This window comes from Prionailurus viverrinus, chromosome B1 (assembly GCF_022837055.1).
Source record: "Prionailurus viverrinus isolate Anna chromosome B1, UM_Priviv_1.0, whole genome shotgun sequence".
Lineage (NCBI taxonomy): Eukaryota > Metazoa > Chordata > Mammalia > Carnivora > Felidae > Prionailurus > Prionailurus viverrinus.
Window position 1 is genome coordinate 137569763 of NC_062564.1, and position 144179 is coordinate 137713941.

Below are 144179 nucleotides of genomic sequence, written 5' to 3' on the forward strand. Positions count from 1 at the left end.
TCTGTCCTAGCTCAGGCTTGATGTCAACAATGGCAATTTTTTTCTTCAACTTTAATATCAATGATAATTCTAAGACAATTATAGCAATTCCAGAAATTTCCCAGTTAGTTTGTACCCATCTTTGTCAGCTCCATCCAGAGAGATTGAGTTGGGAAGAATACTAAAGATGCAGGGACACTCCCACTAGCTCAAGATAGGCTTGCCTGGATTTCTCTACCTGGCCATACCTTCCCTTCATCCCCAAGGCCCCAAGACAGACTGAGGACTTTAGCCCACACTCATTCTCAAACAAGGCTGGATGGAAGATAGCTACCAATAACATTATATCCGTATTCGCATTACTGTGAGTTGGTGTTACTGGATTTGACTTTTACATAGCTGCATTAGCAGAGGTCTTGTTACTAGCTTTGTAGGACTTCAGAGGATGAGAATGGGCATCCATTTTGCCATGTGAATCATAGCAGGCACAATATGGTTAGTATAAGAGATTGTAGTAATGACAACCCAATCACTAGGCCTCATCACCAGTTCTACCTGCAGGAGAACCAATTTCCTTGCCTCTTCCTTATTCTCTTTTGTATTCCCATAATTTCTCCAACCTTGTTAGGATTCTTAAGCAAGGCAAACCCCTATTTTAACTATTCTTCCAAAAATATTCACGGGAACATTCATGAAGGGATTTTCCTCACATATTTTCCTCACATAATCATTATAACTCATAGCCATCAGTCACTCTTGGTTTTATACTTTAGTGAGGTACATTGATTCACATGTATATTAGGTTAAAGCATATGAAGTTGCTGTTTTTGTAGGGTAAAAATGGTGAAACATTGGCAATTTCATATGGTTCACCCTACCACTTTATAGATTTTTTTGTAATCTAGGCTGTGGACCATATATAATATTATCTACGTAGTTCCAAAGAACTGGAACTTACAAAAGAATTTCTGACAAATATTTCTATATTAGTAAGATGACTTAGCACAGCTAGAGCATTTTATTTATCCTTGTATCTCTTAAAATACTTATCATAATATCTTACATATCGAGCTTCTCAATACATGTCTATTGAATGAAAGAAGATTGTGGTTATTTATTTTTATCTATACCTTGTTCTTCAAAGGACTTAAGGTCTCAATTTAGAGACTAATACCCAAAAGGACAAATACCCCAAAAATTGCACACAATAATTTCGAAAGAAATTTTTGAAGGGGAGAGACTCAACCATTTAGAAAGATTACAGTCATAATCAATTCAAACTTCTAAGCTACTCTACCCATCCAGAATGGCCCATCAAACACCTCTACTTGTTTAAGTGTCCCAAACTTCAGGGTTATCAAATCAGGCTGAAATTACCGTCTGTTACTTTAGGGTTGGGGCCAATCTGGACCAACTCCCAAGTCTGAGAGGTGGAAGACAAAGTGGAAGCATCCCTCACTTGGACTGAATTGACTCACGGAGAACCTACAAAGCATCGAAAGATGGGTGGATGGATTCAAAGATGCAGAAACAGATAAAAAGAGTAGATAAATGCATAGATAGATGGAGAGAGAGACAAATAGATAGTATGCTCATGTAAGGAAGAAAATGAGGAACAGTAAGATATGATGCACGTCTCTTGTTCTCTACATACGTGTATATACACTCTTGTCTCCAATCTGCACAGAGCTTTCTTCAAGAATAACAATAGTAATTATTATTATTATGTGTAGTATCCGTTTGCCAGCTAAAGTACCAAAGTCCAATTCCACTGAGCACATTCTCCTGCTAAAAAACAGGCTGAACCCTGATGATTACTAAATAAGAACATAATTAATTATTTCTTCAACTGAATAGTCCTGAATTCTACCACAAATCAATCAGTTCTTCTAGCCTAAGAAGCTCTGACTCTATTTTAGCTCAATGAAAACAAAATCAATGAAGGCCAATTATAGCCCATCTCGTTAGAGTATGCAAATGGTGTGCCATACAAATGCTCAGTCATTGCCTCAGGAGACTCAGAGAAGACTGGGGGAGCCAACTGTGGGCTGCTGCTGGCCCCTAGCTGCTCAGACAACAAGACTAGTTGGCCATACCTAGAGTTTGCATGTGGGAGGGCCAAGGCTAAGCTTCCTTCCTTTGTTCTTTTAACAAATACGTATTTAAAAGCTTCTACACAGAAAGCATCATGTTGGATCATCAGGGTACTGGAGATAAGTCTAAGGGCAGATAGCTGATGTTCAGGGTTATCTCTTTCTAGTATAATAACATTGTGCATCTGAAAGCTGGTTTCTTTATCATTCATAAGTCTGCAGCCTGATTATGTAGTACCTAGAGATTTCTGGGCTAGGATAACATTATGTCACGAAGGGCCAGGTGAGCCTCAGGGTTGATAAACTCCCCAGGATCCCTGACATCCACCACAACCCAGCCATAGGGTTGAAATTTCTACTACTGCTATCACTCTTTGGGGCTGTTTTTGCATCTGTAGAGAGCTCCTATTAAAACACAAGGGCATCAGATGGAAAGAATAGGTCTCAAAACCACTGTTTCCCAAACCTCAGGCATTTGCACACCATATCTCCACTTTTTGCATATCAGAGTACTACCTGTAGTATTACAGCTTATTTACCATATTTCATTAAATCCAAATTGCCCTGACCTTGATCTTTCTTGATTTGACCACAGCCAAAGGTTATACTGACAGTTTATACCACTAGGCCATGGGCTTCATAAGATGACACTAATTGTTGATGCACCATGAGTTTAGAGTCATTAAAATACTGGGAGAAAATGTGCATCTTTAGAATCTATGAGATAGAGTAATATGTTTTTTCTTCAAATCAATTCACTTTTTAATTGATAAATTTATTTTCTTCTTATTTTAAATAAATTTCTTTTTTAAAAGAAAATATTTTTTTCACTGCATTTGAAAACCCGTATCATTGGCATAAATAAAAGGGAACTGCATAAATAAATGCAATTAGAATAGTTTTAAAAATTAATTCTAGCTAGTATAGTTAATCAAGGTGTACATTTTTATTAATGCCCCTTTTTAGTGTGTATATTATACTTCTATAAGAAAAGTCTAGGAAATACCTCTAGCTCCCAAGGCTTTGATCCTACACTTACTTTGTTAAAAAGGAAGATCCACAGCTGTTAAAGGATTAAAAATACACTAGTACCAAAATGAAGCTTTCTTCTTGACTGAATCAGATTTGAAAAGAAGTTGAAAAGGGAATAATAATTTTCAGTCTACATGATTCAATGTTATGTAATGATGCCACATTCATATGCCACCTGAAATGTTCTCCCTCATACCCGTAGCATGGTGCTACTCGGTAAGAGACAATGAAGAACCACCATTAACTCCTTTAGAAAGAGTTTATCAGAATTAATAAACTGATGGGGCGCCTGGGTGGCTCAGTCAGTTGAGTACTCAGGTCATGATCTCGCCATTCGTGGATTCGAGCCCCACATCAGGCTCTGTGCTGACAGAGCTGGAGCCTACTTTGGATTCTGTGTCTCCCTCTCTCCCTCTCCCCCTGTCTCTCAAAACTAAAGAAATATTTTTTTAAAAATTAATAAACTGTCAATTTGGAAAGCCAAGTAAAAGATCCTAGGTAATCTGACAAAGTAAAGGTAAGTTTAGACAGATATGTGGGGGTGGGGGGAGTCCCAAGATAAGAAGAGCCGTCACAGAGAAAGCAGTCCAAGGGAAAATGTCCAAGTGGGCTAGGGGGCACTGAACTGCCAGAGAGAAGCAACATAAATGTCTGGGCATCTGAGGAAGAGACATTCTGGGATGTGCACATGGAAAAAGGAGACAAAGAGTAATTAGGAGGAATAAGAAACGAATCTCGCCAATTAGTAATTTTGGCCTCATTATCAGAATTCCCACTGAAATGGGCACTGTTTTTCATTTACTGTTGTCAGAGCATTGCTCCTTCACTGAACCAAGGCACAGAAGGTTCTATGACAACACAGGAAAACAATGTATACCCTGCATTACTATGATGATTTGTTCAGAAAACAAGCCCTCCCTTCTGGTGTTTAATCACTGTTATTTTAGTTCTATTTTGGTCCAATTCTCTTAATACCAATATATACCAACCCCCTCATGCTCTCCTCTGGAAAATTTGAAGAACAAATGGTTCTTCACAATAATCCTTCTTCTACTCTAGCTGCCTCTTTTCTGACCCACTCCCTTTAACCAGAGATGCAGCTACTGAGAGAGACACAGATCACTTAAGATGCAAAGCCTGTGTTTTCCAAGTCAGTGTAATCTGGAAGCCACTCGTCTTTTTTTTTTTAATGTTTATTTATCTTTGAGAGGGAGAGACAGAGAGACAGAAGGCGTGAACGGGTGAGGAGCAGAGACAGAGGGAGACACAAAATATGAACCAGGCTCCAGGCTCCAGGCTCCAGGCTCCAGGCTCCAGGCTCCAGGCTCCAGGCTCCAGGCTCCAGGCTCCAGGCTCCGAGCTGTCAGCACAGAGCCCGATGTGGGGCTTGAACTCATGAACCATGAGATCATGATCTGAGCGGAAGTCAGATGCTTAACCCACTGAGCCACCCAGGCGCCCCTGGAAGCTGGTATTTTTAACCAAGAGACATAGGAGTGGAGAATTTAACCATTTACTCCCACCATTGGTCTCTCTCACACTTTTTATTCCATTTATCATCTTGTGCTTCTTTCCTTGAACCTACTCAACTCTTTTAATGTACAGCAACCAAAATTGGTAATTATATTCTAAATAATGGTTGATCAATGCCAAGTGTATGCTTGCCCTTTCCATGTCATATTCCTATTAATACATCTCTCAGTCATGTTCCCCCTTTAAATAATAGCATTACAAATCGCTGACTCATGTTCATTTACAGTCCACAACACTTCAGCCAATTGTTTTAGGACCCTTGGATGCAAATCACTGGTGCCTGCACATTGAGATACAGATCCTAAATTATCTTCCCCCCAAGTCTTCTTTTTCAAACCTTTTCATTCTCCTAAAGTATGCATTACCTATTTCCAGAGCTGCATTCACTTGATCATGCAGAAAGGCTTTTTTAAAAAGATATCAAATGCCCTGTGGCCTTTTGATGTCATCCCTGAGTCTCTTTCTTCCCTATCTAATTAAAGGACAACACTCTGCTTTACTCTTCTTGCTCCTGCTAGGGTAAAAAGAAAAAAAAATGTTCTATTTCAACTTTAGAAGTTGCATCTCATTTCCTGCTTTAGTAATTCTGACCTTACTTTTATGAACCTTTGTACAGGTATTTGTCCTTAAAGGTTCAGCTTTCTCTAAAATCTTTTTTTCTATTTCACAAGCTTATGTAATTCTTCTATAAGTCAATTAGACTTTTTTCCTATCTTTCCAACTTTCTTAGACATGTATGTGAACCTATCCTTCCTCTTTCCCTTGACAAAGTTCTGATCGTGCACTTTAAGAAACCTAATCTCAGGGCAACTGGGTGGTTCAGTCGGCTAAGTGCCCATCTCTTGGTTTCAGCTCTGGTCATGATCTGTGTTTCATGGGTTTGAGCCCACTTCGGGCTCTGCTCTGTCAGCACAGAGCCTGCTTGGGATTCTCTCTCCCCCTCTCTCTCTCTCTGCCTCTTCTCCTCTCTCTCTCTCTCTCTCTGTCTCTCAAAATAAACTTTTAAAAAATAAAAAAAAATCTAATCTCATGTTTAAGTAATTAGATGAAACAGAGATGAAAGGAAGGAGCCCAGTTGGGGAGAAAGTGCCTTAACAAAACATGTCACATGGTCACTTTAACTTGAAGTATCTTCTTCCTTTATGTCCTCAATACTTCCCTTCTCTAAAATATCTTCAAGAAAGGTATTCCACATTGCTTCCATCCGACCAATCCAAATTTGCCCTTACCACTCTTCTTTCTCCTCGTAAACTAAATTCTCTACTTACACCAGGGCCCATTTCCTCCTATAATGTCCTCAGCACAGTAAGAATGAAACCTAGGTCAGTAGTATCCGTACTAGAACTCCAAAGTGTATTCAATACTATTCTGTGACCACTTCCCAACATCCCATTGTCAATACATTAGTCTAAACCACCCAAATAACTGCAGTAGCCCCGATTACCAGCCTGCCTTACCTCTCTACAGTCCATTCTCCATACAGCAGCAGCATGTTCTTTTTAAAATATAAATCGCATCTTGTCGATCTTTTGCTCTTAATGTTCTGTTGGCTTCCCTTTATACCCAAAATAAAATCAGACTCCTTCCTTATCATGGCCTACAAGACCTTCCATCATCTGACCACTCTCCTTCCTGCTTATTTGGCCCCAGGGCCTTTGCACTTGTTGCCCACTGTTTAGAACATTCTTTCCCTTCACATCTTTATCTGCTTAAGTGTCATCCCTCATTACATTCACCTTAACTTGCTTTATTTTTCTTCATTCCAATGACAACCACCTGACATCATATTTATGATCCATGTGTACGTTTGTTTAATATGTCTCCTGACTAGAATGTAAGTTCTGTGAAGGCAGGGATTTAGTCTGTTCTGTTCTCTGCTGTATTTCCAGCAACTGAAAGAGTGCCTGGCATACAGCAAGTACTCGAAAAGAATTTCAGAATGGTTAAACAGTGGAATAATCTCTGATCTTTTTACTTAGTAATTGATCACATTCTTTCAGGTACACAAATGAACACCGGATGAGAATAGATTGCTTGGAACTCATGTCTTTGCTCCTATCGGAAGTCTCATACAGAAGATAAGTATTTGACTTTATAATGATAATGCAGCTTAGAAATGTCTGTTGCGGAACACTACTCTGAGTCATTCATTGCAAGCTCACTGGGGAAAATAATTTGCAGTTTATCTACAGAAGAAAGTTTTACTTTGCTCACTACTCTTTGCAAAGGTCAAAAAGGACAGCATCAATCAAGGTTCAGTAGATAAATGCTGAGGAAACAGGTATTCTGGATTCAATTATGAAATCTAAGAAAGCATGTTAAGTACTGAAAAAGAAGGCTAGAGTAATGATATTATTGGGAGAATGTGTTCCTTCTCTTGTGCACACAGCCACATCTTCCAGTGATTTGAAAAATTCCAATTTAGAAATCACTTGTGAATTTCATTTTAACATGGGGTGTGTTCTAAATAAAAGCTTGAGGGAAAAGAAATTGTCTGTGATAGATATGGGCTGTTTTCATAAGCATTCTTGTAAAAAAAAAAAAAGATGGGGGCGTCCAACAGTAGATTAAAAATACTTCTTCGGGGCGCCTGGGTGGCTCAGTCGGTTAAACAGCCGACTTCGGCTCAGGTCATGATCTCACGGTCCGTGAGTTCGAGCCCCGCGTCGGGCTCTGTGCTGACAGCTCAGAGCCTGGAGCCTGTTTCGGATTCTGTGTCTCCCTCTCTCTGACCCTCCCCTGTTCATGCTCTGTCTCTCCCTGTCTCAAAAATAAATAAAACATTAAAAAAAAAAAATACTTCTTCTAAATCACAAAATCCCTGTTGTTTCCCAGTGTTTCACTACCATTAAAAATCAAGATGTGGGGGCACCTGGTTGGCTCATTTGGTTAAGCGTCCAACTCTTGATTTCCGCTCAGGTCATGATCTCAGGTTTGTGAGTTGCAGCCCATGTCAGGCTCCCCACTGAAAGCATGGAATCTGCTTGGTATTTTCTCTTTCTGCCCCTCCCCCACTCATGTACATGTGTGGATGCAGATGCGCTACGTCTCTCTCAAAGGAAATAAATAAAATTTCTTAAAAAGATGTGATCTATTTAGCAATTATTCATTCATGCATTCCATTATTCAGTGGTAAAAAAATAATTCTTGTACATTTACTATGTCCGTAGTACTAGGGAAACAGCATTAATGGCAGTGGGAGGGGGAATGAAAAGAAGGTTGGAAGACATGTTCCCTGACTTCACAGAGATCACATGGAGATAACAAATTACATTGTGTTCGTCAATTAGACTTTAATCACTATTGCTCTGAGGTGCTCTTGTTAAAAAGAGAGTTGATTATGGGGCGCCTGGGTGGTTCAGTGGGTTAAGCATCCAACTTCGACTCAGGTCATGATCTCATGGTTCCTGAGTTGGAGCGTCCATCAGGCTCTGTGCTGACAGCTCAGAGCCTGGAGCCTGCTTCAGATTCTGTTCCTCCCTCTCTCTCTCTTCCCCTCCCCCACTTGTGCTCTGTCTCTCTCTTCCTCTCAAAAATGAATAAATGTTAAAAAAAAAAGAGAGAGAGAGAGAGAGAGAGAGAGAGAGTTGATTATGATCCAAGCATCCAGGAATGACTGAAGGGTCTGAAGAGAAACAATCTAGGCACTTATCTGACCATGACCATGGAGAAGCAATGGTTTTCCAAGTATATTACAAAATAAACAGCTCCTTTAAATTCATCGTTACTAAACATGCTTGTCTGCTTGTGAGAATTTGAGCTCTTATTATATTTTAATGAGATTTCAATGGGTGTGGGACTTTTAAATAGAATTCAAGGACAGGGACTGCTTTTACCAATGATATTTAAATTGCCTTTTCTCGGGGCGCCTGGGTGGCGCAGTCCGTTAAGCGTCCGACTTCAGCCAGGTCACGATCTCGCGGTCCGTGAGTTCGAGCCCCGCGTCAGGCTCTGGGCTGATGGCTCAGAGCCTGGAGCCTGTTTCCGATTCTGTGTCTCCCTCTCTCTCTGCCCCTCCCCTGTTCATGCTCTGTCTCTCTCTGTCCCAAAAATAAATAAACGTTGAAAAAAAAATTTTTTTTAATTGCCTTTTCTCTCTATGCATATCTGGTATTAGCAAAGTGCTGGATTCTAAATAATTCAGTTTCTATGTTAGAGTTCACAGAAATTAGTCATGGGATCAAGATAAGGTGAGTGCCTTCCTGCACTGCAGAAGCTGGAAAGATAACTCCATTTCCCTGACTGGTTTGAACATGCATTTGGGGCAAGACCCAGGTTCAAATCTGAGCTAAGGAACGAGGGAGATAATCATTTTGCTGCTGCAGATTGAGCAGAAGACCTTGGCTCTGGAGGCAACAATGATGGAGTCAGCCTCCTGACCCCTAAATTTTGGCCCAGGTGGTACATTTCTGAGCCAACAGTGTAGGCAGTGGTTTCCAGACCCAGACTCACAGCTAAGGTCATGTGACCCTGGAATCAAGAGAGGCTTCCTGATTCCCCAGCTTCCTGATGGTGCTGAAGTCATAGTTCCTTGGCCAGGCCAGTTTGGGTTGCCATTTTGGTAATGGTCCCTGGAGAGCCAGCCAGCATCTGCTCCTCCAGTCCTTCCGACAATATTGTAAGCACACTTATCCCCCATGTTACATCTCCTTCTGCTTCAAATAGCTGAAGTGGTTTCTCCTATATCCACCCAAGTCCTGACTGACAGATCTCCTAACCATAACTGTTCCCAGGTATTATCTTAGGCAAAACTGGATAGCCGGCGTTTTTTCCACCTGTCTATAGAAAACATTCTTTGAGTCTTATCTAAATACTACTTTGGTGGTATTTTAAGGTCTTTTTTCTTTTTATACTACTTTAATGACTCCTGAAAAAGAACATAAAATCCCTTTTATGTCTCCTGGTCCTCTCTCCTCCAATTTGAGTCAGCATCCATTTCCTGGTCATGGTAAGCTCCTTGAAGTGGATCTGTTAATGCAAGGGTAATAAATACAAGACGTGCCCTGAAAACATTGGAAGGGGGCAGGGTAGGACAGGTGGGAATCAAGAGACTCCATTTTTACTTCAGTACAAATTATTTTGTTTAAAAACTCTGCACCTGAGAAACATCAAAATCTATGATTCCATACTTAGGTTGGTTTTGTTTTGTTTTGTTTTGTTTGAAGTATGGTTGACACACAATGTTACATTTGTTTCAGATGTACAACATAGGGATTCAACAAATCTGTATGTTATGTTAGGCTCACTGTAAGTGTAGCCAACATTTGTCACCATAGAATACGACTGCAATACCATTGACTATACTCCCTATGTTGTACCTTTTTTAGGATTCCATACTTAATTTTAAGACAAAACACAGAGATAATGTAGCCAAACCTTCCAAAGCTGAGAACATGAGGCAATCAGTTCTTTGCAATATTTTTGAAGATTTCTTAAGTGTTTTTTTATTTATTTATTTTGAGAGAGAAAGATAGAGCATGAGCAGGGGAGGGGTACAGAGAGGGAGAGACAGAATTCCAAGAAGGCTTTGTGCTGTCAGCATAGAGCCTGACATGGGGCTCGAACTCACAAACCGTGAAATCATGACTTGAGTTGAGATCAAGAGTCGGATGCTTCACTGACTGAGCCACCCAGGCGTCCCAGTTCTTTGCAATTTTTAAATCAAACGCCACCTTCCAACATGGAGCAAAATAATAATAATAATAATAATAATAATAATAATAATAACAATAATAACAATAACATAATCATAACAATTGCTCCTGCTTGTTGAGAGCATATGTTGTGCAAGACTGTACGCTACATCGATGATTATTTCCAAACCTCCCATCACCCCTGAGACATTTCCTTATGATACATGAAAAAACTGAGGCACAGAGAAAGTAAATTGCCCAGGGTTTTACCTCTGTTTAACTCTAAAAACACTAATCCTTCCAGTACATTCATTCAATCCATCATCGAATAAATCTCTTTTGAGCACCTCAAAGAGGCTGTCCTTCTCAGGGGGCCATGCCTTCCATGGGCTAACACAGGAGATCAGGTTTTGAGTAGGTTGGACACAGTTCTATAGCCCAACTGTTTGTTGAAACACAAGATGGCTGGTCATGCTCACTGCGGTTGCTTAGGAAACCTCATGTGAACAGCTCTCAAGGCATCAGGGACCATCTCTTTTAAAGACCACCCTGCTTTGGTTCTGACTTTTTCATTTTGTTTTTCGTGCCTGACTTTGCAATCCAGCACTGCCATCTATTTGCTATGTCAACTTGGGCAAGTTTTTTAAACTCTCCGAGCCTGTTTCCTCATCCCTAAAGTGATTATAATAAAATTGCCTGCATCACAAGGCTCATCATAAAAATCAAATATAAGATGGTAAATGGAGTACGTAGATAGTAATGGCCGGTAGTAACACAACAGGCTGTTGTTACCATTCCTGCTATTCCTCCTGCAGCACCACACAACATTACCAGTACACAGAGTAGTTACCATTTACTAGAGTATGAGAAAATCTTCAGGCATGCTCTTCTCAAAGTGAGAAGGCCGCAGGAACAGATTGTAACTCACTCACTTCAGTCTGACTTGATGTAAAGCTTGGTTTACAGACACAAGAGAGTTCCTGATGTCCAAATTCAAGAGTTACTATAGTTTGTTTTGATAGTCCACACCTATTTCTTTTTTTTTTTTTATGTTTATTTATTATTGTGAGAGAGAAAGGAAGGGAGGGAAGATGAGGGAGAGAGAAAATCCCAAGCAGTCCCCGTGCTGTCAGCACAGAGCCCTACACGAGGCTCAATCTCATGACCCTGAGATCGCCCCCACACCAATTTCTATCTTCCCAAATCAGAAGTGTTTCAGTGCATTCCATTGGTCTCTCAAAAGATAAGTCCTTTCTAATAGACTGTATTATACCACCCGGATCCCAACTGCAGGACTGAAAGATTTATTCCTCCAACTGCTGGCCGTGCTACCCCCTCCAACAACTGTCAGTTCTCAGCCCTTGGGAATTGCCCTCAGCTGGCTGAATGCAACTGCCATAACCAAAGTCTTACCCTCTTCCCAGGGTCAATGTGGAGACATGAAAATCCATGCTGGATATTTTACACTTTAAATCTGTAAGGCAGCTAGAAAATGGTTCTCATAACTACAGTACGATATCAACAGCTCCAAAGGGCTATTGCAGATGCAAAGCTTTCCATGGGGTCAGTCACATCATGGCCCAACCCCTCTCCAGCAGGTGTCAATCCCAAGAGCCTGCTCTAATCAACTCCTTGCATAGTACTAATCGGAGATATCCACTTCCCAGGAATCCAACCTGCAGCATCCATTCTATGAATGTAAATTCCAAGTTTGCTACATGTCAAAACTGCTATCTTTGCAGGTATCAATCCCAGCTCAAGAAGGAGGGCACCTCTGCGGCTTCTGTACTTCCCTGTGAGCTGTATATGCCTCAGGGTTTCTGTCCCTCTTATGGATGCTCCGTTGTTGAAGGGCTTCCAGAGCAGTCTGGAATAAGACTGGTATGAGAACTTTAGTACCGGGGCACCTGGGTGGCTCAGTCAGTTAAGCATCTGACTCTTGATTGTGGCTGATGTCATGATCCCAGAGTTATGGGGTTGAGCCCTGCATTGGACTCTACACTGAGCTTCCTCCTTAATAGCTTTTTCCCCCCACCATTACTCATCCATAGGACTGAGGTAGACATGTTCAAATAATGTTCCTCCCAAAACTTACTCTGGGCTCATTTAGGGATTGGGCTCATGAAGCCTGGTTCCTACCTCGCTCGGGATGAGTCCTCTTTATACAGATAGACCTATACAGATAGCCTTCTGTCAGGCCTGCTGAACTCAAGCTACCAACACAGCTGATGCTCATGTGACTTGTTCAGTCCACAGGATTTATCATTAACTACTTAATGTTGTTTTCTGGTAGGAGGTGAGCATAAATATTCACCTTATTTTTTTTCTTTTTTTTTTTAATGTCTTATTTATTTTTGAGAGAGAGAGAGAGACAGAGTACGAGCAGGGGAGGGGCAGAAAGAAAAGGAGACGCAGAATCCACGAAGCAGGCTCCAGGCTCTGAGCTGTCAGCACAGAGCCCGACATGGGGCTCAAACCCATGAACCATGAGATCATGACCTGAGCCAAAGTCAGACGCTAAACCAACTGAGCCACCCAGGCGCCCCAAATATTCACCTTCTAAGCAGAGAATTGTAATTCAGCCCACTTTGTAGCTGCAATTTTAAAAAGAATGAACAATTTCTAGTTCCTTTGAAACCAAAAGAATTGCCTTAGCAGCAAAATTTACCCCTGGGAGGATGAATTCCGCACATTTATCAGCTGATCTGTGTAGTTTCCAGCTGCCCAGTAAGGAGGACATGCCATAAATTTGCTTCGCTGCCCAGGGCAGGTACTTTGAGCGTGTCTCTCTTCTCCTTGAGCTTAAACCTGGCCTTAGTTGTGTCTGCTTCCTGCTCTCACCTGTACCACAGCACTGGAAGCAGGTTAATCCTCAACTCCAGGATTACTTTCCCTAGTGCAGAACATCAGTAGACGTGTCAGAGAAGAGAAGAGAAGAGAAGAGAAGAGAAGAGAAGAGAAGAGCAAAACAAATTGGGCGGGTTTGTGCGTACGAGACTGGTTTACATTTCCGCTGTTCCCACCGCTGGTCACACTTTTATGCTGTGCTGACAGCTGTCCATGGTGTCTCTTTCAAAGTGGAGTGAGCACCCCTGGTTCTCAGCCAAGGAGAGCAGATAGCACTTGGAGGAAAGAATAAACCATATCCCGGAGGAATCCCAGGAAGAAACTTACTAGTTCTGAAGAAATCCTGGCTCAGCCATTTTTTTTTTTAATTTTTTTTTTCAACGTTTATTTATTTTTGGGACAGAGAGAGACAGAGCATGAACGGGGGAGGGGCAGAGAGAGAGGGAGACACAGAATCGGAAACAGGCTCCAGGCTCTGAGCCATCAGCCCAGAGCCTGACGCGGGGCTCGAACTCACGGACCGCGAGATCGTGACCTGGCTGAAGTCGGACGCTTAACCGACTGCGCCACCCAGGCGCCCCAGCCATTTTTTAACATAAATCAGATTTTAATCCTCAAGAATTTATCAAATGGGTATTTTACACTTTAAATCTGTAAAGCAGCTAGAAAATGGTTCTCATAACTACAGTACGATATCAACAAAAGGATGATTTCAATTCAGGAGGAAAAAATGATCGCATAAACTGAGCAGAGAAAGAATTACCAAGTTTACTACATCATAGCAAAAATGAATGAAATGGCTCTCCTATTATTAATAATGATAATATTCATAGCTACTATTTATTGGGTACCAACTAGGTACCAGGAATTATGCTAAATTGCTTACATTAGCTCATTTAACCCTAAGAATCAAACTGCAGTGAAGAAATTGTGCCCCTGTTCACAGATAAGGAAACGGAAGTTTGCAGGGATTACATGGATTGCCCCAGGTTGTGTAGCTAAAAAGCAATGGAAGGGGCGCCTGGGTGGCGCAGTCGGTTAAGCGTCCGACTTCAGCCAGGTCACGATATCGCGGTCCGTGAGTTCGAGCCCCGCGTCAGGCTCTGGGCTGATGGCTCAGAGCCTGGAGCCTGTTTCCGATTCTGTGTCTCCCTCTCTCTCTGCCCCTCCCCCGTTCATGCTCTGTCTCTCTCTGTCCCAAAAATAAATAAACGTTGAAAAAAAAATTTAAAAAAAATAAAAATAAAAATAAAAATAAAAAGCAATGGAAAAAGGGATTCTGATAAAGGACTATCTGACTCTGCCCTTAACATCTTTTTTTTTCTTCTTTTCTTGGGGAGGTTCTTTTTCATTGTGTTTGTTTTTTTTATTTTGCCCTTAACTTTGATTCATCAGCTATTGACCACTTTTCATACTTTCTTGACAAAAACCAGGAGAGGCATCCTACACTCAGCCCACCCTCTTCTTCTAGAAGAATCTGTGCCAGGGCCCGCCCATCCTGAGAGTCCATCAGAGCACAACACGCTTAATTCCTGAGGCCTCCTGTCTGCAGACCCTCCCGGGACCAGCCTGGCTTCTCCGCAGGAGGATGCCACGCTCACAGATCCCTTGCCTCGAACTCAAAGGCTTCCCTCGAAATCAAGGCCGCTTCAACCCGGATGCACCTCTCAGAGCTTCCAGGCCTGTTTCATCAATCGGCTATTCCCTCTTAATATTGGAGGCAAATACATCGGAGGTTCCCACTTATTTTCCACCTTTGAAATTTTCTTTTTTTTTATTTTTTTAAATATTTATTTATTTTGAGAGAGAGAGAGAGAGAGAGAGAGAGCGAGAGCGGGGGAGGGGCAGGGAGAGAGGGAGACACAGAATTGAAGCAGGCTCCAGGCTCTGAGCTGTCAGCACAGCTCCATGCTGGACTTCAACTCACAGACCACGAGATCATGACCTGAGCTGAAATCAGATGCTTAACCAACTGAGCCACCCAGGTGCCCTCCATCTTTGAAATTTTCAATAAAGCCCAAATCTCATTTTTTAATATTTTTTTAACGTTTATTTATTATTTTTGAGAGACAGGGAGAGACAAAGCATGAGTGGGGGAGGGGCAGAGAGACAGGGAGACACAGAATCCAAAGCAGGTTGCAGGCTCCAAGCTGTCAGCACAGAGCCTGATGCGGGGCTCCAACCCACAGAATGCAAGATCATGACCAGAGCCGAAATCAAGAGTTGGGTGCTTAACTGACTGAGCCACCCAGGCACCCCAAGCCCAAATCTCATTTTGAATTGAGGGCAAACTCCTTCTGACTCAAAGGTTTACTTGTATATTTTTATCTTCTTAGATACTCCCTAAACACGGAGTTATTTGCATGGCATTTCACAGCTATGGGTATTTTATTTTCATTAAAAAAGGAATGTCTGGGAGCGGATCATCTCCACTCTGAAATGACATCCGTCCTTGTATTCTCATGGCCTCTGTACCTGTTCCTTTAGCACTTGGCTTATGCTGTCTTTTCTGCAGCTATCTGGAGGCTTCACTCACCAGCCTACTCCAGGTAGAAAGCTCATTGAGAGCAGATTTGTTTTGTTAATCGTCCGTCCTTGTAGGCTCTTTACATAGGAAGTGCTCAAAAAAAGTTGTTGAGCTGAATTTTATCTTTCTCTTATACATAAACAAAGTCCAGAGAATATCCATCCTCTAGAGTGACCAATTCATCCTGGTTTACCAGAGATTTCATAGGGTTTGGCACTGAATGTCGCATGTCCTGGGAATACCTGGATGGCTGGTCACCTACCACCCTCTCTCGCGTATGTACATCTTCCTAAAGGGCCTCCCACTAGTCTGGGGGAATACTCCAAGGCAAAACCAAAATCATCACATGTACACATTTGGACTTTTCTGAGACACATAAAACAGAATCCAACATAGGTGTAGAGACGTAATTAGCTACCAGATAAACTTCAAAAGAATACAGGATTTTATCCCTAAAGATATTTCTTTTCTACTTCTTTTAAAGAACTTCATAGTTATATCGTAACTGCTGAAGATGCAGTTAGAGGGGTAAAATGATAACGGAAGGAAGCCAGACCCTCAACATGTACCGTCATCTCTTAGAACACCAGTGCAATGTGAACCAAACTGCACCTGTGTGATTTTAGCAGCATACTGTGCACATGTTTAAAAAAAAATCAATTTTTCTTAAGAGCCAAAGGGTTAAGGAGAGGTCGCAGGCACAATTGAAGAGCCTAAAAGCCAGATATTATTTTTGAGAGACTATAATAGCCTGGTGATCAGTTCAAGAAAATCACAGTCATTCAAGATGATGTCTTACATGTACTGGCTTCTCTGTAAAATGAATTTACCTTTTCATTATTATTTACTGAGTGAGCCAGTATTTCATTTGTATGGATTTTATCCAGCAACTAGAGGGGGAAAAAAACACAGAAAATCTAATAAAAAGATGAAGCTGCTGTACAATATTTTGAGTCTGTATCCTGTCTTTTGAGGTCACATTTCTGTCTTTTTTATGATGTTCATTTTAGAAAATGAAAAAAAAAGTATACATATGGACATATGCATTTTATGTATTCCAATGGACAGTAAATTCAACCTGACAAGCACAGAGATATACTTATCAGGAATGATAACAACAGAATAGTGGCAAAAAGAGATCACAGTCTCACAAACAGGTTGGTATCATTGGTTTATCATTTGAGTAATAATGTAGAATCTTGTCTGCCTGGGACAGGCATTTCATTTCTACTATTTCCGGATGGGTGGTGGGGGTATAATACGGTTAGATTTGGCACACGGTACCATTCCCCACGCAGAAAGTTGAACCCCTAGAAAACATGTTCGTTAGCAAGTCTCTGCTCTTGAAAGGGACCTTCACTAAACCCCTGACGTTTCCATTTCTCATCATCTACTATTAATTCCTGGGTGATAGAAAGCTTCACAGTTACACATCTTGTTTACAATATCATTGCATCGCACTGCCATCCAGATCAGGGTTCACTAAAAGGTCTTTTAAAATTAAAATCTCTTCTGCAATCATTTTCCAATCTGTGCACCCCTAAGGGGCTACAGAGTCACTGCAGAGGGTCTATGACTCTATTTTGGATTTTCCCAAGCAATAGATACTAAAACTATAGCTACTGGAAGAAACCCAAGTGTCCGATGACAAATGCATAGATGAGCAAAATGTGGTATATACATACAATGAGATATTATTAAGTCTTTAAAGGAAATTCTGAGATGAGCTATAATATGCATGAACCCTGAAGGCATTGTGCTAAGTGAAATACACTCATCACAAAAGGACAAATACTGTATGATTTCACTGATACGAGGTAGAGTAGTCAAACTCATAAAGATGAGAAGCAGAATGGTGATTCTCATAGGCTAGGGGCCCTGGGAATGGGAATTATTGCTTAATGGGTATAGAGTTTCTGGGGTTTTTTTGTGTGTGTTTTTTTTTTAATTTTTTTTTAACGTTTATTTATTTTTCAGACAGAGAGAAACAGAGCATGAACGGGGGAGGGGCAGAGAGAGAGGGAGACACAGAATCGGAAACAGGCTCCAGGCTCTGAGCCATCAGCCCAGAGCCTGATGCGGGGCTCGAACTCACGGACCGCGAGATCGTGACCTGGCTGAAGTCGGACGCTTAACCGACTGCGCCACCCAGGCGCCCCTAGAGTTTCTGTTTTACAAATGAAAATAGTTCTGGAGATGAATGGTGGTGATAGTCACACAACATTATGAACGTATTTTATACCATTGGACTGTGCAATTAAAATGGTTAAGACGGCTGGGGCGCCTGGGTGGCTCAGGTCATGATCTCATGGTTCACTAGTTCGAGCTGTGCGTGAGGCTCTATGCTGACAGCTCAGAGCCTGGACCCTGCTTCATATTCTGTATCTCCCTCTGTCTCTGCCCCCTTCCTCAAAAATAAACATTTTTTAAAAAATTTTAATGGTTAAGATGGCAAATTTTGTGTATTTTACCACATATAAAAAATTGAAGAAAAATACATGTAACTACCATCATACAAGGGTTTCAAACTTTTTAACTCAAAAATAGTGTCCTCATACTTAAAAAAAAGGTTGGGAACTGTCAGTCTAGTGGGAAAGTATGGGTGGGAACAGAAACTGGGTTTATATCCTACCTCAGACGCTAACTAGCTTTTGGAGCCTAAACGAGTTATTTGTCTACTCTGTACCTTCTCTGCATCGGAAAAATGAGGACCGTGAAGGCAAGCTCATTGGGAAGCATAAAAGTACCCATCAAAGGAAATAGTTACGATTTATCCAGGTTCCTGCCCATTGCTAAAAACCATGACCCCAGATAGCCAATTAGCAATATTCGTCTCTCAAGTAAGTACCATATCCACCTGGAACCATAATTATGAACCCCAATTTCACTGATTAGGGTTATTCATTCCAAGCCTATCCCTAATTGTCAATACTTGACCACATCGTGGTTCTCGATTCTTCAGCTGCTTTGCGAGCCATAGAAAGCTTACTTGTCAAATGACATTGCTTACAGCAGCCAGACACATGAGGTGATCTTCCCTGTTAATCAGTGAGCCATCTGGGTGTCGGTGCTACCGAGATGCCAAAGCCATGCAGGCAGCCCGGAACCTTATAAGTCCATCAAGAGAGAGCCAACAGTCAGTCAGTACCCTCAGCCTGCCGGACTAGAGGGCCCCGGGTCACTGAGGTGGGAAGGTGGGACAGACAGGTGTTTGCTTGTTTGCCACACTAGCTATTACAAAATCTTCAGGCCCTTATACCTATTGTTGATTTCCCCTAATTTGAGAACTCAAGCTGAATCCTAAATCTTACCTCCAACTGAAAATCAAAATTAAGCTAAAATCGACAATAAAATCTGCAGTAATTCTGAACAATGGTGATCACTGAGCAGCATAGTTGTTCACTTTAAAGCTAAGTTTAAGAAACTCAATACTAAATACCTATTTGAAACCACAGCTCTGTGGCCCATCTTGATAGATATAAAATAGCATTACCGTTTTTATGAAATAACATTAAGGAGGAAAAATGGAATATAAAATGGTATTTTTAAGACAAAGTAATAGATTGACTCATTATGACTATGCAGAATGCTTATATGGACATTCGTAAAGATAGATTATTTTGAATAATAAAATGGTTTAATATTTATTATTTTGGGTAAAATCTGTTTACGGTTAGAAGAAAGTTAGAATGGAAGAAGAGATGTGCAGAAAGGTTCACTACAACTTAAGTGCAGCCAGTTTTAAACAAGTGACCCTGTGATACTAGCCCATAAAAAAGCTCCCTTAGAAACCTCTGACAGCCTCTGGGTCAAATGTCTAGAAGTCAGTGGCCATTTCATTATCTAAATCCAGTGGGTGCCATCCTAGACAGACGTTCCACCATTGCCTTTATTTTCGTTGTTCGTTGCTCTGCCCCCGGTTAGAAGCTGCGAGTTGGTAGAGAACCATAAGTGCAGCTCCACCGGAAATAGGTGAAACCCCCCAAATGTTTGGTCAGATGGTATTATCTATCAGAGCAAAGGGGTCACAAAGCCAATCATGAGAGAAGACTCTCTGCTATATGTTAATGTTGACCTTCTCTGGAGCAACGTGCTCTCTTTAGCTTCTACACATGTCTAATCACTAGGGAGTTGTCTAGCTACACGAATTTTTCACATTTGTCAGCTAAATCAGCGCTCCAAATGCACAATGCAGCACTTAGAAACATTATGTGAATTTATTAAATTCTCTGGAGGACTTTGGGTCCATAAAGCAGTAAATTGATTACAGGGAACCGAGGCCATAATATTTTCATCAGCAACAAAAGCAGCCGTGCTCCCATATTGTCCATGGCACGGGAAAAGGAAGTGTTCCTCACTTCACGTAAGCCGGCAGGCTGAGAATCACACAGCAAATGAGAAGGCTCTGGGATGCGCCGACATAATCTGTCATTTAATCAGTTTCTTTCAGGATGCCCGCTTTCCGGTGCACCAGTTATAAGAAAACATGTGAGAAATATAAATGGCCTCTTTCTACTCCGGATTTGCCTATGAAAGCTTTCAGAATTAGCCCTGGAGATGATCTGCTCATTGACTTTACCGTGAAATTGCCTATTGACTTTGCTATCAAAATAAGGAGCATTAGTAGCAAGCCAGGAGGAGATGACGGGTCAATGTAGATGACATAATTTTGATACTAAACATCTTATATGTGGTTTGGTGACCATGTGACTGACTACCAATACTCTCTCCAAAGAGGGAAGGGACAGTTCTAACAGTTCTAACTAGAATGCCTAGTATGCCAGGAATTACTATCGGTGCTTCCCCATGTTATCCTACTTCAAGTACTGCAAAACCTTATCAGCTAGGAACTGTAATTCCTGCTTTCAAGTGAGAAAACCAAGACTTAGAGTAGTTCAATAAACTGCCCCGAATCACAGAGCTAATAATATGTTTAAGTTGGGATCTGAACCAGAACTGCGTGTTTTCAAAGACGTCCTTTTTCTATGATCCCACTTCAAAATATTTGCTACTCATTTCTTCTAAAACTTTGACTCTTACAGAAGGTAACTGAGCATACTAGCAGTTTGCCAAGTTATACATACCAGATTATTAAGAATCACTTTACGAGTTGTTTTTAAACGTAGTAATTTCTGCCCCTGCATGGGGCAAATTTCACCACGGGGCAAATTTTTGCACCTGCATGGGGCAAATCTTTCTGGATGATGAGAAGGTAAATCTGGGGGCAATCATGTTCGTGTCTTGGCATGAGACGTGTCACTTTAGAACCTTCCCCTAGAATATAACATTGACCATTTTACCGCATCTTTGAACTTTCTGCAAGCATCCTGGAAAAGCGTATGATTGTAAAATGCAGGTATGACGAGTGATTGCTTTTAGTTTATCGCTGGATTTTAATAAACATCTAAAATAACCATAGTGTTCCCCTCTGTTTGAAGGGTGTTAGCACAAGAAGTATAATCAGAAGGCCAGAAGTTATTCCTCTGTAGCTTCCAGAATAGTACAAAAGGTCTCTGTATGAGGGAATCAGGGCCTTGGATTTAGGGAATCCTAAAGGGAAGAAAGGACCATGTATTTAGGGAGTATTGACTTCCCTCCCTGCACCACAGCCCTTGGACCAAGACCTTTACTATGATGGAGCAGAAGCAGGGTCTCCATAAGGCCTGAAAACAGCTGGGCTAAAGGCTAACACAGAAGGACAGGCTCTGTTTTATTAATTTGTGGATTCCCAGTGCTTGGCAGACTGCCTGGTACATAGTAGACCCCCAATAAGTGTTTATTAAATTCGACTGAAATATTAAGACAGCTCAGCAGTTTGTCAAGCTATACGTATCAAAGTATTAAGAATTACTTTGTGAGTTGTTTTTAAATGTAGTAATTTGCAAGCACAAATGTATTTCATACGTGGCTATTCACTAAGCCAAGTTCAGTACTTCCCAGTTCATCTTAAAGCCATATATTCAAGCAACCCTTGACCCTGGAACCAAAACCAGCCACTATACTAGAATTTTTTCTAGCGTATATGCCCATCCAGAACAGTCTTTCAAAACTGGAATTATCCAGGCCACACCAGGGCATATAATCAATTTGGAATTAGCTGTCGTTTTTGTGTATTTCTTCTCCCCCATTCAACTGGCTGCAGTTGTAGGACTTGCAAAGATTGTATTTCTCTCTGATTTTTTGGCTTATGAATGGGGGGGCAGGTTTTTTCCCCTTATTGCTTGTGTGTTGCTAAAAAATCCTATCAGTTGTTCAGAAAACAACCTAATTCATTTTGAGATTAATATTGTGAACTCTATCACTGTCCAAATCCAAAGTCTCAATTGCTACATGAAACAGCACCACCTACTGGCACAATTGTCACATTACAACCTCATTTTTTTTAGCTCTGAAATCTATCTAAAATGCTGAATTTTCTCCCTTTGGGAAACTTTGACAAGCAACTTCACAAACAGAACCAATTATAAAGAATTCAGAAAGAATGAGTTTATTACCCTATATTACCTTCATAGGAACTACTCCTTGATCACAGTATTTGGGGTTTTGGGGGTTGGTTGGTTTGTTTGTTTGTTTGTTTTAAGGAAAATACCTCATCTCTAACTTTTTTTTTTTACCATAAAGTTGTAAAAGACAAAAATTTCCTTCATGTCTGACACCAGTATCAGATGGATTCAAACCAAGCATTTCATGTCTTTGTGTTAAATTAGTTCAGCAGTACTATCCCATGCGTAGTAAATTTATTTCTTACAAAACACCAAAACAAGCTTTAATAATAATCATGGTTGGTTTTCTCACTGTGAATATTTTATTGTCTCATAAACAAAAAATCCATCCAACAAGTATTCACTGATTACCCAGACTTGAGGATACCACAGTGAAGAACACAGATCTTATCCCTGCCCACATAGCCTAGAAAGAAAAATAGACGACCTGTACAATGTCAGAATTTTTATAATGGAGGAAACCAGAGGCTGTGGGATCATAGAACAAGGGCATCTAACAGAGTCAATGGGAATTCAAGGACAACTTTATAGCCGGTAATGTTGGTACTCCAACCAAATCCCCTCAACACACACCGAAAGTCACTGGTAACTTCAACAGATAGTTCTAGTCACACTGATGGTTTCCTACATCAAGCACTTTCTTGCCCCTCAGTAGACAATCCTGAAGTATATTCCAGTTGGGCACCTATGAAGTCCTTAGTGCAACATGTGCAATCAGTACTTTGACAGGACTGTTAGGATTTCACTAGATTCAATAAATAATATCCATCTTCCCCACAAATGTTATCAGATAATTAATAAATAAGACCAAAGAGTAACGCAGACAAGACTTGGATATCGCATTGTTACTATTAGAAAATGTGGTCCATATCTTTAGACAAGTGAGTTCCACTATAGTCAACCTAAGAATTAAACTTATCTTCTGGATAAGCACCACTGGAATGGGCAAGCCCCAGAAAGACAGCACCTGTCCCTGGTATATTTATGTCAAAGAGGGTCAGAGTAGAATGCAAGCTTCCTGGGTCCCAGGGTGGCTCAGTCAGTTAAGCATGCGACTTCACCTCAGGCCAGGCCATGATCTCAAGGTTCGTCCCGCCCCGCGTCAGGCTCTGTGCTGACAGCTCAGAGCCTGGAGCCTGCTTGGATTCTGTGTCTCCCTCTCTCTCTGCCCCTTCCCCACTTGCACTCTGTCTCTCTCTTTCTCAAAAATAAATAAACATCAGAAAGAAAGAAAGAAAGAAAAGAATGCAAGCTTCCTGCAGGCAGACTCACTCCCAAGAGAAAAAGAGGAGAGTGTGGGCCACACGGTTTTGGTTACTCCATCCCCCCACCCCACCCCCCAAAAAAGCCAAAAGTCCTACACTAGCAGATCTCCCTTCACACAAAATAAAACATCCTCAATGGAAAGACGTGTCCCCAACACCACCACCAACACTCCATCCTGTCAGCAACACCCTAACATAATTTTGCTAGTCCAATGATTCCCCAACACCACTCAATAAATAGCAACAAAATCTTTTCATTTCCATACTCTCAATACTCTTTCCAAGTGATATTGGCCCCAATTAAGTAATCAATTATATGAACAGACAATCATTAAATCAATGGTCTCTGTGACATTAATAAATGAATTTTAGCCATGTAGTGGCCCCCTATAAAAGGCATTTAAGAAAAGCTTTGCTTTTTTCTGATTTTTCTTTTGACATTTTGTACCCTTAAGGTGTCAATACCATTAGATATTTATTTAACCCTCACTAACCTACTGAGGTTAACACCGGTCTTATCCCCACTATAGTAGTGCTCCCTTACCCGTAAGGAATACATTCCAAGGTCCCCAGGGGATGGCTGAAAACACAGGTAGCACTGAACCTTAAATATACTATGTTTTTTTTCCTAAGTATAAGTACCTATGATAAAGTTTAATTTATAAATTAGGCACCATAAGAGATTAATAACAATAATAATAATATAGAACAATTATAACAGTACACTATAATAAGAGTTATGTGAATGCATTCTCTCTCTCAAAATGTCTTGCACTCACCATTCTTGGGCTGACGTGAGATGATAAAATGCCTGGGAGATGAGATGAAGTGAGGAGAAGTACGTAACTTCCTGACGCAGAGTTAGGCTACTATTGGCTTTCTAATGATTGGTCAAAATTCTCTGCTTCTCCCCCCCACGCCCCACGGATGGTGGTAATGAGCCATTGATGGTAACTGAAACCGTGGAAAGTGAAAACTACAGAAGGGGCAGGGAGTGGCACTGTACCCAGATCAGGAACCTGAGACACAGACAGGTGAGAAAATTTGCTGAGTCACACAACTAACAGAAGTGGAGCCAGGATTCAAACCTTGGTCAGTCCGATGCCAAAACCCATGCCCTCGAGCCCTACCCTATTGTTCCCCTGTAATCGTTAAGCTAAATGGGTGTCTTAAAATAAGTCAATTTGCTTTAAATTAGAAACACCAAGAGGACAAGGAGGTCTGAAACTAATGAATGAAGAATGTAAATTGATTCCAAAATCATTTCATGATTAATTATCACTCAAGGGCACAAACCAAACTCTGCTTGGAACAAAAGATTCCCAAAACTAGAAAGAGGAAGGAGATGTTTCTATCTTTTTAGACAAACCATTGCCACATGCCTTCCAATCTGAAATAATCTTTGTAATACCTCTGACTCTTTGAGGTTCTGTTTATCCCTATCCTCTATCTCAATGAGATTCTTTCATTTCAGTGGTTTTGATGGTCCACAGGCACCACCTGTAAAATATATACAATTCTGGAAAATGCTGCACACAGAACACACATACACATTGCAGACTGCGATTGCAGCCTCTTGCTATTTGGTATAATTATTTTTCATGCCTTTAAGTTCAGAGGAGTCAGAAACATATTCCTAGCACCCAGAATGATACCTGACAAATACTAGGAATCAAATAAGCATTTATTTGAATGAATGAATAAATAAATGGAGGTTTCTGAAGTGCTTGACTTACTAAAAAATAAGTTTCTCACAGGATTTTTCTCCTTTCGAAATTTTTTAAGTTTATTTATTTGTTTTTGAGGCACAGAGAGAGAGTAGGGGAGGGGCAGAGAGAGAGGGAAACAGAGAATCTCAAGCAGGTTCCACACTGTCAGCACAGAGCCCAATGCAGGGCTCGACTCACAAGTTGTGAGCTCATGACCTGAGCCAAAACCAAGAATTCAACACTTAACTGACTGAGCCACCCAGGTGCCCCTCCTATGAAATCTTTAAAGGTATATTAAGTGGACCCAAAATCAATTTGAGAGAACTGACTTTGTGGTCAGGTTTTTTGTTTTGTTTTGTTTTTCTATTTTTTTTTAAGTTTTTTGTTTATTTATTTTGAGAGAGAGAGAGAGCAAGCAGGGGAGGGGCAGAAAGAGACAGAGAGAGATAACCCCAAGCAGCCTCCCAGGTGTCAGTGAGGAGCCCTATGTGGGGCTCGAACTCACAAACTGCGAGATCATGACCTGAGCCAAAATTGAGTAGGATACTCAACCAACTGAGCTACCCAGGCGCCCCTATAATTTTTTTAAATGTTTACTTGAGAGAGAGAGAGAGAGAGAGAGAGAGAGAATGAGTGGGGGAGGGGCAGAGAGAGAGGCAGAAACAAAATCCGAAGCAGGCTCCAGGCTCCCAGCTGTCAGCACAGAGACTGATGTGGGGCTCAAACTCATGAACCCAGTGGAAATCAAGAGTCGGAGACTTAACCAACTGAGCCAGCCAGGCGCCCCTTGTTTTGTTTTTCTTAATGGAAATAAGATAGTTGGACCAAGAGAAGCTGGACCTAAAAGGAATACACATTATCCAGAAATCCTAAATTTGGTGTTGAATTCAACTCAATGTATCTTCCCTCTTGAGGAGGAGGGGGGTTTTTGTGGTTGTATTTATTCTCAGGAAACAAAGTATCGTGGCCCTTGCACAGTTGTATGCGTGGGGAAAGGCTATGGAATGTAGCACTGGGTTGTGTTACTCCTTCAGTTTGCTCAAATTCCCAGGAAGCATCCTCCTATATCTTGTCACTAAGGTAACATGTTCATGTCACTAAGGTCCCTTCTCCTTCCCCCCACCCCGCCCGGAACTACAGGGGATAATCACCAGACTCATTCCCCTTACCGCTGCCTCATTCCCCTTACCGCATGACTGATGCGATGCTTGTTACGTGACCCAAATCAGGCCAGCATCCTCCTTGAGATCCTTCTATTTGTTCCTGAGTCACAATGCAGAAACTATATGAAATCTGGACATCTGGCAACAATCTTCTCTGAAGCAGGAGGAACTAAACACCAAACAGAAATGAGAAACAGAGAGGGAAGATCCTGGCAACACCAGGTCCTGGATCTAGCCTCCAAGACCTTGGCTGCTACAGCAACTCCTTCAGTTCTGTGAGATAAACCCTTTTCTTGCCTAAGCTAGTTTAAAATAAATTTCTATCCCCTGAAGTTGAAAGAAATCTGATTAATATACCAAGGCTTTGCCATAGCCAGGTAATGTAAACGTCCTTTATGACATTGGTTCTATGGGGAGACATTTCTAAGTCCAAATTGCCCAAAAACCCTCATAAACTTTTTAAACACAACCTTTCTGGCAAGTTGAGGAGCTGAATTCAATATCTTTATAATGCTGACCACAAGATGGCACCTAAAGCATTCTTTCAAAAACTTCTCAACCAGACGCTCTCCATGATTGCCGAAATCAAACGCCTTATTTATGCCCCACATAGATCCTATTAGGTTGCAATATTGTTCCCTTCTAGAGGATTCCATACGCATCCTGGTAGTTAAGTGAGCTTCACAGAGCATCTTGCACTTAATTGTCTTTAGCAGATTGTCAAATCACCAAAATAGTGAACAAACTTGAAGAGGTAGGTGTTGGTCATTTCTTTCAGGATAACCGATCTACCTGTGATGTGTTCAGAAAATTTAGTCATATGAGCATGCTGTACGACAGGTGAAATCACTAAACCCCTATTTACACACCCACGAAATGAACCTGATTAGCTGTCCTTTTTATGGCTAGACACAGCCCTATATTATTTTTAAACCGTTTTCCCTGTTGACAACTCGGAATCACCAGCTTATGTCCCTGTCTATAAACCAGATTTAGTGTCTACCAACTGGCCCAAAAAGTCTTCTTAAAACTTGCTTTCAGTTTTCAATCACAACTTACTACACGTAAGGTCAACACAAAAATATACTACATCTTACAGATTGTATCTTTGGATTATGCTTGAATGTGAGTTTATTAAAATGGAAGGGCAAAGCCTCTTAGATAAAATATAAAGGTTCTACCACCAGAATGTTTGTGAACCCTCTTTATGGGGAAGAGTCCTTCTCTGTTGCCCCTCCTTTCATAGTAAAACACCATCACATGTTATATACTGATCACAGCCCGTAATTTTTCTTTTTAGCATTTGGCACAATGTGTAATTATACATCTCCATTTCATTATTTGCTTAATATTTTTTCCCTTTCTCTACAGTTACTATCCCCTTGAGGGAAGAACTGTTTTGTACCACTATGTACTTAGCACCTATGCCAATGACTGGCACTCAATAAATATTTATTGAATAAATAAATGAGTGAGAGCATCACAATTCTAAGCCAATTTCCTGAATACAGAGTGTTACTATAAAGCAAGTGCAATTATTTGTCTGTATGCAATCTGCCTTTCTCCCTCCCACCCCAATACACACACACACACACACACTCACACCCATTTCTAGGCACTGTCTTTTCCTGCTTAATAGTGGAAAGAGCTTAAATCTAGAAATCTGAGTCTCTTCTTTTTCATTTGTAACAGCCTAACTCAGTTAATATTTATATGTAAAGGTGTTTAGTAAGTTGTTATATGCATAGAAGGATAAGATAGTGTGTGTATTGCTAATAAAGTATTACTTCTGAACTGCCCACCCCCTTCAGGGACCTTCTACCCTCTTTCCACCCTTGCTCCCTTAAATCCAGCAGCCTGATGACTAATGGGTTGGGGGGCGGGGAGGCGGGGAAGGTGGATAATAGAACAAAGAGCCTGATAACCCAGAACCCAAGAGGAAGTTACAGACTGAAGAGTTTAGTATGTTAAACTTTGCTCAGGTGTTGGGAGACTAGCCCCTCATGGAGTCTCCTTGCTATTGCTGGAACCTTTAAGGAGGTCCAATAAACAGCACACTTCTTCTCTGCCTGACTCTTGAACCAAGCCAGAAGTGCCATAAATGAGTCAGAGACAGAGAAGCAAATTACCAACTGTATTCATAAAGGCTGGGCTGGAGAACAATGCCTATCGTCAGAGTCAGACAGCCTTCCTAAGCCTCGTCTTGATCTCAGAAACTCATCTAAGGGAAAGCTGACTCGTGCAGTGGGCAGACGCATGCCTGGAGGTCACTGCCTGAGCAGGGAAGGGCAAAGTGACCAAGCCCCATTCTTGGGACTTTTAGTGGGTTACCTCCCACCAATCCAGAAGCATGTCTGTCACACACTTGGCATCTTTATTTTCAACTTCTAACTGAATTTAGTTAGAAATATAAACATCAAACCATGTGGTATTCACAGTATCTGTGACTTAACCAGTCAATATCACAAATATTTGCACATTTTACAGTTGTTGCAGATACCATGAAATACGGCATAAATTCATCACTACTTTCAAATTACAGTAGTTATTAGACCTACTTACAGACCTACTGAAGATGTACATATATTATAAATGTTAAGCCAGTTTAATAACTATATTTTAATATAATTGGTTTCCTTTGTGATCCTACTTATTTTATGCTTTGGAAAGTATTTTTCTGAGCTTTACTAGACTAGCATATGATTACATGGCACAATAAAAGTTAAGCATCTCTGTTCTAAGGAGAGCCAATATAAGATTTTAAGCCAGCGACACGATCAGATTTGTCTTTCATAAAATAAACTCTGAGGATCTTTACAGAGTGATCTAAGGTTAGGGGAAATTAACATATCCTACAAAATCCTTTACAATGTGGCATTCAATGCCCTTGCCTGCCTATTGTCCTGCCTTTCTCCCACATCTAGCTGACCTTCAGGACAACTGGTCTTCTCACTCTGTCCCATACATTTCATGCTCTTTACTTCTCCAGGACTCTGCACATGTGATTCTCTCTCCTCCGCATGCCTGACATCCTCTCTCCCACATCATGTGCACCTAACATTCTTCACAGCCCAGTTCACATCACCCTCTCTTTGGAGCTACATTCTGCCATATTCCCATAACCATAGCACCTTGGACATAAGTTAGCCCTGCACATAACAAATGGCATTCCTCGTCTGTCTCCCAGACTAAGCTGTAGCATCTGTTGTCCTACAATCTGCAGAAATACAGTCTGCCAGCCCTTGTGATCTGTCTGGTCTCATGCTGGTTTTGCTGCTTACACAATTCATTCTACCTTTCTTTGCTTCAAGGGCCTCAGTACCCACTGCACGCAGTAGTGTCTTGTGCCTGTCTCCTTCTCTTTGGCCACCATGTCCCTACAAGTCACCCTGGGCCCTCCTCATCTTCACACCAAAGCCTCTGCAAGTTCCTAGTTGACTCCCGGTCAGTCCCGTGCCCCTGTGGGTTTCTGTTCTATGCAACCTCATGCGTGCATGTGGGTGAATGGGAAGGGATTCTCTCCACACGTTCCATGCCACCTTTTCTGCTCTTATTTAGCTGTGCCCATGTTAGCAGGAGGGTTGGGACAGAAGGATTTCTTTTCAAGACCTGCTGCCTCCAAGCTTCACCTGGGAAATGAGGGCCAGGTTGTCTCTGTTCTGGCATTCTCCAAATTTATTGAAAGTGTCTCACCTTGGGGCACCTGGGTGGCTCAGTCGGTTGAGGGTCTGACTTTGGCTTGGGTCATGATCTCGCAGTTTGTGAGTTCGAGCCCCGCGTCGGGCTCTGTGCTGACAGCTCGGAGCCTGGAGCCTGCTTCAGATTCTGTGTCTTGCTCTCTCTCTGCCCCTCCCCTGTTCATGCTCTGTCTCTCTCTGTCTCAAAAGTAAATAAAACGTTAAAATAAATAAATAAATAAATAAATAAATAAATAAATAAGAAAGAAAGTGTCTTGCCTTTCTGATCATCCACCTCTACCACATGGTTCAGTGTAGGAGACCCCTCTGAGGCATTCACCAGCCTCAGTGTCTCAGTCATATTCCCCCCTGAATCTTGGCTTCCCACCAGTCACTCAGGTTTTAATGCCTATTGGATGGGGACCTGCTCCCATGCCTTTGTGCATCCTTCTCTAGACTACAATTAGAAAATAAAGTCAATGTAAAAGGAAGGAAGGAAGGAAGGAAGAAAGGGAGGGAGGGAGAGAGGAAGGGAGGGAGGGAGGGAGGGAGGGAGGAAAAAAGAAAGAAAATAAAGTCAGTGCTGAAGGACTCCCCTGCTCTCTCAAAAATCTGATTCTTCCAAAAGGAAGGTTTTCAATATCATAGTGAATGTTGCAGTGTGTTTTTAATCAATCCAGTAACTCACTTTTTACATTTTTCAGAGCCGAAGCAACAAATGCTTCCAATAGGCAGAAGCCTTATGGGGCAACAAGAAATTTGCAGGAAGAAAAGCATTTGCAATTTTATCTTGTCACACTAGTCTATGTGTTATGTGCAGACTTGGAAATGAACAATAAACGCATTTGGATGTGGTGTTTTAGAGTCAAATAATGAGCTAAACTAGGCCAACAGAAATCTTGAGAACTAAATCTAGCATTATTGAAAGTCAGAGTCAGGAAAACCTGGAGAATTCATTTTTGTCTAACCCTCTCACTTCAAAGATGAGGTACTGAAGCCTCGGGAAGGGACAAACAGGTGAAATTGCACGACTCACCAAAGACACTTTTTACTTTTAGCTGCTATCTATTGGGCACTTGCTCTGTGCCAAGCACCCTGCTGTCACTGTCACTGTTTCAATTACTCCTCCCAGCACCCCCTGAGCATTGGTGTGACTGGGCTCAATTTTAAAGGAGTAAGTGGGGCTTACGAAGGTTAATTTACTCGCCCAAGTTCATAACGCTACTAAACAAAGGGCATTTAGTTTTCAGTCCCATGATGTTGGATGCCAGAGCCCAGGCTCCTAACCTAGACCTACTGTGTGTCAGACACCATGCCGAGGGCTGAGAACACAAAGCTAAGTAAACAAGATACCACACGTGGCCCTGAGCTGCTGAGTCCGCTGACAATACAAGCTACTGTTAGTCCACTGCTGTAGCCACATTTCCGTCAAGTTAGAAACAAGGATTTCTCCTTTGAAATCTACTCAATAACAGCTACTCACTCACAGGCAATGTCGTTTAGTGCAAAGTTCAAGGACTTAGGGTCTGAAGACTTTGGTTCCAATCTCCACTCTGCTGCCTGCTTATCAGGTATGAGTTCTGTGCTGGCCTCTGTTTTCTATCTGAAAAGATATAAAATGCCCATCCTGGCTAGCTCACAGGATGACTGTGAATTTCAAACATCAAACACTTGAAAACCCTCAGGAAAGCTTAAGAACTGTTGCAAACACCAGCTAAAATCACATTGCATATTCTCCCACAAAGGTGTCTGACTATTTTTATAAGTGATTATAGTCAGTTTGTGAAAACTTGAAGTAAGGCACAACAGTAGTTCAGAGATGAAGGGGAAGGATGGGAAAAGAAAGGAACCACAAATCAATTCCTTAATCATGCCTTAATCAATGCCCTAATCATGTTCTGGCTCTGAAGTCGATCAGTGGTTCTGTGGGTGTTACATTTATTAGTGTGCTTCTTAACATATATACGTGTGGTATGGACATTCTTTTTTATATATTAAATACTAAATAATAAACGTTTGAATTTTTAAACAAAGAAAGTAAGGCATTTACTGGGGGAGAAAAGCTCAAAAGCAACAAGTTAGAGATATGTAGACTCTCTTTAGAGGAACTTTTGTGTTTGGGGTTCTTTTACAGGGAGAAAACCTACAGAGATTCTATGGCTGGATGCAGGGGAGATGATAAAAGCAACACATGTGACCTACTGATTTCCTTAAACTCAGATACCCCACCACGTTTCAGCCTTAGAAGAATTCAGGGCTCACTTTTCCCTTTTGGATGGTAGGAGATCATTTCCTCTTCCAAGAAAGAACTCTCACCTACTCTAGAGAGATAACACATTTGTCATAACTATAAATCTATTTGGAAGAACAACTGGGCTTTACACAGGCCATCTGGAGAAGACAAATGTTTCATGTAAGCATGTGGGAAATTTCACTGACAACATATGTAGCTAAATGAGCTGTCTTCACCATTGCCAAAAGGAGAAAATTCCATTACACACAAGGAAGGTATTTCAACGATCACCTCAAAATACATACACATCAATATTTTAATTTAACTAAAACATATGTAACGTGTGTAGCTATGTTTCTTTTCAATATACTGGCCACCAAATATGCAGCCCCTGCCGAGACATGCGTTGGGTTCACCCCCACAGGGACAGCCTTGAAATCGCTGCGTTCATCTGCTCATGTTTCAAGAAATGTGTCTTCCTGCAATCTCTCCTGCTTTGCATACCCTCCACGCCTCTGAACACTTGACATGATGTTATGAATGAGGATTAGACAGGAAATCGAAAGTTCTAGTCCTACCCCATCCCAGCCCCCTGTCACTAATTCACAGAGTGATCTCAAACAAGTCCTGTGGCCATTTTCATTTTATCCACTCTAAAACGAAGAGCTCATTCCTTCCCTATTTACATTTTGGGGGGTTTGCGAAGATACCATTAACATTTCATGCTAACATAATATTTTACAACTTAGTAAGTGTCTCAAATAGATTGTTTCATTCAGCCACAACTTTACCCCCATCTTACAGATAAGATATTGAAGCTGTATTAGGGGAAAGGTAATGCTACAATTCATAAATTGGGAAAAGTCAGTGGCTTAACACAGTAAGGTCTAATTCGCATTAATGTAACAGTCAGTGTGACGCAAGTGCTCCCGGTCACTGAGTAGCTCTCCTTCTCAAGGTGACTGAAGAGCCCGAGCTCATTCTGACTGTGGTGCCACCAGACCCTAGGACCTCAGAGTCCTCTGCCTCCAGCTGGCAGACAGTCAAAGGAAGAGTGGAGAAAGCATGCCCACTTCCTAGCAACCTCAGCCTGGCAGTGACCTGATGACTTCCATTCGCATTGCATTGGTGAGAACCAGTTATTAGCTCTACCTAGTTGCAAGGGGGACTGAGAAATGTTGTCCCCGGCTGAACAGCCACTTCTCAGTGACAGTGCTATTCTGTGAAAGAGAAAGTATAACTTCATGGTGAGCAGTTAATTATCTCTGCCATGACAGAGTGGTTATATAATTACTTCAAGGCTATATAACTAGTAGATAAGTATATTAGCTATCTATTTCTGCATAACACAATACCATAAACTCAGTGGCTTAAAGCAATACACATTTGTTTTCTCACAGCTACTATGGGTCAGGAGTCTGGACATGGGTTGTCTCGCCTCACAAGTTACTACAGAGTCTCACCAGGCTGCAGCCAAGGTGTCAGCCTGAGCTGAGGTCTTATCTGGAGGCAAGACTAGGGAAGGATCCACTTTCTCTCTCACATGGTTCTTGGCAGCATTTGGTTCCTTGAACCTGTAAGATTCATGGCAACTTCCTACTTCAAGGTCAGCAATGAAGAGAGAAAGACTCTAGAGTGAGTAAGCTAGAAAGACAGAGTGATATATAATGGAAAGGAATCATGGAAGTAATATCTTGTCATTGTTGTTATATCCTACTGGTTAAAAGCAAGTTACAGGTACACATACACCCAAGAGGAGGGGAATACACAAAAACGTGAATACCAGGAGAAGGATCATGGTCTGTTCATCAGAAGGATCATAAAGTCTGTTCGTCACAGTAAGAAACTCAAACCCAGATTTTCTGATTATGAATACAATGTTCTTTCCATTTAATCATTTGTTCAACTTTCAACTCCATAGTCCTAATCTGTAAAATGAAGGGAATATTTTCATATAGTATATCCAGTTGTTCTAATGAACAAATGAAATAATGGATGTGAATGCACTTTATAAGCTGTAAATGCAATGTGAATTAATGTGCATTTATTGTTACTTTATCCCCTTGCTTGTGATTTTTCTCGCCTGTCTAAATCCTACTCTTCTCTCAAGGACCACCTCAGTGTAACCTCCTCCGTGAAGTATATGTGTCATTTGGGATTAGGTTTAGTTTCATGTAATAAGAAAACCAAATGATGACTCAAATAACATAGAAAGTAGAGCTGATAATATAGAACCACAAAGTCACTGGGACCCAGATCTCTGGTCTGTCCTGCCTAGAATGTGGTCCTTGTCCTCAAGGTCCAAAATGGCTACTGGAGCTTCAGCCATCACATCCCAAACCGAGCTAGAAGGAAAAAATATTTTTTATGGATACCACCCAGAAGTACTTGTATTCACGGTCTTCTGACAAGAAATTAGTCCTATAGCTAAACATGGTTGCAACAGAGCCTGAAGGATACAGTTTTCCACTGGATATGCTGAAATCGTAAACAAAAGTGGGGTTCCACAACAAAGAAGGAGGAAGAGAATGAATGTGGAGACAATAAATGGTCTCTGCCACATGGTGTTTTGGAAACATCAAGTACACACACATATTTAGATGAAAGGGGACAAATAAGAATTTCAGCAGCTTTGAACCAGATTATGGAGAGCCTAGAACTCCAGGCTCAGGAGCTGGACTTCATTTGGTATCTAATAAGGAACTATGACATAAGAAAGGGGATTTGGGGAAAATGCATTCTAAGGGTGGCTTCAGACTTGAAGAATTTGGGTTCTAAAATTTTTGTAATCTAGCAAGCAATTGAAAAAGTCTGAATGTTGACTGAATGGTGATGACAAAGAAGAATTAACTAAGAGAGACATTTTAAAGGAAGAATCCAGCTATGTGTAAAAATCCCAACACTGGGGGTTATGCAGAGAACCATAGTCTCCCCCACCCTTATTTGAAATCAGGATTCTTAAAATGCCAACCACCATTACCGGCCAGCTACAGATCTGCCCACACAGCAGAAGCCACATGCAGCCCCTCCAAGAAGGACACGAGTAGCTCTCTCAGAAGCCAGGGCTCAAAAGCCTGACTCCCCGTCATGGCCCCTCCCACCTCAAGAGGAGGAGACACCTAACCCAAGGTCTGCAGACAACCCTAGCTCTTGCCCAAGGGCCATAGCAACAGACATCCTGAGCTACACACCCAGCCTGGTGAGGCGCCCAACATGGAAAAGTAACATTTGTTTCCACCCAGTCAAAGGCTGTCGGGAAGACTCTACTTCAGCGACCAAGGAATAAATGAATGAATAAAAGTCCCTAAAGTTTTTGTTCAGAAAGTTGGGCTATGGAGCAAGTGATTGTTCTCCAAGTAATCTGAACTGTTGCCAGAAGATCTACTTTCTGAATTTTATCCGTAAATATGACATGACAATTCTTCTGAACAAAATCTTCTCAATTGGAATTTATTAGGAAGAGTAGGGGAGGGGCGCCTGGGTGGCGCAGTCGGTTAAGCGTCCGACTTCAGCCAGGTCACGATCTCGTGGTCCGTGAGTTCGAGCCCCAGCGTCAGGCTCTGGGCTGATGGCTCGGAGCCTGGAGCCTGTTTCCGATTCTGTGTCTCCCTCTCTCTCTGCCCCTCCCCCGTTCATGCTCTGTCCCTCTCTGTCCCCGAAATAAATAAACGTTGAAAAAAAAGAAAGAGTAGGGGAAAAGAAGAAATTTAAAACTTATGACCACATAGCAATTTCCATTATTAAAAAAAAAGAAGGCTAATATGACATTATTTACTTTCTTAATAGAAGATGAAGTTGAACTTCTGGCCTCAGACTTTGGCTTATGTCTATGAATTTTCTTCTAATGATGTAAGCAATTATTTGATGAGACCACTTTAGAAGGAAGAGAGATCAGCACTAGGAAATTAAATGTTTCTTTCTCCAAAGCAAATCTCATAAGAATTCACATATCCACTTGGAAATGCTTAGAAGAACTGAACACATTTAAAAATAATTCTGATTTGGTCATCACTTCAGAGATTCCTGTGCCTTTGTTAGCTGAAGGATCTGTGCTGCCAAGATACATGATTTTGATCGAAAACCACCTCAACAACCTATTAATACTAGCAAACCAACAATGAACTGAGCATAGGACGTGAACAAGGCCAGACAAGTGCTAAAGGAGTCACACTGTAAATAGAAGCAAAGAGAAGATTGGGAGAAAACAAGGTCAGAGAAACAACCAAAATGCTTTTCTTTAATACAGGCTAAGATTCCCAGCCACACAGAGAAAACGGGTTACTTCTTACATTGTTTTTCCGAATGGTGCCCTGGTTTACACATGCTTAGATTCTGAGCATTGTTTTTTCTGTATTTTTCTGTAAAGCAGCATTCTCTTCTACAGTAGAAGTGTGTTTGCAGACCTGCCTTCTCAGGCTCCCCTAAAACGTGGGACTACAGAACCCTTAATTCTCAGTATTAATATATCCTTTAAGAGTCTGTTAAATTATCCCTTTTATGTTCAGCTGTCAGAATGGTGTGTTCTATGATGAAATTTACCACTCTCCAACTTTTTTTTTTTTTAATTTTTTTTTTCAACGTTTATTTATTTTTGAGACAGAGAGAGACAGAGCATGAACGGGGGAGGGGCAGAGAGAGAGGGAGACACAGAATCGGAAACAGGCTCCAGGCTCTGAGCCATCAGCCCAGAGCCTGACGCGGGGCTCGAACTCACGGACCGCGAGATCGTGACCTGGCTGAAGTCGGACGCCTAACCGACTGCGCCACCCAGGCGCCCCTCCAACTTTTTACATAAATATGTGTTTAGGGCTGACTATGGGGACTTCGCTCAGACTACATACAGAGAGTAGAATCAGGTATAGATTAACAACGAGAAATATTCAAGACCTTTAATTTTTTTTTCCCCCATTTCACCCCAAAATGGTAGACAGAGACTTCTGGAAAGTATTCCTCCAGTTCCTACGAGTTTGCATTGAGTCGGCCTTACCTCATACTGCCTGGCTATTTGCCCTGGCACTGACCAGAGATTCTGTGTTCTACAGCTGCTGAAAGAATCAATTATAAATCTGCAAGCTGCACTGTCTATGGAAACACCCCACACTGGCTTCTCTGCCTCAGACAGCAGTTCTGCACCAGGCAGGAAGATTCCAGAAGCTCCTGGGCACAATTACCTCTCTCAGCTAGACTCAGTTTTAATTACATTTATGTTTGATTGAGCTTAGTAGTGGAGGCTGTCCAAAAAACTACTCTGAGGAAGACATTTAGGTTCTTTTTTTTTTTTTTTTAAGTTTATCCATTTTTTGAAAGCAGCCAGAGGGAGAGAGAGAAAGAGAAAGAATCCCAAGCAGGCTCACACTGTCAGCGCAGAGCCTAGCATGGGGCTCAAACTCACGAACTGTGAGATCATGACCTGAGCCGAAACCACGAGTCAGACGCCCAACCAACTGAGCCACCCAGGTGCCCCAAGACATTTAAATTCTATAAACGTTCAACAAATTGTGTTGTACATATTTTGTATTTAAATCATTAAAATTAGGTCCAACAATTGAGGGAGGAAAATCCCTTAAAATTGCCTGTTTGCTGCCTTAAAGCTGTGCTTTGATTTTTGTCTTGCAGAGCCCTAAGGTTTCATAGATTGCCCTGGAAAGCATCGATGGAGGCGAAGGGAGACCAAGTGAATGAGGCTCTGGCTTCTAGAACCCCATCCCTGATTCTATATTTCGTTTAATGGACTGTGTTTGGGAGTTCTAAGGAACATTTCATTTGGAGGGGGGAGAAAAAAGAATCCCTTAGCTAAAAAAAGAAATGTGTCTGTGTGTGTATGTGTGTATATACACGTGTATGTATACATATATATATTATACATGTATATTTGTAAAACCATTTGTTTTAGGGCTGTTTCATTTGCAACACACTATAGCTATAAACTTAATTGAATCTAAATGCAAACCTACTCTAGCTTGAACAGGGGGAAAGATTCTATCGACTATTTTATCTGGAAAGTCAAAGGGTTTCTGGCTTCAGGCATTGTGAAATGAAACATATCAAACTATATCATCAGGATAGGTCTTTTTTCTTCCCTGCCTTCCTTTCTGTTGGCTTCATTCTCAGGAGGGACCTTCCATGTGACACCAAAGATGACCCCCAGGAGCTCTAGATCTATGTAGTTCTTTCCATGTGCAATCTCAGAAGAAAAGAAACTATTCCTCTGTGTCCCTATTGCTCATTCAAAAAGACTCTGCTAAGGGGCGCCTGGGTGGTTGATAAAGCACCTGACTCTTGATTTCAGCTCAGGTCATGATCTCAGGGTTGTAGGTCAAGCCCCACATCGGGCTCGGTGCTGGGCATGGAGCCTACTTAAGATTCTCTGTCTCCCTCTCTTTCTGCCCCTCCCTTGCACACTCGCACAGCATGCACACAGCCCCTCTCTCTCTCTCTAAAAAAATTAAAAATGAAATAAATTAAATAATAATTAAAAAACAAAAACCTCTGCTTGACACTCTTAGGTCATATGTCCACACTTAAACCAGAAGAAATCCTCTAACTCGCCAGCCTGGGGGCTACGTGCCAACCTTCGTGGCAGAGAAATTGTTTTCTCAACATTATAACATGGCAATAAAAGGAAAGACTATAGGAAAGAGAAAGGATAACATTTACCCACTGCATCAAAGTAATATCAGACTTGTTTCCTAGTAATATCAGATCTCAGTTTTCAAAATGAAACTTGAAAGTGTAGGCTTAAAACATTTTAATATTCTTTGTTTTGTAAAGCCAAATTAAAATCTATCCAGGAGAGTGACCTAGTTATTTAAAAAGTCTATGTCTTAAATATGTTTCAAGGACTTGTCCAACTGTAATTTAAAGAAACATGTAAGATTGAAAGCACAGGTGGGGGCGCCTGGGTGGCTCAGTCGGTTAAGTGCCCGACTTCTGCTCAGGTCATGATCTTGATAAAGGACCATAAGGCAAGCTGTGGGCCAAGCACAAGCTAGCACAACTCCTCCACCCCCACTACCACCCCACAGGTGGGATATGTGTGATATTCCTCAGGCACTCCTGGCTACCCAAGGACAAAGGAAAGGACAGGAAAACAAATGGTTAAACTGATAGATTCTCCAACAGTTTACAAATATCTTAGCATATTACAAGAAAAAAGCAATCTTATCAATAGCCTAATCTCCAGGAACTCCCTACTATTTTAATGATGATGCTTTGCTAAGGAGAAAAACAACCTTAACTTGACAATAGCTATGCCTCTAGCAGTCTGTAAAACCTCTTTAGCATATAGAAATCCCTTTAATAAACTTCCTCTTGACTTTACCTCCCCCAAACCCACAGTACAAAAGCAGTCACTCTGCACAACCCCAGTGCAGCTCTTTCTACCCACGGGGTCCTGCTCCCATGCTTTCATAAAATCACCTTTTTGCACCAAAGGCATCTTCAAGAATTCTTTCTTGGACATTGGCTCTGACCCTCTATTGCCCCAAAACTTCATCAATCTCAAAATTCGTGAGTTGGAGCCCCACATCAGGCTCTGCACTGGCAGTGCGGGACCTGCTTAGGATCCTCTCTCTCTCCCTCTCTCTTTCTTTTTTAATTTTTTTTTTAACGTGTATTTATTTTTGAGAGAGAGAGAGACAGAGCATGAATGGGAGAGGGTCAGAGAGAGGGAGACACAGAATCCGAAACAGGCTCCAGGCTCTGAGCTGTCAGCACAGAGCCCGACGCGGGGCTCGAACTCACAGACCGCGAGATCATGACCTGAGCCGAAGTTGGCCACTTAACCGACTGAGCCACCCAGGCGCCCCTCTCCCTCTCTCTTTCTGCCCCTCCCCCCCTTGTGCTGTCTCCCTCAAAATAAATAAACTTTTGTAAAAAGGGCACAGTTTGAAAAAAGATCCACTCTGCAACCGTAAGTGAAAGCAAACAAACAAAAAATCAGGAGCAGCTCTGTCACTTCCCCTTTCTCTTTTCCTTCACCCTTTCCTGAGTAATTCAGGCCTAAAGGTGGAGCAGAGTCAGATGGGCATCACCCTGGTAGTAGGAAGGCCAAGGTGGTCCAAGCCCAGCCCGGTGCAGGGTGATAGGGGGTGGGGGCAGCCTGATAGGATGGCACGCCAACACTACAGCATGTCACTGTACAACCTGTGCATGACCCGGATCTAGTCATGAAAAACATCATGAAAAACCCACCCAAATGAGAGGATACACTAACAATAACTAGCCTGTAATTTTCAAAATTGCCAAGGTCGTGAAAGTTGAGGAAAGATTGAGAAAGTCGAGGAAAGATGAGAGTAGCAAATTTACCCATTCATTTAGCAAATATTAAGCTTACAGTGTAGTGGAGAATGCATAAAACAAACACATCATGTCTGGAAATGAGTGCTAATGGGGAAAAAAAAGAAGAAAGAAAAGCAGGGTAAGGGGATAGGGAGTGACAGGGGCTGCTACGTGAGGGAGGGTGGCCAGCAAGGAGGGGACGTTTGAGCAGACAAATCAAACCGGAAAGGAGCTTTGCAAATATCCAGAACATCCTAACCTGAAGCAACAAGTGTCAAGACCCTAAAGAAAGACTATCTTTTGGCTTCAGAAAAAGAACAAAAAGGCCATAGTGTGGGGAGAGGTTGAACAAGGGAGGGAATGCTAGAAACCAGGCTGAGGGAGTGACCAGTGGCCAGAATGGTAGCAAGGCCTTGGAGGTCAGGATAAGGATTTGGGATTTGATTCTCAGTGTGAGGGAAGCCACCGGAGAGGTTTGCCTGTGGGAGTGACATGCTTCAGTCACAACCGGCGGCTGTTTACCAAATAGACAATTTTGAAGCCAAGAGCAGAGGCAGGGAGATCAGTTGGAAGATTCTTACTGTAGCCAAGGTGAGGGATGACGTTGGCTTGGGCTCAGGCAGGAAAGGTAGGAAAAGAGTAAATGGCTCCAAAAATACGAACGGGGAGCATTTCGGAGGCAAAGAGTTCTGTGATTATACACAGCCCTCTCCTATTCGGGTTTTTGTTTTTGTTTTTGTTTTATTGGGAGGAGGGGTAATGTATACAGAACAAGAAATCCATTCACTACCATTTTCCCTAATTTCACCAGAGAGCACTTATTCATCCACTGCAGCTTGCTCAAATGTCCTCCCTCCCACACACACAGCTCCAGCCCCAGCATTAATCACTTCTCCAGACTCCTACAGCATTTTCCTCCAGGAACAAAAAAAGAAGGAAAGAAAGAAAGAAAGAAAGACAGACAAGGCCTTGCTACTTCCTGTGTGGTTAGTGGTGTTGTCTCCGCTTCTAAATTCTAAGCTTCTTTAATGCAGATTCCTATCCTGGGCAGCATAGAACCTTGGGACTAACAGAACCTGTCATCATATGCTTTTCATCAAACATGTGTCAAATATCTAAACAATATTACTAATACAAACATTTTCCAGGGCACCTGTGTTATAGCAAATACTCGTTGCCCAGGAAGAGACAAGCGACGAGCACTAGGGGAATCAGAAAAATATATTTATTTTGCACCAGTGTTGGCCCAGCGGAGTCACCTCCAAAAGCTGAGCATCCGGCTCCGGTTTTACTGGTCTTTTATACACATGTGCTTCCGGGATGGGCAGAGCTAGTACAGTCAAGCTTCAGGCTCCTGGCTACAGGCTGATACAAAAGGCAGGCAAGATTTGAAGAAGCCAAAGCCTGCAAGGAGAGTGTCTGGCCTCGACCATCTGGTTGCACCTTTTTAGCTGCTTTTTTACCAGCTTTCCTTCTCACCTGGGTGGCTCAGTCGGTTAGGCATCCGACTCTTGTTTTCAACTCAGGTCATGATCTCACGGTTTCATGAGTGAGTTCAAGCCCCACATCAGGCTCTGCGCTGACAGTGCAGAGCCTGCTTGGGATTCTCTCTCTTCCCCCCTCTCTCTCGGCCTTTCCCCTGCTCACACTGTCTCTGCCTCCTCAAAATAAATTAACTTAAAAAAAGAAAAAGAAGCATTTTCCAAAAAGAGGTATTAAACCAAGGGACTTCTTGGGTGAAACTGTAGTATCTCATTTGTTAACCAAATTACGGTAGAACCCACTGGACAGAACAGGGTTTCAAAGCCATTCCCCTGCCTCATCCTGAGCAAAATTCTGGCTCTTCAGGAACATTTTCAGAACCTGCCTTACAAACAACCAGCACCGAAAATTCCTTCCAGTTAGGTAATTTGGTACTCTTTCACTTATACCTGATTTAGTAACAAATAGACGTCAGGGCTACCTGCACCAAAAGATGGTTGCTATAATAAAGAGGCCTTACCCAAGGTCAAATCCTCAGTAGACTCAGTGAATAAGCATCCTCAGATGTGCATTCCACAGACCTTCGGTTCACTACCTTCTCCCAATCACAGAGCTCCATTCCATTGACACTGTATAACTGTAAGAGTATACTTTTCCGTAAATTCTCTCTAAGGAATGTTTAGGCATTTACTATCCCTGGGTTATTTGAAAAAAATTAAAGGCCACTATGAATTCATTGCGATGGTTTTGTCCCAATAAGCTTCTTGATTTTTTAACTTTCCACCTTCATCAGTAGATTTCCATAAACTCAGAGATTTGTCTTTCTTTGTCATTGCTGTGTCTCTAGACCTAGAACTGTGATGGACACAGCAGGTGCAAAATATATGCGTTTTACTTTATAAAGCCAGAGAAACAGTAATTTGAAAGCTTTCCAAACTCTAACCTGTGATTCCCAATTGATTTTTATTACTGGCAAGGATGTAGCTTAACTAAGTCAAGGATACAGTTTTCAAAGCTTTTCAAAAAAAAATTAAAGTCACTTATTTTCAAAATACGTATCCCGGGGCGCCTGGGTGGTGCAGTCGGTTAAGCGTCCGACTTCAGCCAGGTCACGATCTCGCGGTCCGTGAGTTCGAGCCCCGCGTCAGGCTCAGGGCTGATGGCTCAGAGCCTGGAGCCTGTTTCGGATTCTGTGTCTCCCTCTCTCTCTGCCCCTCCCCCGTTCATGCTCTGTCTCTCTCTGTCCCAAAAATAAATAAACGTTGAAAAAAACAAAAACAAAAACAAAAACAAAATACGTATCCTATTTCACCTTGAGAGGAGACTGACTCTTTGGTCCCACTCTTCCAGACATCCTGCTCCCTAATCTTTGAGCTTGAGACTCAAAGGGATCTAAAATATTTTAGTTCACCAAGATAGAATACATACTCTGTTTGCAAAGCTATCCTGGGCATCTTTTCCAGATATAGAGCCAAGAACCCAAGAAACAGCCAGAACTGCTACATGCTTCCTACAACAGCAATGCGGCACACCTCGGAGGGATTTTTGACCCCTGCGAAGTGCCATAAAAGGCCTTGATGGGACCTCAGCCTACGGTATAACGTGAGCATCAAGAGAACTTGCCACTTACCACAATGCAGACAGAAAATATCACTGAACCTATAGCTGCTTTTGTGCTGTTAGGATATTTATTCTCTACACACACTAAAAATCTAACAGCTTTTCCTGTATTGGTCTGTATCTTCCTGTGTACTTTCATCAAGTATTTAATTTATAACTTAGCAGTTATGATTCTGAAGGAGACTTTTTTGCTCTTTATATTAAAATAATGGCTCAGAGAAACATTCTTTTTAGAGTTGTTGCTTTCTAGAGCTTTTATTTCTACCAACATATACCCACCATCTTTTTACATGATAAAAGAAAATTATTTTGAATGCTTTCTTAAACTAGCAAGAAAGTTATGACTACTCAGGCCAAAGACTGAGGGAAGATAGGTTAACCCACAGACAGAGAAGCAGAGCAGAGAGGCCAGCTGTTGGCTTTCACTTTGAGAACATTGGCTAAACCAAGCAAACTGGAGCAGTGGTTTCCAGAGCATCGAGGGCCTAAGGAACAAGAGATAAAATTGAAGGCTGACTCAAGGTTGGAATTGGGAATCTCTAGTCTCCAACCAGAGACCCTTCAAAGGTGGGATCTCAAAGGGCTACAACTTTTAAGGAAAAAGAAAGTAGAAATTTCCCATCCCTCACACCAAGATGCCAACCAGGGATACTGTCTTTATCAAACCTTAGGTGCTAAGTGAAAAGGGAAAATAATTTTCCCCAAAGGATTTACAACAACTTGGCAATTAAAGGGAATGAACTGCTTATAAACACAACAACATGGATGAGTCTCAAAAACATTATGCAGAGAATTTAAAACCACAAGATAGTTCTCATTTGGATTTATAGGCTAAATCCTCACTGTTTACATGGTTCAATAAACATCAAGCCAATAATTTAGTTTAAAGTGGTCCCAGATTGATAATGCTCTACAGCAGGAGCAGGCAAACTATTTGGGGTGCAGGACAAGACAGCAAATACTTTAGGCTTTGAGGGCCATTCAGTTACTGGTGCAACTACTTAACTCTGCTGTTATAAAGCAGAAGCAAATGCAGGCAATGTATAAATAAATAGGTGTGACTGATTTACAATAAGATTTTATTTACAATAACAGGCAGAAGGCAGGATTTAGTCTATGGGCTATAGTTTGCTGATTCCTGCTTTAAAGGTTTAAAGGAAGATAAAAAAATCCATAGAAAATGACAGATCATGGTGAAATATCTCTAAACACACAAAGAAATAAGGCTCCATTAATGAGAAGCAACGGGGGGGGGGGGGGGGGGTGACTCATACCCACCAAAGATGTAAGATTTTGGAATTATTGGAAAAAATACAAAATCAATAAGCATAAGATGCTTCAAAACTTATTCAAGAGTAAGTACCTTTGGAAAAAAAAAACAGATTTAACTCATGGAAATGAGAAATTTAAAAATCAAAATTAAAAAGAAATCAATGAAAAAATGTAACAGTAGACTAGATGGAACTGAAGAGAGCATTAGTGAAATTGTATAACTGAAGATTGTCAAGAAAAAAGTCTAGAGAGGCAAAGAAATGGAAAACATAAAATATAGATTAAGAGACATGTAGGATACAATGAGAAAATCTAATATTTGTTTTAATTAATCAGACTTCTAAAAAGACAGGAGTGGGAAACTGAGACAAAGGATATCTAAAGGATCTCTGAGAACTTTTGAGAATTGATAAAAAATACAAATCCATAGATGAGAACCCAAGAAGTCACAATTAACAAGAAATTCACACCTAGATACAGCAGAGTGATCTTCTAAAATAACAAAAACTGAGAAATGATCTTAAGTACACCAGAAGAAATATCCTCCAAAAAAGTCATAATTAGGCTGGTAGCTGACTTCTCAACACCAAAGACAGAATAATCTTTAATGTACTCAGAGAAAAATAAGTGTTACTCTGAATATAAACATCTACATCCAGCAATAACTTCAAGAATGAGTACAGACATGTCTCTGAAGGCAAGGAAAATAAAGGCAAAAATAAACTATTGGGCCCTCATTCAGGTAAAAAGCTTCTGCACAGCAAAGGAAACAACCAACAAAACTAAAAGGCAACCTACAGAATGGGAGAAGATATTTGCAAATGATACCAAAAAGCAAATAAGCCAGTGAAGAAATGGGCAGAAGACATGAATAGACACTTTTCCAAAGAAGACATCCAGATGGCTAACCAACACATGAAAAGATGCTCAACATCGCTCATCAGGGAAATACAAATCAAAACCACACTGAGATATCACCTCACACCAGTCAGAGTGGCTAAAATGAACAACTCAGGAAATGACAGATGTTGGCAAGGATGTGAAGAGAGGGCAACCATGTTGCACTGTTGGTGGGAATGCAAACTGGTGCAGCCGCTCTGGAAAACACTGTGGAGTTTCCTCAAAAAATTAGAAACAGAATTACCCTGTGACCAGCAATAGCACTACTAGGAATTTATCCAAAGGATACAGGAGTGCTGATTCATAGGGGCACAGGTACCCCAAAGTTTATAGCAGCCCTATCAACAATAACCAAATTCTGGAAAGAGCCCAAATGTCTATCAACTGATTAATGGATAAAGAAGATGTGGTATGCACACACGCACGCATGTACATACACACACACACACACACACACACACAGTGGAATACTACTTTGCAATGCAAAAAAGGTGAAATTTTGCCATTTGAAACATGGGTAGAACTGGAGGGTATTATGCTAGTGAAATAAGTCAGTCAGAGAAAGACAGATATCATATGTTTTCACTCATATGTGGAATTTGAGAAACTTAACAGAAGACCATAGGGGAAGAGAAAAAAAAAATCAGTTACAAATAGAGAGGGAGGCAAACCATAAGAGACTCTTAAATACAGAGAACAAACTGAGGGTTGGGTGGGGGGCAGGGGAGAGGGGAAAATGGGTGATGGGCATTGAGGAGGGCACTTGTTGGGATGAGCACTGGGTGTTGTATGTAAGTGATGAACCATGGGAATCTACTCCTGAAGCCAAGACTATATTGTATGTTAGCTAACTTGACAATAAATTATTTTTTAAAAAATGGGTATAAAGTGTATACTTACAGAAAAATGAAAACAAGGAGTTAGCCATTATCAAACTGTGATCCCAGATGTTAAAACTGAGATAAGAGGTGAGAAATAACAAAGAAAGTGGGAAAAAGTGTGGGTAAACATTGCCTGTATAAAGTAATAACCATGTTGCTGCTGATGACAATGATTATGACAATTTGTGAGACTATGTAAGTAATTAAAATACATAATATCATATACCATAAATTGGTGGAGGGGTGGTGGTGAATGATTGGAATTCAAATTCTAGGGTCCTTGAATTATTCAGGAATGTAAGGGTAGTGATCCATTTTAGACGTTGGTAAGTATGCAAATTAAAAATTATAAGGCAACCACAGAACAAATAGAAATGAGACCATTAACCAACAATTAAGTAGAGAAAATGGAAAAAGGAAAGTAGTAAGTCCAAAAGAAGGCAAGAAAAGAGAAAAAATGGAAGAAAAAGTACAAAATAAAATAATAAAAAATAAATCCAACTATGTTATTACAGTAAATACAAAAATTTTTTAATGTTTATTTATTTTTTGAGAGACAGAGCATGAGCAGGGGAGGGGCAGAAAGAGAGGGAGTCATAGAATCTGAAGCAGAGTCCAGGCTCTGAGCTGTCAGCACAGAGCCCGATGTGGGGCTCGAACTCACAAACTGAGAGATCATGACCTGAGCTGAAGTCGGACACTTAACCGACTGAGCCACCCAGGCACCCCTACACTAAATATAAATTTTTCTCTCCTACAGTGCCAATAGTTCATGTAAATTGCTACATTTTTGGAAACAGTTTGGAAGTTTCTACACTGAAGTTAAACATGTTTATATCCTACTATGGAGCAATCCTAATTCCTACTAAACATACCAACTAAAGAAAAGCTCTTGTGCATGTATACTAAAAGACATTTACAACAAAGCTAAAAATAGCACTACTGTCAATCAGTAGTAAAAGGAATAATAAATTGTGACTTCTCATGCCTCCTAGGATATAGTCATTCATGTTTTACTTATTGGCCTGGGTAACAACTAACCAGGGTAATACTGAGAAATAAGTTTGCAATTTATCATTGCCCTGCACACTTTCATATATACTTGTATTCTATAATTTCACAACACATTAAAAGATAAGTAGAAATCAGAGAATTGCCAAAGGCTGCAAAGCCAGCGAGTGCCAGAGCCACAATTAGAAAATGTCTTTATGATTCTTTATCACATCATTTTAACCATTATTCCAAAAAATAACATCAAATACTACTAGCATCAATTCACTAGAAACCAGTGTTAAATAAGCAAAAGCAAACACACAGCTTTTGTCAAAATCCCTACTAGGGTCCCTAGTTTTAAGTACCAACCTTAAATGCCAATTTCACCCCATCTCCCATTCCATCCTACTCTGGCCAAGCAGAAAGCCACACCTCAGAAACAAAGACTGAGAAAACTCTGGCCAAAAGGCAGTCCTCATTATGTATAGACTACATTATCTAGAGTCACAAGAAATGAACAGCCCTTAAATTATCAACAGAATACCCAACGTGTAACATAGGCAGAAGGAATGATGGCAAATCACCAAAGCAAAGCTGAATATGCCTTGGAAAGTCTTGAGGAAAATTTCCTCAAGACAATTCTTTGTTACAGACTATGATCCAGGTCTATTTCCCATGCTTCCAGTATGTTTACTGTTTCCTACCATGGTTGCTCATCTAATCCTAAAATGTACCAGGATATTTCAGAACATCTTGACATTCCTAAAACCCTGTGTCTGTAATATGACCAGGGCAAAGTTGGAATTTAAAAAGGCAAACTTGAGGCTCAATAAATGAATCTGTGCAAGAGGTTAGATGAAAAGTCTTTTCTAATGGGATTTTTCTACCAAATTCTACCTACCCTTGATATGACATTATAATCAGAGAAGACTCAGAAGTTTAGAAGATTACATTCTGGGCATAGTACTTCTAAAGTAGATACAAAACAATATTAGGGATATAGGGGAAGATGGCAGCATAGGAGGATGCTGGGCTCACCTCGTCCTGCTGATCGCTTAAATTCCACCCACATCTGCCTAAATAACCCAGAAAACTGCCAAAGACTAGCAGAATGGACTCTCCAGAGCCAAGCATAGACAAGAGGCCCACAGAAGAGGGTAGGAAGGGTGGAGAGGTGGTGCGTGCTACACGGACTGGCGGGAGGGAGCCGGGGCGGTGGAGGGGCAGCCTGTCCTGCAAGGCAGAGCCCCCAAGTCTGGCTTGCAAAAGTGGAGGGGCCGGACAGAGTGTGTTCTGCCAGCCAGCGGGACTTAACATCTGGAATGTTATAAGTCAACAGCTCTGCTCGGAGAGCAGGAGGGTTAGAGGACAATGGGAGGGAGAGTTGTTGAGCCTCGGAAGGACAGAGCTCAGTGGGGGAACAAAGGCACTGGCAAGCGCCATTTCCCTCTCCCATCCCGCAGCCTAAATTCCAAAGGGAACCAGCTCCCATCACCGAACTTGCTTGGACCTCGAAAATGCCCAACATTGTGCTTCTGTGGATCCATCCCTCCAATGGGTCTGCCTCCCTCCCGGTGCTGCTGGGCCCCTCCTGCAGGGGACCACCAACAGTAAATGGAGCTAAGCCTGCACCTCCCACCCCTGTGCACCTTGCAGATCCACCCCTTCTAATATGCCCTTGGCCAGATCCCATCCAAGCAGTACCACAAGCCTGGCAGTGTCCAACCTGCCCAGGCAGGGGCCATACCACTCCACAGTGAGTCCTGCCCCTGGGAGAGGGGAAGATAAGGTACACACCAGTCTGGCTGTGGCCCCAGCGGTGGCTGGGGGCAGACATCAGGTCTGACTGCAACCCCGCTCACCAACATAAGTTGCTCCTGACAGCACAGGGGAAGTGCCCTGCAGTTTGGAGCTACCACAGGGACTAACCAAAATGATGAACGGAAACATTCTCCTTAAAAGAAACTCCAGGAAGTAGTGACAGCTAACGCATTGATCAAAACTGATTTAAGCAATATAACAGAACAAGAATTTAGAATAATAGTCATAAAATTAATCGCTGGGCTTGAAAAAAGCATAGAGGACAGTAGAGAATCTATTGCTACAGAGATTAAGGGAATAAAAGATAGTCATGAGGAACTAAAAAATGCTATAAATGAGGTGCAAAATAAAATGGAGGCGGCCATAGCACAGATTGAAGAGGCAGAGGAGAGAATAGGTGAATTAGAAGATAAAATTATGGAACAAGAAGAAGCTGAGAAGAGAGATAAAAAAAATCCAGGAGTATGAGGGGAGAATTAGAGAACTAAGTGATGCAATCAAACGGAATAATATCCTTATCAAAGGAATTCCAGAAGAAGAAGAGAGAGAAAGGGGCTGAAGGTGTACTTGAACAAATCATAGCTGAGAACTTCCCTGATCTGGGGAAGTAAAAAGGCATTGAAATCCAAGAGGCACAGAGAACTCCCTTCAGATGTAACCTGAATCGATCTTCTGCATGAATATCATAGTGAAACTGGCAAAATACAAGGATAAGGAGAGAATTCTGAAAGCAGCTAGGGATAAACATGCCCTAACTTACAAAGGTAGACACATAAGGGTATTAGCAGACCTATCACTGAAACTTGGCAGGCCAGAAAGGAGGGGCAGGAAATCTTCAATGTGATGAACAGGAAAAATATGCAGCCGAGAATCATTTATCCAGCAAATCTGTCATTCAGAATAGAAGGAGAGATAAAGGTTTTCCCAAACAAACAAAAACTGAAGGAATTCATCACCACTAAACAAAGTCCTACAAGAGGTCCTAAGGGAGATTTTGTGGGTGAAATGTTGCAAGGACCACAAAGTACCAGAGACATCACTATAAGCATTAAACCTATAGACATCACAATGACTCTAAACCCATATCTTTCAATAATAACACTGAAGGTAAATGGACTAAAGACTCCAACCAAAAGACATAGAGTATCAGAATGGATTAAAAAAAAAAAAAAAAAAAAAAACAAGACCATCTATTTGCTCTCTACAAGAGACTCATTTTAGACCTGAGGACACCTTCAGATTAAAAGTGAGGGGATGGAGAACTATCTATCGTGCTACTGGAAGTCAATTATATCAGACAAACTAGACTTTAAATAAAAGTCTGTAACAAGGGATGAAGAAGGGCATTATATAATAATTACAGGGTCTATCCATCAGGAAGAGATAACAATTATAAATGTCTATGCACCAAATACAGGAGCCCCCAAATATATAAAACAATTACTCACAAACATAAGCAACCTTATTGACAAGAATGTGGTAATTGCAGGGGACTTTAATACTCCACTTACAACAATGGATAGATCATCTAGACACAAAATCAATAAAGAAACAAGGGCCCTGAATGATACATTGGATCACATGGACTTGACAGATATATTTAGAACTCTGCATCCCAAAGCAACAGAATATACTTTCTTCTCGAATGCACATGGAACATTCTCCAAGAGAGATTACATACTGGGTCACAAAACAGCCCTTCATAAGTATAAAATAATTGAGATCATACCATGCACACTTTCAGATCACAATGCTATGAAACTTGAAATCAACCACAGGAAAAGTGTCTGGAAAGCTTCCAAAAGCATGGAGGTTAAAGCGCATCCTCCTAAAGAATGAATGGGTCAACCAGGCAATTAGAGGAGAAATTAAGAAATATATGGAAACAAATGAAAATGAAAACACAACAATCCAAACGTTTTGGGATGCAGTGAAGGCAGTCCTCAGAGGAAAATACATTGCAATCCAGGCCTATCTCAAGAAACAAGAAAAATCCCAACTACAAAATCTAACAGCACACCTAAAGGAAATAGAAGCAGAACAGCAAAGATACCCCAAACCCAGCAGAAGAAGAGAAATAATAAAGATCAGAGCAGAAATAAACAATATAGAATCTAAAAAAACTGTAGAGCACATCAATGAAACCAAGAATTGTTTTTTTTAAAAAATAAACAAAATTGATAAACCTCTAGCCAGGCTTCTCAAAAAGAAAAGGGAGAGGACCCAAACAGACAAAATCATGAATGAAAATGGAATTATTACAACCAATCCCTCAGAAATACAAGCAATTATCAGGGGATACTATGAAAAATTATATACTAACAAACTGGACAACCTGGAAGAAATGGACAAATTCCTAAGCACCCACACACTTCCAAAACTCAAACAAGAAGAAATAGAGAACTTGAACAGACCCATAACCAGCGAAGAAATTGAATCAGTTATCAAAAATCTCCCAACAAATAAGAGTCCAGGACCAGATGGCTTCCCTGGGGAATTCTACCAGACATTTAAAGCAGAGATAATACCTATCCTTCTCAAGCTGTTCCAAAAAAATAGAAGGGGAAGGAAAACTTCCAGACTCATTCTATGAAGCCAGCATGACTTTGATTCCCAAACCAGACAGAGACACAGCAAGCAAAGAAAACTACAGGCCAATATCCCTGATGAATATGGATGCAAAAATTCTCAACTAGATACTAGCAAATCGAATTCAACAGCATATAGAAAGAATTATTCAGCATGATCAAGTGGGATTCATTCCTAGGCTGCAGGGCTGGTTCAATATTCACAAATCAATCAATGTGATACATCACATTAATAAAAGAAAAGATAAGAACCATATGATCCTGTCAATCGATGCAGAAAAAGCATTTGACAAAATTCAGCATCCTTTCTTAATAAAAGCCCTCGAGAAAGTCGGGATAGAAGGAACATACTTAACCATCATAAAAGCCATTTATGAAAAGCCCACAGCTAACATCATCCTCAGTGGGGAAAAACTGAGAGCTTTGCCCCGAGATCAGGAACACGACAGGGATGCCCACTCTCACCACTGTTGTATAACATAGTGTTGGAAATTCTAGCATCAGCAATCAGACAACAAAAGGAGATCAAAATCATCAAAATTGGCAAAGATGAAGTCAAGCTTTCACTTTTTGCAGATGACATGATACTCTACATGGAAAACCCGACAGACTCCACCAAAAGTCTGCCACAACTGATACATGAATTCAGCAAAGTCACAAGATACAAAATTAATGTACAGAAATCAGTTGCATTCTTATACACCAATAATGAAGCAACAGAAAGACAAATAAAAAAACTGATCCCATTCACAATTGCACCAAGAAGCATAAAATACCTAGGAATAAACCTAACCAAAGATGTCAAAGATCTGTATGCTGAAAATTATAAAAAGCTCAAGAAGGAAATTGAAAAAGATACAAAGAAATGAAAAAACATTCCATGCTCCTGGATGGAAGAATAAATATTGCTAAAATGTCAATACTACCCAAAGCAATCTACACGTTCAATGCAATCCCAATCAAAATTGCACCAGCATTCTTCTCAAAGCTAGAACAAGCAATCCTAAAATTTGTATGGAACCACAAAGACCTCGAATAACCAAAGTAATATTGAAGAAGAAGACCAAAGAGGGAGGCATCACAATCCCAGACTTTAGCCTCTACTACAAAGCTGTAATCATCAAAACAGTGTGGTATTGGCACAAAAACAGACAAATAGACCAATGGAATAGAATAGAAACCCCAGAACTAGACCCACAAACATATGGCCAACTAATCTTTGACAAAGCAGGAAAGAATATCCAATGGAAAAAACATAGTCTCTTTATCAAATGGTGCAGGAAAAACTGGACAGCAACATGCAGAAGAATGAAACTAGACCACTTTCTTACACCACTCACAAAAATAAACTCAAAATGGATGAAGAACCTGAATGTGAGACAGGAAACCATCAAAACCCTAGAGGAGAAAGCAGGAAAAAACCTCTCTGACCTCAGCCGCAGCAATTTCTTACTTGACACATCCCCAAAGGCAAGGGCATTAAAAGCAAAAATGAACTATTGGGACCTCATGAAGATAAAAAGCTTCTGCACTTCAAAGGAAACAATCAACAAACCAAAGGCAACTGACAGAATGGGAAAAGATATTTGCAAATGACATATTGGACAAAGGGCTAATATCCAAAATCTATAAAGAACTCACAAAACTCCACACCCGAAAACCAAATAATCCAGGGAATAAATGGGCAGGAAACATGAATAGACACTTCTCTAAAGAAGACATCCAGATGGCCAACAGGCACATGAAAAGATGCTCAACGTCGCTCCTCATCAGGGAAATACAAATCAAAACCACACTCAGATATCACCTCACGCCAGTCAGAGTGGCTAAAACGAACAAATCAGGAGACTATAGATGCTGGAGAGGATGTGGAGAAATGGGAACCCTCTTGCACTGCTGGTGGGAATGCACACTGGTGCAGCCGCTCTGGAAGACAGTGTGGAGGTTCCTCAAAAAGTTAAAAATAGATCTACCCTATACCCAGCCAATAGCAGTGCTAGGAATTTACCCAAGGGCACAGGAGTGCTGGTGCATAGGGGCACTTGCACCCCAATGTTTATAGCAGCACTTTCAACAATAGCCAAATTATGGAAAAGAGCCTAAATGTCCATCAACTGATGAATGGACAAAGAAATTGTGGTTTACATACACAAAGGAATACTACTTGGCAATGAGAAAGAATGAAATATGGCCATTTGTGGCAACGTGGATGGAACTGGAGGGTATTAGGCTAAGTGAAATAAGTCATACAGAGAAAGATAGGTAGCATGTTTTCACTCTTATGTGGATCCTGAGAAACTTAACAGAAGACCATGGGGGAGAAGAAGGGGGGAGAAAAAAGATAGAGAGGGAGGGAGGCAAACCATAAGAGACTCTTAAAACTGAAAATAATCTGAGGGCTGATGGGGGGTGGGAGGGAGGGAAAAGTGGGTGATGGGCATTGAGGAGGGCACCTGTTGGGATGAGCACTGGGTGTTGTATGGAAACCAATTTGACAACAAATTTCATATTAAAAAAAAAAAAACAATATTAGGGAAGGGTAACATAAAAACAAATTAGGGAAGGGTAACATAAACATTCCTATCTAGGAAGCATAATCTAAATCTGAGCAATATTTGCTTTCTAAAAAGATGTTTACGGAAGCATGGCAATTCCCCCAACTCCAATTCACTTATTGTGCAATTCACAATAAGCTGCAATTCACTTATGCCAATGAAATCTAGTTGCATAAGTCCAAGACCTACAAAGGTTCCCACTGAGATAGCATTAGACTTTCTAGTGAACATGTGATAGCATTATTGCTTCCACAGTGCACTTGGAAAGATACATCTTATTGCCATCCAAACAAAACAGCTGTTAGTTGTTCTATCAGCTTTTCTGAGAACTGGGCTAATTAATACAATGGATTCATTAATTCAAGTTATATTGAATATGAAAAGTAAAAGGGAAAAAGGAACTCAAGACAAAGAGTCACCCCGAATGAGTCACTTGCTGATTTTCAGTCAAGATCAAAGGGAAGAATCAGGGCCCCTGGGAGGCTCAGTTGGTGGAGTGTGTGACTCTTGATCTCAGGGTTGTGGGTTCAGGCCCCACGTTGGGTGTAGAAATTACTTAAAAATAAAACCTTTAAAAAAAAAGATCAAAGGAAAGAATCAAAGAGTAAGAACAAAGGGAAAAAGGATGGGGGGGTGCAAAGAACAGAAGAGTAGCTCACCATTTGGGTAACCTGTTTGCACATGTTCCTTTGGGAGCAAATCCATCTAGTTTGATAAGATTGTAAACCATAGCCCTATACCAGACATATGTATAGTCAATTAAAAGATAGTTACCTGGGTGGCTCAGTAGGCTAAGTATCCAAATTCAGCTCAGGTCATGATCTCACAGTTCAAGAGTTTGGGCCCTGCCTCGGGCCCTGTGTTGAAGGCTCAGAGGCTGGAGCCTGCTTCAGATTCTGTATCTTCATCCCTCTCTGACCCTCCCCCACTTGTGCTCTGTCTCTCTCAAAAATAAATAACCATTGGGGCACCTGGGTGGCTCGGTCAGTTAAGCGTCCGACTTCAGCTCAGGTCACCATCTTGCGGTCCGTGAGTTCGAGCCCCGCGTCGGGCTCTGGGCCGATGGCTCAGAGCCTGGAGCCTGCTTCCGATTCTGTGTCTCCCTCTCTCTCTGTCCCTCCCCCGTTCATGCTCTGTCTCTGTCTGTCTCAAAAATAAATAAACGCTAAAAAAAAAAATTTTTTTTTAAATAAATAACCATTAAAAAAAACTAAAAAGAAAAAAAAAGAGATAAGTGCCTGAGTTCACCCACAAATCAAGTGAAGTTTATGACTTGCTCAAGGCAGAGTCCACAGGGTCAGAGTCCAAATCATCAAGCTAAAAAAGAAAGAAAGAAAGAAAGAAAGAAAGAAAGAAAGAAAGAAAGAAAGAAAAGAAAAGAAAAGAAAAGAAAAGAAAAGAAAAGAAAAGAAAAAACAAACCAAAACTAGCTGTTCATGGTCTCATTTCTCAGATATTCCAGTCCAATAAAATCTAACTATGTAATTGATACGGAAAACAAACAATTCTTGTTTATAATAAGAAAAAATTTAACCTTCCTCAGACCAGAAGAGGGTAGAGGTGAGGGAAAATAATGCAACACACATTTAGAAATATATAATTTATTTATTTTCACTGTAAGACAGTTTCACATTCGGTACACAGTTACCAGAAGAGATGGAACACTCCCAGAGTTTAACATGGTGTTATATTGCTATTAAACATTGTTTACACTGAGTAAATTGGGAAACACTTATCTTCCCCTTAAAAAAATTTAAGGCTCAGTTTCCAAAAGGTAATTTTACCACTCATTCTTCTGTTTAAAAAACTGGGAACATCCTGAAATAAACCTCAAAGGGTAGAGGGTGAGAAGCAGCACACACGCCTGGCTCATTCATACCTCCCCTGAAGACAAAGTGATTTTTTTGTTGTTAAAGCCTTCTCCTGTTTGAAAATATGCTTCGGTACAAAATCAAACAAATCCGTAAATGGGAGAGGCACTACGTATAGATCTCTACTGTAACCACAAGGAAACCTTAAAGCTTTACCACCAGTGGCCCGCTAAAAAGTTGTTTATTCAAAACTTGCCTACATACAAATGCACACACACAGTAACCTGCATTCACCTTTCTTTGGTAAAGCTCACCAAGTAATACTTCTCTTCTAACACACTAGTAAAAAAATATTTACATTTGCTTTCAACTTTCAGATCAAGTGGCCACAAACTGTCCTTTCTCCTAAATACGATCCTCATTTTTCTTTTCAACCTTGCAGTGGAACACAACCGTGGCAGTAACCTTGAACTGATGTGTACTCCCGCTGTTTAAGTGATTGGCGGAGGGGCGGGGTGGGGAGGAGTGAGAAAACGAATCATGAAAAGAGCCTGGGGTTTTTTTTTGAGAATTGCCATATCAACAAGTTCCAAACACAGTGAGTTCCAAAAGTGTTTTAGAAGCACTTTTTCCTGTACAAATATTTCATTCAATCAACAATGACTTTATCATTTTACACAAGACAGTATCTGTTTAAAGTCAGTAAACTACCTTATAATTCATGAGACTATTGCTATGACAACAAAAGCCAAAAAGGGCCCCAGATGGGTTCTGCCTCTGGCGTAAAGAGGTAGAGACAATTCATCCTATAGAAAAGATTAACATTAAAAAACAAAAACAGTAAACCAAAACAATACTCCACTCTCCCTCTCACCCCACCAAAAACAACACATTCCATTTCTGGGGCTAGTTCTGGTAAGCCAAATTTTATCACCAGGGTGGGATTCAGTCTGATTCAAAGAGATCCATTGCCTACAATCATCTTGCTGTAATTCTTCTGCTGCTCTTCCTTAAAGGTGTCCTTCACCTTTGCTCTCTTCAGCCCTCCATCCCTGGGAATAGAAAGGCAAATAAATGAAAGATATTCCCAGCAATGATGTAAAAGCATTTGCTGTTTACACACACTGTGTGGTGCCATGACACTTTAAGTGGCTGGTCAACAATGGGGCAAAGCACATGGGATTTGGAAGCAGAAAGACCAAGATTTCAGTCTCTGTTCTACTGACTAAATGTGTGTTACTCTGGGGAAGGAACGATCTCTCTGATGCTTAATTAAAATATAGAATAATATCTCCACTCAGTTTCCTTTTAGAAGTTAGGGTTGCTAGGGGCGTCTGGGTGGCTCAGTCTTTTAAGCGTCCGACTTAGGCTCAGGTCATGATCTCACAGTCCGTGGGTTCGGGCCTGCGTTGGGCTCTGTGCTGACAGCTCAGAGCTTGGAGCCTACTTTGGATTCTATATCTCCCTCTCTCTCTGCCCTCCCCCACTCGCACTCTGTCTCTCTCTCAAAAATGAATGACCACTGGAAAAGAAAAAATTAAGAAGTTAGGGTTGCTATATTCAATATTTGGAATTTACATGTTTTTTTTTAACTTTCTGAATGTTTATTTATTTTTTAGAGAGACAGATTGCAAGCAGGGAGGAGCAGAGAGAGAGACAGAGACAGAGACAGAGAATCTGAAGCAGACTCCAGGCTCTGAGCTGTCAGCACCGAGCTAGACGCAGGGCTCCAACTCACAAACTGAGAGATCAGGACCTGAGCAGAAGTCAGATGCTTAACCAACTGAGCCACCCAAGGCGCCCCTGGACTTTATATTAAAACTAGGATTGTTTGCCTGTCTTTTTCTGCAAGGAAAGCAAAGTATTGTTTTCTTTCATCCAATCAACCTATGTCTTACTAGAAAACCCATATGGAAAATTTAAGGTACACTCAAATAATGCTGAGGGTACTGTGTATGTACGAGTAAATTCCTTAAAGATAAGTGGGTTAATCATTATTCAAACCAAAGCCTTTCTTCCTTTCTTTCCTATGTCTACATAGGAAGACATATGGAAAATACATAGAAAATATGGGAAAGACATAGGAAAATACAATGAAAAGTTGTATTTTCATTCAAAGCACTACATATTTCAAGCATTAATGATCTCCCATATTACAAAACAGACTCAGAATAAAAACGAACAACAAAATCATAAATTGCATTTAACCAGTAGTTAGTGCCGATGTAAGTAGCATTCCTTAATTCAGAGTCTGTGAATCTTTGAACTCTCTCCACGGTGGTGAAAACACAGAGCTGCCTGGGTTATAAGGACTCTGCATGCCTTTCCTTCTTTGGTCAACACAAAGGAACAACAAACTGTAAGCTCTGAGAGGAGACCTGGACTATAAGGGGCCACGATCTCTCTCCTAATCTAATGTTTTTGATTTTAACTCCTAAGCGCATAGATGGTGAACTTGCTTACCTTATACTGTACCTGTTTAATTTTAACCCAGTTAAACACAAATGTTTACCAAGTGCCTTCTGATGATGATGAATGGATCACAGGTTAGCCTGTACACTCTGCCATGAGGACAGAACTTGACCTACAAACAGACGCCCGCCTGAACCACTGCAATGTTTTGGCCTCTGAAGTCAAAACCAAGACTCAGCCTGCCAGTGAGTCCTCAACTTAAAAACAGACTAAAGTCCACACATCTTCCAGGGGCTCAGATGTAGGAAATTTCCATGAAACAAAGTTATAAATTGTTATTAGCTCCCCAGAATTGTCCCCCAAAGCCTCTTTTATCCAGAAGAGCTGCCTCTAACTATTCATAGCACTGATGTGAATTCTGAATAGTAGGAACTAAGTGGGGGGGGGGGGGGGGCAGAAGAAAAGCCTTTCTTTCTTTCCTAAGGTCCAAGCCAAAACTGACAAAACAGTTAAAAGCATTTGCCCTTGAGCATCCTGACATTATTTTGATGCAACTATCCCAAGCACCCAGGTATCACACACAGCTCTGAGCACCCCAACTGTGACCTGCCCCCTCTAGAGACTTTAAAGTTTTACCCAGTTCCCCTTTGCAATGGCAGCAGACCTGAGCTCCTAAGGATAGCAGCAACCATATGTAAAAACCTGTTTAAGATGATACAACCGAATTCTCATTTAATCTAGGAAAAAAGCCATGTAGACATGTTAATTCATACTCAGTGTGTGAATGACAGGTACACCTGGAAAGGCAGTGAGACTTGCATATGGCCCAATAAAAGGAAATTGAAAAATTCTCAAAATCTGACAGATTTTCTTTAAGCCAATCTGATTGGGATCTGTCCTGTGGCTGACTTCCTTAGGCTGTTGTCTTTCAAGACTTTCTTCCTTTCTTTGGTGTCTGAGGCTACTGATCCCAAACTCCTAGATTTTCATATGGCTTCAGGGCAGGAGGAGGGCTTTGATGTCAGGTGAGAGGAAGCAGAGTAAAGAACTGAAAACAATGAGGAAAGAGGAAGCCAGGTCCAGAGTGAACTTGGATTCACTAGGGCATTGATAAACTAGGACATGTGTAAGTCTGTCATTTCATGATATTATGATGTCTGTAATTTAGTTTCACCTATTTCAGCTTAGGTAGTGTGATACAAATGTTAGTTTTAACCTATCTTGACCCTAGTCCTGGCCTTAGGGCCAGTCAAGTTGCCCTAAATCAAGAACTCATACTCTGGGGATGATCAGCCAGGCATTTAATTAGAAGGCCACCCTCCAAAGGTGTCACTATAAGGCATCAGCTATCTTTGTCTCCCATCAACTTCCCAACCTTTGTTAATTCACCTAATGAATTTTAGAAATGGGTTTTCACTACAGAAATGATTGGCTTCCTAATTAGCATAACAGACGCCAGAAACAGGTTTCTTGGGTGAAATTGGTTGTACTTAAGGTATATGAATGGATAAAATATTCTAGAGACATTCCCCACCTTTGCATAAAGGAGTATAAGAACCCAGCAAGCCCTTATTCCAGAGGCTAATTCCTGAGCAGTCCCGGGTCCCTCTGCAGTTGGCTGAACTGGCTGACAACCTGACTCAGTCAAATCCTGCTCCTAGAACATAACTATAATTGCCTTAAGTGAACTTTTCATGCAAAGTGTTTCCAAAACACCAAAAATGATAAACAGAGGGACTTTATTAAACTTACAGGATTTGAAGTATGAACTGTTTTTTTTAAAGTTTATTTTTTATTTATTTTGAGGTGGGGGGAAAGAGAGGGAGAGAGAGCGAGAGAGGCAGAGCAGGGGGAGGGGGCAGGGATAAAGACAAAGAATTCCAAGGAAGCTCTGCACTATCAGCACAGAGCCCAACACAGGGCCCAGACTTATGAACCATGAGATCATGACCTGAAACAAAATCAAGAGTGGACGATTAACCAACCGAGCCACCTAGGTGCCCCAAAGTTTGAACTGCTTTATGCAAGCTTGCTAACATAATGTCTGTGTGTGTGAGAATTTAATCTCCCACTATAATGTAGGTATATAGTTAACCCTCACTGATACAGACTAAATGTTTATGCCTTCCCCGCCCCCCTCCATTCATATATTGAAGCCCTAACCTCCAATATTTAGATGGTATTTAGAGAAGGGGCCTTTGGGAAGTAATGAGGTTTAGATGAGGTCAGAAGAGTGGTCACGAATCTTCAAGATAGGATTAATGTCTGTATAAGAAGAGACACCTGTGAGCTTACTCGCTTCTCTCTCCCCATACTCATACAAAGACGAGACTGTGTGAACACAAGGCAAGAAGACGGCCATTTGCCAGCCAAAAGGGAGAGAGAGCTCTCACCAGAAACCGACCTTGCTGGCACCCCAATCTCAGATTTCCAGCCTTCAGAACCGTGAGAAATAGTTTGTTTTTTAAGTCAACCCCATATATGGTAGTTTGTTATGGCAGCCCAAGCAGACTACTACACTCCCCTACATTCAACCTTCCTCAAACAAAGAAAAAATTAAATCCAAAGTTTCCATAACTAAAATATTTCACTTATTTCCTTTCAAGTTTTTAAGTTTTCTCTAATTTAGTTATAGCTAGCATTAAATATGAACAAGCCTATAAGTTGCCCCTTGCTCCCAGGGTCCGTTCTCCACCCCCAAATCTAGTCTCACGTTCTTCTTCAGTAAAAGAACGCTAAATTTCAGCTAGACACATGGCCTTCCAGAACAAAGACGGCGTTCTCCAGCCTTCTTTGCGGTTGCCGTCATATAACTTGAGTTCTAGCCAATGGATACAAATGGAAGTGGCTGGTCCAACCCTATAATGGTAATAATGAGAGGGGTGTCCTTGTTTTAAGTCTTCCCTACTGGCCATTTTCTGGACACATGGAGTAGCCCTGAAGCCATCAGCCTGGACCCGAAAGTGGAAGCACACTGAGGATGGGATACAGAATGAGCTGTTATACGAGCCTGTGCATCCTGTGTTTAAGCAAGAGGGATAAACTTCTACCTTATTTAAGCCATTGGTATTTAAGTAAACCGCTCTTTCGGCTAAACCTCTGGCTAGCTAGCACAATAAATGACATTACTAAAGACGATTTTTTTGGGGGGTGCCTGGGTGGTTGAGTGTCCAACTCTTGATTTCAGCCCAGGTCATGATCCCAGGGTCATGAGATTAAGCCCCATGTCGGGTTCTGCATTGAGCGTGGAGCCTGTGTCCGACATTCTCTCTTCCTCTCTCCCTCTCCCCCGCTGGCTCACTATTTCTTTCTCTCAAAATAAACACACTTCTAAAAATAAATAGATAAATAATGCAAAATAAAAGTGATTTTTTCAATGAAAAAGAAATGATAGTACGTCTAAAAAATTTCTTACCAGGGAAGCTCAGTCAATCCTCCTTGCACAGCAATAGCAGACTTAACCCTGTTAGCAAACTGGACAGCATCTTCTCCTTCCTGGGGAAAAGAAAATTACAAGTACATCCTGGGAATAGAGTTTTCAAACAATTCTGAAAATATCTCACAATCATTTAGATTTGTTTTAAAATGTAAGATTCACCTTTTAGCTCAGTTCTGTTCTCAATCATAGCAAATATCATTTGGTCTGCCAAGAAAATGCAGTGCTGTAATGTTTAATTTTTATCGTGTACATATATTATCAGCCTTACCAATATGTAACATTCCATAATATTTGTAGGTTCGCTAAACCAACAGCAAGTATAAAAACCATTATGGAAAAGAGTTTCCGAATATAAAAGAGCCTGACTTGAAGAAAGCCAAATACATTTCGTTTTAAATGACTCGTTTGCTGAGAAAGCAGAAAGGAAGCCAAGCTCTTGCTACTGTGAGGAAGGCAGGCACCCAGGTTTTCAGGGAAAAGTGCTCTCCCCTGGATCTGACTGGATAAAGCACCAAAGACCAGTTGTTATCTATGGATACCTCTCTGGTCATGGGGGGCATGTACCACACGTCACAGACGATGGCCCAGCTGGTCATCATTCGAAGCAGGTAGCTCACCATGTTGTATTTACTACTGTTCCAAAATGCATCCCCAAACTGAGGGTTATACTGGGGGAAAAAAAAAAAAAAGAAGTAAAAGAAAGAAAAAACATTGCAGTCATGAACTAAGTGATGGCTTATCCACGTTAGTGTTTCCAAGGCAACAGGCCAAACATCTCTGCTGAACCCCAAGAGAAAGAGAAGCTACTTTGCTTGATAGAAATGATCAAAAAAGTAAACCAGGCCAGCTAACTCCTCTGACCAGAGCCCCAGAGTGCTGCAATAAGAGAGTTATCCACATGAGTCTTCAATATCTGTCTCCCACTTCACTGAAATTGAGTGAAAGTAGGCACAGTACCTCTTTTGCTTATTACTGTGTCCTCAGTACTTAATAAAATGCCTGGTACACAGTCCCCTGGAACCCGTCTGTATATGTACCAATAGAGACAGAATGATTGAGCAAACAGGGCAACATGTAAACAGTTGGTGAATCTGAATAAAGAGTATACAAATGCCTTAAGGAAGACCTTATACACAACAGGTCTTTAGAATATGTTGGTTGGCTAAATATCTCTAACATAATGGCAACACAATATTTCCACCAAGTAACGGTATAACTGTGAGACAAATTACATGACATCTCTGAGACTCAATTTACAAACTGAGAAAGTTTAACTAAAGTTGTGGTTTCTAAACATTCTGGGTTAGCAGCAAATTACCAATCCTTTTCTTCAATTACATCTCATGCAGAATCCCAGGATATAAAACAGATTTGCAAAAAGGAAAAACAGATGTGGAGAAAAGAGATCGTTGGTGCACTGCTGGTGGGGACGTAAATCAGTACAGCCACTATCGAAAACAGTATGAGAGCGTCCTCAAAAAGTCAAAAATTAGAACTACCATATGATCCAGCAACCTCACTTTTGGGTATGTATCCAATGAAAGTGAAAACAAGATCTTGAAGAGATATCTGCCCTCCTATGTTCACTGCAGCATATTTTTCACAATAGCCAAGATATGGAAACAACCTAAGTGTAGGTCAACAGATGAATAAAGATGTGGTGTGTGTGTGTGTGTGTGTGTGTGTGTGTGTGTGTGTGTGTGTACAGATGACATTTGTGACAACACAGATGGACCCTGAAAGCATCATGAGGAGTAAAATAAGTCAGACAGAGAAAGGTAAGTACTGTATAGCCTCATTTATATGTGGAATCTAACGTTTATTTATTTTTGAGACAGAGAGAGACAGAGCATGAACGGGGGAGGGTCAGAGAGAGGGAGACACAGAATCCGAAACAGGCTCCAGGCTCTGAGCTGTCAGCACAGAGCCCGATGCGGGGCTTGAACTCATGGACCGCGAGATCATGACCTGAGCTGAAGTCGGCCGCTTAACCGACTGAGCCACCCAGGCGCCCCTATATGTGGAATCTAAAAAAGCTGGACTGATAGAAACAAAGATTAGAAAGGTGGTTACCAGGGCCTGAGGAGGAAAGACGGCACAGTGGAGGAACTGGGGAGATATTGGTCAAAGACAACAGACTTACAGTTATTAAGATAAACAAGTCCTGGGGACCTAATACACAGCATGGTGAATATAGTTAATAACACTGTATATTGTACACCTTAAATTTACACAATGTTATATGTCAACTATATCCCAATAAAGCTGGGGCAGGGGGAAGAGTGTACAAGCACTTGTTATTCTTACAGATTTTAACACTGAAGTTATATCAAAATAAAGTTACCAAGTCACTCCCCTTTGGGGAGCCTCGGGGCAGGGGGGGGGGTATATCTGTTTTACCTTAATTGCAACTGGATGTATGGTTCCTCCAATTTCAAAGCTTCCCTTTTTAAACATCATGACTGAAGTATTGTTGATGCAAGTCCCTGCAGAAGGGAGAAAAGGGTATGGTGACTATTTTTAAAGGCAGTTTTTCTCTTTTCAACAAACTTTTAAAAGGAATTATTTTGACACAAAATAAAATATTCAAATCCTAGCAAAATTGGAGTTTACTCTTATTTCACAAATCAATCCCTGCTTAATTAAGTAACTCAACAGTTCTAAGCAAGTTTAAAAACAAACTTTTGCTTTGTTATTAAATACTCTGGAGATAAAAGTTTTGCACAACAGGTGATAATTTTAATACTTTAAAAAATACTTTAAAAAATTAGGAACACTACCTATCCAAGTTCATTACCCAGAAATAACTTTTAAGATCAAAGAGGCACCATGCCTTCCATCAAATGTCAAAAGAAAGCAAAGGATTATTGGCTCAGAGAAGGCCATCGCATTCCTATAGGACAGCAGAGATCTGGACTAAGAGTGAACTTCTAGAACAATCTGATGCCTCACATACTTTTGGTGCTGGTTGTTATCAACTATAGCTTGGTAGGCAGTTACCCTTCTTACCTTCAGGAAAGATTAATATGGGTAGTTTTTTCTTATCAGCAATGTGTTCTTTTAGTCTGTGAAGAAAAATAAAAGATCAGAATGCTACCTTTATAAAAATAGAGGTGGGAATCCACTTTGGTGTTTACACTCCACTAGCACAAATATAATTGTATAGCAATAAGGAGGGGGGAAAAATAAAACATAAGTAAAGGGAAAAACTCAAGTTGGTCCCTTTCTAAAAAGCATAATGCTATCTGTACTATTTTAATTTCTCTCATTTCAAAGTGAGCAGTTTTCAGTGCCTTCTGCCTACTCTTAAAATAGAACGCTAGGCAGTCATGTGACATGAGCTCTGGAGCCCCCTGTGTCATATAGTTTGTACCCTTCTCCACGTACTTATATTTCCTCATCTGAAAAATGAGAATACTGATCACTGGAACCTGTCAGGCTCATGGCCATTGAGTGTAAAGAAATTCCTTAAATGAGTCAGGCTCAGCTTTCCTGTGATATGTAATAGAGATGCCAGAAAGCTGAGAACATGGAAGTTCTTCCAGGCTTAGGTCCTGTCTCCCCTGCAGCCAGCTTTATATTCCCAACTGCTCACCAGAAACTGGTAAGACTGAGGGGCGCCTGGGTGGCGCAGTCGGTTAAGCCTCCGACTTCAGCCAGGTCACCATCTCGCGGTCCGGGAGTTCGAGCCCCGCGTCAGGCTCTGGGCTGACGGCTCGGAGCCTGGAGCCTGTTTCCGATTCTGTGTCTCCCTCTCTCTCTGCCCCTCCCCCGTTCATGCTCTGTCTCTCTCTGTCCCAAAAATAAATAAACGTTGAAAAAAAAAATTAAAAAAAAAAAAAAAAAAAAGAAACTGGTAAGACTGAGAGAGAGAAATTACAGCTACCCGTGTCCCATGTTAAATAATCTCAAACTGGGGAATGGTTTCACTAACCTTCAACAGATTTCAACAAGTACTTTTCATCTTACTCTTAAAAGCACGCCCTACCTTCAAGTTTCTAGAAGCAATAACCAGACGGCCTTCACTTAAAGGCCTCAGGCAAAAAGCTGTTGTTTCCCAACAAAGGCTTCTGGTAGCTCCTCTCAATCCCAAGCCCCAGAGATTTCTTCTGTTCCATAAAGAGCATTAGCTCTGCCAGTCTCTTGATGGATTTAAATGATAACATTCAGCAAACAATCAGCCATCTATTTACTCAGCAAACAGTTACCAATTATTTAACTTTCGTGGTAGTAAGTTTTAATTCTGAAAATTCAGTGACTGGACTATACCTAAGCCACAGCAATACAAAATGTATGGGACTTCTAATCTCATCCTATAACCCACTATGACTACAGAATTCAAATTTTTAAGAATGTAGCTCAGACAGGTGATTCAGCAAAGAAAAGTCAACCACAAAGAAAACCCCATATATTTTAGGTTTTATCCTTAGTACTGCTCCGCTGTCTTTGCAGGAAGGCCAAGATTTAGCAGATTTTATGCTACCCCAACACCAAGCAATGTCTCTGCTTACCGCTTAGTGACCAGGTGTCGATCTTTCATTTCCGATCGTTCAAACCAGACATGCGGACAAGCCTTCACCATGGCTCTCTGAATAATTCCCATCAATCCACCGTGAACCTGGCCAACCTAGAAGTACCATTAGAAAAAAGAAAAATGTCCTGAGAAACTTAACAGAAACCCATGGGGGAGGGGAAGGGAAAAAAAAAAAAAAAGAGGTTAGAGTGGGAGAGAGCCAAAGCATAAGAGACTCTTAAAAACTGAGAACAAACTGAGGGTTGATGGGGGGTAGGAGGGAGGGGAGGGTGGGTGATGGGTATTGAGGAGGGCACCTTTTGGGATGAGCACTGGGTGTTGTATGGAAACCAATTTGACAATAAATTTCATATATTGAAAAATGAAAAAAAATAAATAAAAATTAAAAAAAAAAAGAAGTTCTCATAATAAGAAAAACATTTACAACTATGTATAGTGATGATGTTAACTACATTGATTTTGGTGATCATTTCAGAATAAACACAAATATTGAGTCTTTATGTTGCATACCTTAAACTAATAAAATGTTCTATGTCAATTACACTGCAATAAAAAATAAAGATCTAAAAAAAAAAAGAAAAATGTAAAGGCACAGATATGCAAAGAAAGCTTTTTTTTTTAAGTACCAGTAAGTTCCTATTCCCCACCAAGAGAAAAGATTGGCCTTCTTCTACTGACTGAAGTTCTTAGTCTAATCAAAAGATATGAATGGCCAGATATAAGCAAAAAGTGTTCGTTAGTAGCACCTTTGAATTTAAACTGTGTTCCAACACTAGTTATAATCTAGCTTTAAAAAGTAAAGGTCTTTCAACTCAGTCAAGATAAGGGAAATGCAAATTAAAACTACACTGAAATACCATTTTTCAATCATCAGACTGACAAGGACTCAAAAACTTAACAATGCACTCAGAGCCAAGACTACAGAAAATGGCAATCGTACATTGCCTGGGATGGGGGAGATTATAACACCCATAGAAGAAAACTTGGCAATATCTATCAAAACTACATACACATTTATCCTTCAACTCAGTAATCCCACTTCTGGGAATTTACTCTGAAGATATACCTCCAACAAGATGAAAGTACACATGCACGAGGCTTTAATTGTAAGATTATTTGTAATTTCAAGATACTGGAAACTACCTAAATATTCAAACTTTAGGAAATCAGGTGAATAAACTATGATACATATATGCAATAGAGTATCATGCAGCTGGGAAAAGAGAAGATTGATCTCTATGACTGATAAGGCATGATGTGATTTCCAGGAGATACTGGTTGGGGTTCTGGTTTTGTCTTCTTCTAATTTAATTTTTTTTTTTTAATTTGAGTATAGTTGACACACAATGGCACCCTAGTTTCAGGTGTACAACATAGTGATTCACCATCTCTATACGTCATGCTTTGCTCATTAGTCAGGCAATATTGTTAAGTGAAAAAAGCAAATTGCAAAAAAAGCAAATATAGTATGCTACCTTTTGTGTAAGACAGAAGGGGAAATATATGTTATATAATTATATATATATATATATATATATATATATATACACACACACACACACACACACATATATACATACATATATATATATACACACACACATATATATGTGTATATATATATATATATAATATACATTTCTACAAAAAGAAAAAAATCCAAAGCAGCGAAGCTGGAAACTTACAAGGGTCAGAGGGAACCGGACTGAACCGACAGCGGGAGGGGAGGAAACAACACAACTCTGAGCATGCCTTTGCTGTTTAACATTTAGAAGCACGCCAACAATAAACAACAACAATGGGACTAGTAAACTGAAAGAAAACTGAAACAAATAAATCCAACTGTATGTCAAATGAATAAAAGAACAACACTGAAAGAAGGAGAAAAAAAATCTAAGAAATGTACAAAGACGAGTATTTGACCACACACCCTCCATCTCGGGGAAAACTACAAAATATCCTGATTTTTTTTTTTTTTACATTTGTTTTTGTAGTAAAACAGGTGAAGCAATTCTGAAACAATTCTAGATGTATTGTAGGATTGAGAAAAGAGGTAAATATGTTGATAATGTTGGGCGCAGGGTATTCACTATGGAAAAAAGAGAGATACAAATATGGATGGGAGGGAAAGCAAGAAAGACCCCTATGAACTGCATGAATTGGTACAGACTCAAATTTCCAATAGTATATTAATATCAGAAATAATATTAATACCAATATATAAAAATATAAATAATTTACATACATTTTTATGTACAGAGACAGCGGGAAAACCAGTGCATGATAAAGCAAATAGGACAAAACAGTACCAATAGGTAAATGTGAATAAAGGGTATATGAATGTTCTGCATACCATTTTATTATTACAATTTCTCTGTACCTTAGAAAATCTTTCTAAATTTTTTTAAAAATTAAGAAGTCTTTGTTTAGGAGGAAAGAGGGCTTTAAAAATCTTCTTCAGATATATAGTTTACTTGTAGCCGAAAGAGGCCAGAAGTGACCTCTGGAGGTCAACGATACAGTTTCCTCCCACTTCTGCCCTTTATTGCCTCTGATCTAAATCTCATTGGCTTTAGGTTTCTATCACTCAACCCAATGGAAAGTTAGCAGGCTCTACGCTTTTCTAAACTTTGGCTAATATTATAACTGCAGTTACAACAATAAAAAAGCCAATAAAATTCTGAGGCCCTCAGTCACAAATGAGTTTTATTCAACTTTTTGTTAAAAGGGACAGAGAACAAATATGGTCCCAGAAACACAAAATCATAATTAAGTAAGTTGGTTAAAATGCCTGAGCCTCTGCTTTCTCATCTATAACAAAATCTCAGCCTTAATCCCACTGCATTACAGGGAAGGTCACATACAATGCATGTGAATATGCTTGTCCACATAAACGCAAGGAACTGTCATACACCCAGAACTGTACTGGGGTCTACCAAGGATTGTTAACATAAGGGTCCTTGCATGGGCTTTCTAAGAAGCCATAAACATCTTGAAATTATGCCCAAAATTGTGCCTGTATGATGCACATGTATGTCATTGTTTTTCTCAAGAAAGGGTACATAACTATTAACTGATTCCTAACCTAAAAAAGGTTAAGAACCACCAATTCCCATAAGTCTTTTCCTAGAAGTAGTTAAAGCTTCCTTGGATTTAGAAAAAGCTCCACAACTTAAAGATTAAATGTGGTTGCATGGGGCACCTGGGTGGCTCAGATGGTTAAGCATCGGGCTTTGGCTCAGGCCATGATGTCTTAGTTCCTTAGTTTGAGTCCTACATGGGGCTCTCTGTGGTAACAGCTGGAGCCTGGAGCCTGCTTCAGATTCTGTCTCCCTCTCTCTCTGCCCCTCCTATGCTCATGCTCTGTCTCTCAATAATAAATAAACATTAAAAAAATTTTTTTTTAAATAAATTTTAAAAAATGCGGTTTGCACAAGAGTTGTATATCTGAACTTATTGACAGAGAAAGGCAATGTGTTATATATATATTTGTCTTTCTCGTCTGATCTTCATTAAAAAGTCTGATTTTTTTGTTTGCTTGTTTAATTGTATATGACTCCCTGAAGGAAGACAGAACTAATTGGCTGGTAAGGGATTTGCACAGCTCTAAGGAGAAAGACTTTAATGTCTTGAAGTGTTATTGAACATTGCAGGGATTTTAGAAGCAAGATGAAGTCAACTTTGTAAATTCCTATCAAGTTCATGTATGTCTATATTTCACTAAGCTAAATTTTTTACCATCTTTTTTTTAAAAAAAGAGATTGATCCATTTATTCATTTTTATTTTTTAAAGACTTTTTTTTTCTTTTTAGTAATCTTTCCACTCAAGGTGGGGCTGGAACTTACAACCCTGAGATCAAGAATCTCACACTCCACTGAGTCTCATACTCCAGCCAAGTGTCCCCAATTTTCTATTACCTTAAATAGAATGGCTATTTTCTTTCTTTTTCTTGCCCCATAGAGTCCTCATTTAATGTGTTATATAATTTATACAGCTATAGTAGTATAACCGAGTCACTTTCTAATATAAAACTTTCTAATTTGTGCCAAAATAAATTAAAAGTTTGAACAATCCACAAATCATGCAATTACTTGAACTATCAATGAGCTGCTCTTACCATAGCATAGCATCCATCTGTTGTCAAGATCAAAACATCTATTGGAGAAGTATGGTTGGCAACACAAATGCCTCCCTTCTGGGGTCTGTACTGTCTGCAATTACAAACAGTGGTAAATACTATACCCTGGAAAAGAGCCATTATTTTGCAGCATGTAGAGATTCATCCTATTTTACTTTAAAAAGTACATTAAAAGTACAGTTTCAAAGTATATGGGCTCATCTTAAAAGGTTATTTCTAGGCAGTATGATGGGAGCGGGGTAAGAGTAGATAGAGAAGAAGGGGCCCATGACTTTCCCTTTATATATATTTACATTGTTGTTTTGTAATGATCGTATTTTCCTTTTATAATGAAAAAGTAATTTAAAAATGTTAGATTGAATTACAAAGACTCCACAACTTTAATATTGTGATATGTAAGTTTCACATCTTTTATAAGTATTTTCATATTATTCCACTCTTTAAATGCATCACTTTTAGTAGTTTCACAATGACCCAAAAAGTAAATTTACTATAGTTTCCTCCCTCTTATCCCCCTAAAGCAGAGGCTGGTAACTTCTCCTACTGAGGGGGCCATAATAAATATTTTAGGTTTTGCAAGCCAGCCAATCCCTGTGAAAACTACCGGATTCTGCTATTTGGGCACAAAGGCAGTTACAGACAATATATAAGTGAATACGTTTCAATAAAACTTTATTTACAGAAAACAGATGGCAGGCCACATTTGGCCTCCAGCCCCATAGTTTGCCGACCTTTATCTTAAAGTTCAACCAGTATTTGATATTAATGAAGCAAAGTAGTTTTTGTTGGCCCTATACAAAGAAGAAAGGCAACCAAATGCATAACAACTTTAGCATGTTCTCTTTAAAATTAGAAGTAATTCGGGGCGCCTGGGTGGCTCAGTCGGTTAAGCGTCCGACTTCAGCTCAGCTCACGATCCCACGGTCCGTGAGTTCGAGCCCCGCGTCGGGCTCTGGGCTGATGGCTCCGAGCCTGGAGCCTGCTTCCCATTCTGTGTCTCCCTCTCTCTCTGCCCCTCCCCCGTTCATGCTCTCTCTGTCTCAAAAATAAATAAACGTTAGAAAATAATAATAAATAAATTAGAAGTAATTCTCTATGTAATAAGTTACGAACTCTCTATGTAATCAAAGCACCTTTTCTGTAGATAGTATCTCTTCTGATCACAGTTCTATCAAAGCATTTTCTTCTACTTTTCACCCCAAAACACACAGCTCAATGAAAAAATCATGTAATTTTAGAATCTTAAGGGGCCTCTCAATGTTGGGAACACATGGTGAAGCCAAATGAGAAAATGTTTCCCTTCTACAAATGAGACAGAAAGACCCAGTCAGAAAAAAAAAAGAGAGAGAGAGAGAGAGAGAGAGAGAGAGAGAGAGAACTTGTAAAACAATGAGATTAAAGGTAAAAAAATAAAACTGAGTTAACAGAAAAGTAATTAAAACAACCAAAATTACTTCAATCAGCTAACAAGTTAGCTACCACTACCCCTACCCTCTACGGTTAGGGGTGAGGGAAGCAAAGTGTGGGTGTTCTGTCTCAAGGCTCAGTTACAGAATTTCAGAAGCAGCAGGACTGAGACTGGAAACCAGGCCTCAAGACTCGAAGGCCAGTCCTCCTTCCTCCACACCACAGGCCTGTCAACTTCATGGCTTTTTATATCGACAGACCCAGTTCACAACCTGACTCTGCCACATGCCAGGCATGTGACCCTAGACAACCAATCCCAGGGCTCCCAGCTCTTCACCTGTAAAACAGGACACCCGTGTCTCTCTCATAGGATGGCCTATGAGAAGCTCGGGCCTGGCTGCACAGCATAAATGCCCAATTTTGGTTTTTTTGTTTTTATGTTTTTTCATTATTTTTGAGAGGTGGGGGAGGAGGGACAAAGAGCCTTAAGTGGGGCTCAAGCTCACAAACCATGAGATCATGACCTGAGCCAAAGTCGGACGCTTAATGGGCTGAGCCACCCAGGCACCCCTGCCCAATTTTTAAGTGTCATCACATGTCTATTACTATGTTCCTTCTGCAAATGGATGGCTTTTTAAAAGGTTTTCGGGCAAAATTGTTATGTCTGTGACACTCTAAGCAGCAAGAATGAACACACTGGAAGGACTTTCATTTCATCTGCTTCCTCCACCCGCTACTGTCAGTCATGGGCTGGACTTCCTGAACAGAAAGGCAGAAGGAAGCAGGCACACACTCACTTGTTATGGTAATGAATGGTACCAGAGAGGGCTCGCACACAGATCCGGCAGCAAGTCAGGTGAACCAGTTCACTCAGCCAGTTTTTGAGGCTGAAAAAAAGAGGAAACATTTTATGGTGCAGTTCTGGGCACTCCTAAGAAACAATAGAATAAAAACTTCAATGTGCTCCTTCACAGCAGCATACTGTGTTCTGAAACACAAGCACAGTTCAATTCTTAAAGTCTCATTGACGCATTAGGACAAAATTCTGATGGAAAATAGCTCCCGCCCTACTAGACTATCATGATAAATGCCTGACCAAGATTAGCTGAAGCTTCTCTGGTCTCAGCCTGATGAGCCTGACCGGATGATAACGCTCTCGTGGTTTCCTTGAGTCCCTCACTCTATTTTCTTTTCTTCATTTCCCCTTTGAAAAACAATTTCTTAGGATTTATATGAAAGTGTGGTGGCAAATCAGATGAAGACTATGAATAGGAAGTAAGCAAAATTTTAATAAGTGTGATGAGGCCATAAATTTGATGCAATACATAGGAATCAAATATTCTTTTTTGAGGATAAGGCCAAGAAAAGGGACGATCCTATTTATGGCTGGGTGGAGGCAAACATTTCACCTGCCATCTGGAAGCTGCCCAACCAGTGTAGTTCCCAATACCAACAAACTGATCCCAATGAAAGCCAAGGTAACCCTGAAAAAGAAAAGAAAAGGTAATGTGAAAGTTAGTTGAATAGCAGCAGTAGAGGGAAATAACCTGAAAATTCATAAATAATTACATTGTAAATAAGTTGTGAAACATGTATGGCAGTGCCATTAAAAAGAATCAGGTAGGGGCGCCTAGGTGGCTCCATCAGTTAAGCGTCTGACTTCGGCTCGTGAGTTCGAGCCCTGCATCAGGCTCTGTGCTGACAGCTCAGAGCCTGGAGCCTGCTTCAAATTCTGTCTCCCTCTCTCTCCGCCCCCCCCCCCCACACACCCCCAACTCATGCTGTCTCTGTCTCTCTCTCTGAAAAATAAACAAACATTAAAAAATTAAAAAAAAAAAAAAAGAATCAGGTAAATCTATAGATTCTGACATGGGAGAATGGTCCTTGGTACTTTTGAGAGAAGAAAAGCAAAATTAATTTCAAAATAATATGTAGAGTATGATAACCATTTTCAAAACGACAGCAAGCATATAACTAGTTGATAGATGCATAGAGAAGGCTTGGAAATTTATTTATAAAGCCATCAAATTCAATCTATGTAATCACCAAAGGGTTAAGTGGGTTAGTGACAAGAATAAATTTAAAGGCTTGCCCCTTTTGCTTTTCAGAATTATTTTAATTTTCAAAAATATATTCATATTAATTAACATCTTATATAACAAAAAGTTTTATGTTGTATAAAGGAGTCACATCAGGTTGAAAGGAGTTATCTAATTCTGTTCAGGATACATTGTGGGCATAGTGTGGGTGTAAAAGAAAATATTTTCCAAAGGTAAGAAAGTAACTTGTTTTTCTGTGTTTTTTCATGATGGAGGGAGGTACAATTCAAATTTTTCTCAAGGGAATTTAAAATTTATAGCAAATCGCAAGAAAAGCTCTTTCATATTAAGAACACCAAATTATATCACCATGTAGAAATCCTTTAATGCAGACCTTTGTCCCTTTGCATGTTTGTGGTAACTCACATCTAATCTCCACAAAGACACTTTCTCAGTTTTGAAAAGTGCTTTTAATATACATTCTAATCACTTCAGAAAGAAAATAGTCACCTTTAGAAATGTAAGTAGAATTAACCCAAAAAGAAAAAATTGAGATTTAAAATCTTTCCAAATAAGGGGGACTTCCTTATAAACACCTTCTTAAGGTATGAAACCTTGTTGAAGTCTTATTTTAAGACCTTTTGACAGAACAATTTGAAGTTCAGATTCCATTTTCTTTCGATGCCACATTTTCATGCCAGCACTGATGCAATAACTAAATCACTGCTTAATCTCATTCACCAATTATGCAAAAGTTTTAAAAGAACGTTTTGCTATCCTGCCGTAATGGCAATCATTTGTTCCTACACATTAAGTCAGAAGGGCCTTACATTTTAACATGTTTCATAATTGGGTTCAAAACTATTGAAAGCTTTTATTTGCTTGATGAACGGGCCAAAAAATTCTGTTTTCCAATTTAAGAGAGCCAACATGAGAGTTCTCATAGATGACACTACTTTTCAGCCACAACCTGTTTTTTATAAGAGTTCTACTGAGATACAATTTACATATCATACAATTTACCCCTTTAAAGGCTTCAATGGTTTGGGGCATATTCACAGAGTTGTGCAACCATCAACATAATCAATTTTAGCACAATCTGCTTTTTGAGTGTTCACTTTGTAGCAACAGCTCATCTTATAAAGCATTTACAGAGCAATTCTTTCACACTGAAGAGTATGTACTAAGTAGGAGTCTCAAATCTGCCATTTCTTCTTGTTCTTGGGTGCTTACATTACTGGATTATCCTACACCTGCTTTCTTCGCAAGAATCTTTTATGTTATTTCTTTAGTTTGTGAGTGTTACTTAAATGTAACTAGATAACAGAATCATAATACCATTTGCTGGCAGCCACAGCAGCTAAAAGCTAACCAACAAATGAGGGCATCTCAAATACTCTGTGTGGCAAAATCCTCACTTTTTTTATCACGTTGCCTTAGATACAGTGAATGACTCATGGGACAAGTGGAGATATAAGAGCTAATCTATCTACTCTACTTTATTGAAGTTTCATTCCTTTTTAAGAATAAGAACAGAATAGGGGCGCCTGGGTGGCTCAATCAGTTAAATGTCCAACTTCGGCTCAGGTCATGATCTTGCAGTCGGTGAGTTCGAGCCCCACATCGGGCTCTGTGCTGACAGCTCAGAACCTGGAGCCTGCTTTGGATTCTGTGTCCCCCTCCCTATCTCTCTGCCCATCCCCTGCTCGTGCTCTGTCTCACTCTGTCTCTCAAAAATAAATGTGTTAAAAAATTTAAAAGAAAAAGAATAAAAAACAGAATAAATGGAAATTCTAGAGACTAGAAATCTCTAATAAATAAAAGTTCATGCATGTATACCAGTGGATAGTCTTGTGCATGCTCAGAGTACATGAACCCCAGTTTGGGAACACCGGTTTAAGGTTGAAGGAAAAGTAGATGTGAAACCCTGAATGTCACTTTGTTATCACAGCTGAAATGATTCCCAAAAGACAAACCATGCCCCAGCTGGCAACATGGGCACGTGCACACACACACGCACACACACACACAATGTACCTTTGTACTCTTTGTACTCTTTGTACTCTTGTAATAGACCTAAATGAGGCAAATATAGGCCACCCAAGGGATGGTAAAAAGGTTTCAACTCGTGCCCATTTAAGGTGGCTGATAGCAACTATCTGGAAAACTCTATTGAGAGGATGCCAAGGCTGTGTCGAGGGAAAGCAAACAAGACGATCAATAGCAATATTGTGACTGGTACACGTGCCTACTACCTCCCATCACCATGCTGAATACACCTTGGCCACTTGTGCTTCTTCCCACTGTGCAGTGTCACTTCTGCTAATCTTATGTTCCACACTGTGGTTCCAGTAAACTGGACCTGAAGGTACCTCCTTCCTCAGTCAGCATTCAAACTTAGAACCAGAAGGGGACACAGGTGGGGGAAATTTTAATAAGAAAAGTGAGGGGCAGCTGGGTGGCCCAGTTGGCTAAGTGCCCGACTCTTGAGTTTGGCTCGGATCATGATCTCACAGTTCATGGGTTCAAGCTCTGTGCTGACAGCATGGAGCTTGCTTGGGATTCTCTCTTTCCCTCTCTCTCTGCTCCCCGCAAAGGGAAGGGAAAGGTAGGGAAGGGTAAGGAAGGGAAGGGGAAAAAAGAAAAGACAGAGAAAGAAAGAAAGAAAGAAAGAAAGAAAGAAAGAAAGAAAGAAAGAAAGAGAAAAAGAAAAGTGAGTAATCATAATGGAACTGGATGGAACAAATTCAGTCTTCTGAATGGCTCTCTCCCATGTGGTAACCACTCTCAGAAATTTTTTTCTCTCCTGGGCAACTGTGAACTGCTAAAGACTAGCAAAGAAAGGCAGTTATAGTTTGGTTGACACTCTGGTGAATTCAAAACTATAAATCTTCTCTCTTCTCTTTTCTACTTCCCTTTTCTATCCATCCTCAAATTATTTATAACCAAAAGAACAACATGGATCCAGACTGATATATAGTAGATTCTGAAGAACACTTCCATTTGGGAAAAAATGTGAAAGGAGAATAGATACTTAACATGTTCCTGTGGAGGTCACATTTGGTGGTGCTTTGCAGGTGTGAAGGGGTGGGATTAGTACCATACTACTCTCATGGGACCATTATATACATGATTTAAAAAGAAAGCCGAACCAATTATACCATCAAATTACCGGGCAGGAGACATACCTCAGGGGTAGTAGGACACAGTAGCGTACTATAACGCCCAGTACCCACACCATTGTGAGCCGCAGACTGATGTAATGGAAATTTACATTGGTCCTTGTGAGGAGATTCCACGACACTAGCTCCTCTGAGGAGAACCTCTGGGTCACTTCATCTTCCACAATGGCTTCCAAGCCCTTCTTGGAGAAATAAAACACGTCAGACAGCTCAAAGTCCCTTCCTCGCAGACCAGAGAGCCCTTTTTCCATGGGTGACTCATCTCTTTGGATAATACCTTAAAAGAAAGCATCAGAACATGAGAAAATGCCATAGAACACAAGAACTGACCAATGAAGCAACTTTGTACAGAAGACAAGTAAACAGATTTAATGGGTAACACGAAGTAGATTTCAAAAATAAAAGACAAGCAACCACAGTGGGAAAAGAGGTGAAATCACTGAGTCTGCATGAAATGGCCTCTACTGAATGACTTCAATTCACTACTGGTCCTCAGTAGCCTTTTTCTTGTTGCATTTCCTCCCTCCATACTGCTAGCGAACAAACTCTCCAGTATAGAACTAGACTGTGTGAAAATAAAACCTTCTGTTTACCCCTGATAAAAACCATAAAACCAAAATGCAAGCAAAGTGGCAAAAGGTCTTTACCACAATTGGCAAAAGGCTGATGTTTTTAATATGCAAAAATTATTTAATAAGAAAATCAGTCTCCTGTGAAAAAGTGAGCAAAGTTCATGAACTGAATTCATGGAAACATTAATAGTTAAGATAATCAGAAATGTAGGCAAGAGTGTTCACTGTAGCATTTTCCATTATAATCGATCCAGACAATGAGATATAATGCGTCTAATAAATACCCTAGTTAATAAATACTTTAATGTTAAGTGAAAAAAAGGCAAGATCTAAAACTATAGTTCGATCTAACTCTATGAAATATATATGCATAGAAAAAATGTCAAGAAGGCCACATTTAACAGTTATCTCTGGGCAATACGATTAGATTTTCCTCCTTAAACAGTAATTGTATTTCCCATAAGGAAAATAATTCAAAGATTTTTAAGGTACCATAAATTTTGTAAGTTGAAAAAATGACTACTGTCACCCAGTTCTAACTACTAAGTGAGAGTCATAGATGAGATCTTTGAATAAAGAGTAGTTACACACACAGTGACAAGACCATCTGATTGCCCCTCTGGGGTGTGTCGCAAAGGAATTTACCTCCCAAAGTAGAAAAGTCTTTTCTTTTGAAAGAAGATCCCTTTTGATTGTCTCACTTTCCAGTTTACTGGGAAACCAGTGAGGAGAGTGAAGAGTGCTATATTACCTAACCGCTGGAGAACAAGTGCATGCATCCATAGATGAAGAGGTGATATATCAGTTTTTTGAAGGAATGGAAGCATAAGGCACTGGAGTAGAAAGTAAAGAGGACCTGGAGTCCAAGGTCAAGTTCTGTTTAGGACAAAAACGGCTCTGTGACTGTATAAACAGACAAGTCACCTAAGTTGGTGCCCTCCTTTACAAAATAGGGGGTGGGAAAAGTTTTAGCTTCCTTACAGGACTCAAGTTACACGATTTTCCTTTTGGGTTTTTGGGGTGGTTTTTCTTTTTTTTTTTTTTTTTTTGGTTTGTTTGTTTTGTTTTTGGTTTTTGCCAACATGCAAACTAATCACCTTAAATTCGAGCAATAAAGCAAGTTCTGAGATGATTAGATTATCTTTTCCAGCCATCAAGTCTAAGTGGTTTAACCTTTCTTCACCACCTCTGAAAAGGATTTGATTCCTATTAGAGGATGACCCAAGACAGTGTCACTGGTGAATTACCCTCTTGCTCTGTGAACACTGCAATACCACTCAGAGCAGCTTACTCAATCCAAGTACTGACCAATATTTAGCGGGGCAAGAATTTCATTATTTAGCAATATATAGGGTTTTTGTGGGTTTCTTTTTTTTTTTTTTTTAATTAAAAAAAAAATACCTCTAGAAGGGTAGGGAGAACAACCTATTCAGCAAATCTCAGAATGAAACACACTGGAGACAAGTGGACAGCCGTTCTAAACATAATGTTTTTTGGAGGGGCCAGAGATAAAATTTCAAGTTTGAGTTGCCTCATTATTTAACTGAGCGAGGAGAGAGATCTGTAAAGAGGAGCCAGCCCCCAGCGCTTATCCACTTGATGTGCAATATTCTCTCTGCCCCCTGACCTACTTAATTTTGTGGAGCTCAAATAAAATATAACTCAATTTTATATTTTTGTTAAGCCTTTCTTTTTAAGTTTATTCATTTATTTTCAAGAGAGAGCGAGCACAGGTGGAGGAGAGACAGAGAGAGGGAGACACAGAATCTGAAGCAGACCCCAGGCTCCAAGCTGTCAGCTCAGAGCCCAAAGTGGGGCTCAAACCCATGAACCGAACTGTAAGATCATGACCTGAGCCGAAGTCGGATGCTTAACCGACTAAGCCACCCAGGCATTCCTTGTTAAGCCTCTTTCAAAAGTATGTGGGTGACTACAATGCATCTAATTGACTAAGGATTAATTTCCAGAATATATTAAGACATACAAGGGGTGCCTGAGTGGCTCAGTCAGTTAAGCGTCAGACTCTTGGTTTGGGCTCAGATCACGATCTCACAGTTTGTGAGTTCGAGCCCTACATCGGGGTAAGAGCTGACACCGCAGAGCCTGCTTGGGATTCTCTCTCTCTCCCTCTCTGCCCCTCCCCGACTCGTGCACTTTGCCTCTCAAAATAAGTACACAAACTTAAAAAAGAAAAGACATACAAAAAAAATAAGAGAAATAAGAGAAATACAAAAATATATGGCAAACAATTCATAAAAAGAGTAAGCCTTAATAACTACGCATTTTAAAAGATGTTCAACTCCACTATAAGCAGAGAAACACAAACAAAAACCACAATGAAATGCTATTTCATACCCATAAAGATTAATACAAATTTTAAATTGAATAGTATCCAGTGTTGGTGAAAATTTGGAAAACAATTTGGTACCACCTAGTAAATTTAAAGAAATTCGTAGCCCAAGACCCAGCAACTCTCCTTCCAGGTATACCTCAGGAAGACTTTTGTTTAATAATTTCGAATCTACAGAAAAGTTGCAACAATAGTTCACTTTACCCACATTCATAAATTGCTAACATTTTGTCACATTTGCTTTATTGTTCTATCTCTAGATATATATAAAATGATACTTTTTTCTGGACCACTTGAGAACAAATTGCAGGCATCATGCACTTTACCCCTAATATTTCAGCACTGATTTCCTCAACACATGAAGTTTTACTTATTTAACCACAGTACAACTGTCGAAATCAGGAAAGTGGACGTTACTACAATACTAGTACAAATGTACAGCCCTTTTCGAATTTTGACAATGGTCCCAGTAATATCCTTCATATCATTTTTTCTGGCCCAAGATTCAACCAAGGATCATACATGATATTTACATGTCATCTCTGTAGTCTCCTAATTATATGAAAAAGTTCCTCAGCCTTTCTTTGTTTTTCAAGATATTGACATTTTTAGAACTACAAACCATTTATTTTGTAGACGGTCTCAATCTGGGTTAGTCTGATGTCTCCTCATGGTGAGAGGCATGTTGTACACTTTAGGCAGAAATACTATATGAACGATGTATCCTCCATGCACCACACTGGAAACATGTGACGTCTGTCCCACGATTAATGACCTGTTCCTTTGACTACTTGGTTTAAGATACTTATTACCAGGTTTCTCTACTATAAAGTTACTATTTTTGTCTTTTTGATTAGTAAGTGGAGAATTATTATCTCTAAGTATGTATAAAGGAGAGACTATGGAAATATTGAGACTATGGAAATATTTGAGACCATGGAAATATCCTGCTCTTCAAACCTTCACCCAATATTAGCAGCTATTAATGGTCCTACCTGAATAAATTGGTACTATGTGTATTCTAAAATGGTATTTTCTCACTCCTTCCCCATGTATTATCTGGCATCCCACCTTAAAGAAGAGCTTTTCCGGGGCGCCTGGGTGGCTCAGTCAGTTAAGCGTCCGACTTCAGCTCAGGTCACGATCTTGCAGTCCGTGAGTTCAAGCCCCGCGTCAGGCTCTGGGCTGATGGCTCAGAGCCTGGAGCCTGTTTCCGATTCTGTGTCTCCCTCTCTCTCTGCCCCTCCCCCGTTCATGCTCTGTCTCTCTCTCTCCCAAAAATAAATAAAGTTAAAAAAAAAAATTAAAAAAAAAAAAAGAAGAGCTTTTCCCTCATGCTCAAGCGATTCTTATAAAATTGTGCAAAGTAGACATATATAAGAACATCTGCCACATTGTGTGCAATAGCAAAATAGCGGAATCAATCTAAAGGTACATAAGATAGATAGCAATGTATTAAAATATCAAATCATTATGTTGTACACCTAAAACCTACTGTTGTGTTAATTATACCTCAATAAAAATAAATACTAAAAGGCAGTTCATATAAAAAAGAGATGGATACATACAGTGCATACTACACAAGAGCTAAAAGAAATTAACTAGAACAATTACTCCCTTAGGTAATTTGCAAACATCAGCAGGAACAAACAACTCAGAATGATATGTGGAAGGTGATATTTTTATAGAGCTTGAATAATGCAAAACAATAAATACTATGTATCGTTTAAGGATATATGCATGTATAGGGGGAATATGAAAAGATGCATAAAAATAATAAACATTAAAATCAGAGTAATAGTTTCAGGGGTTGACAGGGGAATGGAATCAGGGAGGGATACACCAAAGAATTTTATTGTTTCTGTAAAGTTTTATTTATTAAACTAAGTAGTGGCTACACATGTGCTATACCCCCCCCAAAAAAAGTTACATGAAACTGAAGATTTTTCCTAAGATAAAGATCTATATTATAAGAAAGCAGGTACCAGCTTAGAAGCTCTTTAATAAGGCACACAAAATATGAAAATGGGTATTATTTTAAAATTAGATGTCAAAAGCAGCACTACTAAATATGTAATATTACTTCCTTCCTGAATTATATTGACTACGATGGTCAGAAACACTGATTCAATTTACCCTAGGTATATCTTCTGAGAGAAAAAAAAATATTTAATTCAATCAACACATAGGGGATACTTACTCTGCATCAGGCATCAAAGTACACGTTAGAAAGAAAAAGAGGAAATATTTCTTTTGGCACGAAGACGCATTTATAAATAGACTGAAAGTCTTCAAAATATAGATTAAAAACACATACTGGATTTAACTAGCACAGACACAATTTTGATATCAGTTTTTATTGTCATTAAGGAAACCTAGTTATCACCAACAAATTAGTCCTGATCCTTCAGGATCCTTCATAAACTGATGAGACCCTGATTCTAGGAAATATTTCCTTTTGTTTCATAAATCAAAACAGTAAGGCCATAAACATTTGAACTTTGAAATGCTTTGGCCAACCCAACAAGGTTCATGCTTGAATGAAAATAAAATGAAAAAACTATCTCTATCTAATGCAAGAGATTAATTGCACAAGCTGCCCTGTGCCCTGTGCCCTCAGCAAGTCATGGTACATAAATAATCAGCTATGAAAGTCCTGTTAAATGGAGGCTAAAGTTAAAACCATCTCAAATATAATTAACTCTAAATTAGCTGAGCGAACTCTTGGAATGACTGCCCATTTATAAATCACAGTAGTTTTTCAATCCTCTAGTTGTAAAGCATATTTCTAAGTCAGCAGTTAGGGAAAATTAGGGCCCACTACAGACCAAAAGTGTATACAATGGACTTTATACAGAGAAGTTGATCTTTAATCTACGAATGGGCTATATTCCAAAAATCAGAAGCTTAGAGTTCAAAACACACTCTCACCTGGAAACTTGAATTGAACTAATCTGTTTGAGCTAGAAACCTATCCAATCATAAGCCCAACTAACCCCAAAACATAGGTGATCATCTACTAGTAATACCATGAAGTAGAAATCTCTTTTAGCACTGTTTCTACCAGAAATTTTTTAATTAAACCTGGTTTGGGGGCACCTGGGTGGCTCAGTCAGTTAAGAGTCTGACTTCAGCTCAGGTCATGATCTCACTGTTTCTGAGTTCAAGCCCCTTGTTGGGCTCTGTGCTGACAGCTCCCAGCCTGAAGCCTGCTTGGGATTCTCTCTCTCTCTCTCTCTCTCTCTCTCTCTCTCTCTCTGCCCTTCCCCTACTTACATGTGTGCTCTCTCTCTCTCAAAAATAAATAAACATTAAAAACATTTATTTTTGAGAGAGAGAGAGAGACAGAGCGCAAGCAAGGGAGAGGCAGAGAAGGAGACACAGAATCTGAAGCAGGCTCCAGGCTTGGAGCTGTCAGCACAGAGCCTGAGGCAGGGTTCGAACTCACAAGCTGTGAGACCAAAATCGGACACTTAACCAACTGAGCCACCCAGGTGCCCTCCAAAAAAAATTTTTTAAGAAAATAAATTAAATCTGGTTTGGAATTAACAAAAATATACTTCCTTATCCTGTAGTGACTTGGAGGGGACACTGGGAAACTTTCAAGGGTACTGATAATGTTCTTTTTTCTTGATCTAAATGAGAGATACATGAATAAATTGACTTTGGGAAATTAATTAAGTTGTACATGTATAATTTTACACTCTTGCCTATGTAAGTTTCAATTAAAAAAATTTTTTACTTGCGATCTGCTGTACAATATTGCCTATAGTTAACAATATTGTATTATACACTTAAAAATAATGTTAAAAGGATAGATCTCATGTTAAGTGTTCTTACCACAGTTTAAAAAAAATAAAATGGGGGGCACCTGGGTGGCTCAGTTGGTTAAGCGCCAGGCTTTGGCTCAGGTCACAATCTCGCGGTTCGTGAATTCGAGCCCCACGTCGGGCTCTGTGCTGACAGCTCAGAGCCTGGAGCCTGCTTCGGATTCTGTGTCTCCTCCTCTCTCTCTGCCCCTCCCCTGCTCATGCTCTGTCTCTATTTCTCAAGAATGAATAAACTTAAAAAATAAAAATAAAAATAAATAAAAATAAAAATAAGAAAGAAAGAAAGAAAGAAAGAAAGAAAGAAAGAAAGAAAGAAAGAAGAAGGAAAGAAAAAAAGAATTGGGGGCACCTGGGTGGCTCAGTTGGTTGAGCATCTGACTCTTGATTTCATCTCAGGTCGTGATCTCACAGTTCATTTATAAATCACAGTTTTTCCATCCTCCAGCCACACTGTACTGACAGCACGGGGCCTACCTGGGATTCTCTCTTTCTGCTCCTCCCCTGCTCACATGCCCTCTCTCTCTATCCCAAAATAAATAAACATTAAAGAAATTTAACAATAAAAAAATTAAATTAAAAAAAGAAGAACTGAAGGAGGCAGTATCTGTGAATCCCCTGTTTTGGTGATTTATCCACTACAGGATTACATAAATACCTACTTCCATGATCAAAAAAATAAATAAATAAATAAATTCATATCCCCCTAAGCAAGTGGACAGGGAGGAGTTTACCTGTCTCTGCACCAGCCATTGGGACTGAAGTCCCTTTCCTGGTGTGAGGAGCTCCTCTGAGGGGCTGTGGTCCTTGGCAAGGAAGCCGGGCGTACATTCTACCCCCACCAGACTCCAATATCCTCCCTGACTCACCCATGTGATTAAAGAAGAGACCAAAGTAAACTAGTCGCAAAGATTAACTGCATGTGGTTGGAGTCGGGGGTGGCATGGACCACTGCTGCTGGCTTTAAAGAACAAAAATATGCAACGTCAAGCTCCAGAGAAAGAAGACCCACATTCAAGTGATCGCTTAGATTTAAAGACTGAAAGGTATTTATTGTTTTTTTTAACGTTTTATTTATTTTTGAGACAGGGAGAGACAGAGCATGAACAGGGGAGGGTCAGAGAGAGAGGGAGACACAGAATCCGAAACAGGCTCCAGGCTCTGAGCTGTCAGCACAGAGCGCGATGTGGGGCTCGAACTCACGGACCACGAGATCATGACCTGAGCCGAAGTCGGCTGCTTAACCGACTGAGCCACCCAGGCGCCCCAAGACTGAAAGGTCTTTAGATGGTTCTCACAAGTAAGGGCCTAGGACGGATCCTCAGACCACCAATCTCTGTTCTCGTTCTTTTCCATCAGTCATCATACATATGAATATATCCATCGGTGCATCAACTAAATAGCCACCTAACTGTACAGATTTCCAGCCCTCCCTTTGTCACCTTTTATCACAAAAATTTAGCTGTAACACGGCAAGGCTAAACGCTAGATACACCATGTGCAAAAAATTCCCTGGGCCAATAGTCAGGTTATAATTTCTATAATTTACATAATTAGGGAATTGACTATGCTTATTTCACAGTGAATCCTTTGTGTTCCTGATTACCCCTGCTGTCCTTCCTATGTACTTTTTCAAAATCCAGTGTATTGTTACTAACTTAGTTAACAATGGTGTCAGGGTTGTTTTTTAAAAAGTCAATTTTTTGAGATGTATATACTGAAGTACTTAAAGGTGAAATGGCATATTCTCTGGGATTAGTTTTAAACTACTTCCATAAAAGGACGCATTAAGGTGAGAATATGGTGTTTCTGATAGCTTCTCTGTATTCTCTAATTTTCTACCTTGCTCACATACTGCATCTGTAATTTAAATTTTAATTAAAAAATACTTCCACAAAGGAAAAACTGAAAAAAGGACAGATGATGCAAATTCTTGTTGAATTTGGGTGATGGGTATAAGAAGATTAGTGACACTATTCTTTATACTTCTTAAAAATAAATGCTACATTTTTTAAAAATTTGTTTAAGAAACTCGTTTGAAAAGCCAATTTCCTCATCTAAACCAAAAGCATTCATTCATTTAGTCAGTCGTCAGCCACTCTAGAGAGAGCATGTCAGGCACTAAACACAGAGGAGAGGGAAAAGGAGCTAGACTAGGCATGGTTCTGCATCAAAACATCTTGGGAACCTATAAAAATACAGCTGTCGGGGGGTGCCTGGGTGGCTCAGTCGGTTAAATGCCCAACTTCAGCTCAGGTCATGATTCCGCGGTCTGTGAGTTTGAGCCCCACATCGGGCTCTGCGTTGATAGCTCAGAGCCTGGAGCCTGCTTCAGATTCTGTGTCTCCCTCTCTCTCTCCCCTTCCCCCACTCACACTCTGTCTCTCTCCCTCTCTCAAAAATTAATAAACATTAAAAAAAAATACAGCTGTCGGGGCCCAACCCCAAATCCACTAAACTAAAACATCAACTACATTTTTAAAAATATACATGAGTGGAGGGGCACCTGGGTGGCTCAGTTGGTTAAGCCTCCAACTTCAGCTCAGGTCATGATCTTGCGTGCGGTTCCTGAGTTCGAGCCCGGTGTTGGGTTCTGTGCTGACAGCTCAGAGCCTGGAGCCTGCTTCTGTTTCAGTGTCTCCCTCTCTCTCTGCCCCTCCCCTGCTTGCACTCTGTCTCTCTCAGTCTCTGTCTCTCAAAAATAAATAAACATTAAAATAAAGTTCACTGAGCCACGTAACCTGGAGAAATCTCATAAACATTATACTTTGTGGAAAAAATAGGTACAACAGAGCACATAGTGTATGATTCCATTTATGTGAATTCCAAAAATAGTTAAAACTAATTGATGACTGAAATCAGAAGAGTGGTTGCACAGGGACCGAGGGATGAGCACTATATATGGTCAGGGGCTTGAGAGAGCTTTTGAGATTTGGGGTATGTTCTTTAGGGGGACTGTAACAGGTTCTTTGACAGGTCTATAAATACACAAACATTCATCTAGCTGAACACTTGATATTTGTGCATTTTAATATATGTTAATTGTGCCTCAATTTCTTAAAAATAAGAAAAATGTTACATTTAAGAGTCTCCACAATTTCTTGCTATAATCCCAATTAGAGGCTCCTGGCAATCATACATATTTTTCCCCTGAATATTTTTAAATTTCCCATCCTAAACTAGAAGACAACTGACAGTTATTGAATGTTTTCTGATGCCAGACTCTATGCTAAACGCTTGACACCTGCACTTCCATAATCCCCATAACCCTATGAGGTATTGTCTGTTACCCACATTTTACAGATGTGGAAACTAAGACTCAGTAGGGTTGAGTAACTTGCCTGGGGCCGCAAAGACAATAAGGAAGAGAACCAGGATTTGAAGCCAACTCTGTGACTCCAAAATGAAATGCTTCCTCACATCCGCAAGCTTCAAATTCCACATCACCCTCTCCAACACCTGCCCTTTGACAAGTCCCAAATGTGTACAATCTTTCCCATCGACTCCACATCATGCCCAGTTCACCTTGCTAAATAGAAAGCCCTGAGTAACAGTTCTTACAAGTATCTATCCTATCTTTGAGGGAAGGAATGGAACTTTGATGCAGGAAAAACTATACATGGCCTCCACCTATCATTAATCTGGATATGTACTTGTCACTAACTGACTTAGACTTACTCATCCTTCCCAGATAATTGTAACCCAAGTCACTTAAAACAAACAAACAACAACAACAACAACCAAAAAAAACTAGGGGAGCAATCTTTCATAGCCAGGAACACATTGATTAGGTCTCTAATGCCTTCTCATGATAAGCAGCCCCTGCTTGATGCTTCCCTAATTCTGTGGTTCAGCCAGGTCTGAGTTGTCCAAGGAAGCTCTTCTGTCGAACTTATGACTCTATGACTTCAGCACACAGATGTCCTTCTGGTACTTTGCTCTTCAAGTCCTCGCTGTGGCAGAATCGGCTGCCCCATGCATCTTATAGGTTAGTCAAGGTTTAGAAAGAATAATCACCCCTGGTGTTTTATTGTTGTTGCTCTTAGAAATACTTTAACACCTTCTGCCTCCTCATTAACCTTGTCACCCAGCCAACCTTTTTAGGAAACAGCCTCCATCTCTTTTGGTTCCAACAATCTGTTGTGCCTTCACCCATGACTCTAGTTTTGAGTTCAAACTCTCTGAGCCAAAGATAGATTGACCGTGAAGGCAGTAAGGTTCATCTTCAGTCTCTTCACCTGCACGGCTCCTTCCAAGGTCTCATCCCTAATTTTTTATATTCTCTCACCTAAAGATTAGGCTCTCCAAGTTGTATAAGCTTCAGGCACCCACAAAATTACATTTGCCCTTACCTCTGAATCACATTATCATTTTGTTGCTACAAGCACCAGATCTGTGATAAACCATTCACCTTGCAAATTAAATTGATTTAGAAGGAGAAATACTTAAAAGATGAGAGAACCGGGGCACCTGGGTGGCTCAGTCGGTTGAGTGGCCGACTTCGGCTCAGGTCATGATCTCGCGGTCCGTGAGTTCGAGCCCCGCGTCGGGCTCTGTTGCGGACAGCTCAGAGCCTGGAGCCTGTTTCAGATTCTGTGTCTCCCTCTCTCTGACCCTCCCCCATTCATGCTCTGTCTCTCTCTGTCTCAAAAATAAATAAACGTTAAAAAAAATTAAAAAAAAAAAAAAGATGAGAGAACCAAGTTATTACCAATAAGTATTAGAACATTAGAACCAATAAGTACACAGACACACATTAACATATTTCTGCTTAATTTCACATATTAGTGATAATATATTACCGATTTGATGATCAAATCAGCAATATACTCATTAGAGGACTGCTGTTGCCTAGGTTGTCTTTTGGTTATTGTTTTAAGGTCTGAAGTTTCTCTAATTTTGAAAGTGGAGAGGTTGAAGAGACATGCAAAAAACATGAATACAAGCAAAATGAAAAAAAGCTCACTACATAAGTTTCACATGTGTCCCTATCACAGTAAAAATGCTTTAAAAAACTAGATTATTATATGTCATATAACAGACCCATAAAAAGAAAAGGAGGGCAAAATCAGCACAAATATCATGATCTATCATAAATATGAAAAGTGCTCAAAATTAATGCTGGCTTAGCATCTCCTTTGGTTTCCTAAGAGGTACTCGATCACAATTGCCTCATTTTAAAACAAGCATTAGTTACAAAACTACTCATGCTCTCCCTGGCAATGCTTCCCCAGTTGGCACATTTAAGAGTGACATTCAACTTTTAAGTTTAATTTTATTTTTTGACATAAAAAAGGGTAAAGTTTACTTTAAACACCTATATACCCCACAAATTAATCCAATTAAGGAAAATAAAATAAATATGGACGAAGCCCATATATAATACAAAATAAGAATTTACAAAGGAGAAATAATATAAACAAAATTATAAAAATCGTAAGAAAAAACTTTGCACAAAGTTCTACACAAATTTAATAAAAATCTGGGCAAAATGGATAGTTTTGGACAAACAAACTGGACAAACAAGTCTGGACAAACAAAACCAAAAACACGTGGCTATTACTAACACCAAGAGATGAAGGCTCTAAAGAGAACCGTTTGTAAAAATAAAATAATGTGTAGGGAGTAAAAAAAAAGTTTCACCGCCCCCCACCCCCGCCAAGCACCAGACCCATAGCTTTACAAAAAATTCTACCAAGCCTTTAAATCTAAGAAGGAAGAGAGAAAAGGAAGGATGAAGTTAGGAGGTAGCTAATACACTAATCTCAAGGATCAATTGCAACAATCCTAACCCCAATTTGACAGACAGTTTCCAGCATTACATTATGACCAGACAATGTTTAGTGCATAAATGCGAAGGTGGCTCACATAGTAAGCTATTAATGAAATTTACCATAATATGTCTAAGGGGTAAAATATATATTCATCACCAAAAAAGCTGAGAAAAGTATGAAAAATGCAACATTCATTCTTCATTTAATATACCAAGAGTCAAGTACTTAACATGAGATAGAGAGCTAGAGCAAAGCGAGTATGATGTTTACTGGGAAGACATAGACAGCACTACCGCCTGTCCCCACCAGACCCGCAGCTAGCATCACTGCCCTTCAGCAATGGACCAGAGTAGCAGCCAGTGCACTTAGACAAGTGAAAGAAATCAAGTAGAAACTGGAAAAGAAATCAAGGACAAACTAAAGTTGAATAAGAAGTGATTAAATCATCACTATTTTAAGTTAAAATAACTGCATACCTGAAAAAAAAAAAAAACAGACAGAAAATCTGAAAACCTACCTACAGTATGAGAATTCTTACTTTTATATCCTCCTACCTTACTAAAATCACTTTCCAGCATTGAGTGACACATTGGACCAGATGGACTTAACAGATACAGTCGGAACTTTTCGTCCTAAAGCAGAAGAATACACATTCTTTTCAAGTGCACATGGAACGTTCTCTAGAATAGACCACATACTAGGTCACAAATCAGGCCTCAACAAGTACAAAAAGATTGGGATCATGCCATGCATATTTTCTGACCACCACACTATGAAACTTGAAGTCAACCACAAGAAAAAATTTGGAAAGACCATAAATGCATGGAGGTTACACAACATGATGAATGGGTCAACCAGGAAATTAGAAATAAAGAAAATACATGGAGGGGTGCCTGAGTGGCTCAGTTGGTTGTGCATCCGACTTCAGCTCAGGTCATGATCTCATGATTCACTGGTTCGAGCCCTATGTCGGGCTCTGTGCTGACAGCTCAGATCCTGGAGCCTGCTTTGGATTCTGTGTCGCCCTCTCTCCTTCTCTGCCCCTCCCCTGCTTGCTCTCTCTCTCTCTCTCTCTCTCTCTCTCATATTCTCAAAAAAAAAACATTAAAAAAATTTTTTAAAGAAAAAAAGAAAATACATGGAAAGAAGTGAAAATGAAAACACAATGGTCCAAAACCTTTGAGGTACAGCAAAGGCATTCCTAAGAGGGAAGTATATAGCAATACAGTACTATATCAAGAAGCAAGAAAAATCTCAAATAAATAACCTAACCTCACACCTACAAGAAGCTAGAAAAAGAACAAAAAATGAAGCCTAAAGCCAGCAGATGAAAGGAAATAATAAAGATTAGAGCAGAAATAAATGATATAGAAACTAAAAAAAACAACAGAACAGATCAATGAAACCAGGAGCTGGTTCTTTGAAAAGATCAACAAAACTGATAAACGTCTAGCCAGACTTACTACAAAAAAAAAAAAAAAAGAGAGAGAGAGAGAAAGACAGAGAGACAGAGAGAGACAGAGAAGACTTAAATAAAATCACAAATGAAAGGGGAAAAATAATAACCAACACCACAGAAATACAAAAGATTCTAAGGGAATATTGTGAAGAATGATATGTCAACAAATTCAGACAACCTAGAAGAAATGGGTAAGTTCCTGGAAACATATAAACTACCAAAACTGAAACAGGAAGAAATAAAAAATTTGAACAGACCAATAACCAGAATGATATTGAATCAGTAATCAAAAATCTCCCAACAAACGAAAGTCCAGGACCAGATGGCTTCAAAGGTGAATTCTACCAAACATTTAAAGAAGAGTTAATACCTATTATTCTCAAATTATTGCAAAAAATAGAAGAGGAAGGAAAACTACCAAATCATTCTATGAGGCCAGCATTACCCTGATACCAAAACAACCCAAAGACACCACAAAAATAGAGAACTACAGGCCACTATCTCTGATGAACATAGATGCAAAAATCCTCAACAAAATATTAGCAAACCGAATCCAACAATATATTTAAAAAATCATTCACCACGATCAAGGGAGATTTATGCCTGGGATACAAAAGTGATCAATATTTGCAAATCAAGGTCCCATTATTTCCAGAATGGCTTGCCATCTGTCATCTCTTCTTTCTCCGCTTCTCCCTCCCTTTTCCTGTCTAATCCTACTTCTGCAAAGCTAAAGATACATGGAACTTTGAGACGCCCTCATCTAAAGAAGTACTTTATTAACCTGGCATTTGAGGCCTTTTAGGACTTAACTTAAACCTATATATCTATCTAATCTTAACTCCTATATTCAACTCATTTTCACTTATTCTAGTTCCAGCCAAACTAAATCAGTCTTTGGGCTCCTAATAACTTCCTGGGTTCTCCCACCCTCCTGCTTTTCCATACAATTTCTTCCACCTGATGACTCTAGTCCTAAAATCATTCAAAATTATTCACATCAGCAGAATACCATCCCCCCCCCCCTTTTTTCAAGCCCATGAACCACGAACTCCATTCATTACATGATGCAGGCATTGTCTTAACCAATTATAAGCAAAGATCAAAAAAAGACCAAGTTAGCTCGGGAGGAGGAGCCAACATGCCAGAGAAGTAGGGGGATCCACACTTCCCGCTTCTCTCAAACAAAGAAGTGCATAAGCCAAAAGAGTTTGAACACCAGAGCCTGGGAGGAAAAGAGACTGAATCTACCAGAAAGAAAATGGGAAAGCTGGAAAAAAGATAGGGGTACTCCAAAGAACAAATCAAAGCATACCTGGTGGGAAGTCCAAAAGCACTACGAGTAGGGTAATAAAATAACAAAAGTCACAACAACAGAGAGCAAGTAACAACCTCTGAAAAAACACCTCCTGAAGGGCCAGGCCCTGGAGAGTATATGACCCTCCTTTAATACAGCAGGGTTCACCGGTGCAGAGCACACAACAAGCTTTTAAAATGCATAAGGGACAGAAAACTAGCCAAAATGACTAAATGGAAGAATTCTTCTCAAAAGAAATCCCAGGAAGTGGTGACAGCTAACAAATTTATAAAACCAATTTAAGCAGTATAACTGAACAAGAATTTAGAATAATAGTAACAATATTAATCACTGGGCTTGAAAAATGCATAGAGGACAGCAGAGAATCTATTGCTATAGAGATCAAGGGACTAAAAAATAGTCATGATGAATTAAAAATGCTATAAATGAGGTGCAAAATAAAGTGGAAGTGGCCACAGTGCAGATTGAAGAGGCAGAGGGGAGAGTAGGTGAGGTAGAAGATAAAATTATGGAAAAAGAGGAAACTGAGAAAAAGAGAGGTAAAAAACTCCAGGAGTATGAGGGGAGAATTACAGAACTAAGTGATACAATCAAATGGAACAATATCCGTATCATAGGAATTCAGGAAGAAGAGAGAGAGAAAGGGGCTGAAGGTATACTTGAACAAATCATAGCTAAGAACTTCCCAGATCGGGGGAAGGAAACAGGCATTGAAATCCAAGAGGCACAGAGCACTCCCTTCAGATGTCACTTGAATTGATCTTCTGCATGACATATCATAGTGAAACTGGCAAAATACAAGTATAAAGAGAGAATTCTGAAAGCAGTCAGGGATAAACAGGCCTTAACATACAAAGGTAGACCCATAAGGGTAGTAGCAGACCTATCTACTGAAACTTGGCAGGCCAGAAAGGAATGGCAGGAAATCTTCAATGTGATGAACAGGAAAAATATACAGCCGAGAATCCTTTACCCAGCAAGTCTGTCATTCAGAATGGAAGGAAGGATTAAGGTTTTCCCAAACAAACAAAAACTGAAGGAATTCATCACCACTCAACTAAGCCCTACAAGAGATAATAAGAGGGATTCTGTGAGTGAAATGTTGCAAGGACCACAAAGTACCAGAGACATCACTATAAGCATGAAACCTACAGACATCACAATGACTCTAAACCCATATCTTTCAAAATAACACTGAAGGTAAATGGACTAAATGCTCCAACCAAAAGACATAGGGTATCAGAATGGATAAAAAAAAAACAAAACAAAACAAGACCCATCTATTTGCTCTCTACAAGAGATTCATTTTAGACCTGAGGACACCTTCAGATTGAAAGTGAGGGGATAGAGAACTATCTGTCATGCTACTGGAAGTCAAAAGAAAGCTGGAGTAGCCATACTTAGACAAACTTAGACTTTAAATTAAAGTCTGTAACAAGAGATGAAGAAGGACATTATATAATAATTACAGGGTATATCCATCAGGAAGAGCTAACAATTTTAAATGTCTATGCGCCAAATACAGGAGCCCCCAAATATATAAAACAATCAATCACAAACATAAGCAAACTTATTTATAAGAATGTGGTAATTGCAGGGGACTTTAATACTCCACTTACAACAATGGATAGATCATCTAGACACAAGAACAATAAAGAAACAAGGGCCCTGAATGATACATTGGATCACATGGACTTGACAGATATATTTAGAACTCTGCATCCCAAAGCAACAGAATATACTTTCTTCTCAAGTGCGCATGGAACCTGCTCCAAGATAGATCACACACTGGGTCACAAAACAACCCTTCATAAGTATAAAAGAATTGAGATCATACCATACACACTTTAAGATCACAATGCTATGAAACTTGAAATCAGCCACAGGAAAAAGTCTGGAAAGCTTCCAAAAGCATGGAGGTTAAAGCGCATCCTACTAAAGAATGAATGGGTCAACCAGGCAATTAGAGGAGAAATTAAGAAATACACGGAAACAAATGAAAATGAAAACAGAACAATCCAAACGCTTTGCGATGCAGTGAAGGCAGTCCTGAGAGGAAAATACATTGCAATCCAGGCCTATCTCAAGAAACAAGAAAAATCCCAACTACACAATCTAACAGCACACCTAAAGGAAACAGAAGCAGAACAGCAAAGACACCCCAAACCCAGCAGAAGAAGAGAAATAATAAAGATCAGAGCAGAAATAAACAATATAGAATCTAAAAAAACTGTAGAGCACATCAATGAAACCAAGAGTTGTTTTTTTGAAAAAATAAACAAAATTGATAAACCTCTAGCCAGGCTTCTCAAAAAGAAAAGGGAGAGGACCCAAATAGACAAAATCATGAATGAAAATGGAATTATTACAACCAATCCCTCAGAAATACAAGCAATTATCAGGGGATACTATGAAAAATTATATACTAACAAACTGGACAACCTGGAAGAAATGGACAAATTCCTAAGCACCCACACACTTCCAAAACTCAAACAAGAAGAAATAGAGAACTTGAACAGACCCATAACCAGCGAAGAAATTGAATCAGTTATCAAAAATCTCCCAACAAATAAGAGTCCAGGACCAGATGGCTTCCCTGGGGAATTCTACCAGACATTTAAAGCAGAGATAATACCTATCCTTCTCAAGCTGTTCCAAAAAAATAGAAAGGGAAGGAAAACTTCCAGACTCATTCTATGAAGCCAGCATGACTTTGATTCCCAAACCAGACAGAGACACAGCAAACAAAGAAAACTACAGGCCAATATCCCTGATGAATATGGATGCAAAAATTCTCAACTAGATACTAGCAAATCGAATTCAACAGCATATAGAAAGAATTATTCAGCATGATCAAGTGGGATTCATTCCTAGGCTGCAGGGCTGGTTCAATATTCACAAATCAATCAATGTGATACATCACATTAATAAAAGAAAAGATAAGAACCATATGATCCTGTCAATCGATGCAGAAAAAGCATTTGACAAAATTCAGCATCCTTTCTTAATAAAAGCCCTCGAGAAAGTCGGGATAGAAGGAACATACTTAAACATCATAAAAGCCATTTATGAAAAGCCCACAGCTAACATCATCCTCAATGGGGAAAAACTGAGAGCTTTGCCCCGAGATCAGGAACATGACAGGGATGCCCACTCTCACCGCTGTTGTATAACATAATGTTGGAAATTCTAGCATCAGCAATCAGACAACAAAAGGAGATCAAAGTCATCAAAATTGGCAAAGATGAAGTCAAGCTTTCACTTTTTGCAGATGACATGATACTCTACATGGAAAACCCGACAGACTCCACCAAAAGTCTGCCACAACTGATACATGAATTCAGCAAAGTCACAGGATACAAAATTAATGTAAAGAAATCAGTTGCATTCTTATACACCAATAATGAAGCAACAGAAAGACAAATTAAAAAACTGATCCCATTCACAATTGCACCAAGAAGCATAAAATACCTAGGAATAAACCTAACCAAAGATGTAAAAGATCTGTATGCTGAAAACTATAGAAAGCTCAAGAAGGAAATTGAAGAAGATACAAAGAAATGAAAAAAACATTCCATGCTCCTGGATGGAAGAATAAATATTGCTCAAATGCCAATACTACCCAAAGCAATCTGCACATTCAATGCAATCCCAATCAAAATTGCACCAGTATTCTTCTCAAAGCTAGAACAAGCAATCCTAAAATTAGTATGGAACCACAAAGACCTCGAATAGCCAAAGTAATATTGAAGAAGAAGACCAAACAGGGAGGCATCACATCCCAGACTTTCGCCTCTACCACAAAGCTGTAATCATCAAAACAGTGTGGTATTGGCACAAAAACAGACAAATAGACCAATGGAATAGAATAGATAACCCAGAATTAGACCCACAAAAGTATAGCCAACTAAACTTTGACAAAGCAGGAAAGAATATTCAGTGGAAAAAACATAGTCTCTTTAACAAATGGTGCAGGAAAAACTGGACAGCAACATGCGGAAGAATGAAACTAGACCACTTTCTTACACCACTCACAAAAATAAACTCAAAATGGATGAAGAACCTAATGTGAGACAGGAAACCATCAAAACCCTAGAGGAGAAAGCAGGAAAAAGCCTCTCTGACCTCAGCTGCAGCAATTTCTTACTTGACACATCTCCAAAGGCAAGGGAATTAAAAATAAAAATGAACTACTGGGACCTTATGAAGATAAAAAGCTTCTGCACAGCAAAGGAAACAACCAACAAAACTCAAAGGCAACCAATGGAACGGGAAAAGGTATTTGCAAATATATATCAGACAAAGGGCTAGTATCCAAAATCTATAAAGAACTCACCAAACTCCACACCCAAAAACCAAATAATCCAGTGAAGAAATGGGCAGAAAACATGAATAAACACTTCTCTAAAGAAGACATCCAGATGGCCAACAGGCACATGAAAAGACGCTCAACATCACTCCCCATCAGGGTAATACAAATCAAAACCACACTGAGATACCACCTCATGCCAGTCAGAGTGGCTAAAGTGAACAAATCAGGAGACTATAGATGCTGGAGAGGATGTGGAGAAAGGGGAACCCTCTTGCACTTTTGGCAGGAATGCACACTGGTGCAGCCGCTCTGGAAGACAGCATGGGAGTACCTCAAAAAATTAAAAATATTACCCAGCAATAGCACTGCTATGAATTTATCCAAGAGATACAGAAGTGCTGATGCATAGGGGCACTTGCACCCCAATGTTTATAACGCACTTTCAACAATAGCCAAAATACAGAAAGAGCCTAAATGTCCATCAACTGACGAATGGATAAAGAAGATGTGGTTTACATATACAATGGAATACTACTTGGCAATGAGAAAGAATGAAATATGGCCATTTGTAGCAATGTGGATGGAACTGAAGAGTATTATGCTAAGTGAAATAACTCAGGCAGAGAAAGATAGATACCATATGTTTTCACTCATATGTGGAACCTGAGAAATTTAACAGAAGTCCATGGGGGAGGTGAAGGGGGGGGGGAAGTTACAGAGAGTGAAGGAGGCAAACCATTAGAGACTCTTAAATACTGAGAATAAACTGAGGGTTGATGGGGGTGGGGGAGTGGGAAAAGTGGGTGATAGGCATTGAGGAGGGCACCTGTTGGGATGAGCACTGGGTGCTGTATGGAAACCAATTTGACAATAAATTACATTTAATATAAAAAAGAAAAAAAGACCAAGTTACATCAAACTCATGAAATGTCTTTCCTAAGTTTCTAAAACAAGCTTATTCTAAAGGACACAATGGGTGGCTTTTCCTATGGGGGTAAGGACAGAATGGCAAAGCAATGGCTTTCCTTAGGGAAAAAAGGACATTAGTTCTTTTTGTTGATTACAAAATACCTGTCTTTCTCTCTCCTTGAATATATACCCTGAGACACACGCTTCTCTACTGACTGGTGACAGGCTTGTTGTGCAGAATGTCAGATGAACATCAAAGGCTGAACACCATCACATGTTGGGATTTCACAATGCCTGCTGGCTTCACACACTTGAAATCTGTTCTGGAGAGGTCATGTGGATTGGCCACTGGGTGCAAATAAACTGACTGTTGGGAACATTTGAGCCATTGAAAACGAAGATGCTCATTTATTTGTGTAGATTTGTTCCAATGTCATCACAGAGGCAAGGAAAGGAAGTGATCTATATGCCTGATAGTCTAACATAACAACCTAAAAAACTTACCACACTTGGGAAAAAGGGGACATACACTTAATCCTTGCAAAGGCTTTAAGTACTGCACATAGTCTACCAAGTAGGCGAATGTTATTAATTACTCATAGCCAAAACCTATACTCTCTGTCCAGTCTTAATCTCCTTTTTACCTCCTTCCTTTCTTCCTTTCTTTCTTTCTTTCTTTCTTTCTTTCTCTCGTTCTTTTAAAGATAGTCTCTAGAATTCATTATCAATTTCCTCTTTGTGTAAGCCAACAGAATTCCACTGGTTGCAAAGTGATACCAGAAATCATAATGCTGTTTTCTCTTATAACTTGAAGAAGAATGTCACTTCATATGTATATGCACTGTCTCTGAAGTATTTTAGCTTTTTGTAAAGGCCAAAGTCAATGTTCCTCCAAGTTGCTGTCCTCTGCAGACAGTGCATTTTCCCTTTTAAAGGTAAAAGGGCCAAATTATCCCACCCACAAAGTTTGTCTATGGCATTTCCTACATCCTCGGGCTTTCAGGTCCATTCCATTTCCCAGGTGAAATGAGTCAGTGCAGGCTACCCAGCACACAACACCAGAAAAGCACACAGGCAAGGCCCATCAATTCCAGAAATGCTGAGGCAAGACAGGGTGAAGGCTCTAAGACCCTAACAGAAAAGCGGACCACATCTCAGCTTTTTTTTGTTCACCAGGTGTCCCCAGAAGTTACAGGAGACATAAGGGCTCTGCGGGTTCTACTCCCTGAGGAATCTTCAAAAAAACAAAATAGGACTCCAGGGAATTAAAGTTCTTCTCTAGTCAGCTCAAGTTTTGAAGGAAACAGAACTCTGAGAAAGAGAAGTGGAAAAACGAGGCGCCTGACCTAGAAAGGAGAGGAGGTACAGAAAGAGAGCTTTCAAAACACTGGGGTTGGCATACAAGGGGAAGGTCCCTGTCTAAGAGCTTTGCCCATCCCCAAGGCATCCAGACATCACCAGCTTCTTCCTACCCCAACCCAAGAAAAGGACTCTGTCTAATCACAATTCTAACAGGCTTTCTCCTTTCCCTGAGCCCCGAGAGCCAATCCTGAACAACAATGGAACCACCACCATCTTGCTCCCCATCTCCCCAGCCTTCTGTGTACCAAGCATGCTTTGGCACTCTAGCCTGTCACCTTCTTATTCTTTCAAAAACTTATGCTTTCTCAAAAGCTTCAGCAAGAAAACAGAGAACTGGGAAATGCCATTATAAAACCTCCTAGAGGGAGGAGAAAAGGTGAAGAGGGCTTGATTGTCATGACTTATTGGCAGAATAAAGAGCCGATGAAGAGCTTTCTTGATTCCTCTGCCTATGGAGCCAATGACCCACAAACAGATACATAGAGACAAACACACACTGAAAAACTTAAGTTCTCAACTACATATTCTATTTTTTTTTTTCATTTAATGTTTTTATTTATTTTTGAAGGAGAGGCAGACAGAGCATGAGCAGGAGAGGAGCAGAGAGACAGGGAGACATAGTATCCAAAGCAGGCTCCAGGCTCTGAGCTGTCAGCACAGGGCCCGATGCGGGGCTCGAACTCACGAACTGTGAGATCATGACCTGAACCGAAGTCAGACGCTTAACCAACTGAGCCACCCAGGTGCCCCAACTATGTATTCTATTTGTAAAACTTCTCTGTATTATAATCTACCTACTAGCTTGGTTTAGTTTTATGATCATTTTTTGCTTAGAATCTCTGTCTTACATGTAACAATTCTTTTACTTTACAACATTCTTTTTGTTCCAACATTTCTTTAAATTTATTTATTTTAGGTAAGATCCATGACCAATGTCGGGCTTGAACTCACAACCCTGAGATCAAGAGTTTCATGCTCCATGGACTGAGCCAGCCAGGTGCCCCTCTTTTGTTCCATCTTTTATGGATGTGGAGGGAAAGAGGGATGGCTTCTACCTTCTAATAATTAATCAACTGTCATTGGAATCATATCTTCTTTTTTTCCAAATTCAATAATCAACCTTCACCGGTCTGGTTTGCCACTATATTAATCCTTTCTGCAGGTTTCAGAATTTCTTCTTTACCACCCTCAATATAAACAGTAAACCCAGGCTTTTCTATGCCTTTATATCACATCGAAAGCCCTTAGCATTTGAGCCCTTCACAACCTCATGTCACCTTCTTGCCAACCTTATTTCTATGTCTGTTCCCTTCTATGAACTTAGCTCACTACCATTGCTGTCCAAGCTATTCCCTCATTCCCCCAGTTTAGAAAGCCCTGTCACCTCAGTTAATCCCAATCCACCTCTACATGACTGGTTCAACACTAACATGTTCACCAAAACACTCTCTCTGACATCCCCCAACCGAAACAATCTCTTTTCATACTACGTTTATGCATTTCTTTACTCGAGGTAATTATATTTATTTTTGTGAAATTCAACACCATCAGCACTGCCTGGTTCCCATTTGCCACATGGACATGTGGATATTGGTGATATCTCCTTAAGTAGGCTAAGGGTTGCCTGAGGGCATAGTTCAGCATATAACCCAGGTACCCAGAAAACACTGGGTAAAGTGTTCATGCAGAGACCAGGGTGAGTGATTCAAAGCAGCTTGTCACTGTGTGTTGAACATGCTGGTTCTGCCATGAACTGCAGCATTATTTTGGATTCTATACTTTCCCTGGCTTTCCATGCCTGATGGTCTAAAACTCTGCCTCTGGCCCTTCTGAAGTGGCAAGCCTTTTCTTATCAAGGCTGGCTTTTCTATTCCATTTCCGAGCATCCACCTTGGATAAAGGATCTTGAATGTCAATCTTCTCTTTGATGGCTCACGAATCCAAACAATCAAGATCACTATTGGTGCGAATGCAAACTGGTACAGCCACTCTGGAAAACAGGGTGGAGGTTCCTCAAAAAATTAAAAATAGAGCTACCCTACAACCCAGCAAGTGCACTACTAGGTATTTATCCGAAGGATACAAAAATGCTGATTCTAAGGGGCACTGCACCCCCAATGTTTATAGCAGCACTATCAACAATAGCCAAAGTATGGAAAGAACCCAAATGTCTATCAACGGATGCATGGATAAAGAAGATGTGGTGTATATATAATGGAATATCACTTGAGTATCAAAAAGAATGAAATCTTGCCGTTTGCAACAATGTGGACAGAACCAAAGTGTGTTATGCTAAGCAAAATAAGTCAGAGTAAGACAAATATAGGATTTCACCCATATATGGAATTTAAGAAACACAACAGATGAACATAGGAGAAGGGAAGGAAAAATAAGATAAAAACAGAGAAGGAAGCAAACCATAAGAGACCCTGAAATACAGAGAACAAACAGGGTTACTGGAGGGGTTGTGGATGAGGGGGATGGGCTAAATGGGTGATGGGCATTAAGGAGGGCACTTGTTGGGATGAGCACTGTGTGTTCTATGGAAGTGATGAATCACTGGGTTTTACTCCTAAAACCAATACTACACTGTATTTTAACTAACTTGAATTGAAATAAATAAAATTTTTAAAAAGATTACTTTAAATTCTATTCGGTTTCCTAGGTAATTTAAAACCCAACTAAGAGCATTCGGTCAATGATACTGCACTTTCAATACAACCCCTTGAACAATACAACCAAATCTATGCCAAAGCCCAATTACTCAAGAGGTTCTCCTCCTTTTAGTTAGTGATCCTTTGCTACACAGTGTGAGAAACTCCATTTAGTCTCCAGATCGAGTGGTAACAAGGTTTCAACTTGTTTCAACTGTTTCATCAGCCATCACAGACTAACTCCAAATTAGTGAGAAGGGAGGGCGTGTCTGCAGGTTTGTGCTAAGGAGGCTACCCAGTGGTTCAGTGGCAAAGACTTCATCAACCAGAGATGTCGACATTTCCAGGGCCGTGGGAGGGGTAACAGATAGAGTGGAATTGTCAACCCTGTTATTTGGAATAGGATACAATCAAAAGCTTTACTGAAATAAAGGTACCTTCTATTTTCCTGTTTTCTATATGGCTTATATATCTGTAATAGAAAAATTTGGCCCTTATTAAATTTAGAGTACTTTACTGTTAGTGTCTCTCAGTTATCAAGACTAGAAGTACGAAGCTACAAGTAATCAAGACTAGAAGTACTAAGCTACAAGTACTGGAGACAAATTTTTGTTCTGAGAAAAGCAGATGAGAAAATCAACTCCCTTTTTCACCATTATATACCCCAGTAGTTCCTTAGAAACTTACAAAATAACCAATGCTAATGATAAAAAAGGAAGATTTTAACCCCCAGACATAAATGCTAGTCATGAAATTAACCACGTGTTTACAACTGTTTTGAAGTATAAATGGAGGGAAGTATGGACATTGTTGTAATCAATTCTCAGTCAACACTGCAGAGAAACTAACAGGCATTTAGAATTAACAGGCAGAGTTTCAGTTTAACTAACATTTTAACATCCCATTCAGTATACTGTTAATCCATCTCTTCTTGGCTGATGGATCCCATTAACTTTGTTGATTTGGACATAACTCGTCTGATTAAACAAGAAATCCCACAACAGAGAAGCATCTATAAAACTTCATTGTCAAATAAGCCATCAAATCAATTATAATGTCAACATTATGGCTTGGCATTTATGTATAGTATCTTTTATTATAATTCTAAATGTTCTTAATAGATTTCATTTCTTTAAAAATTCTGTTGATGATTTGAATTGAAATGTTATGCGTTTCCTAAGATGCGAGGAAGCCAACTTTCAGCAGGGAGTTTCCATTTGTGGAAGAGTTACCTCAACCTTCCAAGGGAGAATGAGAAGGCATAGATTGACCAGAGGAGCAGGTAAGGAAGGTATAGTTTAGGCAAGGAGTTGTGGCAAGCGATTCTGAACAGGAAAGACAAATTGGGCTTTCTTTTCAGTCTGCCCTGACTACTTAAATGATCTGAAGGAGTCACTGGACCTCCTTCACCCATTGTTTTCTCATCAGTTAAGAGAGAATTACCAAGACCTCCCTCATGTAAATAATTTTGCACAATGGAGCCATTGTTTAATAAATGGTGGTGATTCTTATGATTATTGACAGGATTTTGTCTATAAAGTAGAAACCAAATGGAGAAGCTTTGTAGTTTTGACTAGGGTTTTCTCTGGGGGGTGTGTTAGGTGGGGAGATTAGTTTGGGGAACACTTCTAGAGTGACAAGCTGGATTTTAGATTTCATAGGTACCTGATGAGATGTCTGCTCCTCGCAATGTCACAGAGAAGTTCTCTAAACAGAGACTGTCTTCTCAAGTTGACTATCCAGTCACCTGATCCAGCTATCTTCTCACTCTCAAAGAATCCCTGAGTCTCATTCTCATCTGACTTTTTCAAACCTCCACAATTCTGAGATGCAGGTACTCTCCCAATCCACTGAGGAGTTTAGGACTAAGAGAGCCAAAGCACCAACAAGATGGCCAACAGCTAAACAGTGCTGGGGATAGAAAGATTTAAAACCTGCTTTTATCATTTATGTTTAAAAGCAAAACTCATTTCATAGAAAATAGGGATTGGGCACAGGGCACGTCACCTACTTTGTTCCTGCTACGTGACAAGAAAACAATCTGCAAAACAAGAGAGTATGTTTTATGAGCTTCCTAACTGCTTTCTTAAGGTAGGAGCCTTCCTTTCTGTGATTTAGGGCTTATATCACTCTCCTCCCACCCATCACTTTACAATGCAATGAAAGCCATTAGTCTGATCTGACTTTTTACTTTCTTTCCTGCCAGAACCACTCCTTCCTGCTTACTCACTGTTGGCCAGAATTAAATGTTAAGTCATCTCCTTTCCTGAGGTTAGAGTACATAGTTATACACAAGTCTCCAATCCATTCTAAAATAAAGCTCCCTCCAAAACAGCATATTTTCATCAGATTATGAGGCAAAGTTTGCAGAAAGAGTCCCTTGTCTCATTTCTACCTTTCCTTAAGGAGCAAGCTTCCTCTCCCACCATCCAGTGTTCTCTGCTCACACTGTTGTTCACGTGCCTTACCTCACTTTCTGTCCTTCCCCACACCAGCCACACCACCAAAAACTGGAAATCAAGTTCTGTTCCCTCAAGGGCCTATTTGTTAGAAAACTAAGATAAATTATGCTAATGATATTGGATACCAATAGAAAAACACATTATTCTCTAAGAGCAGTGCTTTGCAAAGGAGAGGACAGAGGTTAGGAGACAGGAGAGGACTTTGCCCCCTGGGGACATATGTCAGTGTCTGGAGACACACTGGTTGTCACATTAGGGGGTACACTACTATCATCTAGTGGGTAGAGACCAGGGATACTGCTAAGCATCTTACAATGCATTTACTCCCATGACAAAGGATTATTCAACCCAAAATGTCAGTAGTGCTGAGGCTGAGAATCCCAGCTCCAAAAGGTAATATATTTCGATTCCTATTGGTTTAAATGTCAACTCCAAGCATTGGACAGACTGAATGAAGATGTACTTTGGAGCAGGTGGGTAACCATCAATCACACCCCTGAGACAAATTTTTATTTTCTATTATAAAACTACTTCCACCCATCAGACTAAAGACTCTAGTTGAGCAATTCTTAATATTCTTAATATCTTATTAGTTGGGTTTTTTAAATTTTTATGCTTAAAATATAAGTTTAACAAAAAATTTTTGAGTTCAACAAAGAAAAAAGAGACTTATTGTCATATTTGCTTCAGGTATTCTTTTTTTTGTTTAAGGAAGGTAAATTTTTTTTAATGTTTATTTATTTTTAAAAGAGAGCACGCAGGGGAGAGACAGAAAGAGGGGGACAGAGAATCCAAAGTGAGCTCTGCACTGACAGTGGCGAGCCTGATGTGGGGCTTGAACTCATGAACCCCATGATCATGACCTGAGCTGAAGTCGGACGCTCAACCGAGTGAGCCACCCAGGCGTCCCTTCAGATATTCTTTAAAGAAAACAATTAGAGATACAGTTAAAGCCCATCTCCCCACCTTTTCTCCTCCCTCCTAGAAGATAAACACTAACCTATAGTACATTTCATTTCCACATATATTTTACACTTATCTACATATATCAACATAATTATATGGTATCTGCGTATAGTAATAATTTTAAATAAATGTTACACCATACATGTTATTTTCGCTTAACATTAAGATGTACATACTTTGTTCTCTTCATGTAAATCCAGTTAGTTCATTTGAACTAGCTCACATATTAATTCTCCTCCTGATGAGTGACAGGATTGTTGCCCTATTTTCACTATTGGTATCCATTTGATGCATGTCTCCTAATACATACATGCTGAGAGTTTGGGTGGGTTTGATATCTTAGGAAAAGTGGAATTAAGGGGCTACCGTGTAATGGCTCTTCAGCTGTGCCAAATTGCTCTCCTAAGTGGTTGATTAAATTTCATTATATTGCTTAGAAATACAGAGGACTAATCTGACGGTTTACAAACAAACAAACAAACAAGCAAAAGAATTAAACCTTGTCTTCCACAGAGCTATATCAAGCTGTGAGGGTAAAAATGCAAGGTATGCAGGCGAAATTTTTCAGAATCACCTGCTATTAAGAACTGCTATTTCGTTCCAAGAACAAAAATTATACTCCATCTGTCCAATTAGCCATATCAATAAATAAATAAACAAACAAGTTCGTGGGCCATGACTGAATCTCAATTCAAATAAATCAATTATAAAAACATTTTGAAACTGTTAGGGGAATTTATATATGGACTGTATATTAGATGATATTAAAAAATTAGGTTTGAATTAAAGGGATAATAGCACTGGTTATTTTTTAATCCTTTTTTAAAAACACATGAAAAGGGGTGCCTGGGTGGCTCAGTCGGTTAAGCACAGGACTTCAGCCCAGGTCATGATCGTGTGTTTTGTGGGTACAAGTCCCGCATCAGGCTCTGTGCTGAGAGCTCAGATTCTGTGTCTCCCTCTTTCTCTGCCCTCCCTTGCTCATGCTCTGTCTTTCTTTCTCAAAAATAAACGTTTAAAAAAATTTTTAATTTAAAAATGCATGAAAGGTTATGAAATTTTATACTGCATTGAATATTTTAGCAGAAAGTAAGAAGGTATAGATGAATCAGGTGTGGCAAAATCTTGACAAATATTGCCTATATTGGGTTCAATATACTATTTCTCTACCTTTGTGTATGTTTGAAAATTATCATCATCTTCATCACCACCATCAGGCACAAGATTTATGAATAGAGGCAGACTAATAAAAGCATCTGGCCGTGATAAGGAAAAATCTCATGCTATAATCCTTCCATATCCCATAAATGGATTATTTTTCTCTCTACAAGTAGCTAGACACGTTCCAATATTTTATCAGCAAGATAACCCCTTTAAATGCATTATACTCTATATCCTTGAGGACTTGTACTCAGGGAGTTTATGCCAAGACAATACTAGTTGACAATTAGTTGATGTAAACAGACTATCAAAAACAGCCTGCCCGAAGCAAAAATGAGTATAGAAAATGATACTCAAATTTCTGTCACAGAATATTATCCCACATTTTCTATAAATTCAAGGTTATTGAATTTATAATATCTTTATTGTAAATTACAATAAAGATAAATATAGTAAATAAAAATCTTTATTGAATTTACAATATCTTTATCTTGTGAATTTATTAAATTCACAATATTGGTGTGGCCTATATTGTACCAGCATCACCATGGTTGATCAAGTCTCACAGAAAGAATTCCAAGAGTAAAATCAGTGGAAATGTTAAGCAGCCTGAATTCTCTCTGAATAGGTATAACATGAGTTTCTCCACAGCATTTTGTCCTTTGTGTGTGTTTGGGTGGAGGAAGAGATGGGCTCTGGGGGTAAGACGCACAGGGCAGGAGAGAAATTCAGCACGGGGCTTCACTAACAACAGGCCATGTGACCACAGATCCCTGTGTGTGATGCCTCCTGAAGTGGGGCAAAGGGGAGGACTGAGGAGGTGGCATGCATCTGGCATGCAGATAACGCTAAGTCAGGCCAGCGCCACATTCTAGAAAACAGTGCCAAAATGACTGAACCATAGCCTCTATTTATTGGTTTTGTTTGAGACACTCCAGGCCAAGGGCAAATTCGGGCCTTTCATCCTGCCTGTTGACCTATGGTGGGTAATTGTTCAAAATGTCCTAGTAATATAATGCAATGTACAGTGGAATTCATCTTGAGTCATGAAAATGGCATAATGAATCACAATGATTACAAGTGCAATCCTAATTACTATTTGAAATCTATTGCACAAGAAGTCTTCCATATCAGTTAGGCACCCAAGGGTGAGGTTGGGGGCTTTTTTTTTTTTAAATAAATATAGCATAAAACTACAGTTTCATTGTTTTATTTGGGGTGCATTTTTTTTTTGTCTGTTTGTTTTGAGAGAGAGGGGGGATGTGCAAGTGAGAGGGGGACAGAGAGAGAGAGAATCTCACCTGGGGCAGAGAGAGAGAGAGAGAGAGAGAGAGAGAGAGAAAAGCGGGGCTCATGATCAACCCAAGCCAGGCTCAAGCTCACCCACTGTGGGACTCAAACTCACAAACCGTGAGATCATGACCTGAGCTGAAGTCAGATGCTTAATGACTGAGCCACCCAGGCACCCAAGGTTGGTGGCTCTTATTAATAGTCGATGGTCCTTTGCACTATTTACAACAAAGTAAAATAAAAGTTGATACTATCTCCATCAGACCACGTACCTGGGTCCGAGAAGATGCATTTGTCCTAAGGCTGGAGTGAGAAAGCACAGCTGATGCAGAGAAGCAAAGGACTCAATAGCCTTCTTGTCTCTTGTTTTAGCCTCCCCAGCATATGAGCCCTCAGGAAACAAAAACTAGGGTAGAAGGGACTTCTACATTCTCCACTGAGGCAGGATGCTCAGAAAAACACAGTTACTTGAAGAGGGGGGGAAATATTTACCTTCATGGTTGTATTAACAATGAGGAAAAGTCCTTAAAACTGGAAGAAGAAGGTGCAATAACAGAGCTTCTTAAAGAGCTCTTGCTCATGATCATATCTGAAGCTCCATCAATAAATGAGACAGATTTTTACCAGAAGATACAGCAGAATATGGCTAAAGACAGAAGAGGATTATTTAACCACAAAGGTAATATTTCTCTAGGTTCAGCTTTTAGCTGTCTTACTAATAAAGGCACAGGAGACATACACTGAAAAAGGGGTCTCACTGGAAAGAGAGACTTAAAAAGTATTTCCAAAAATGTGCTTCGGGGCACCTGGACAGCTCAGTCGGTTAAGCCTCGACTTCGGCTCAGGTCAGGAGCTCATGGTTCATGAGTTCGAGCGCTGCATCGGGCTCTGTGCAGACAGTGCAGAGCCCGCTTCAGATCCCCAGTTTCCCTCTCTCTCTGCCCCCTTCTCCCCGGCCCTCTCTCAAAAATAAACTTTTTTTTTTTTTTAATGTGCTTCATTAAGCAAAAGAGCAGCAGAGTGAATTTTGGGTGCAGAAAATAAACATAACTATTTTCCCTGTTTGGCAATTCTCTCCCTCTCAGTTTCGTAAACCTGTCATCAGCACTATATCATTCAGACATCACATCCGCACTCTTGGGGCCCTTGGTCTGCCTGTGACCCTTGCCTCAACTTTGACCGACTCAACGCTGACACGGGCTACTGTTGGCTGCAGTACAGAGACATGATGCTCCAAAGGCAGAAGATTGCACCAGCCAGGCACACAAGTGCTCAGTGTGTTTCATCACCCTTGGCCAGTCTATCTAGGATTAAGATATTACCTCTTGCTGACTCCAAACAGCAGGATGTATCAATAGGGCACACACCCTCTAACAGGGCTACCCAAGCAGGATGCAAATCAGAATGGGAATGGAGGTGCATACCAGGCACACTTGTGGGATTAACAGAGACGAAAGCAGGATATATCAGAGCCTAAATTAGATCCCACGTTGTCCTTTGCTTATGCACCTACTTTAGCATTTATCACAGTGACTGGTCGGATACCTGTCTCCTCACAGGAACCTTATCTTCATCATCTTTGGATTCCCCACCAACCTTACAGATATCAAATGCTCGTAACTGCAACAGTCACTCCCAATTTCATAGTTAAAAGGAAAGACGGCTACTCTGAATGAAAGAAGAAAATTTGGTAGTCTTCAGCCATACTCTAAACCATTATGATTTCTGTTTTCTCCTCTTGTTCGCTTCTATTCTTTCCTGGTGGTACCATGGAAAAGACAGATGTGTGACCAAAAAAAAAAAAAAATTCAACAAGTGACAATACTCACTTCTATTTAGGCTAAAAAGTGCTAAGGAAACTCACCTAGAGATTTTAATCCTCTTAACCTACCAAATCGAAACACCTTGTGCCCTTTTAAATTCATGGCCCAACACATGCACCACCAATACCCCAATCTCTAGGGCTCTACAGAATTTCACTCAAGATCAGTGACAGCCCAGGGGCGCCTGGGTGGCTCAGTCGATTAAGCATCTGATTCTTGACCTCGGCTCGGGTCATGATCTCACAGTTCTTAAGTTCAAGCCCCACATTGGGCTCCACGCTGGCAGCCTGGAGCCTGCTTGGCATTCTGTCTCTCCCTCTCTCTCTGCCCCTCCCCTGCTCTCTCTCTCTCTCTCAAAATAAATAAACTGACAACAACAACAAAAAATCAGTGACAGCCCAAAGTCTCACCAAGTACAACAGAAAAACCAGCAATAAAGTTTGTTGTCTCCTTAAATCATAAGGAGTACGTAATCATAACGTACATTTTTAAATGTACCCAGAAACATAAAATATTAGTAGATCTGCTATGTCCAAGAGAAGGTACCTGGCATTAAAAAGGGGATTGTGTAGCACCAAAAATATCTACTTTTGGTAAAATGTTACTGATGATAATACTTGGTGTCCAAGTATACACCTTGAAGGTCTATTAGCTGCTTCAATCATTTGAACATAACAATCCATATACACAAAATGAGCCAATGTTTTCGCTCAAATACTTTATTTCCAAAATGCACTGTGGTATACCATTTCTACAATTTCTCCTAGACAAGCCTCTGGAAGGTAAGTTACTTCTAGTGAAGGGCTTGACACTTTGGTCATCTTTTATCCTAAATTAGATAGGCACAAAATTGTTTGCACATTATTTTTGGAAAACACACAAAGGCTTAGTCTTTTAATTAAATCAAGTTCCTAATTTCGTAGCCATCCTTTCCATAGAATTCTACTCTCCTATGATCCCCCGTGTCTTAACCAATTCTTAAAATTCTTACCCCAAAAGTGAAAAGGTTTGTTGGAACAAAAGCAAAGCAGTAATGGATACACGAGTGAGTTCAGCTGACTTGTCAGCTCACTTCTAACAAAAATTAAACAGCTTTCTGTACTGTAGGACATTTCTGAGCCTTTGTTACTGTATAATATTACTTTCCAAAAGTAAGGTATAGCATGTGGTGATTCCCAAACTTATTTCATGGGGCAGTTATTATTTATTTCATGTATTATCAATCAGTCGTTAGCAGGAAAGGGTATTTTGAGGAACACTTTTGAGAACCGCAAGTTAGACTACAGTGCTAATAAAAACCTCAAAAATAGGTTTAACTCCAAAGGAGTCCAATTAGCATTATTTTTTCAAAACATTGACTGCATCTTGAAAACTATAGGCAGACATCTTCAAATGTATGCCTTTAGAAGTACGAACACATAGATGAACTAGCACATTATTACCACCTTTCCAGTGAAAACTCATTCAAAACTCAGGCAACTGCTATTTTGCATAAAGAACAAAATTATGACTGATCCTAGGCCTATAGAATGCACTACTCTCTGCATATTTCAAGTTCAAATTTGGTAGATGTAAATTTTTACAGTGTGGATATGTTAGCCATCATAACTGAAAAAGGAGACTTACCAACAGAAGCTGAGTTTTTAAGGACCGACTCCTTTGAGACTCCCTTTTCAATGCGTATTGTGGCCCACTGTTCAAAAATAAGTAGTGTTGTTAATTTAAACTGTTCCATAGACACAATGTAAAATACTCAAACCATGCTTATATGGAAGTGAAATTAACCATTATGCCCAGGACTATCTGAATTAAAGAGATACCTCAGTAAATCTCAGAAGTAGCAATATTCAAAGTCTCAAGTATACTCTTTTATATTAGTTACTGATCGTGCCCTATTTACCCTATATAAACCCTATTTAAACCCCTCACACACACCTGGTACCCCAATAAACTACTCCTTGAAAAGGTCATGAAGCATGTCAGGCAAGAGCTCAGGTTATGGCATCAACACTGAGTTCAGGGGTGCCTGGGTGGCTCAGTCGGTTAAGCGTCCGACTTTGGCTCAAGTCATGATCTCACGGGTTCGAACCCCGTATCGGGCTCTGTGCTGACAGCTCAGAGCCTGGAGCTGCTTCGGATTCTGTGTCTCCCTCTCTCTCTGCCCTTCCCCTGCTCGTGCTCTCTCTCTCTCTCAAAAATAAATAAAAGTTAAAAAAAATTAAAAAGACTAAGTTTAAAGTTACTTAATCCCTCTAGGCCTCCATTTCCTCATCGGTAAAATGAGGATAATAGTTCCTATCCCATATGGATGCTATGAGGATTAATTGAAACATGGGGCCCAAAAAATAACTATATTTTCATAACAAATTAGGCATTCAGGGGCAAGACACATTCAAACAGAGCTAATTGCCTATGTCAGAAATAGGCTTAAGATTTGGAGAGCTTGGGGTGCCTGGGTGGCTCAGTCGGTTGAGTGGCCGACTCCGGCTCAGGGCATGATCTCCCGGTCCGTGAGTTTGAGCCCCGCGTCGGGCTCTGTGCTGACAGCTCAGAGCCTGGAGCCTGTTTCAGATTCTGTGCCTCCCTCTCTCTGACCCTCCCCCGTTCATGCTCTGTCTCTCTCTGTCTCAAAAATAAATAAACGTTAAAAAAAAAATTTTTTTTTTAATAGGCTTGGAGAGCTGGATAGGGTGCCTGGGTGGCTCTGGGTTTCAGCTCCAGTCACGATCTCACAGTATGTGGATTTGAGCCACACATTAGGCTCCACACTGACAGCAGGCAGCCTGCTTGGGATTCTCTCTCTCTTTCTCTTTCTGCCCCTCCCCTGCTTGCACACTCTCCCTAAGTAAATAAATATTAAAAAAAAAAAAAAAAAGACGTGGGGAGCTGGAAAGGAATTAGTGAAATCGCTAACAAAGGAAACCACCTGCCGACCTGTCACTTGCTTCTGTGGGGATGGACAGGGAAAATGTTATGAATATGAGGAACCACACATCTGTGAGAATTTAAGAACGGGGAAAATCAATAAAATTTTTTTTAATGTTTGTTTATTTTTGAGACATACACACACACACACACACAGTATGAGTGGGGGGGGGGCAGAGAGAGCCGAAGACACAGAATCTGAAGCAGGATCCAGGCTCTGAGCTGTCAGCACAGAGCCCATTGTGGGGCTTAAACCCACGAGCTGTGAGATCATAACCTGAGCCGAAGCTGGACACAACCGACTGAGCCATCCAGGCATCCCAATTCTCATTTTATTTTGAATGTACATGGAAGTATAAAGAAATACACCAAGATGTGACTTGTTATTTGCTTCTTTATGTGCTTTTTTATGCATTTCCAAAATTATCAACCATTAACAATAGTTCAAAAACCACAAATGAACTAACTTTTGTTGACAGCATCCTGGAAAATCCCTATGACTATTTTTCTACTTTAGAAAGGGAACAAATAAAATATTATTTAAATGATTACAATGGTGATTACAATTCCAGAAGCTAACATTGTCAAAGGGGACGGGGGAGTGGGAGGAGGAAGGGTGAAATTAGAGGTGAAAGGCATTGTGATCGTTATAATTAGGACTTAAGTGCCCTTGAAGGAGCAAAAAGAACTTATCAAAAACCTAGTGGCAAAAAACAGGTATTTCTAGGCTCACACGGAATTAAACAAATTTTTAAAAATTCAAATCAATAAGAAAATGACGGAAAGAGACTAAATGACCTAAAACCTATACCTGAAGGTCATGAAGTAGGGCACGATCTGACTACGTCAGGACCCCTGCACAACATCCCAAAGAGCCAAGTAGGAACATGCTATTTGTGCTTAGAGAACAGCCTATAAATAGAGACTTAATCTTCTGGGCTTCAAGTGGCAAGTCACAAATGATAATCAGACTCAATCTTAATCTGATTGCAGCCTTTTCCCTTCCTTGCTGATTTGGTGTAGGAGTTCTCAAACTCTAGATATACCTCCCATGTCTTCTCAATAGAAGGAAAGGTTTATTTCCATAGTTTTTCCACTTTAAAGCTTTAGCACCTGTTATCATTTATAAGTAGCAATATGATTTTATATTTTATATAAATGATAATTACCTTAGATTAAGACAATTATTCCATGCTTATTTTATGGAAAATATTGATATTTTGAGGCTGTTATGGGCTGATTTTGTGTCTCCCCCAAAATTCATATGTTGAAGCCCTAACTCCCTGGTATCTCAGAATATGGCTGTATTTTGAGATAGGACCTTTTAAAAAAGGTGACAAAGTTAAAAAATGAGGCCTTTAGGGTGGGCCGTACTCCAATATGATCGGTGTCCTCGTAAGAAGAGGAAATGTGAACACACAGAGACACCAGGGATTTGCACACAGAGAGGAAAGGCCATATGAGGACACAGAACGCAGCCATCTGCAAGTCAAGGAGAGAGGGAGGCCTCAGAAGAAACCAAACCTGCCAACAACAGTTTCATTTTGAACTTCAAGCCTCCAGAACTGTGAGAAAACAAATTTCTGTTGTTTAAGCCCCCCAGTCTGTGGTACTTTGTTATGGCCGCCAAAGCGAACGAATACAGGGGCGTGCTTCATACAGCATGATGTACTACAAAGAGCTCCATGTTCTGTCACAAGTATCAGAATGCATAACCTCTCCTGAAATGGTCACGCCAAAGGTCTGTCCTACAAAATGCAGTTACAAATTTTCAGGTGGAAGGAGAAGTCATTTAATGTCAAAGGAAATTTGCACTAGAAAACCATTTTCTTCTTTGGGCTTACTCTCCAGCAAAAGTGAAAAGCGCTAATGCTTTGCAGCCAGACACATGTGCATACGAATCGCAGTTGTGTGCTTCCTGGCTGTACTAGGCTCGGCTGGCTCGGCTTGGATGAAAGGTTGTCACCTCTTGGGACCTCAATTTCATCATCCCTAAACCAGGGACAACACCAAGATAAAAGAGTAAAGAAGATAATCTTTCCAATGACCACCACCCAGTAGGCCTCAAAGTAGAAAACACTGGCTTCCTCCTCCCACTTCACGCCCCACAATTTATTAGCTTCCAAAATGATCACTTTTTCGCAAACCACCCAGTGCATTTCCCACAAAATAGCTACTCCACTTCCACCATGTCAAATGATCAAGTAAGCCCGAAGACAGAGGTTGGAATATCTCTTCAGAGGTTCCCAACCTCTTATAGTGGTTATCTCAAAACACATCTGCCTCTTGCCCACAGGATGATGCTGACGTATGATAGTAGTTTCTAATCCCCATGGCTACTCCCATCTCACTTCTCCCTACAAAGAAAGGTTGAAAGACACTGCCTTCAAATCAGGTTCTCACTCTACTTAGTTTTAAAACTCCTCTTGGGGAGCAAAAGGTAGCTGTCTCTAATTCACCAAAAAAAGAAAAACAGGTTAAGTCTGAGTTTTAAAGCTTAGATCAAAAGCTTGCAAAAATGATACTGTCATCTAGACGATTACAACTTTTAGTTTTTACACTAAAAAGACATTTAAAGATTAACTAAAAAGAGAAAAGGAGAGGATGAAAATGTATACAATTTCATAAAAATTCAAAATATTAGGTTTATGCAGATAACAGCAGGCCACTGTCTGTAGCCTAATAAAACGGTTTTCTTGACAAATCTGTCATTTTGGCAGAGCAAGAACTCAGGCTCTAGATTCAAATTAAAATCCTAATTCTACTACGAACAGCTGTGTGCCACTATCTGGACAAATTAACTCTCTGAATCTCCATTCCCCAATCTATCAGTGGGAGTAATATAGACTATGTCAGAGAGTTGTGCATTTAAGCACAAGGCCTTGGTAGCTTTTCTTTATTATTACTTTCTGTCATAAACAGCCATGACCTTCTAGCACATTTATTATATTTCCAACACCAGGAATAACACCTGAATATCATATTAACAGAGGTGTTATAAACCATCCTACATGACATTTATTGACATGTCTTTTGAAAAGATGAAAAGCTAATTGGTGGATGGAGGAAAGTATAAAGGGGAAGAAAAATAATTAAGACAAAAGGTAGGGTGACTGGCTAGCTCAGTGTATAGAGCATGCAACTCTCAATCTTCAGGTCGAGTAGGCAGAAAGCCTACTTAAAAAAATATATTTTTAATAAAATAAAATAAAAGGCAAGAATAGTCTGCTCTGAGTATGGATGCTGACTCATTAAAGATCTGAAGATGGGTTAAATCTCAAGCCACATAGGAGCAAAGACAAACAAAAAATAAAAACAAGACCAAAGAGTGTTTCAATTCAAACTCCACTGAGATTTGAGCACCTACTGTGTATCGTGCTTTCCCTGACCTCTCCTCATTTCATGCACACGGTACAGTAACTCTCGGAGGCATTCTCCTATAACCCCCGGTAGAAACTAAGGGTGAGATGTTAAGTGACCTGCCCAAGGTCACAAGGCCAGAAATTTGGAGGAATCTGTTTATCCTTCCATCTTATTTCTCAAAAGCTGAGGGAAAAATTAGCCCCGTAGACATTCATTATCTGTCCATTGACTGTATTACCTGGTTAGATTAGATAATTTACATACCATTGCCCTACCTTCTTCTCCACCAATGCTATACTCTCTTCCCAGTCTTTATTTCCCTCTAATCATGAGCCTTAGGCCAACAAATAGCAATCCTCACCCCCCCCATACCCCCATCGATTTCTGTGGTTGAAAACAGCACTTAATCCATACTCTGTGGTTGAAAACAGCATTAAATCCATGCTCCTATTTAATATACATGAAAACTTCACACACGCATCCTCCAGAATTTCTGATACACCACCCTACAATCCAGATGGACTACCCTCTACACATCCCCACCCAAAAGTTTTACTTTTCATAGCTTGAATTGCTAAAAACAATTTTCCCAATATAAAGTTGTAATAATGCCATCTATACTCCTTAAAAATGATTATATACCCCTTGAAAAATCACTGGTTCAGAGAAAGATACAACCAAATCCGTTGAAAACAAAGTGCAATGAGTAACTGAAGGGTTGGGCTTTGCATAGAATCTACAAAAAGACAGCATTTGTCCAGACCTAAAGATGTCCTAATACTAAGCAAACAGCACAAGTTTTAAGGGAATTATCCCTACGGTCAGGAAAAGCAATCCGCTATACTACCCGCCGCCTAACAGAAATGTCTTTGAAACATCTAAGGCTGTTCTGGCTGAAGGATGAGAAACCCTGGGTCACCATTTCCCTCCCCTGTGCCTAAAGCAGACATCACTATGGGATCACAGCTCCTTCCTGATGAGCCCAGAGGCTCCCAACCACAGGCACTCCGAGCAACTACTGTCAGAGCTGGCCCACAAAATGAATCTCCATTCTAATTACATATATGCCAAGCATCACTCTGACCCAAAAGCTTACTCTCAGCAAAAACGGAAGTTCCTTATGCTGCCATCTACCTGGTTTCCAAGCTAAGTGGTCTATCTCCCACTAACCAAGCAGTGCATCTCTGAAAAGTCTCTTCAACTCTAGATGGACAAAAATTAAAACTTGAGGCCCTACCTAATTGATGGTCAGACTCTAAGCTGGATATATCCCTTCCAAGTATAGAAGTTATTTGCCAGGTTGACAGCAACTAGCTGGCCTCTCTCCTTGATAACTCTTCAGTCATACATTGAATTATTAAAGCAAGACCAACAGGAGTCAGCCGCTGAAAACCAGTGTGTGCAATTTACCTTCACTCCAATGTCACTTGGGGTATAAACTCCAAAAGACACTGCTGTATGGGAGAACAATTCAACCATTTCAGAGTTCTGAGAAAGAGTTCTGAACACCAGCCAAAGAGGATCATCTGCTATGGGGAAAGTATTTGAAGAAGATCTAGCAGTAAGAGGCAGCCTGAGAAGTTCACAGCACAGTGTGACCAAGTTCGGAGCGTGAAGTCAATACAAAAGGTTCAAAACTGCAATATCTCCCAAGCAAAAACAAAACACCTTTGAACACATGAGAGCTGAGGATGAAGAATCAAATATGACTTCAAAGACTAGAAAGAAAAATAATCACGAGAAAGAAAGTGCAACAAAAATCTGGGGCAAAACAGGAGATTAGCAGGTAGAAGAGAGTCTCAGCCGTTTAGTAGGTGAGAGATTAGCAGGTAATCTCCAGGTGGGAGATTAGCAGTTTACAGGTGTGTATCTGGGAGCCACCCCACTCACTGAGGGAGAAGAGCAAGTAAAGCCAAGTTCTGGGGGTAGACGGAAAAGAAGGGCAGAAAAATGAGAACCCATATTAGAAGGTACCAGAGAAGTTAGAGAAACCAGGATGCTAGAGTCTAAATAATAATAATATTCTTTTAATAGCAGCAAACATTGATATAGCACCTAACACCCCACAGGTACCTTTCTAAAATGCTTGACGTGTTAGATCAGTTAAACAACCCTATGCAAATAGGTGTTAAATTGTTATTCCTATTTTACAGATGAGGAAAAGGAAGCACAAGAAGTAGGTGACTTCCCTGAGGTCACATATTGAGAAGCAGAACTGGGATTTTGGAACCAAATCTAAGCAAACCTGTATCTAGAGTCCGTCCTCCTAAATCACTAGACCACAGGTCCTCTCCTCAGTTAAGACTCCTGTCTCCACTTAACTCAAGCAAACCGCTGAACTTAGCTCTAAGTCTCAGTTTCCTTGCCTGTGAAAGGGGGATAACATTGGCCCTCCCTACCTTCCAAGGCTTTGGGGAGCGTCTGATGAAAGAGCAAATGGGAAAGCCCTGTGTAATTTAATTAAGCTTTGTGTAAGGGTGAGCTGCTGTTCCCTACCAGGCTCACGTCCATCTAACTTACCAGCTTTCTTAGCAGAATTTGGAAACAGGAGTGTAGAGAGAACAGAGATCAAAGAATATAAACTTACGATGACATTTCAAGTGCCTTTGGTTAGATAAAATTTCCATGACTCCATTAAAACATAATCAGATTTCTCACTACCGCCCCGCAATTGCTTTCTTATCTTGAACATAAACTAGAACAGGATGCCTTTCTGGACAGCATGCCTTAGTACACGAAAAGGACCTCTGAAACCTGGGGCTGTAAAAACTAAGGGGAGTGAAGGGACAAGGGCACTACATCATGGATATAAAAGAATCGATGATATAAAAGACGGATGCACTGTTATTCTAATCAGTAATAATAATAATAATAATAATAATAATAATAACAACAACAACAACAACAACAATAATAGCAGCGGGTGAGGATGGCTCTGCATTCAACTAGGGGAACAACACGGTGGTCCCATGGTCTCAGCCCGGATCCCTTCACTCTGAAGGAGTAGCCAGGATGCTGTCTGGGCGCTACTGAGGGGGATAAACTGAAACGCACAGCCCTCGGGACCGCTGACCTTCGGAACTGGTCCCCTCGCATCAACTCGGCTCTCAACAGCTCTACTAGCGGCCACCACTGCCCCAAGTTCTCTTTCCCTAAAGCCCTCAAACGGTGCTGGGGCGCCGCCTTCCCCCCCCCCCCCCCCCCCCCCCGCTTCCCGGCACTCACCTCTAAAGTTTTCACCAAGATCTTCATGTACATCTCCGAGATGCCCAAAGACACCCCGAAAGCCGAAGGCAGGAGGATGAGGCAGATCACCAGCGTCAGCCAGGTGGAAAGGATCTTCCCGGCCAGCTCTGCGCCCTCCATGGCTCGGCGCACCCTCTCCGAAGAAGTCCACGGGAGACAGCTGTCCCTGTCCCCAGGCAGTGGGGCAGCAGCTCCGGGAGCGGAGGCGCGGAGCCGGGCTCCGGAGAGTCAGAGCCGCCGCCTCCTGGCACTCACCTCTGCGGGGAAAGAAAAAAAAGGAAGGAAAAAACTTTCAGAACGACGGCAATTTCCTTCCTTCCCTTTCGGGCTCCTCCCGGTCCGGCCGGTTAACTCTTTCTCCGCTGGAGGCCCAGGCCAGCGCCGAAGCCACAGCAGCGGGCACAGACCTGGTCGCGCCGGCCAGAGGACGGGAGCTGGGGGGTGAGCGAAGTGACACGGCGGCGCGGGCAGGACAGAGCAGTCAGGAACGCGCCCCACCCTTGTGCCTAATTTCCTCTGGGTGGCGATTACGACGACTCAACGGCTGACTCACAGAGGCCGTCCCGGAGGCCCTCCCCGAGCGCGGATCCCTGCGGGCGCACCGCACCACTGCACACCGGCCACTTCCACAGCCGTGCGGAACGGGCCCCAGGCCGAGCACCGTGCCGGGGGCAGGCTGCGCTTCCGCGCCCGGCGCCCTATTTCTGCGCCCTGCCCGCGCCCCACCTCCCCCGCCACCCAACGGGGAGCTTCCAGGCGGGAATCTGCACCGCCAGCGCCGCAGCCTCCCGGGAGGCCTCCCTTCTTCCCCGCGCCCCGCCTCCCCCAGCACGCCTAGCCAAGGTCCTTTAGGGAGCAGAGTTTTCTGCAAAATGTTCGCATTTCTTCACCTCCAGAATGAACTACTGACGCACCCGGGACTCTTGAGAAGGTCACGTTTGTGTGGTTGTAAAACAACCTCTTTAGAAGAGCTTTCAAGAAGAGGGAAAGGCACAGAGCGCCGCTGAGCCGCGGTTTGCGCCGCTTTTGCAGGTCTCCCACGCCTCCCTGCCCTCTCCCCTGAGCGGCTGTGCGGCTCTCTCCTGCTCCCCGGGAGAAGGGAAAGCTCTCTCCACGAGTCTCCTACTCCACTCAGCCGCCATCTCCCTGGCACAGGAATCCTTGGGCTGGGGGTCCCTCTCTTCCTGGGGGAAGATTCCAACCAGTTTGCCCAGCCGTTCACCCAACACCCTGAGCGCACAGAAGCTGCAGAAAAATGCCAGGCCGGCTCAAATCTTCACCACGCTGACGCGCGCCTCCTGGGCGTTCAGTTCCCCTCCGCACAGCCGCCTTGCTAGCCCTTACTGGAACAATGAAGGGCAAAACCCTATGTGGCTGTTTGCTTCACTGCAGCTCATGTCTCTTGGGGACCTACTCTGTTTTCAAGAACGAACCTGAGACGGGATGCCCAGACTGTAGGAGACAGAAAATCAGGCTGCCCAGGGCTTCCAGATCATTACCGAATGAGACCAAACTCTCCTACAGACGGGTCTCTTTCAGGTGTTATTTCAAGCTGGAAAAACTGGGAGGGCAAGCGAACTGAATTGAAGCAGTATTGATAGCAAATACTGTAAAGAGAGCTGCCCCTGCCTAGGGTGTGGAGGAAGTGGGGTGCAGAAAGATGCAGAGAAGCCCCAAACCAAAGAATGTAAATGTTTGCCCTCTGCACCTTCTGCCAGGTGTGTATCACAACCTCCTCCCCAGCTAAGAAAGAAAAAAAAAAAATTATGATTTGGTCATGAGAACCAAGTTATGAATAAAGAAGTTTTAGGGGCTTGGCTTCTCTGTATGTTCTGCCAGTTTTCAAAAACAAGGAAGACACAATTGCCAAAATCTGTCCAGAGTCCTTGCTGAAAATAAACATATATTTAGCATAAAACCTCAAAGATTCTGGGGTGCCTGGGTGGCTCAGTTCATTGAGCATCAGACTTGGGCTCAGGTCATGATCTCATGGTTAGTGAGTTCAAGCCCCATATGGGGGGAGGGGGGAGCTCTGTGCTGACAGCTCAGAACCTGGAGCCTGCCTCCCATTCTGTGTGTATGTCTCTCTCTCTCTCTCTCTCTGCCTCTACCCCACTCATACTTTGTGTGTGTGTGTGTGTGTGTGTGTGTGTGTGTGTGTGTGTGTGAAAAATATATTCTATTAACTCATTTACAAAGATTCTATTAACTCATTTAACACTCCAGGCAAAATCCTTACTTTCCTTATATTTCCTCCAAGGAAGGTGACTAAGGAATGCTGAATGTTTATACCAAAGTTTACCCAACAAAGTCCCAGTGCAGGCAACTCAGTGTAAGGACGGCTTTTTCTACCCAGCCACACACAGGTGCTGACTGCCTTCAATCCCTAATAATTTCTGCTGCTCATGACCAAATTCCATGAACTGGTTTGGGTTTTTTGTTCTTGGTTGGTTGTTTTTTTTTTTTTTCACAATTGTGGAGGAATTACTGTCCCCCAACGGCATGGTCGAATGATAATAACATAGGATTTGTAGTTTTAGGTTGAGTGCCTTTCTGTGTTTCCACTTTCTCATCAGTAAAATGGATCATTTTTAGGGTCAAACAGGATTATGAGCCTAAAACTACTTTTTTAACAACAAAGCTCTGTGCAGAGATCAGATGGCAAGTTGGTGCAAGTGCAAAAGCTCTCCATTGTTTTCTTGCCTAAAACACACAAGAGCCAAGATAGGCTCGCCTTTGCAAGTGATGAGGAGAAGGAGAGAAGGGAAGAATGGGTGAATGGTTCCAACGTTCCCTTTCACTCCCTTCCTTGCACTCACCTCACCTCCCCCCTCTCCTGCAGCCCTTGAGTCACTTTCAATCAAACCTAAGTAGGACCCTCCTCCCTTTCATGCATTTAGGACTCCTTCACTTACTCCATTCGTTTCCTGAGCCTGCCTTAACAAATGATCACAGACTTAGTGACTTAAAACAATAAAAATTTATTTTCTCAGTCTTGGAGGCCAGAAGTCTGAAGCGAAGGTGTCTGAAGGGCCAAGCTCCTTCCACTGGCTCTAGGGGATGATCTTTCCTCATTTCCTCTAGCTTCTGGTGGCTCCCAGCGTTTTCTGGTTTGTGGCAGCACGACTACACTCATAGTAGTCGTGTACACTCATGTGTACACTCTGTCTACACATGGCCTTCTTCCTAAATCTCTTCTTGCCTTCTCCTCTGTGATAAAGACACTTGTCATCCTGGATTTAGGACCCCACCCTAATCCAGGGTGATCTCATCTCGAGATACTTCATGTAATTCTACTCAATCGGCAAAGACCTTCTTTCTAAATAAGGTCACATTCACAGGTTAGGACTTGGGTATGTCTTTGGGGAGGCTACACTTCAATTCATGACACTTATCATCTCTGTAAACTGGGGATAATGACACCCATTTGGAGAGGTTGGTATTGGGATTTGAGATTGTATTTTTAAAATTTAGCTGATAGTAAAATGCTCAATAATGAGGTTTTTCAGGACAATCCTATTTTTCACCTTTTGTCCTGGCACATATTTTAATAATGCTTCCTCTTACTCTCAAAAATATCCTGGCCTGAATGGTAAATCACATGGTTTCCTTTACATAATTTCTAAGAGCCTTCCCAGTTCTAAAATGTTAGATTCTTTGACAAAAATCACTGTCGTGTCCATGCTTGACCCCTTGTCAACAACGGAGGCCAAATGAAATTGTGCTGGTGGATGAAGAAAAGGGATTACCATCTCATTCAGATTTTCTCACCTGTTAATGTGGGTAGAAATCCCTGGGGCTCTTGTTAAAATGCAGGTTCTTAGTCAGTAGGGTTGAGATGGGGCCTGAGATGCTGCATTTCAGTGTGTTCCTAGGTGATGCTAATGTTGTTGGCCTCGGACCACACTTGAGTGGCAAGCCCTTAGAGTATGGACAAAGGATGAGTTTCACATTTGACAGATAATAAAAGATTGCAAGGGTTCAGGTAGGTCTTTGCGATCCAACACAAAAAAGAATTGATTCTGGGGGCACCTGTGTGGCTCAGTTAGTTGAGCATCCAACTCTTGACTTCAGCTCTGGTCATGATCCCAGGGTCAGCTCTCTCTCTCTCTCTCTCTCTCTCTCTCTCTCTCTCTCTCTCTCTCCCTCTCAAATAAAATTTAAAAATACATATACATTAAAGAAAAAAAAGAATTGATTCTGAAGAGCTGGCCCTTATCTAAGAACTCCTTTTGTGATTTTGCATCTTCTTTATACCCTTGCTTTGACAGCAAATGGATAATGTGAACAGAGGAGTTTATGCTAAAAACTTTGACCAATTGTCAATACTCTCGTGAATAGATGCCTACAGCAAATAAGATGCCATAGTTGAAGCCAAATGATGAACATTGATTTAATATAAGAGGTAGGGTAGAACAGAGAAATCTGGGGATGAAGCAGATTGCTGAAGCATTTTATTAAACAAACAAGTTTCGTGTTTCTCATCTCCAGTCTTAGTATGAGACTTCTCTTTTCTCAGATTTCACACCTTTCTTGGGCCTTCATCATCTCCTGCCTTGATTCATGTATTTGCTTTATTGTCCCACTGTAAACTGTTTCCTGTCAGGGATCTTTTCCTTCTTCTGTATTACTCCCTGCCCTCTGTTATCCACTCCTCCACCTGCACAGAATTTGACTTCATGCCACACTGTTAGTCAATGCTAGCAGTGTGACCCTAATGGTCACAAAGTTCAAATATCTTTGGCTAGTTCTTGAAGCACTCTAACTCCCATTATGTTCTAACAAAACTTTCTCATTTTCCTCTGGTTTCTGCAGGGTTGCTTCTTCTCTGGGTCTTTGATCACATCACAGTTCCCCCTCCCTGTGCCCCCCACCAATATCCCTGCCCAACTCTCACCCCACACCCCTCTTCTGATCTCTCATCCAAATCCCTCACTTCATAGGTTAGGGATCCAACATGGGGATCCCACCAGTTGCTGAGTATTCTATTGCAATTATGCATTTCAAAACTGGGGAAATAGCCACAGGATGGATTTGAGGACTTATTGGGCTCACTGTTTGATGGACCTGCCCTAAAACTCCATCATTCACCTGACCTCCATAATCTCCTACTTTCACTGATAAACCAAAGTAATGTTGTAGGTCTCCAGGAGTTAGTGTCAATTCAGAAACAGCCTCCAGTATTCCCTGGGAGTCTGATTACTACCCTTTTTTCAATGGACAATCACCCTGATAAATGGCCATAGGTCTTTTGGGGGAAGACAGATGAACAGTTTAACACTTGTCAGTCTTTAAGGGGACTCAGTCTCCCCTTCTTTGAAGTGATTCAGGGTCTGTAATCTGGCTCAAGTTGAGGAATTCATTGAGGGACTAAGATTATCTCTCTGTGATTCAAAGTAGACTTCTATTGACTAAACCTAGAACATCTTCCACTTCTACAGAATACAAGTGAGAATCCAGTAGAAAGCCCATCTGGTTTTTTTTGTTTTTTTGTTTTCATTTTTGTGTTTTGTTTTGTTTTGTTTTGTTTTGTTTTGTTTTTTGGTCAACTGGTCAACACCAGAGTTTTACTAGATTCAAACTATTCTGATAACTACTCTGATTTTGCTCCCACTATAGTCATCATACCATCTGTGGCAATTAAGAGCAGCCACTTGGCCCCTGTGTTCCTAGTGTCCCATGATCCCCATTACACTTACGGACCCCAGTTCCCACTGTAAATTCTACCCTACAGAGAAAAGCAACCACCAACCTCTTTGAGAATGCTGGGGGCCCCTTTCACAAATTTATTTCTCCCAGTTGAAGTGAGGGGTACATCTTTGGATCTTCCTAAGATGAGTGACCTTACATGACAAATCCGCTCTAACATTCCAATCTCCCTAAGCCTTTGGATACTTTCCTCATACTATACCAAGGTAGTTCTGCCTTTTCAACTTCTTTCATGGAGACCATCTTTGGATTCATGTTTCAAGCCACCAATCATACTGTTAGAGTCCTTTCTGACCCCTTGAGCTGAAACACCAAATCTGTAATTTCTGCTTAGCGGGCTCATTTCAATAGATTTCACCTGATCCATACTCTTCTTTCCTTCCTTATATTCCTTATATAAGTATAAATTCCTTATATTTATATTCCTTCCGCCATACTCTTACACCCTTAATATCCATTCCCACACATCGTCCACAGATTTCTGCCCATCTGAGTTTTAAAACTCATGAAGTTCTTTTGGAGCATAGCACATTTCCTCATGGCGTATACTTTGTACTTTACCTTTCAGGGCTGCTAAGACTTAAGTGTAGTTACAGGTCTAGAAGCCAAGAGTGATGGAGAGTCATCATTGTCTTTCAAGGCAAGTACCTCAGGGGAGGCCATTACAGGTCCTTCAGGCAAAGGAGGGCAGAGGTAGAAAACTGCTTCCTCTGGCAAAGATGACTCAGCAGAATTTAAGGGCTCAATGTCTCCTAGCTTTGTCAAATATGCCCATACATCCACTTGTCAGTTTTCAGGATCCTGTTTGTTCCCAATCAATGCCATAGCTTTCATGTTGCAATTCAGTCACTCACAGAATGAGGCTCTAGGTTTGCTTTTCAGACATATTGGCCCATGGTTCAGAAGGTTAGGGCTCCTTTCAGGGCACATACAGAAGAAGCTGTCAGGTCATCTATTTGGAGTGCCACCCAAGAATTTGAAACCCTAAGCTCACCCTTTTCTTTCCCTACTACTCAAGTATAGTTAGGAACAAATACCAACCTCATAATATTCCTTAGTTTAACTAAAATGATCGAAAATAGCAAATATAGGGTCACCCAAAATCTTGCCTTCTATTAATATTGATTAGGAATATCCCATGGCCATATTTTGCATGTCTCCTACGATATCTTGAGGTGGACCACCAGTGTCCTCTTTATCCCTGAAAACAGAGGCATTGGTGCATTTAAATCTAATCAGATTAGAAAAACTACTCCAGAAACTCATCCTTAAGATTCTGAATGAGTAAGTCGTGGGAATAAAAGGCATGGCATAGGAATATAGTCAATGATATTGTAATAGCCTTGTGTGGTGACAGACGATAGTTACACTTGTGGTGAGCCACAGCATAATGTATAGACTTGTCAAATCACTATGTTATACACCTGAAATTAATGTAACATTGTGAGTCAACTCTACTCAAATTAAAAAAAAAAATTTAAATACCATCAATCACACATGTGAAAATAAGGGGAAAAAGGAAAACTAATGCCTTACTATTACCATAAAAATAGTTGTGACTGGGGCGCCTGGGTGGCTCAGTCGGTTGAGCGTCCGACTTCAGCTCAGGTCATGATCTCGCGGTCCATGAGTTCAAGCCCCGCGTTGGGCTCTGTGCTGACTGCTCAGAGCCTGGAGCCTGTTTCAGATTCTGTGTCTTCCTCTCTCTCTGACCCTCCCCCATTCATGCTCTGTCTCTCTCTGTCTCAAAAATAAATAAACGTTAAAAAAATTAAAAAAAAAATAGTTGTGACTTCATGTACCCCTGACAGCCTCTCAAGGACCTCCGGGAGTCCGTGGGCTATGCTTTGCAAACTACTGAAGTATACACAAGTATTTGTCCAACAAAAAAAATAATAGTGCATGGAGGTACATTATTTATGGCAGAGTTGCCTAATACCTCATGCCTCATTTTTACTTATGTGAATTAAATTATATGACTAAAAAATGAAAAGAGGAAAAAAAATGAAATAATGGCCATTCCACTCAGGTAGCATTTTGAGATAGGGAGCATAAATCTTTTCCTTCTCAAGGTGTCAGTTCCTGGATGGGGGATGAGGGTCTCTCAAAGTGTGAACATTTCCCTTGCTGGATATGATTCTAGTGTTAAAAACTAGAATGCACATTTTTCAAACTGCTTAGCCCTAAAAGCCAAGCAATTACTTCATCTGTGCTCAGTCCAAGGAACAATGAATCTATTCCAATATTGGAAGGAAAACTGACATGGTAAGAGGTAGTCTCTCAGTTTCCATGATGGAGAATTTCTAGTGAACTCTTCAAAGATGATTTTGACATACTCAGCTTCTTTTCTTTTTTCTTTTTTAAATGTTTATTTATTTATTTTGGAGAGAGGGAGAGAGAGAATCCCAAGCAGCATCTGCCCTGTTAGCCCAGAGCCTGACGTGGGGCTTCATCTCATGAACTGTGAGATCATGATCTGAGCCAAAATCAAGAGCTGGACACTTAGCTGACTGAGCCACCCAGGTGCCCCTCAACTTTTTCTTTTGTGGGTGGGCTAAGAAACTAACTCTTGGATCTAGAATGTGACCCCACAGATTATAATCTACAATCTGATTATAGGACCTGATAGCTATCATAGGACCTGATAGCTGAACCTACTATGTTTAGTCTCCAAATGTAGGAGCAACAACTAGTAGTTAAAATTTTTCATGCCATGGAAAACTGTTATGATATAGTGGTATACTCAATGCACGTTTGCTGAATTGAACAGAATGTCCCAAAAGGGCAAGAATGTAGCTTCAAGGAGTATGTACATAGGGAGAAGGGAAGTCTCTGCCTAAAAAGTCCAAGCTCCCCTTTTCCCAAGCCATTTATCCATTGATTTTATGTAAATTAGCCATCAGAAATTACAGCGCCTTTATAAGACCCATTCAATGCTTTTTTAGAAAATTTGAATTGATAATCCACATATTAAAATATTCACACTAAAATTAAAATTTCTAGACTCTTATAATCAGGCAACACTGAGCATGCTTCCTATAGGGCAGAACCTCTCCATCTTCATCCCTCTCATGCTCTTTTGTCATAGAATGCCATTGATGTGTTTCTTATAGTAGAACAATGACTTGTACTTTGTACCTAGGGACTTAGCAAAATTTTTCTTAACCTCAGCCTATTTCTTCATTTTCATTACCTACCCAGCCTCTTCCAGTAGGTATTTGAATTTGAAAGTAGATAAACCTCAGTTAGCCCAGTTAGTCAGAATTTCTTCCACAGGGAATTTTATTACCCCATTGCTAGCAAAGCTTTAGAGTTTCAGTACTCCTAAGAGCTGGATATCATGAAGAAATAACTTTCTTTTTATTTTCTTTTTCTTTCCTTCTTTTGTTATTTCCTTCCCTCTTTTAAATTTTTGTTGTTATTGTTGTTGTTGTTGTTCAAAGATTAGAGATCTTTGTTCAAGATTAGAGAAGGAGAGGGTCACCTGGGTGGCTCAGCTGGTTAAGTGTTGACTTCGGCTCAGGTCATGATCTTGCTGTTTGTGGGTTCAAGCCCCGCATCGGGCTCAGCACTGACAGTTCAGAGCCTGGAGCCTGCTTTGGATTCTGTGTCTCCCTCTCTCTCTGCTCCTCCCCAACTTGGGCTCTGTGTCTCTCTCTCTCAAAAATAAATAAACATTAAAAATACATTTTTTTAATTAAAAAAGAAAAAGATTAGAGAAGGACTTTGATGGTCAAGTGCCCTGTGTCCCCAAGAGACAGAAGACCCCACTCTAGAATCTGGCCAACATTTTTATTATCTTCCAATTTTATTCTCTTTTGTCATCATCTCTCTTCCTTTCCCCAGAAATTTAGGGAGAGATGATGACAAAGGAGTATAAAATTGGGGGATAATAAACATTTTGGCAAAAGTTTCCATTAAGGAACTGGTCACTTAGGGAAGATCTTCTTCCTCAGGCAGCTGTAATCACTTTATACCCAGTAATAACCACATTTACATAATTTACCAATATTCCAGGGGCACCTGGGTGGTTCATTCGGCTAAGCATCTGACTCTTGATTTCAGCTCAGGTCATGATCTCACGGTTTCATGAGTTTGAGCTGCACACTGGGCTCTGCACACTGACCTTGAGGAGCCTGTTTGGGATTCTCTGTCTTTTTCCCTCTCTGCCCCTCTCCTTCTCACACTCTCTCTGTCTCTCTCTCAAAAACATTTTTTTTTACCAATATTCCCAAAATATTTCCCCAATTTTGGAAGAATCATGACATTATTATAATAACCAGTAAAACCTTTAAAAGATTTTATTTATTTTTCTTTAACAGATTTTAAAAATTGACTTTATATTCAAAATTTCTGGATAATAGCAACAATTTGATGAGATGCTAACACTACATCTAGCCATCTGAACTTACCTGAGAGTAAGTAAAATCCTCATCTCTCTGGTGAAGTATTATACCATATCTGCACACACACGTGCACATACATAGTTGCATGTACATAGGTCTTGGTGGTTTGGTGAGTATAGGCATGATTTCATGATGTACCGTTTTCTGATGACGTAGTCAGGGACTGAAATTCATTCATGACTGGAACACTTGTCATGGAGATTGATTTTCTGTCTTTTGTCCTTAAAATATTCACATTTCAGGGAAAATTAAGAACTTACAGATAAAAATTTTCAAAGACCAAATGCAGTTCTAAATTATAGATTTGGACAAGTGGTAATAAGTAGAAACTGGTATTTTAAACATTATTTAGATGCATACCTTCCCTTTTCTAGGGCAGAATAAAAATAAGTAGATTAGCAGTTAAGAAGAACAGTCAAATTTATCCCAGGATTAGTCCTAGAGTCTTTCATTCTGCAAGTTCATAAGTTAAAAACGTTTTCAAATCATGAGAGTTGCCTTTAATTAATGGCTTGCTGTCGCCGCCCTATAATATATAGTGCTAAAGTTCACTTCTGCATTTTGAGCAGAAAGCAACTAGCTGACAACAATTAAAAAGAAAATAATTTGCTGACTAATTAGTAGCTTCAAATGCACTCTGACCTCTTAAAAATAAAATCTCTTCAACTATCGTGATGACTGTTATAACACACTCCTGTTATTTATAATGCTTCACCCATTTCTCTTTATTTGTCTCCTCCCTGAAGTTGGAGGAAAACCACTCTTGTCATCAAAACAGAGTTTAGTTGAGCAAAGCTTAAAATGAGGTAATGATGCCAAGCACATTCCAGTGTGATTTCTATGCTTCAATTATTTCCACCATTCTTTTTTGTTATTTTAACAAATGAAAACTTTTTTGTTTTACTTACTTTAAAGCTACCAGGTATTGCTTTCACTAGAAAATGACTAACAGTGTTTTGGGCAGGACCTCAACATCAATGCAAAGAAAACTGGTTAACCCAACCTTGTCCGTGAGTAAGTCAGGTGAAGACAATCATCCCTCCGGTTCCTCTCAAAATGGGGTTCCTGGAACCACAGGGACACAGACATAGTCCGGGGGATCCATAAGTCTTCTGTGAGTAAATAGTGACCATCTACTCTTTCAATTCAGTATTTCTTAACTTAGAGCATACAAACACATTAGAGATCTGAGAATACTCTGGTTTGAGCATCCCAGGAAGATGGTGATGTGGTTCTGAATCTGATGAACTTAAATCTGTAGGAAATGTTCTTTCTTTGGAACCACGAAAATCCCAGCCTATGGCTCTGTTTCTAAAGACCTTATAAAACAGATGGTTCATCTACACGTTTGTGTTGAATGAAGTAAGGAAAACATCAGCTTCTTCACTGTTGACTAAAGTCTCAGCCTCAAACTCTCCTATTGACCTGCCTTTACAAAAGTATGTTGGGGGCATTTTCTTGGTGACTCCTACCTGGAAAATACCATGACCCAATCTTCCCAGCACTTCTAAAGCCAAATGCAAATGACTCCACAGCAGAGATTTTGCAAGATTGCCTAGGAATGAACTACCCTGAGGAGGCAGGTTCTTCCCATAAAATTCCTCTGGGATTAGAGAGGGTGAAACAGAATATCAAAAATGGGGACTCACAACTACCTTAGTGTAATCATCGCCACTTGAGATAGCTAAAATAGCCCTTGGGTTTAAGATCTAAAACTTGGTTTAGTCAAGCTTTTGTGGCTGATTCATAATAATCAAATTCAGAGGAGACTGAGTTATGAATCATGGTGCTTCATTCCATATATATGGTGCTGTATATATTTTCCTAGTAGCCAGAACATCTTCAAAATATAGTACCTCCTCCTTCACTCTGTCAAAGGGATGAAAGGCAAAATTCACAAGCAAAAGAAATGAGAGCAGGAGAGTTGTAGTTAGTGTCAAGGGTTCTTTCATCCATGGCCCAATTCTATCCGGACTCTCATCTTCTTTAAATGGGTTTTTTGATCGTCAGTGAAGTCATGGTTCCTTTTGGGTTAGTCATATTCTGGTGGTTCTTCTGGGAAATGTACTCTAGTCACTTTCATGGGTGTTTCCCACATCTCTTCCACAACACATTTGCCAGTTTTTTCTGATTTTTTTTTTTTTTTGCTACAAATGACTCATTATGCATAGTTGCATTCATCCTCTTAAATAAGTAATCCTTAAGAAATAAAGAAATTAAGGGGCGCCTGGGTGGCGCAGTCGGTTAAGCGTCCGACTTCAGCCAGGTCATGATCTCGGGGTCCGTGAGTTCGAGCCCCGCGTCAGGCTCTGGGCTGACAGCTCAGAGCCTGTTTCTGATTCTGTGTCTCCCTCTCTCTCTGCCCCTCCCCAGTTCATGCTCTGTCTCTCTCTGTCCCAAAAATAAATTTTAAAAAAACGTTGAAAAAAAAAGAAATAAAGAAATTAAAAGTGATGAGCAATAAATGTATAAATAATAAATGTATACCTTATTTTCATTCTCAACGGATGTTCTTATTTCCAAATTCTGGTGATCCAGGGATATCTTACTCCATTCTCTATATAATGACTTTTTTTAGTAACTCCTAATGAAAAAGTCCATTCATTCAATAAGTAAATATGGAGGACATACTATTTGTAAGCCAGATATTATGATAATCTCAGAGGTTTAAAGAAAAATAAAATTGTCCAGTGCATGTGAAGAAATTAACTAAGAGGGTTCATAAATACAGAATAATCTAGAATGAATCCACTTTTACCCCTTCTAATCCATTTTCCACTATGCTATTTGAGCAGTCATTTTGAAAGTAAGCATCAGCGTGTTTTAGCTTATTTGGTCTTACAGCCATGTATAAGATATCAACAATCCAGCATAGATTGGGTTTTCCAAGCCCAGTCCTATTCCTCATTACTCTCTTCTAGTAGAGGTAAGGACCCTGGGTTCTTTGCACTAATGCAAGAGCTCTGGAGCTCTGCAAGCAATTCTTAAATAATCCCACATCTGCCTCCCCAAGGATAAGCCTCCTTTGCTATATGTAGCAGGAACCGTAGGCATAAATAAAGCCAAGAAACATTTCCCACCACAGAAGCAACTGAGTCCCAGTGTAGTAATAATTCAAGCTGTGAAAATTAACAAAAGGAAACCTCACTAAAATAGAGTCAGGAGGCCAGAAGGGGGAGCTCTCATGCTGTGACACTCAACATCAATTAACTCAAGAATTGCCAATTAATTAGCTATAGACCCCCAACAGAGGAACCGTCAACAGGAGAGAATCATCACTTATAGGCCCCAACAGGAAAAGATGTACTTTGCATCTCCGACATAGAAATCAACTTACCCCAGCCACTCATCCAGATGAGAAACCATCATCATCCTGAACTCTTGCTTTTCTCCAATGGACTTTCATTCAGAACCACCCCTCCCAACATCCTCCTTCTTCTCCACGAAATAACATTTCTCTCTTTCGTTTGTTGGACTTGCCTATGGTTTTTGCTGTAGCTTGTTTGCCCCAAATTTCAATCCTCTGCTATTCCCAAATAAACCCATTTTTGCTGGTAAAATAAAGGTTCTAACTTTAAGGTCAACAAAGCATGTACAACTATTTACAATCCAAACACGGCATTGATTAAGACTTAATGTCCAAAACATCTCCATTCCTATTTTCCTTTCAGGTTTCTCCTAAAAACAAAGCGTAAGCACTTGCTTTACGTTTGTGTAATGAAAGAGTCTACTTACAAAATAGATTGTAAATAGACTCAAAATAAGATTTTGAGTCAAAATAAGATTTTGAGTCAAAATAAGGTTGCAAAATGTATTCTAATTTTCTCTCTCAGCTGAGGTCTCTTCCTCAGGTTTCAGTCCTGTCTTCCACACCTGGTGTTCCTTTCCACCCCTTCCTCCCTGGCGGTGTTTAGGTCCTTAAACAGACATTTCCTGATCCCAACACTAGGGGGGGTTCGGTACCTTAATTATCCTTGCTTCTAGCTTTCTATCTTTCCTACAAAGTGTTTATCAGCATTATGTAATTATGTCATCACATAAGAGATTATGTCTTTAATGTTTTTGTCTCACATTAGATTATAAATTCCATTAAGGCAGGCACTGACTAGCCTGATTTAAAGTACATATTCACGAGTTGTGAATTCATGAATATGAGGAAGGTATAAGGCCAGGATTCCTGTCTTCTAAGAATTTAGAATAATATTGAGGGGAAAAAAATCCAAGAAACACCTACTATATCCAGAAGTTAAAAAAATTAAAAACCAGGGGCTCCTGGGTGGCTCAGTCGGTTAAGCAGCCATCTCTTGATTTTGGCTCAGGTCATGATCTCACCATTTGTGGGTTCAACTCTAAATCTCTATTCATATGAAGCTCACATTCTAACAAAATAATTGATGTTGGTTAGAAAAATTCCATAGGAGTAAAAATAACTTTGTACAATGGTGAAGGATTTAAGGAGAAAGTGGAGCTCTAATAGGCGAGATGCAGATTTGTAGAAAAGAAAGAAGGAATAAAAGGGACTGTTATGGTCTGAATGCTTGTGTCCCCCCCCTCCCCCATTCATATTTTAAAATCCTAAGCCCCAGGTGATGGTTGTAAGAGGTGGGGCCTTTGGATGCTAATTAAGTCATGAGAGCAAAGCCCTCAAGATTGGACTTAGCGCCCTTGTAAAAGAGACCCCAGAAAGTCAACTGCCATTGAGGCTACTATGAGAAGCCTTCATCAAACACCAAATATGCCAGCGCCATGATCTTGGACTTTCTAGCCTCCAGAACTGTGAACAATAAGTGTTTGCTATGAATAGACCACTTAGTTCATATTTTTGTTGGAGCAGCCCAAAGAGACAAAGACAGGGCTATAAGAAAGTAAAATTCAGTAGAGAAAGCATGATTTTAGTGGGGAGTGGGGAAAAGGCTTAGGGCAGTGGAAGATTAGGTGGATCAGACAGTGATTTAGCAGCAAAGCAATCTGCTATTTTAGGAAATGCATTAATTTGCTTCAGCTGCCTTAACAAAGTACCACAAACTGGGTGACTTAACAGAAAGTCATTGTCTCACAGTTCTGGAGGCTGAAGTCCACGCTCCGGAGGGCAGGAATGGATTTCTGAGGGCTGGGAGGAAGAATCTGCTTCTTTCCTCTCTCCTAGCTTCTTATGGTTTGCCTGCAGTCTGGCATTCCTTGGCTTGTAGACACATCACAACATCTCTGCCCTCGTGTTCACATGGTGTTCTCCCTGCATGCACGTCTGTCTCTTTACACGGCGGTCTCATTACAAGAACACCAGTCATACTGGAGTAGGGGGCCACCCTATGACATAAGCAATGTCCTTACCTCTAAAAGTTGGTAATAAAAGCATTTACAATCTTCTGTAAAGTACTGGTTTACAACCCTAACAGCTATCATAACTACATTTTTCAGAAATGACAATAGCTGGGCCCTACCAGCCTTCCTAGCATTTTCAGAGGATTTTCCAAAGTCTAATGGCCTTATATGTGAGGGTACCTCTTCTCTCTCAATCACTTCCTCATTTTTTTTGGTCTAGTAAGACGGGTATAGCACTGGGAATCAGGACCCCAAAGTTCCGGTTCCGACTCTGCTTCAGATTAGTATTTACAGTTCGTTGCAGCATTATTAATTAATAGTTAAGATATGGAAATAACCTAATTATCCATCAAAGGGTGATTGGATAAAGAAAATGTGAAATGTATAGGAATATTATTCACCTTTTCAAAAAGGAGGAAATCCTGCCATTTGTGACAACATGGACGAAACTGAAAAACACCATGGCAAGTGAGATAAGCCAGACATAGAAAGACAAATACTTCATGATCTAAATAATCATAATCATAGAGACACAGAGTACAATGGTGATTGACAGGGGTTAGGGAGTGGAGAAAATGGGGAGATGTTGATCAAAGAGTACAAACTTATAGTTATTCAAGCTGAGTAAGGTCTGTGGATCTAACATACAGCACAGTGACTATAGTTAATAATGCTGTATTGTATACTTCAAATTTCGCTAAGAAGGTAAATCCTAACTATTCTCACCACACACACAAAAAAGGTAACTATGTGGGGTGATGGACATGTTAACCAGCCTGATTGTGGTGATCATTTCACAAAGTGTACAGATATCAAAACATCAAGTTATATACCTTAAATATATACAATATCTTTCTGTCAATTATACTCCAATAAAGCTAAAAAGAGAATGAATCTAAATAAACATTACCCATAAAAAATAGTTTGTAGAAAATAACTATTTATGAATTTGGATGATTTGATTAATTGCTCTGGGCTTTTAGTTTCTGCATCAATAAAATGAGAAGGGACTAAATAATCTCTGAAGTTCCCTTTAATACTTGTATTATTTGATGCCTGCAACCAAGGAGAATGTTTAGTAAATCTGCATAAAATAAATAAGGTGAAGTGCTTTAGAACATGCCAGCCCAAAATATACTGCTTTAGCATATTGATTATTTTGAGCTGAAGACATCTGAAAAACAGCAGAGGCAGAAAGAGCACTCGAACCTACTCTTTCTACCAAAAAATAGGTCATAAAATTTCTCATGAGAGGGGCGCCTGGGTGGCTCAGTTGGTTGAGCGTCAAACTTTTTTTTTTTTTACTTTTTTTTATTTGAGCGTTCAACTCTTTTTTTTTTAAGTTTTATTTATTTATTAGAGATGGAGAGAGCACAAGTGCAGCAGGGGCAGAGGGAGAGAAAGGGAGAGACAGAATCGGAAGCAGGCTCCAAGCTGTTAGCACAAAGCCCAACACAGGGCTCGAACTCACAAACCGTGATCAAGACCTGAGCTGAAGTCAGACGCTTAACCTACTGAGCCACTCAGGCACCCCTGAGCGTTCAACTCTTAATTGGAGTGTCCAACTCTTACCCTGGGGTCATGATCCCAGGGTAGTGGATTGAGCCCATGTCAGGCTCCACACTGCTTAGGATTTGCTCTCTCTCTCCCTCACTCCCTCTCCCCCACTCATGCTCTTGCTATCTCTCACTCTAAAATTTAAAAAAAAAAAATTGTTTTAAATTTCTCATGGGAAAAAGGGCCTCCTTGACCAGGAAGAGAACGAACTTTTTTCATTGATTTTTCTCCATTGTTTTTCTATTTTCTATTTCATTTATTGCTCTAGTTTTTATTATTTCATTCTTTCTACTAGCTTTGGGTGTTCTTCTTTCTCTACTTCTTTAAGTTGTGAATTATGTTGTTGATTTCAGATCCTTCTTGTCTTTTAATGTAAGTATTTATAGCTATAGATTTCCCCCTTAGCACTATTTTCAATGTGACCCATAGTGATGTTATGTCATGTTTTCATTTTCTTTTTTTTAACACTGATTTATTTTTTGAGAGACAGAGAGAGACAGAGCACGAGCAGGGGAGAGGCAGAAAGAGAGGGACACACAGAATCTGAAGCAGGATCCAGACTCTGAGCTGTCAGCACAGAGCCCAATGTGGGGTTCAAACCACGAGATTATGATCTGAGCTGAAGTCAGACTGAACCACCCAGTTGCCCCTCATTTTTTTTAAATGTTTATTTGGGGGGGGGGAGGGGCAGAGAGAGAGGGAGAGAGAATCCCAAGCAGGATCCCCACAGCCAGCACACAGCCTGACACAGGGCTTCATCCCACGAACCTGTGAGACCATGACCTGAGCCAAAATCAAGAGTCAGACACTTAACTGACAGAGCCATCCAGGCAGCCCCATGTTTTCATTGTCATCTCGAAGTATTTTCTAATTTCCCTTGTGATATCTTTCTCTGATTCATTGATTGTTTAAAAGAATGGTGTTTAATTTCCATAATTTTGTGAATTTTCAAGTTTTCCTTCTGTTATGGATGTCTCTAACTGCATCCCACTGTGGTTGGAGAAGATACTTTGTCTGGTACTTACCTTTTTAAATCTCTTGATTTTTAAGTGTGACCTAACACATGGTCTTTCCTGGAAAATGTCCCGTGTGCACTTGAGCAGAATGTGCACACTGTAGTTACTGGGTGAAGCTTTCTGTACATGTCTGTTAGATCTACTAGGTTTATGGTGTGGTTTAAATCCTCTATTACCTCACTTATCTTTCGTCTGGCTGTTTCATCCATTATTGTGAGAGGGTGTTGAAGTCTCTAGCTATTATTGTAGAACTGTCGATTTTTCGGCAGTTAATTTCTTGAATTAAAAATTTCAACTCTATCCGTTTTTGCTTCTTGTGTTTTGCTGGTCGGTCTGTCATTGGGTATGTAAACATTTATAATTGTTATATCTTCCTGCTGTGTTGAATTTCAATTCATATATGGGATTCTTCCTTGACTGTTGTAAACCTTTTTGATTTAAAGTCTATTTTGTCTGGTATTTATACAGCCACCCCTGCTCTCTTTTGGTAACTATTCGCATCGAATATCTTTTTTCTAAGCTGCTCCAGGAACATATGTCTATCTGACTACTATGGGGCTGGGAATGGGACAGGGTAGCTGCCACTGTGTTAAGAGCCGAAATTGACCGATTACTCCAGGTAGATGCTATCAGAACTGAATTAAATTGTAGAACATCTGGCTGGTATCAGAGAATTGCCTGATATGTGGAAAATCCACACATCTGGTAACAAAAGCATTATATATCAATAGTGAGAGTAAATGAGAAACACACAGGATGAGTGTATTTTACCTATCCATGTGAGTGTTATGGGTTGAATTTTGCCCCCCAAATTCATGTGTTAAAGTCCTAAGCTCCAGTATCTCAAAATGTGACTATATTTTGAAATAGGGAATTTAAAGAGGTAATTAAGGTTAAATGGGGTTATCAGGATAGACCTTAATCTAATATGAAAAGGAAATTTAAATGCAGACACACACAGAGGAAGGACCAGGTGAAGACACAGGGAGAGGGTGGCCATCTGCAAACCAAGGAGAGAGACCTCAGATGAAACCAATCTTACCAACACCTTGATCTTAGACTTCCAGCCTCCAGAATTCTGAGGAAATATATTTCTGTGTTTAAGCCACCAAGTCTAGTATTTTGTTCTGGCAGGCCCTAACAAACTAGCACTGTAAGCACAGACTATTTTGAAAATTTGGGAAACAGTCATAGGAAATAGCATAATTATGGCAAAATTCTTTGAATCTATCAATAAAACTCAACAATATATTGTAAGCTAATAACAGTCTATACTTGCGTGTGATTAAAACTTTTTCTGATATATTGTTTAGATATTTTATAATTCCATTTCCATATTGTACTGTATTCTATGTAGTGACTTTATCTAAAGAAAATTTAGTGTAGGGGGTGCCTGAGTGGCTCAGCCCGTTAAGTGTCTGACTTCAGCTCAGGTCATGATCTCACAGTTCATGGGTTTGAGCCCTGGGTCGAGCTCTGCGCTGACAGCTCAGAGCCTGGAGCCTGCTTCGGGTCTCTCTCTTCTGCCTCTCCCCACCTCTCAAAAATAAATAAACATTAAAAATTTTTATACAAAGAAAAGAAAATTTAGTGTATATTCAGAATGGAATATTATTCAGCCATAAAAAGCAAATGAAGTTCCACCACTTGCAGCAATACGGATTAATCTTGAGGGCATTATGCTAAGCGAAATAAGTCAGACAGAGAAAGATAAATGCCATCCGATCTCACTTTTTGGAGCACCTAGAAACGTTGAGCTCATAGAAACAGAGAATAGAATGGTGGTTGCTGGGCCTGGGCAGTGGGGGAAATGGGGCGATGTCAGTCAAAGGGTACAAACTTTCACAGTTATAAGATGAATAAGTTCTGGGAATCTCATGTATGACATCATGACTATAGTTAACAATACTGTATTGAATACTTGAGATTTGCTAAGAGAGAAGATCTTAAATGTTCTCACCACACACACATACAAAAAGTCAAATATGTGAGGTTATGGATGTGTTAATTAACTTTATTGTGGCAATCATTTTACAATATACATGTACATGAAATCACATTATATACCTTAAATTTATACAATTATATTTTCGATTATACTTCAGTAAAGCTGGGGACAAAAAGAATGACTTTGTTTTGACCTGTAAATGGTCAACACGAATATTTACATTGGATCACTGATGGGAATTTTAAAATAAAAAAGATTGGGGTGCCTGGGGCACCCCAGTGACTCGACTGGATAAATGACCAACTCTTGATCTCAGCTCAGGTCATGATCTCACAGTTCGTGAGTTCGAGCCCCGCATCAGGCTCTGTGCTGACAGTGCAGAGCCTGCTTGGGATTCTATCTCTCCCTCTGCCCCTCCTCCACTCACGCTGTCTCTCTCTCTCAAAATAAATAAGTAAAAAACTTAAAAAAAAAGATTGGGGTGCTTGGGTGGCTCGGTTGGTTAAGTGTCCAACTCTTGATTTCGGCTCAGGTCATAATCTCGTGGTTCATGGATCGAGCCCCACGTTGGGCTCTGCATTGATAGCTTGGAGCCTTCTTGGGATTCTCTCTTTCCTCTCTCTTTCTGCCCCCTGTCCCTTGCACACATTTGTGTGTGTGTGCATGCTCTCTTTCTCTCTCTCTCAAAATAAATAAATAAACATCTTTTTAATAAAATAAAAAACACTGGCACAAATTGAAAATGGGATCTTTATGGCTCAGGAAGACCTTCGTGGGTGACATGAGAAGGCAAGCACTCTGTCCATTTGGATCCTGAGAAGTAGACACAAAGACAAGGTTAGATTTTCAAGAGCCATATTGGGGAAAATATCTGTGAATGATAGGGGAAAGACAGGTGAGTAAGGAGGGAGAGGCTTCACAATGTCATGCATGTCTGACACCTGGAAAAGGATAAAGGGAAGGAAGGAGAGTTGTAGAGGAGTCTCAGACTACAAGGCAAGCTAAAAAAAATCTCCACCAGGCTGATGGAGACTCTTTGAGCAAGTCCCCTGCTAAAGGAATGTGGTTTCTCATAAGGATGGGCCTTCATTAGTACCTCCATCATGTGCACTGACTGTCTAGGAGCAGCCAGGGGGGGAGGTGGCCACAGCTCTCATAGAAGCTGCAGGTGAAGGTTTTCAGACAACTGTGTCCCCCAGTAGGTTCCCTGGAAGACTTGAGTGGAGCATATCCATGGCCATACACACTCAATTTCCTTTGAAGAAACTATAATTGGTGATAGGCTGTTAAGATAATTTATATTATCTTAGGTACCTGGGTGGCTCAGTCAGTTAAGCATCTGACTCTTGGTTTTAGCTCAGGTCATGATCTTACAGTTCATGAGTTTGAGCCCCACATTGGGCTCCACATTGACAGAGTGAGCCTGCTTGGGATTCTCTCTCTCTCCTTCTCTCTTGCCCTTCCCCTGATCATTCTGTCTCCCTTTCTCTCTCTCTTTCTGTCTCTCTCTCTCTCTCTCAAAATAAACTTTTTTAAAAAAGATAAACTTGTATCTTCCTTTATGATACTCATTTATTTTCAGGCATATTTATTCAAAATTTGGCCCTCGTCATAATTGCAATCATTGCTTTCTATATTCTTGTTATGATCCTTTTTTTTGTTATGATACTTTTTATGGGAAAAATAGATATATAAAAATGCGAATAAAGAGGTAAAAAAAAAAGCATCGTTTTTCCTTGAAATGATTTGAGTTTGCATTAACCAACCTCTTTTAAATGCCACAACTATTGCTTCTCGGCCTTTTGGCTTAGATCAAGTGTAGTATCTGTTCTCACAGGTTTAATAAAATGTTGCAACTATTTTTTCTCTACATTTTGTTTATTGAGACACACTAAGAGGCACAAACAGAGGGCATGTTTACATGGACATTATAACAAAACATATACATTAAAAGTGTAGGAATGTGTTGCCTTCCTGCTAAACAGAATGTTCCTAAGCTTTTATATGTACAGAAGTTGTACAACTTAATGTCCTAAAGTATAAAAGATAATTTATAAAGTTATTTTACACTAAGTACTATTTTATTTTTTACTATGTAGTTCAACCCCCTCAAACTGTTTTGTATAATGACACACAGATATCTGTCCATGATGTAGGAAGTCTGCCTCAGATGTAAGGTGTTTGATGCTTGAACTGACACAGTGGGGTATAAACTGAAGTCATCCAATTTGATAGTCAGTCCTGCCAACATTCTGCAAGATTAATACAACTAAATTCCATTTCCTTTAACAGCAAGATTAAAAAGGGGGGGGAACCCCAAAAACATATTGTAACTTAAAAAAAATCACAGCATCTTGGTTTTAGGAACTTTTTTTTTTTAACACAATGCTTTAAAAACATTAATGTGTGGCTTAATGGTGTAAAGAGTATCTGTTTCCCTAACTTTTGGTTTCTACTTTACATACAGAGATAAAACATCCTGCTAAGAAATAAAAAGCACATGTCTTAACGTGCAGAATCATTCCTGGGTTCCTACAGGGAGTACAGATAAATGCCTCCCTGAAAACACCACCAAGCTGATACAAGTGTTTTTTCAAAGAAAAAAAAGTGATGTCCATGTTTACAAAGTTGAACAAATCTGCACAATACTTGATTAAGAAATGGAAGGAGAGGGGCGCCTGGGTGGCGCAGTCGGTTAAGCGTCCGACTTCAGCCAGGTCACGATCTCGCGGTCTGTGAGTTCGAGCCCCGCGTCAGGCTCTGGGCTGATGGCTCAGAGCCTGGAGCCTGTTTCCGATTCTGTGTCTCCTTCTCTCTCTGCCCCTCCCCCGTTCATGCTCTGTCTCTCTCTGTCCCAAAAATAAATAAACGTTGAAAAAAAAAATTAAAAAAAAAAAAAAAAAGAAATGGAAGGAGAAATAAAAAAAAAAAAAAGATACATTCTGCTTGTTCTGAAGGGGCATACTACCTAGTCCTAGCTGGTGGTTAGAATACAAACTGTATACAATTTAATATAAGACATAAACTCCAGTGAGCAACTAACACATCTTTCCCTATCATAGCATCAACAGGTTCTGATTGGGAAAGAGAGGGGAGGGGCATATCACATCCTGGTGCCTCCAGCATCTTCCAATTTAAAGCAATATATTTTGGCTGTTCTAAAGTACTTCTTGGCCCCTGAATAAGAGTCCCATGACCTCTGTTTGTTAGGGGTCTGCCTGTTCACACACTTGACTTATCCACTGTCAGCTGAGGCCTTTTCTTACCAAAACAAAATTTGTATATTTTGGTTGTTGTTGTTTTTTTTTAAGTCAACTACAATGCTATGTTCTATCAGGATTAATATGCTGAGTGATATTTACATCTCCAAATATCAGGTCACGATCTCTATTATATGTTGAAAATAGAATCATAAATTATTATATGCTTTGCATATCAGAGCTGGTATCACCTTTCCCATAAAGAACGCTGCCTGAAATTAACATATTCTCAAAGGTAAAATGCATATTCTCCGAAATGCATTTTATTATGACAATGCATGTATTTACTCATAAAAACAATAAACACAGACAATTCTACACTAGCTCTCACAAATTCTAAATTTGTGGATTTAGGACTTCAGGTTAAAATCAGCCATCCAGCCATCCACCTTGTATGGGGAGAAGAGTTCTGCAGTGTTTAGAATAAAATGATTTCTTGGGATTAGAAACAGTAATGCTTTTTTTTTTTAATTTTGAAATGGGTTTTGCTTTTTTATGATTGGTTTTAATTCTGGCATTTCATCTTGCCAGCTACTATCCTGTTTAAGCAATGCTGTCAGCTAAAAGGAATTTCTGATTAAACTAAAGTGGTCCAGTGATAAATTACATACACACCCTACTTTGAATAATCCCAGCCAAGTTGGAGAAAAATGCTGCTACACTATTATTAACTAATGTAATGAAATATCCCCATTTCATGGTTTACTTTTTTAAAATTTTTTAATGTTTATTTATTTTTGAGAGAGAGAGACAGAGCACAAGCAGGGGAGGGGCAGAGAGCGAGAGACACAGAATCCAAAGCAGGCTCCAGGCTCTGAGCTGTCAGCACAGAGCCCAACGCAGAGTTTGAACTCAGGAACCGTGAGATCATGACCTGAGCTGAAGTCAGACCCTTAACCGACTGAGCCACCCAGGTGTCCCCATAGTTTACTCTTTGCTTTAATAAATTAAAAGTAAGTTGCTGGTAAATATTTACTTTAACCCCTTTTTTTTTAATTTTATAACGCTATCAAGGTGGTGATGTGGGTAAGGCTTGGGGTAAGAAAAGCATGCCCTCTACGGGCCTCACTACTATATTGAGAGGGCCAGCTAACGTCACAGGTGTTGGCAGGTTCACTGGAGACATGACCGTGACAGGGTGGGCTGTATTCACTGGAGCAGTGACAGAGGTGAGAAGGTTGACTGGGGTAGTGAATGTTAAAGGAGAGGTCATGGATAATGGGCTGGTTATAGTTACAGGGTGCCCTCTGTTCGTTGGGCTGGTTATGGTAACTGCACTTGAAACATTTACTGGATGCTTCATGCTCGCTGCTGCCACTGTGATCGGGTTTGACATCGCCCCAGATGACACGCAGGACATTACACTGAATGGAGCAGTGAGAGTCACAGGTGTCATAGCAGCCACGGAGGTCAGGCACGGGTTGGCAGCTTCTTGCTTGCTTGCTTTGACAGCTTCTTCCCCCAGTTTCAGTGTCCCCACCTGCTTCCCCAGTCAGCTATCACATGTTGTTGCCACTGCTGCTGCTTCTGGCTGCCGGTCTCCACTCATGCATGCATGTTCTACTGATGCCTTGTTCACATGTATTACAGCTGATACCTTGGCTCTGCTCGTGTGTCTTTAAGTGGCTGGTGATGTATG

The 144179-nt window shown here is 40.4% G+C and overlaps 1 protein-coding gene, 1 non-coding gene and 1 pseudogene across 3 annotated transcripts; 1 reads left to right on the forward strand and 2 right to left on the reverse strand.

Moving 5' to 3' along the window:
• Positions 1–56171: 56171 nt before the first annotated feature.
• On the reverse strand, positions 56172–120027 carry GPAT3 (glycerol-3-phosphate acyltransferase 3). Of its 2 annotated transcripts, XM_047856998.1 has the most exons (13): positions 119730–120025; positions 119302–119579; positions 111415–111481; positions 77556–77826; positions 73738–73812; positions 73126–73215; positions 70901–70994; positions 66760–66875; positions 65258–65313; positions 64649–64734; positions 62788–62916; positions 62225–62304; positions 56172–57449 (listed from the first exon to the last, which is right to left on the reverse strand). In XM_047856998.1, the coding sequence occupies exons 2-13, from the start codon at positions 119440–119442 to the stop codon at positions 57353–57355; spliced, it is 1302 nt and encodes a 433-aa protein (XP_047712954.1). In that variant the 5' UTR covers positions 119443–119579; positions 119730–120025; the 3' UTR covers positions 56172–57352. The 2 variants fall into 2 exon arrangements, with proteins under 2 accessions (XP_047712954.1, XP_047712955.1); XM_047856999.1 differs by lacking the exon at positions 73738–73812 and having other exon boundaries at positions 119730–120027.
• Positions 120028–141066: 21039 nt separating this feature from the next.
• LOC125165102 (U2 spliceosomal RNA) lies at positions 141067–141255 on the forward strand. The gene has a single exon (XR_007151986.1). It is a non-coding gene; the product is annotated as a U2 spliceosomal RNA (small nuclear RNA).
• A 2294-nt stretch (positions 141256–143549) lies between these two features.
• Positions 143550–144179, reverse strand: part of LOC125164663 (vascular endothelial zinc finger 1-like) — a 1419-nt pseudogene continuing 789 nt past the window's right edge.

Coding starts and splice junctions, on each gene's coding strand:
- GPAT3 (XM_047856998.1), bottom strand. CDS start 119,442: ATGGAGGGCGCAGAGCTGGCCGGGAAGATCCTTTCCACCTGGCTGACG. Junction 65,314..66,759: donor CGACACCTGGTCACTAAGCG/GTAAGCAGAGAC, acceptor TTTTCTTCACAG/ACTAAAAGAACACATTGCTG. Junction 57,450..62,224: donor GGATTGACTGAGCTTCCCTG/GTAAGAAATTTT, acceptor TTCTATTCCCAG/GGATGGAGGGCTGAAGAGAG.